This window comes from Pelodiscus sinensis, unplaced genomic scaffold (assembly GCF_049634645.1).
Source record: "Pelodiscus sinensis isolate JC-2024 unplaced genomic scaffold, ASM4963464v1 ctg34, whole genome shotgun sequence".
In the NCBI taxonomy this organism is placed as follows: domain Eukaryota; kingdom Metazoa; phylum Chordata; order Testudines; family Trionychidae; genus Pelodiscus; species Pelodiscus sinensis.
Window position 1 is genome coordinate 5,918,853 of NW_027465849.1, and position 140,988 is coordinate 6,059,840.

The 140,988-nt window shown below is 56.7% G+C and overlaps 2 protein-coding genes across 4 annotated transcripts; both read right to left on the reverse strand.

Annotated features, from left to right (window-relative positions):
* Positions 1-19,860: 19,860 nt before the first annotated feature.
* On the reverse strand, positions 19,861-29,484 carry CALM3 (calmodulin 3). Its single transcript, XM_075915030.1, has 6 exons — positions 29,358-29,484; positions 22,786-22,816; positions 22,372-22,515; positions 21,866-21,972; positions 21,636-21,771; positions 19,861-21,150 (listed from the first exon to the last, which is right to left on the reverse strand). Exons 1-6 carry the CDS (start codon positions 29,358-29,360, stop codon positions 21,122-21,124), a joined length of 450 nt encoding a protein of 149 aa, XP_075771145.1. The 5' UTR covers positions 29,361-29,484; the 3' UTR covers positions 19,861-21,121.
* A 5,285-nt stretch (positions 29,485-34,769) lies between these two features.
* LOC112546544 (protein jagged-2-like) lies at positions 34,770-68,965 on the reverse strand. 3 transcript variants are annotated; one of them, XM_075915258.1, is made up of 14 exons: positions 68,814-68,856; positions 63,749-63,806; positions 54,472-54,774; positions 43,977-44,040; positions 43,539-43,790; positions 43,337-43,397; positions 42,446-42,576; positions 41,479-41,598; positions 40,718-40,831; positions 39,433-39,546; positions 38,588-38,634; positions 37,191-37,367; positions 36,563-36,665; positions 34,770-36,243 (listed from the first exon to the last, which is right to left on the reverse strand). In XM_075915258.1, exons 3-14 carry the CDS (start codon positions 54,730-54,732, stop codon positions 35,933-35,935), a joined length of 1,755 nt encoding a protein of 584 aa, XP_075771373.1. In that variant the 5' UTR covers positions 54,733-54,774; positions 63,749-63,806; positions 68,814-68,856; the 3' UTR covers positions 34,770-35,932. The 3 variants fall into 3 exon arrangements, with proteins under 3 accessions (XP_075771373.1, XP_075771372.1, XP_075771371.1); XM_075915257.1 differs by lacking the exon at positions 63,749-63,806 and having other exon boundaries at positions 68,814-68,965; XM_075915256.1 differs by lacking the exons at positions 63,749-63,806; positions 68,814-68,856 and adding an exon at positions 57,772-58,125.
* Positions 68,966-140,988: the final 72,023 nt, after the last annotated feature.

Below are 140,988 nucleotides of genomic sequence, written 5' to 3' on the forward strand. Positions count from 1 at the left end.
GGGAGCAGGGCTGGGTTAATGTGGGGGGACTATGGGGTGGAAGTAAAGGGCGGGTCCAAAGTGAGGGGCCCAAGGCTGGGATAATGTGGGGGTGGCTGTGGGGTAGGAGTGAGGGGCGGGTCCGAACTGGGGGCCCCAGGGCTGGGATAACGTGGGGGGGGGGGCTGTGGGGTGGGAGTGAGGGGCGGGTCCGAGCTGGGGTCCCCAGGGCTGGGATAACGTGGGGGGGGCTGTGGGGTGGGAGTGATGGGCAGGGGATGAGCTAGGGGGCAGCCAGAGCTGGATAACATGGGGGGGGCTGCTGGAGTGTTTGTGCCCCCAGTTACCTCAGTCTCCCTGCCCTGATCCTGCCCTCTGGCTGGTGCCGCGACACCTCCCCCTGCGGCCGTGTCCCCCGCTGGGATGTGGGTGCCGGAGCTGACGCCGCAGCCAGCGCTGAGCCCAGTGTAAATATTTCCTTTGCCGAATTCATCCTCTTCCAGCCTCCCCCACGCAGCTGCCGGCTAATCCCCCGTCTAAATATTTTCAGCGCAGGCCCATGGTGGGCAGCGCCCGGCCCCACTGGGCCCTGAGCCCCCTCCCGTCCCGGCCTGGGGGGGCGGTCTGGCTTAGCAAGCATGGCCATATCCCAGCAGCCTCTCTGGCATCCCTGGGAGCTGCCCCATAGCACCTGTGCTTTCGGGGGGCCCAGAGAACCCAGAACTCCTTAGCTTCCCTCTTTGCCCTGGGCTGCGGGCGAGCCTGATGCTAAGCCCTGCCAGACCCATGCCCTGCCCACCTTGTCCATGTGGGGCCATTGTCTCCCCCTACCCCGGCCTGTGACTGGTCTCGGGGGCCAGAGCTGGGGGGCTGGACGGGACGTGCTTCTCTCTGGATCTGAGGTCACTGGATGGAGCAAATCACTTCCCAGGAATTCAGGTGAGTCGCTGCATCACACTCAGCAGGGACACACCCCAGCCCCTGCCCCGCCTCTGTCAGCAGAGCCACCGGGGAATCGCCCAGAGTGGGAAGCGGTAGGGGGTCTGTGACACACACGAGCTGTTCTCATTGTGTCCAGGAGGGGGCCAGAGGTGCATCTGCACCCCTCCCCCGCCCCCTGCAATACACCACCCTGATCAAGAAAGGAAATAATCACCCATTGCTCATTAGCACCTTCCCTCTCGGCCTTCCAATCATTCAGCTTTAGTTATGCAGCAGCACCCGGCCCGACGGGCCCTGATCTCGGTCACTGTGTGTCTGGGCGCCCGGCCCGACGGGCCCTGATCTCGGTCACTGTGTGTCTGGGCGGCGCCCGGCCCGACGGGCCCTGATCTCGGTCACTGTGTGTCTGGGCGGCGCCCGGCCCGACGGGCCCTGATCTCGGTCACTGTGTGTCTGGGCGGCGCCCGGCCCGACGGGGCCCTGATCTCGGTCACTGTGTGTCTGGGCGGCTCCCGGCCCGACGGGCCCCGATCTCGGTCACTGTGTGTCTGGGCGGCTCCCGGCCCGACGGGGCCCTGATCTCGGTCACTGTGTGTCTGGGCGGCGCCCGGCCCGACGGGGCCCTGATCTCGGTCACTGTGTGTCTGGGCAGCACCCGGCCCGACGGGGCCCTGATCTCGGTCACTGTGTGTCTGGGCGGCTCCCGGCCCGACGGGCCCCGATCTCGGTCGCTGTGTGTCTGGGCGCCCGGCCCGACGGGCCCTGATCTCGGTCCCTGTGTGTCTGGGCGGCGCCCGGCCCGACGGGGCCTGATCTCGGTCACTGTGTGTCTGGGCGGCGCCCGGCCCGACGGGGCCCTGATCTCGGTCCCTGTGTGTCTGGGCGGCGCCCGGCCCGACGGGGCCCTGATCTCGGTCACTGTGTGTCTGGGCGGCGCCCGGCCCGACGGGCCCTGATCTCGGTCACTGTGTGTCTGGGCGGCTCCCGGCCCGACGGGCCCCGATCTCGGTCACTGTGTGTCTGGGCGGCTCCCGGCCCGACGGGGCCCTGATCTCGGTCACTGTGTGTCTGGGCGGCGCCCGGCCCGACGGGCCCTGATCTCGGTCACTGTGTGTCTGGGCGGCTCCCGGCCCGACGGGGCCCTGATCTCGGTCACTGTGTGTCTGGGCGGCGCCCGGCCCGACGGGGCCCTGATCTCGGTCACTGTGTGTCTGGGCAGCGCCCGGCCCGACGGGGCCCTGATCTCGGTCACTGTGTGTCTGGGCGGCTCCCGGCCCGACGGGCCCCGATCTCGGTCGCTGTGTGTCTGGGCGCCCGGCCCGACGGGCCCTGATCTCGGTCCCTGTGTGTCTGGGCGGCGCCCGGCCCGACGGGGCCTGATCTCGGTCACTGTGTGTCTGGGCGGCGCCCGGCCCGACGGGGCCCTGATCTCGGTCCCTGTGTGTCTGGGCGGCGCCCGGCCCGACGGGGCCCTGATCTCGGTCACTGTGTGTCTGGGCAGCGCCCGGCCCGACGGGGCCCTGATCTCGGTCACTGTGTGTCTGGGCGGCGCCCGGCCCGACGGGCCCTGATCTCGGTCACTGTGTGTCTGGGCGGCGCCCGGCCCAACGGGCCCTGATCTCGGTCACTGTGTGTCTGGGCGGCGCCCGGCCCGACGGGCCCTGATCTCGGTCACTGTGTGTCTGGGCGGCGCCCGGCCCGACGGGGCCCTGATCTCGGTCACTGTGTGTCTGGGCGGCGCCCGGCCCGACGGGGCCCTGATCTCGGTCACTGTGTGTCTGGGCAGCACCCGGCCCGACGGGGCCCTGATCTCGGTCCCTGTGTGTCTGGGCGGCGCCCGGCCCGACGGGGCCCTGATCTCGGTCACTGTGTGTCTGGGCAGCACCCGGCCCGACGGGCCCTGATCTCGGTCACTGTGTGTCTGGGCGGCGCCCGGCCCGACGGGGCCCTGATCTCGGTCACTGTGTGTCTGGGCGGCGCCCGGCCCGACGGGCCCTGATCTCGGTCACTGTGTGTCTGGGCGGCGCCCGGTCCGACGGGGTCCTGATCTCGGTCACTGTGTGTCTGGAAGGGCTCCATGACAAATGCCCTGCGCATCCCAGACTTTTACGCGGCCGCACCCAATGAACTTTTGCGCTACACTCTTAGTGTTAAACCCGTCGCTCTTAGCAGCAGAACTTGCTGCGGCTTGGGCCGGTCTGATCCTAATGACTCGGCCTGTAAGGCTCGAAACAGCCCCTGATTGGTGAGTGCACATCAGGGCATGAAACGCTAGCCAAGGCGCAAACCCAAGCCCTTCAGTCAGAACAAAACACTTCTGTCCTTGGAGCCACAAAAGTCATTTGTCTCCAAAAGGGCCTTAGAAATCAACAGCCTGACGGCTCTTGAAGAGCTGGGAGAGGCCAACGGGGGACTCTGGGCTTCTGAAGCTGAAGGGTGGTTCCCCTCTCCAGCCTCTGACAAACAGAGGCCAAGGACACCCTTTTATCCCCTGGCTAATAGCCTTTTATGGACCTAACCTCCAGGAAATTATCTAGCTTCTCTTTAAATGCTATTATAGTCCTAGCCTTCACAGCCTCCTCTGGCAAGGAGTTCCACAGGTTGACTATGCGCTGTGTGAAGAAGAACTTTCTTTTATTAGTTTTAAACCTGCTCCCCATTAATTTCATTTGGTGTCCTCTAGTTCTTCTATTATGGGAACTAATAAATAACTTTTCTTTATCCGCCCTCTCCACACCACTCATGATTTTATAGACCTCTATTATATCCCCCCTCAGTCTCCTCTTTTCTAAACTGAAAAGTCCCGTCGCTTTAACCTCTCCTCATATGGGACCCGTTCCAAACCCCTAATCATTTTAGTTGCCCTTTTCTGAACCCTTTCCAAGGCCAAAATATCTTTTTTGAGGTGAGGAGACCACATCTGTACACAGTATTCAAGATGTGGGCGTACCATAGTTTTATACAGGGGCAGTAAGATATTCTGGGTCTTATTTTCTATCCCTTTCCTAATAATTCCTAGCAACCTATTTGCCTTTTTGACCGCCGCTGCACTCTGTGTGGAAGTTTTCAGAGAACTGTCCACGATAACTCCAAGATCTCTTTCCTGATTTGTTGTAGCCAAATTAGCCCCCATCATACTGTACGTATAGTTGGGGTTATTTTTCCCAATGTGCATTACTTTACACTTATCCACATTAAATTTCATTTGCCATTTTGTTGCCCAATCACTCAGTTTGGTGAGATCTTCTTGGAGTCCCTCACAGTCTGCTTCTGTCTTGACTATCCTAAACAGTTTGGTATCATCTGCAAACTTTACTACCTCACTGCTTACCCCTTTCTCCAGATCATTTATGAATAAGTTGAAAAGGATTGGTCCCAGGACTGACCCTTGGGGTACACCACTAGTTACCCCCCTCCAATCTGAAAATTTACCATTTATTCCTACCCTTTGTTTCCTGTCTTTTAACCAGTTCTCAATCCAAGAAAGGACCTTCCCTCTTATCCCATGGCCATGTCATTTACACAAGAGCCTTTGGTGAGGGACCTTGTCAAAGGCTTTCTGAAAATCCAAGTATACTATATCTACTGGATCCCCCTTGTCCGCATGTTTGTTAACCCCTTCAAAGAACTCTAATAGATTAGTAAGACAGGATTTCCCCTTACAGAAACCATGTTGACTTTTGTCCAACAAATTATGTTCTTCTACATGCCTCACAATTTTATTCTTTATTATTGTTTCGACTAATTTGCCCGGCTCCCCCAAGACACAGTATGGAGATCTGCAGAAACTAGGCCGGCCGAGGGGGGTGCTTTCACCCCCACCTCCCTGCGCCCGGAGCCACCCGGAGAAATGATACAGCAACGATTCCACCATGCCAGTGACACCCATCTTAATGCCAGGGTGTCTTTATCGCCCCCTGCTGGCCGGACAGTGGAACAGGGTTCCAGCGTAATGGCGTGCCATCTGGCTGCCACATAACGCCCCTAGACCTGGAGGCGTAGGAATTAGGTGGGACGCTTGGTGGCACCCACCAGCTAGTACACTGCCGAAGCTGCCGGGAGCTCTCTAGAGCAGGTGTGTAGTTCCCTAGACGTAACCCTTCTGGCTACTTTTTTTCCCACCGCCCAAACCGCTGCCAGTTTGTGTCGGCTGACAGATCGGTTTCATTACTTACGTCTTGCCAAAGCTGTGTCATTCAGCTGAATGGTTTTGGTCAGAAAATCCCTGGCCTCGTTAAGCCAAATAAATATGCCTGAAAAAATACCGTTTGGAGGGCTTTTGAAGAGTGAGCTTTAATTTTTTCTCTTCTAAATGGCTTTTGGGTGCCAAATGGTTGTGCGTGTTAATGAGAAAATGTTTCAAAACAGGTGCCGAAATCTAACGGTGCCAAGTCATTGGAGCCCAAAGCTGACCAGCAATACAGTTTGCCGGTGGCACATGAATGGGGGGGCACGGGAAACAGGGATGAGAACGCCAGCTCGTTGGCAAAGCTGGGCGAAGCACGCGCTGTGCATGTCCATAAGAACATAAGAACGGCCGTACTGGGTCAAACCAAAGGTCCATCTAGCCCAGTATCCTGTCTGCCCACAGTGGCTAGTGCCAGGTGCCCCAGAGCGGGTGGACCGAAGGCAATGATCAATACATTTGTCTCCTGCCATCCCTCTCCAGCCTTTGCCAAACAGTATTTGGTTGTATTGCCAAAGGTGCACGTCAAGGAGCAAAGGCCGGACTTAGTGCATGAGGAACGGTCTCCAGGGAAGTAGGGAGCCTCAGAATGATTTTGGGGGGAGTGGTTTGAGCATTGCCCTGCTAAACCCAGGGTTGTGAGTTCAATCCTTGTAGAGGCCATTTGGGGCAAAAATTCATCAGAGGTGGTAGTTGGTCCTGCTATGAAGGCAGGGGACTGGACTTGATGACCTTTCAAGGTCCCTTCCAGTTCTAGGAGATAGGCAATCTCCATTAATTTAATTTAATTTTAACCAGTGAGACGCTGTGGCCGGGAGAACAAACAAGATCTCTGTATAAACGGGAACCTCCAGAAAAAGGAGAGAGATTATTTTACCTCTGTATTTGTTGCTGGTGGAATCCTGCATCCAGGTCTGGGGACCACAATTCAGAACACCCACTGATACATTGAAAAGTCAAGTCAGGGGTAACTTGGCCCCCAGTGCCTATCTAGGAACAAATAATTAATGACAAAGCTCTTCAGTCTCGCAGCAGGTATGTCTGCGCTACAGGGCTGTGTCTACACGGGCAAGTTATTCCGGAAAATCAGCTGCTTTTCCAGAAAAACTTGCCAGCTGTCTACACTGGCCGCTTGAATTTCTGGAAAAGCACTGACGATCTCATGTAAAATCATCAGTGCTTTTCCGGAAAAACTATGCTGCTCCCGTTCGGGCAAAAGTCTTTTTCCGGAAAATTGTTCCGGAAAAGGACCAGTGTAAACAGCACAGTACTGTTTTCTGCAAAAAAGCCCTGATCGCGAAAATGACGATCAGGGCTTTTTTGCGGAAGAGCGTGTCTAGATTGGCCACGGATGCTTTTCCGGAAAAGCGTCCTGCCAATCTAGACGCGCTTTTCCGAAAATGCTTTTAACGGAAAACTTTTCCGTTAAAAGCATTTCCGGAAAATCATGCCAGTGTAGACGTAACCCCGAGGTTTTTTTGGAAAAACGTGAGTTACGTCCGCACTGCAATTGCGTTCTTCTGCAAGAAAATTGAAAGAACAGAGGGGTTTTTGTGACATTGGTAAGCCTCTTTTTACAAGGAAGAAGCCTTTTTCCGAAAGAGCTCTTTCCGAAAAAGGCATGTGTGGGCGGGGAAGAGGGAGTTCTTTTGCAAGAAGAGGAAAGAGGGAAAGGCACACGTGCTCTGGTGGCTATTCAGTGTGGACACTGTCTTTTGCAAGAAGTTTTTCCGGACGCTCTCTTCCGGAACAGCTTTTTCCAAAAGACGCCTGCAGTCAAGACATAGCCAGACACAGGTCGAACATGGGCTGAGAGCTGGCACTGCAAGCTAGACACATTCAGGCTGGAAAAACGGGGTCACGATTTAATGGTGAGAGCAATTCACTGCTGACGCAAGGGTCATGATGGATTAGCTGTCACGGGCAGTTTTTAAGTCCCAGTGGGCTGCGTTTCGGAACAGGGGTCGTTTTCGGCTGTTCATTGAGCTCCGACAACGGCCCTGTCTGGATGCGGAAGCAAATCTAGTCATGCATCGTTTTCAACCTTTTCAATTTGCCAACATTTCTGGGAAAAAAATCATTCGCACTTCGCCCTGATGCTATTTTTTCTCCTGGTTTATCAGGACGGCGGCTTTTTGCCCAGGACGGGGTGGGATGGGGGTGCAGGAGCAGGCTAGGGGTGGGAGGGCGGGTGGGGTGGGAGGGGGGTGCAGGAGCAGGCTGGCACTGGGAGGGCGGGTGGGGTGGGAGGGGGGGTGCAGGAGCAGGCTGGGGGTGGGAGGGCGGGGTGGGACGGGGGTGCAGGAGCAGGCTGGGGGTGGGAGGGCAGGTGGGGTGGGAAGGGGGTGCAGGAGCAGGCTGAGGGTGGGAGGGGGCTGCAGGAGCAGGCTGGGGGTGGGAGGGCAGGCGGGGTGGGAGGGGGGTGCAGGAGCAGGCTGGGGGTGGGAGGGCAGGTGGGGTGGGAGGGGGGTGCAGGAGCAGGCTGGGGGTGGGAGGGCAGGTGGGGTGGGAGGGGGGTGCAGGAGCAGGCTGGGGGTGGGAGGGCGGGGTGGGACGGGGGTGCAGGAGCAGGCTGGGGGTGGGAGGGGGTGCAGGAGCAGGCTGGCAGTGGGAGGGCAGGCGGGGTGGGAGGGGGGTGCAGGAGCAGGCTGGGGGTGGGAGGGCAGGTGGGGTGGGAGGGGGGTGCAGGAGCAGGCTGGGGGTGGGAGGGGGTGCAGGAGCAGGCTGGCAGTGGGAGGGCAGGCGGGGTGGGAGGGGGGTGCAGGAGCAGGCTGGGGGTGGGAGGACAGGTGGGGTGGGAGGGGGGTGCAGGAGCAGGCTGGGGGTGGGAGGGGGTGCAGGAGCAGGCTGGCAGTGGGAGGACAGGTGGGGTGGGAGGGGGGTGCAGGAGCAGGCTGGGGGTGGGAGGGGGTGCAGGAGCAGGCTGGCAGTGGGAGGGCAGGCGGGGTGGGAGGGGGGGTGCAGGAGCAGGCTGGGGGTGAGGGGACTGGGCAGGAGATAGGATACAGGAGCAGAGGGGGACGTGGGAACTGGTCGGGAGGTGTCACAGAGCTGGAGCACCAATGCTGGGAGAGAACCCTTAGCCTCGGGGGCCGGATCCAGGCAAGCCAGGGGCCAGATCCAGCCCCCAGGCCGTAGGTTCTCCACCCCGATCTAGGCCAATAGCTGGTTTGCCTTGCGTCCCACCCCCAGGTTTGACCTCCCTCAGAAATGCCTTGTTTAGAAAATCAGCCAACAGGGTCCCTGCCCCCTGCTACTGAGAGCATCTGACTTTCCCTGTTTTACCCCAGAACAATCAAATCAATCACCGGAGATGTAAATAGCGCACTTACATTTCCATGGCTAGTACACAGCACAGTATAAACAAGGCCTTGGATGGCTGAAACACCAGGCAAATCCCTAGGCGAGTTGATGGACTCGCGGGAAGCGCTCTGGGTGCCCCCAGAAGTCCCCTGCCCCCGGCTGGATAACCACCGGGCCAGGCCAGTGGTTTTCCCCTGTGGTTCAGGGATCCCTGGGGGTCCACGGACGATGTGTCCGCAAATGAAAAATAGGTTGTAAGCCACTGATCCAGGCTGAACGGCTCTCTGGCCCCGGCGGTACTTGACCCTCATGACGTTAGTGAGGCCAAAGCATTTCGATTCTCAGGGACCTGGGCCGAGTGCTCACGGGTGCCCTGTGGCAGGGAACAGCTGTGGCGAGCCCTGCTGTGCCGCACCAGCACAATCCGAGCCGGGAGGGGAGCATCATTTTCACAAGCGGCTAGTGATCGGGGGTGTCCGAATTCCGCTCCCTTAAAGGAAAGCTGATCAGAGGGAGACAGTGAAACTGACCAGGGATGCGGGTGAGAACGCACGTGGAACCTGACATTCTTTCCGTGTTAATAATCGAAGGAGCTATTATTAGGAAGGCAGATCAAGGCGCCTGTGTCTTAACTTCGCCACGTGTCTTTAACAGAGAGGCTGTGGGGCCTTTACTGGATGAGGGAGGTAATCTAGTGACAGATGATGTAGGAAAAGCTGAAGTTGCCTCTGTCTTCATGGACAAGGTCAGCTCCCAGACAAATGCACTAGGCAACGCAGTACGGGAAGGACGTGGGCAGCCCTTGGTAGGGAAAGAACAAGTTAGGAACTATTTAGAAAAGCTAAACACACACAAATCCATGGGCCCGGATTTAATGCATCCGAGGGTACTGAGGGAGTTGGCAAATGTCTTTGAAAATTCATGCAGATTGGGAGAGATCCCGGATGATTGGAAAAAGGCAAATGTAGTGCCCGTCTTCTAGGACAATCCAGGGAACTACAGACCAGTCAGCCTTACTTCAGCCCCCAGAAAAATCATGGAGGGGATCCTCAAGGAATCCAGTTTGAAGCACTCGGAAGAGGGGACGTGATCAGGAATAGTCAGCATGGATTCATGAAGGACAAGTCGTGCCTGACCAATCTGATTAGCTTCTATGATGAGGTAACTGGCTCTGTGGACGTGGGAAAGTCAGTGGATGTGATAGACCTTGACTTTAGCAAGGCTTTTGATCCGGTCTCCCACAATATTCTTGCCAGCGAGTTAAGGGATTGTGGATTGGATAAATGGACTGTAAAATGGATAGAAAGCTGGCTAGACCGTCAGGCCCAATGGGTAGTGATCAACAGCTCAATGTCAGGTTGGCGGTTGGTTTCTAGCAGAGTGCCCCAAGGATCAGTTCTAGGACTGGTTTTCTTCAACATCTTTATTAATGACCTGGATGAGGGGATGGATGGCACCCCCAGCAAATTTGAGGATGACACTAAGCTAGGGGGAGAGGTAGATACACTCGAGGGCAGGGATGGGGTCCAGAGTGACCTGGACAGATTAGGGGATTGGGCCAAAAGAAATCTGATGAGGTTTAACAAGGACAAGTGCAGAGTCCTGCCCTTGGGACGGAAGAATCCCAAGCATTGTTACAGGCTGGGGACCGACTGGCTAAGCAGCAGTTCAGCAGAAAAGGACCTGGGGATTGCAGTGGATGAGAAGCTGGATATGAGTCAACAGTGTGGCCTTGTAGCCAGGAAGGCCAATGGCATATTAGGGGGCATTAGGAGGAGCATTGCCAGCAGATCTAGAGAAGTGATTATTCCCCTTTATTTGGCATTGGTGAGGCCACATCTGGAGTATTGTGTCCAGTTCTGGGCCCCCCACTACAAAAAGGATGTGGACGCATTGGAGAGGGTCCAGCGGAGGGCAACCAAAATTATTAGGAGGCTGGAGCACATGACCTATGAGGAGAGGCTGAGGGATTTGGGTTTGTTTAGTCTGCAGAAGAGAAGAGTGAGGGGGGATTTGAGAGCAGCCTTCAACTTCCTGAAGGGAGGTTCCAAAGAGGATGGAGAGAGGCTGTTCTCAGTGGTGACAGATGCAGAACGAGGAGCAACGGTCTCAAGTTGCAGTGGGGGAGGTCTAGGTTGGAGATTAGGAAAAACTCTTTCCCTAGGAGGGTGGGGAAGCGCTGGGCTGGGTTCCCTAGGGAGGGGGTGGAATCTCCATCCCTAGAGGTGTTTAAGTCCCGGCTTGACAAAGCCCTGGCTGGGTTGATTGAGTTGGGTTGGTCCTGCCTTGGGCAGGGGCTGGACTTGATGCCTCCTGACGTCTCTTCCAGCTCTAGGATTCTATGAGTCTGTGAACACCAATCGCAGCCCCCGACCGGAGACCACCTGGGGCTGTTCCCTGGCACCCTAAACCGGGGCTTGTCCCCAGGAAGGGGTTCACCCTTCCCATGCCTCATCGCAAGGAAAGGTTGTTCAAACCTCGCTCCTGAAATGAACCAGACTTCTAGGACCAGAGAGGAGGCATCAAATACGGTGACCCCTGCAGTAGTCAGGGGGAGGTGCAGGATGCAGAATGTCCAGGAAGCAGAGACTATATACCATTGCCCTCTACTACATGGACTCAGGACAGTGTGTCATAAGCCCTATAGTGCTAACAGCAGATGGGGATTTTCCCTTAGCACAGGTGCTGGTGAGGGTGGATTACTGCAGCTGACTTTCCCTCCACCCATTGACAAGGGCTCCTCTCTACGATCAGCTGCTGTAGCTCCCGCCAAGTACCCACTGCTCTGAGTCCTGGCTAAGCCCCTCTGGGTGGCTGGAGTCTCCCCGAGAGAGGGCCCTATGTCACTGAACCCAGCGGGGCTTTCCTGCTGGACACAGAGAGGGCATTTCCCCTCTGTTATCAGCACCAGCTGCAATCCTGTGTCCTGTTCTGGTGCCCACAAGTCTGGAAGGCACATGGCGGGGGGGGGGGAGCGGCAGAGGCGAGCCACGCAAGTGATTAACGGTCTAGGAAAAACCTGCCTGCAGGGCCAGGACTCCAGCAGCTCCCTCGATTTAACAAAACGAAGAGACGGCAACAGGGCGACTGGGTCGCAGGCTGTCGGTACCGACGCGGGGACCCGACCCTGACTAACGGGCCCTCCGGTCTCGCAGGGAAAGGCCCCACCTGCCCCAGCGGCTGGAAGGCGAAGGCTAAAAACAAGGGGCCAGTTTTTGATGGGCAGGGTAATTGACCAGGGGGCGGTTTCCTGAGGGCCGTGGGGAATTCTCCAGCACTGGCCTTTTTAACACCCCGCTTGGATGGTTCTTCGAAACCACCGGCTCTGGAGCAAGCAGGAATTCCTTGTGGGCTGGTCTCTGGCCTGGGTTATGTGGGGGTCCGACAAGAGGACTGCAATGGGTCTCACTGGGCACGGCAGCCTCGCCAGGGCTCACCTTGCCGGTGTCCCAGCAAACTGGGCTCTTCCTGAGCCCCGATTCCCCGCTGGAGCCAGCCCCTGGCCGGAAGGGCCACGCCGGGTCTGGAGGGCTGCAGCGTGTGCGCGGGAGGCTGTGGGCGTCGGTCGGGTCTGGCTGTGGGGCAGGTGGGACGGATAGGAAGGCCTGGCGGGAATGGCAGGGAGGAATCCATCCCCCTTCAACCACAGAGCAGGGTGCGGGGGGGATGGGCTGATCCAGATCCCAGCGTTGGGGGTGCCCATTGGGTGCAGAGAGGGGAGAGAGAAAGAGGTGGCGGGGGGGGGGTTATGGAGAGAGCGGGGTGGGCACTGGGCACTTTGCACAGTGCACGGACACACACACACACACACATGTGCCCCCGCAGGAACAGCCCTCTGCCGGGTGCCTCCCCATGACAGACGCCCTCCCCCAGCTGCCGAGTCCTGCTTTTCCACCCGCCCCCTCTGGCCGCGGGGGACCCAGGGGACGCCAGCTAGAGAAATGCTTCCCTTGGGGCCCATAGGCCTGGGGCAGCCCGGAGTGAGGGATCCCAGCAGTGTGTGATGCAGGGGGCAGATTGTCAGCCGGGAAGTGGAGCTGCAGCTCCAGGGGGTGATGCCCCATTGACCCCAGCTGGGATCTGGCCCCATTGACTCCAATGGAGCTACGGCCCATTGACCCCAGCTGGGATCTGTCCATTGACTCCCATAGGGCTACGGCCAATTGACCCCAGCTGGAATCTGTCCATTGACTCCAATGGAACTACGGCCCATTGACCCCAGCTGGGATCTGTCCATTGACTCCCATGGGACTATGGCCCATTGACCCCAGCTGGGATCTGTCCATTGACTCCCATGGAGCTACAGCCCATTGACCCCAGCTGGGATCTGTCCATTGACTCCCAGGGAGCTACGGACCATTGACCCCAGCTGGGATCTGTCCATTGACTCCCATGGAGCTACGGCCCATTGACCCCAGCTGGGATCTGTCCATTGACTCCCAGGGAGCTACGGACCATTGACCCCAGCTGGGATCTGTCCATTGACTCCCAGGGAGCTACAGCCCATTGACCCCAGCTGGGATCTGTCCATTGACTCCCATGGAGCTACAGCCCATTGACCCCAGCTGGGATCTGTCCATTGACTCCCATGGAGCTACAGCCCATTGACCCCAGCTGGGATCTGTCCATTGACTCCCATGGAGCTACAGCCCATTGACTCCCATGGAGCTACAGCCCATTGACCCCAGCTGGGATCTGTCCATTGACTCCCAGGGAGCTACGGCCCATTGACCCCAGCTGGGATCTGTCCATTGACTCCCATGGAGCTACAGCCCATTGACCCCAGCTGGGATCTGTCCATTGACTCCCATGGAGCTACAGCCCATTGACACCAGCTGGGATCTGTCCATTGACTCCCATGGAGCTACAGCCCATTGACCCCAGCTGGGATCTGCTCATTGACTCCCATGGAGCGATGTCCGTTCACACTGGCTGGGAGAGGCCCGGCTCTGTTGCTGTCTGCGCGACGCCCCAGGCAAAGCCCCAGGCGCTATCCCTAGGGCCAGGCGCAGGGGGGAAATGACGGTGCGGTTACAGGCTGGAGCCGTGACAGCCCCGGATGTTGCTGCTGCGGCCGCTCGGAGCCGAATGCTCCTTTCCAAGCAGGTTGCATCAGCCCTTCCTGTTTACGTTTCCGTTGCTGCTATTCCGGGAGCACCTCGTGGCCCCGCCACGCGCACAGAGCCCCGCCGAGATCACAGCCCCTTTGTCCTACGCCCTGCACAGGCACCGTAACCCAGCCGGGGCCCTGCGTGCCGGGAGGGAAAGACAGCCCCTTCCCCAAAGTGTGAGCCTGACGCACTCAACACACTGGTGTCCCACCAGCTCTCCGAAAAGGCGCTTGGAGAGCTCCGCAGAAAACGGGCGGCTGACTGGGTGTGTCCGGCAGCGTGGAGAGACTTATGTGTGTGCATGTGTAAAGAGTTACGTGTGTGCACACATGTGTAAAGCGTTATGTGTGCATATCAAGACTTACGTGTGGGGTGTGTGTATAGCATTACTTGTGTGCGTGTGCATAAAGCAGTACATGAGTGTGTGAGTGTGTAAAGTGTTCTGTGTGTGTAAAGCATTACGTGAGCGCGTGCGTGTAAAGAGTTATGCACGCGCCCGTGTACAGTTACATGTGTGTGTAAAGACTTGTCTGTGTGCATGTGTAAAGCATTACGTGTGTTTAAAGTGTTATGTGTGTATGTGCCCATGTAAAGTTATGTGTGTATGCACGTGTAAAGAGTTACATGTGTGCATGCAAGTGTAAAGTTACACGTGTGTGTGTAAATATTTACATGTGTGTGTGCATGTATAAAGAGTTATGCGTGTGTGTGTGCGCACACATGTGTAAAGTTACATGTGCAAAGAGTTGTGTGCGCGCACGTGTAAAGAGGTACATGTGTAAAGCGTTGTGTGTGCACATGTGTAAAGATTTGTGTTTAAAGAGTTGTGTGCGTGTGCACGTGTAAGGTACGTGTGTAAAGAGTTGTGTGTGCGCACGCACGTGTAAAGAGGTACGTGTGTAAAGAGTTGAGTGTGTGCACCCGTGTAAAGAGTTGTGTGTAAAGAGTTGTGTGCGCGCACCGGTGTAAAGAGATACGTGTGTAAAGAGTTGTGTGCGCGTACCCGTGTAAAGAGGTACGTGTGTAAAGAGTTGTGTGCGCGCACGCATGTGTAAAGAGATACGTGTGTAAAGAGCTGTGTGCGTGCACCCGTGTAAAGAGGTAGAATCATAGAATCGTAGAATAATAGGACTGGAAGGGACCTCGAGAGGTCATCGAGTCCAGCCCCCCGCCCTCAAGGTACGTGTGTAAAGCGTGTGCACGCACCCGTGTAAAGAGATACGTGTGTAAAGAGTTGTGTGCGCACCCGTGTAAAGAGATACGTGTGTAAAGAGTTGTGTGCGCGCACACACGTGTAAAGAGATACATGTGTAGAGAGTTGTGTGCACGCACCCGTGTAAAGAGATACGTGTGTAAAGAGTTGTGTGCGCGCACGCACGTGTAAAGAGGTACGTGTGTAAAGAGTTGTGTGCGCGCACCCATGTAAAGAGATACGTGCGTAAAGAGTTGTGTGCGCGCACGCACGTGTAAAGAGGTACGTGTGTAAAGAGTTGTGTGCGCGCACGCACGTGTAAAGAGGTACGTGTGTAAAGAGTTGTGTGCGTGCACCCGTGTAAAGAGGTACGTGTGTAAAGAGTTGTGTGCGCGCACCCATGTAAAGAGATACGTGCGTAAAGAGTTGTGTGCGCGCACGCACGTGTAAAGAGGTACGTGTGTAAAGAGTTGTGTGCGCGCACGCACGTGTAAAGAGGTACGTGTGTAAAGAGTTGTGTGCGTGCACCCGTGTAAAGAGGTACGTGTGTAAAGCGTTGTGTGCACGCACCCGTGTAAAGAGATACGTGTGTAAAGAGTTGTGTGCGCGCACGCACGTGTAAAGAGATACGTGTGTAAAGAGTTGTGTGCACGCACCCGTGTAAAGAGGTACGTGTGTAAAGAGTTGTGTGCACGCACCCGTGTAAAGAGCTACGTGTGTAAAGAGTTGTGTGTGTGCACCCGTGTAAAGAGGTACGTGTGTAAAGAGTTGTGTGTGTGCACCCGTGTAAAGAGGTAGGTGTGTAAAGAGTTGTGTGTGCGCACCCGTGTAAAGAGGTACGTGTGTAAAGAGTTGTGTGTGCGCACCCGTGTAAAGAGATACGTGTGTAAAGAGTTGTGTGCGCGCACCCGTGTAAAGAGCTACGTGTGTAAAGAGTTGTGTGCACGCACCCGTGTAAAGAGGTACGTGTGTAAAGAGTTGTGTGTGTGCACCCGTGTAAAGAGGTACGTGTGTAAAGAGTTGTGTGTGCGCACCCGTGTAAAGAGGTACGTGTGTAGAGTTGTGTGTGCGCAGAGTCTCTAGCAGGCTGCCTAAAGCCAGCGGCAAGGCCGTCACCACGGGGGACGCCAGCATGGGAGGGGGCCGAGCTCTGGGCTGCCCGGCGCAGGGGGCCCGGGCTCCGGGCTCAAAAGCCCCTTGGGGCTCCGGCTGCAGACAGGAGGCCGGTGCGCTGGGCGTCGTGCCCCCAGACAGCTGCTTTGTTCGTAACCACGGCCTGTCGCTCGGCCCCTCGCAGCCCGTCTGCTCCGGGCCTTCGGAGCGAGCGGAGCCGGAAACCCGCCTCCCTGCAGGGCTCCACGGGGAACCGACCCGGCCGTGGCCTTGCTCCTCTCTGTGCGTGACCGGCCGTCCTCGCGAGCGGTGTCGCCCACTAGGCCTGGCTGCCTTCAGCCTGAGCCCGCCTCGGCGGGGATCCGCCTTGGGGGAAAGAGGCCCGGGGCTGAGCCGGCTCTGGTATCCGGCCGGCGGACTCGGCAGCGCCCGGGGGATGGGGCGGATCCCCCAGCCCTTGGAACGGAGGCGTCATGGCCAGGTGCCGCTGGCTAGCTCGGCCATCAGATCTGGGCTGGAGGCTGGGATGCTGGGGGAGGGTCCCCACCCTGTACACTGCAGGCTGGAGAAGAGGTCAGCGTGAGCCTGGGTATGAAACGTACCAGGCCAGGCCAGCGTCTGGGCCAAGCTGGGAGCCTGCCCGCGGAACGGGACGGCCGGAGCCTGCTCTTGGCAGAACCAGCAAAGCCGGGGAGCTGGAATCTGGCTGCACGGGGGCCGTTCGATACCGTGTCCCGTGAAATCCCTTCCCCCGGCCCATCGCCACGGGCTTGCATGGCAAGTAGGGGGGGTACGAGCCGGTGCGGCCATCAGCCTGGGGCAGGGGGGGCACTGTGTGGGGAGAGGGGACTGTGTGTGGGGGTGGGAGGGGGGAGGCTGCAGGCAAGGAGCAGCGGGGAGGGAGGGGCCTGGGCTGGAGTGGGCACCGGCAGAGCTGGGGGAGCCCAGGGCCAGGCTGGCAGGGGCTGTGGGGGCGGGCGGGGAGGGGCACCCAGAGCCGTGTGTGCAAAGCTCCTCCAGCCGCTACCTGCCCTGGGCCTGGCTCTCGTCTGGTGGCTGGCGCATTTCTGCCATACCGGGCACGACAGCTGTTTATGTTTCCACCACGGGAGGGGCTGAGCGGGGGGAAAGCAGGACACGGGGCAGGCGCTCTCCCTCTTGCCCCCACCAGCCTGTCCCTTTAGCCACAAACAACCCTCCCCCCCATCGCTCTGGCCGTGGAGCTGACCACAAGGGACCAACATCTACAATCACACAGGGAAACTGAGGCACGGGGTGGTGATTTGATGGAGGCAGAGTGGGAACAGCCAGGAGTCCTGACTCCCGGGACCCTCTGCTTTAACCGCTAGGCCCCACTCCCCTTCCAGAGCGAGGGCTGGAACCCAGGCATCCTGGTGGTACACAGTCTGCCTGCTAGGCAGAGCTGGGAATGGGGGGCCGGGGAGGGCTAGTTCTCTGTAGCATGGGGGGAGGGGGGAGGCAGAAATCTTGGATCTTTGCTTGGTGGATTCCTGCTCTGTAGCCCCAGCTCTGGGTGGGGAGTGGGGTCTAGCGTGGGGGGGGGGGGGCAGGACTCCAGGGTTCCATTCCCAGCTTTGCCGTAGACTCGCTGCTGCCCAGGTTGGTGCCTCAGTTTCCCCATTGCTGTGCTGGGGCGGTCAGGCCCCTCCCCTTCCCCCACCGCACAGCTCTGGGAATGGTGCTGTTGGAAACATCCGGGTTCCCTTCCCCTGGCCTCGCGTTCGCTTCCTGCCCCGAAACGTGCCGGCACCTGGAGCCCACAAAGTGCGGGGGGTGAGGGGACCACAGGCCGGCTGCTCCCTGCTGTGCTGGGGGCGGGGGGGCAGCCAGTGCCTGGCAGGCTGCTCTGTACCTGCAAGGGGGAGGGGAACTTAGGGAGCCAGTGGGGCAGATCCCAGTCCGGGTTGGCGGGGGGAGAGAGGGGGACAATACAGGGCCTTTCCCCTCCTGGGGCACCGGGTCTGATCCAGCTGGGTGGGAGGGTGGGGACTGGGACTTTCTGCACTCAAGCGCCAAACCCTGGCACGGTCGCGGGGTCCCAGCTTGCAGGACCCACAGCTGCTGGGTGCTCCCCAGCCTGGCTCCCAAATGCCCCTTTGCCGAGCCACCGCTCGGCTGACCCGTGACAGCCCCTGGCTCCGGGCCCTTTGCCTGGCAAGGCCCCTCCCACCTCCCCCTGCCCGCAGCAGAGGGCACCCGCGTCGTCCACTGCCCTGCGCCAACAGGGCCCCTCTCTGTGGTCGCTGCCTCCCTCCAGTGTCTTCCCCTTGTAACTGCGGCATTGGGTACCTGCCAGCCGCCAAGCAACCAGCTGCTGGATCCAAGCCTCCCCGGCCAGGGGCGAGGTCTCCCTACCCCACTCCGGCCAGCTCCAAGTCTCCCCCTCGCCTGACCTAAGAGCTGGGGCCCCGTCTCTGGCTCTTGGGCACAGCCCTGTTTGCTCCGTAAGCCCAGCTCTGCTGCTGGCACACGACCGAGGCAGCGGGAGGCCGGCAGCCCCCAGGGGAGACCGTGCCCCAAAGGGCAGGTTTGTGCCTTGCAAACAAGCCAGCCTGTGGTAGCTGCACCTTTACTAGCCCCCAGGACAGAGCCCGCTTTCAGATCTGCCCAGGCACCCGTTCTCCTAGATGGCAAGGCCAGAGGGAAGCAGCGGGCAGATCTAGGATCAACCCCGGCTGAGCCACACAGGCCACGATGCTTAGGGGAAAAGAGGGACAACCCCCCCTTCTAAGGCTGGTCCTGCGGGCTGGGAGGCCCGGTGGCTTTCAAGGCAGCTGGGGGGGAAGCGGGGCAGTGAAATCAGTCTCCCAAAAGGGCAGCTGGCATCTCAGCCCCCCACAAAGGTCGCTGCCCAAGGGTTAGATGCCAGCGAGATGAAGCTGGACACAGGGCAGGGAGCAGGAGTCAGGCTGCAGGGGCTGGGTGAGATGGGAGGATACGCAGGAGACTGGCAGGGCATGGCACCCCTCCGCCCCCCCTGCCACCACAGAGGCAGGGAGGTGACAGTCTTGGCCACCCGCCAGCTGCCAGCTTGGAACAGCCTGGACAGCTCCGTCTAACTTAAGAAAAGGGGGAGTGGAGCCCCCCCAGCAGTTCATGGGAGCTGGGATTTGCCCCCCACCCCCAGCCAGACACACGGCAGCCAGTTTTTCCAGGCAAGGGCAGCCTGCTCTCGGCAGGGGGTACACAAGACAACCCCCAGCGGCCCCGCATTTAGAGGGTTAGCGTTCACCTGGGGTGGGGATAAAGCAATGCCAGGCAGTTCAGGCCAGCCCCTTCCCCCAACTCACTTAAGTGAGCCAGCTGACTGAGGAAATGCCCCCCACAATTGTAGCCCCCCCCAAACATTCCTCCAGGGCCTCAGCCTGTTTAAAAGCCCCAGATGCTGTTGCTAACTGGAAGCAAAGCCGGGGTCCGAGACAGGGTTGGGTGCTGCCCATGCTACATTGCCACAAGGGGCTACACAGTCTATATGATTGGGAAAGGGGCCTGTAACCTACGATCTTTGAAAGCCACCGCCCCAGAACCAGGGGGGAGGGAGAAGAGAAGCTGCGCCCAGCAAACAAGCCCCTGGCACCCTGATCAGATGGGGACCTGGCCTAATGGGATTAGGGGCAGTGCAGGGAACACAGCAGCTGTCTGGCCATGAACGGGCAGTTTTAAAGCAGCAGCGAAGCATGTGAGAAGAGAAATACAAGGGGGCTGCTCGGAGCAGGTTTGCCCACCCCAGAGCAGAAAGGAGGCACCCGCCAAGGCCCCTTTCCCACTTCGGACTCACTCTGTACTTGGAGCCTCAGGTAAAATCTGACTCACGTCTTTGACACCTTTGGCCCCGAGTCCCAGGCCTAGAAGAGCCACTTCGGTGGGTCAGGCCTCAGCTCTGACACTGGCATCTGCTTTCCTAGCTCGCCAGCTGGGACAGGCTGCCAGGAGAGAAGCGGAAGAGATCTAGACCTCGGAGGGAAGATGGGGTTGAGGGCAGGGGGAAGAGACGGAGACATGACTCAGCAGCATCAGGTAGTCACTGTATTTTATTGGAAAACATTGATATAGTTTTATTTTCACAGCTTGAACTGAACACAACACCGCCCGCTTTCAGACAGCCTCGCTCCCACCAGTCCCGCACCCTGGCTTTCTCCTTCCGCCCGCTACTGCTCACAGCCGGGGGCCAAGAGGGGCACCGCCAGCCACCGGTTCTGCCACAGGGCACACAAAAGCGCCAGCTTTCCAGGGGGAAAAAAAAAAATCTCCTTTTTTTCTGAGCACCCTGCCCCTTCCCCAAACTTACAAAATTAAAAATGAGAGAAGCAAGTTGACGGCTCATGCTCTCCGCAGCAGGTTGGCCAGGCAAGGGGAAGAGGGGGGGGCGGGGGGGGGCGCTTTGCAACAAGAGCACAGACATCAAGAAAGCAAAGGCAGGTCACAAGGTAAAAACAGCAGCGCTGGTGACGCCCACCTGGCCAACGGCCACTCACCGCAGGGCTCTGACAATCCCCTCCCGCCCGCTAGCTCTTGCCAGTCAAAAAGCAGCCATGCCTTGCGCAGGGCGGGGACTGGATGGGTTAGCACCAGTATTTACACAGCAGCTCTGAGCGTTGGATGTTGCTTAGGAATCATCGCATGGACATTTACAGTTTGTACAGGGCTACGATCAGGGAGAAACTAGTCCTGGTTTTAGGATCAGGTGTCAAGAGCCAATTTCTATGTAAGGGTTTTTTTTGGGGGAGGCTGTTCAGACCCTCCCCCGTCTTTCCCCGGATGGCGTGACAAGGTCTCTGCAACCCCCTCTCACCATGCCTTGGGATCATTCGCCGACCAGACAAGAGGCTTTCCTTCCTGCTGCCCCCCCGCCGTTTCCAGGGGCGAGACGCTGAGGCCGCGGGGTGAATGCATAGACCCACAGTGCCAGACGCATGCAACACGGTTAAAGTTTGCTCTTTCCGCGCAGACGCGTGGATAGCGAAATCGGCGTGCTGGGACACCGGCCAGCCCCGGCTGCAGAACAAAAACCCCCAGGAACAAAACACATCTGCAAGGCTGAGACTTCCAGGGGGTTGGGCGAGGGGAGGACGGGGACGAGAATAGAAGGAAAGGGGCTGAGGGGACAGGGCACAATCATGCAGTTTGGGAAAGTTAATTTGTTGTGGTTTCATCAGATTTATTCCACAGCCGATTGGAGTTTGCTGAAAGAACCAGGTTACTTAAGTAGAGAGAGAGTGTTGGAGAAAAGTACTGAAGGAGAAAGGGCATCGCCAGCCGCCCGTCCCGGATCCTTCACTTTGCGGTCATCATCTGCACGAACTCTGCAAGAGACACACGGGGTAAAGGAGTGAGGCAGGATTGCAGCCCCACTGCGCCTTTCCCCAGGATGGGGGGCCCAGCCCATTGACATCCCCAAAGGGCCCGTGCTCAGAGCGAAGTGTCGCATAGGTACAAGGGGCGGGGTACCCATCTTGGCCAGTCTCTCAAACCGGGAGAGTCTGTAGACAGGCATGAGGAGAAACAGCCAAGTGCCCAGTGGCTGAGCTGAGACTAGCACCCAGGACTCTGGGTCTCTGCCACCTTCACCCAATGCAGAAATGCAGCCACCTCTGGGGAGGGACTCAGCAGCTGAGCACTACAAGAATCTGAACATCCTGCTAGCACAAGTTGGGGAATTACCAGCCTCCGGGGGCACTTTTCAGGAGGCAGGACCATACCACCTATGGCCTGGTGAGGTCAAGGGCGCTCCGCTCTGGGGGACTCCCGTGAACACACCACCCTGGCAGCTGGCTATGCGCTGACTCACCTTCGTAATTGACCTGCCCATCCCCATCGATGTCGGCCTCCCGAATCATCTCGTCTACCTCCTCATCGGTCAGCTTCTCACCCAGGTTCGTCATCACGTGGCGCAGCTCAGCCGCGCTGATGTAGCCGTTCCCATCCTGCCAGGCGGGGACAATGGAGCGAGGGGTTAGTGCCGAGTGCAAGATGGATCGCCTCCGACAGCCCACCTCGCCCCTCCAGAGGGGGGCTTACCTTATCGAAGACCCGGAATGCCTCCCTGATCTCTTCCTCGCTGTCCGTATCCTTCATCTTCCTCGCCATCATGGTCAGGAACTCGGGGAAGTCGATGGTGCCGTTCCCTGGAAAGCAATCGCCGCCGGTCAGCGAAGGAGACTGGCCGGACACCGATTCGCTGAGGCGGCAGCTGGCGGTGCAAGGGACAGCGCAGGTGACGGGCTGCGGGTGAGGCAGGAGTTCGGGCCCCTGGGCCTCTCTGCTGCGGCTGCCTTCGCACCGGCACCACTCGACGTGCCTGAGGTCCCTGAGAGCGGCTGCGAGCAGCCAGCATGGGCCCTGCCTGGCTTGGAGCCATCAGCCCTGAGGTAAGTGCTACACCGGAGCCCAATGCTGGGCTGAACAGGCCGATGGAGCCCAATCGGGACAAGCCAGGGCGCCCGGGATGCCACATACAGCGCCGTGTGGGGGGGCTGCTCCTGGCCAACCCGCCCCAGCCAAGCAGGCTGCCCTCGGCTGCTCACCATCCGCGTCCACCTCGTTGATCATGTCCTGCAGCTCGGCTTCAGTGGGGTTCTGGCCCAGGGACCTCATCACCGTCCCCAGCTCCTTGGTGGTGATGGTGCCGTCCCCATCCTTGTCGAAGAGGGAGAAAGCCTCCTTGAACTCTGCGAGGGGGAAGCCACCAGGCGTCAGCGATTCCAGCAAGATAAGCCCGTGACTCCAAGCGCACTAATCACACCCTGTCAAAACCACACGGCTAGAGGCAGCTGGGGGGAGGGGGGAAGAGGCCGTGTGATCTGGCTGCCCCAGGCATAGGCCGGTTAGCCCATGGCAGAGCCAGCTCTGCCCAAACTCAGCGAAAGACTACAAAAGGCAAGACCCAAGCTGGCAGTATTTGAGCCAGGGCCGAGGGGCACGCGCGGGTTGGGACTCACCTGCTATCTGCTCCTCGGTCAGTTGGTCGGCCTAGAAGGAGCAGAGAGAAATTAGTCAGCAGGGCATGGAAATGGGCAGTTGTCACCAAATCCAGCAGGCAGCTCTTGGCAAAGGGTGCTGGCCTGCCAGGCCTGTCCAGCGACCGCCTCGCTGCTTCAAGCGGTGAAAGCAAGAACGGCCACACCAGGCCAGCCCTCAGGCCTGTCCAGCCCAGCATGCTGCCAATGGCAGGTGCCCCAGAGGGAATGAACAGAACAATCCCCGCCCACTCCCAGACTCTTGCTAACAGAGGCTGGGATACCCCCTGCTCTCACGGCACGGCTCTAGGGTAAGGGCAGCCCTAGCTCCCCACAGAAACTGGGATCAGCCAGCCGTCCCCAAAAGGCAGGCACGTCAGCTGCTACAACGCCTCAGCATGGAAGTCAAGGGGGCAGCTGAACCCCCCAGCCACTGTCACAGCCGATACAGCCAGCGTCCCGGGACTGCTTGGCTCCTTTCAGAGCCACTGCCCATGGCGTGCGCTCGCTGCTCACCCCGTGGGAGTTGGAGCCGCTATGTGCCTCAGTGGGGCTCACAGCGCATGGAGGCAGGCATCTCGGCAGGGCCATGTATTATATTAACAGCCAAGCTAGGTTAGCCAATGCTGCAAGCATCTGTGAGCTCGCTGCTGGGGAGCCGTGGCCAGCCACGGCAGGAAGGCAGCCTGCGAAGGAGCCTGGGCTGAGGCACACGCGCCAGCATGGGGTTTAAGAACGCCAAAGCTCGGCAGCCCCCAACGCAGGGTTTGTAGAAGCAGCGCCTGTCACAAGGCTAGTTGAATAGGACGTCGGCCCAGGTCCCTCTGGACCTAAAGCTTTGCCTGCAGGTTTAGAAACTGCTGCACCAGGAGGCAACCCCGTGCAAGCAACTAGGAATGGTGAAGGGAGGAGGCTCCACTGTGAAAGGCGAGCTCACCCCTGGAACCAAGGACGCTGGAGCAGAGCAGCAATCAGACAATTCTTGCAGCCCGTCCCTGTAATAGCCGCGTGACTTCGGCGTCAAATGAATAGCCCCGCATAGGCCCTAACGGCTGTGCGTCCCTCGGGACAGCAGTGCCCGGCTCCACAGAAAGCCCCAGTGCAGCGTTTGTGGAGCAGCGCCACGAGAAAAGCAACAGAGCCCCAGCCAGCCAGGGTGAAATCAAGCCCACAGAACAATTCTCAAAGCGAGCGAAGGGAGACCCAATGAAGTTCTCAGCCATAGACGGTGATGGGGGTGAGGTCAGCTCCCAACAGAGGGTCCAATAAGGGGACCAATTGGTGAGGCAGAGAACCAGCTACAGGACCAAGTGGCTCCAATCTCTCACCAGCCCCAGCTGGTTTTGGGACGGGCTGGCATGAGCCCACGAGGGCAGGTGTCATTTTCACCTTTGCTCTCTGGCTGAGGGGCTGTCAGTCCCCAAAGCTAAACTGGGTTCTGCAGCCACCCAACCTCAGACTGACCTGACCCAAAAGCAGTGTCAGGCTGGGGGGAGCCCCCTGAGGGATGGGAAGGCACAAAGCAGTGATGGAGACTTCAGGCACCAGGTGGGCAAAGGTATCTTCAGCTGAGGCAGTGACACCAATGTCCTTACAGGCATTAAATGATCCCAAGGCATTTCCCCAAAAGACTGCATACTAGCCCTTACTTCCCAGACGATTCTGACTTGGGCAGATCCATTCGGCCTCCCCAACTCCCCTGTGGTTTCAGTAGGATAGAGTTCTTATGGTCCTAGCCTGACCCATCCCAGTGAAGAGACTGGTACATCTTGCAGGACCCTCCTAGACCGCTCCGGGGAAAGGTGCTCTAGAAACAGATTATTAAGGAGAGAATGAACAAAGATGCGTTTATTAGGCAGGAATATTGATCAGTCAATTGAGATGGGGAAAGGCAGCTACCTGTCCCCAGAGCTGATGGTAGTTTGCAGGGCTGGATGTGAATGAGGTATCTTCGTTCACGGAGATGAGAGGTCATTTACACAGCTCCCCAGCACTGGAGGCAGCTCTCTGCCCAGCTGCAGAGGGAGAGGCTGGAGAATTTGGAGGGTATCAAGGAAAAGACAAGAGCCTGCATTAACAGGAGTGTTGCAAGCAAGACAAGAAGTCATTCTCCCGCTCTGCGCTGATCAGGCATCAATGGAGTCTCGTATCCAATTCTGGGCACCACATTTTAAGGAAGACGGAGAAATTGGAGAAGGTTCAGAGAAGAGCAACAAAAATGATGAAAGGTCTAGAGAACATGAGCTATGAGGGAAGGCTGAAGGAACTGGGATTGTTTTGCTTGGAAAAGAGATGGTTGAGAGGGGACATGATAGTTTTCAGGTCTCTAAAAGGGCATAATGGGTGTGTGTGTGTGTTGTGTGTGTGTGTGTGTGTGTGTGTAGAATTGTTCTCCATTACCTCAGAGGCTAGACCAGGCCAAGAAGCAATGGGCTTAAATTGCAGCAAGAGGGGTTTAGGTTGGACTGGGGGGGGGGGGGGGGGGGGGGGGAAGAAACACTGTCAGGGTGGTTAAGCACTGGAATAAATTGCCTAGGGGGGTTGTAGAATCTCCATCACTAGAGATATTTAAAAGCAAGTTGGTACCCTTGGGGTACTCAAGAGAAGTCTGGGGGGGGGGGGGGGTAATGTCAACACAACTGAAACTTGGAGAAAACTTCATTTGTTTTAAGTTTTACGGCACTTGAAATTTTTGGGTGTAAAAAGTACAAAAATAATAATCGCCCACCCACGATTAAGTTGTTTAAACAAATGTGTTGCAATGGTAGAAAAAAAAAAATGTAAAAAAAACGTTGTCTGAAAACTGTAGGTACTGGGGTACTTATTTTTTGAAAAAGGGGTACTTTATAAAAAAGATTGAGAAACACTGATCTAGACGGTGCTTGGTCCTGCCACAAGGGCAGGGGGCTGGACTTAATGATCTCTCGAGGTCCCTCCCAGTTCTAGCACTGTCTGATTCAATGATCTCCAGTGGGGATCTCCAGTGTTGATCAGTCAACGCTACTTTTGTAAAGGGAAATGATGCTTCCTGGATCTATTGAGGGGGTCAACACACATGTAGACAAGAGTGATCCAATAGATTCAATGCACATGGACTTTCTGAAAGTCTTTGCCCTAAATGCTCTGAAGCAGCAAAACAAGCTCTCAGTATAAGAGGGGAAGTCTTCTGTGGATCAGTAACTGGTTAAAAGACGAAAAAAAAGTCTCTCCATTCTGAAAGCAGAAGTAAATAGTTATGTCCCCTGAGGGTCTGTACTAGGATCAGAGTTGTTCAACAATGAAAAAGGATCCGAAAAAAGGGGATGACCAAAGGTGGCAAAGTCTGCAGAGGATACAAAATTACTTGAGAGTTAGGTCCAAAGCAGACTGCAGAGAGACAAAGGGATTTCACAAAACTGGAGGACTGGGAAAGAAAGTGGCAGCTGAAATGCAAGGCTGATGAATGCAAAGCAATGCATATAATGCACAGAATCCTAACTACATACAAAATGATGGGGTCTAAATTAGCTGTTACCACTCAAAACTGTGGTGTCATGTGGATAGTTCTCTGAAAACATTCACTCAACACGCAGCAGCCGTCAAAAAAGCAAACAATGTAAGAACTATTAGGAAAGGGATAGATAACAGTAAATCTAACACCACTATAAAAAGCCATGATATGCCCACACCTGGAACATGGTGTATAGGTCGCCCCATCTCAAAAAAGATATTCGAATTGGAAAAAGGTACAGAGATGGGCAACAAAACCAATTAAATATATGTAACAGCTTCCACACGAGGGACGGTTAAGACAACTGGGAAAAGGGACGGGAGGAGGAGGAGTGTGGAGAAAGTGACAAAAAAGTGCTACTTATCCCTTTGCATACCAAGAACTAGGGGTCACCCAATGACATTAATAGGCAGCACAGACAATCTGTGGAACTCATTGCTTGGGGGTGATGAAGGCCAAAAATGTAACAACTTGAAAAGAGAACGAGATGAGTTATGGAAGATAGCCATTGATGGACCTATTAGCCAAGTGAGCAGGAACGCAACCACATACTCGGGGGGGGGACAGGGGGGTGTCTCTAAGCCGCTGACTGCTAGAAACTGGGATGGATCACTCAGTAACAGGGTAACCAGCACCTGGCCTGGGCCCAGCTGGGATTGCCATGTCTGCAGAGTGATGGGCCAGTTAACCATTTTCAATGGGATTTTACATCCCTACTCAGGAATTGCAGTGTTCCATTCATTCCCCCAGAGTACCTGGCCCTGGCCACTGTCAGACAGTACAATAGGCAGAGGGACTGCTCATCTGACCCACCATGGCCCTTCTCTTCACTCTTCTGATCCTGCCAGGGCCTGTATCCTCACAGAGCAAAAGACCAAAGGCCAGAGCTCAATGCTGGCATGTAGAAAGTACCAGGATCTGCTGCCCAGCAGGAATTCAAGCTCCTAACCATCCTCCTCTCCAAATGAGCCTCCACTTCCTCATGTCCACCTGGGTGCCTGCTCCTAGATCCCACCAATGTAGAACTCTCTCCTCAGCCTAGCTCTGATCCTTACTCATGCTGAATCACCCTCTGCAGCTTCAGGTTCTCTGCTCAGCACTCCCACTGCCAACAAAGCTCCCCTCGCCTAGTACCTGCCGACTTAGTTTCTTGTACCCTGCTTTGTAGCAGCTGGTGCTGGCCATTGTTGGGAGCAGCTTACAGGAGCCCCTGGCCTGTTCCAGCCTGGCAAGCCCTAAGTTACCAAACACCTAAGCCCAGTCTCCAACACCCACCAAGGTCATGTTCCCTCAGGACAGAGCCCCAGGGTGTTCCCTCATCCCCTAACCCCAGAGATCCCTCCTCCACTTCACAAGGCCCTCTCCACCAAGCCCGAAAACTTCAGCAAGATCTTCCTGCACCCTCACACCAGCCATCTCCAGGACTTACTCAGCAAGACCCTCTCCATCAACCTCATCAAGCTCTCCCCAGATATCAGAGAACACCCCAAAGCCAACGGCCCTCCCACTCAGACAACAGTGCCAACCCCAACAGCTGCCTCAACTTCTTCAGCTCTGGTAGTTCCTCCATCAAGCCTCTACCTTAACACATACTTAGATGGCCTCAATTCTCCCCACCCCAGGTCTGATCTTCTCCAGATCTCTTCCCTATGACCACCCCCAATTCTTAGTTCCTAAATCCCAAACCCCATTCACACTTTACTGCAAACCCTTAGATAGCCAATTGCTCCAGGCCTTTCACTCTCCCCACACCCCCAAGCTCTTCTAGCTTCATAGGCTCCAGCTAAGGTCCCCAAAACCTCTAAGCCACTCCCCCCCCAACCCTTTCCAACTCCTTCCCCCTCGAGCTAGAGTGACACTGGGTGAAAGCTCTCACTGCATCCCTGAGCTGCACAGATCTAGACCCCCAAGCTTGTCCCTCACACCTTCCCATTAGCATCCCAGGCACCAACCCACCCTTTGCAAAAGCTCTAGATCTTCCCCCTTCACAGCCACAGCACACCCCTCCAACCTCCTTGTGACAACCCTCCTGGAGAGCCGCCCACCCAGGCAGCAACTCTCCTGTCAGCCTCTCCACACCCTGCACCTTCATCTCTTCCATCTCTGCACACACCCAGCTTTCTCAACACCCCACCCGACACAGCCCAGCCTACCCACCCACCCCCTCTTGCCTAACCCACTGCAGCCACTCCCTCTCTCTGCAGCTTCCAACCCCTAACTCAATGGGCCCAACCCCCCAAGTCACCCTCCCTGCCACACAGGAAGTTGGGGGGGGAGGCTGGAGGCCTGAAAGCTCAAAACTCCCACCCCACTGACACTCTCAGGGCCCCCCTACAATCACCTTAGACCCCCTCCACACCCACCGGCACCCACATCTCCAGCAGACAAACCCTCACTGCTTCCTCCTTGAGCTCCCCAATATCCTCACCCACCCCCCCACCTCCCAACCCCCCATTCCCTAACCCCACCCCCTCCCACTCCTTGCGCCCCCATTCCCTAACCCCCCACCTCCCACCCTCCCATTCCCTAACCCCACCCCCTCCCACTCCTTGCGCCCCCATTCCCTAACTCCTCCACCTCCCAACCCCCCATTCCCTAACTCCTCCACCTCCCAACCCCTCATCCCCTAACCCCACCCCCTCACACTCCTTGCACCCCCATTCCCTAACCCCCAACCCCCCCACCTCCCATTCCCTAACCCCTCCCACCTTCCAATCCCCCACCCCCACCTTCCAACCTCTCATCCCCTAACCCCTCCCCCTCCTTGCACCCCCATTCCCCACTCCCTAACCCCCCCTTCCACCCCACCCCCTCCTTGCACCCCCATTCCCTAACCCCCCCACCTTCCAACTCCTCATCCCCTAACCCCCCCACTCCTTGCACCCCCATTCCCCACCCCTCCCCCCTCCTTGCACCCCCATTCCCCAACCCCCCACCCCCCCTCCTTGCACCCCCATTCCCCACCCCTCCCCCCTCCATGCACCCCCATTCCCCACCCCCCCTCCTTGCACCCCCATTCCCCACCCCTCCCCCTCCCCCCTCCTTGCACCCCCGCCCCCCTCACCATGGCGGGGTCCGGCTCGCGGCGGCGGCAGGAGGCTCCAGGCGGCGGCAGCGGCGGTTGGGGGAGGGAGGGAGGGAAGCACCAGCCGGGACTCGCTAACCGCTTCTTTCACCACCCCGCCGTGAGATCCCTCCGCCAGCCACTCGCGGCCCTGGCCCCGCCCCCGGGCCCGTCGCGGCAGAACGGGAAAGGGGGCGGCGCCCGCCGCCTCGGCCCCGCCCACCCGTGACGCCGCGTCCCGGGGACTCTTTTCTTTCTCCGCGCAGGAACACTATCTCGTCACGTCCATCATGTGTAGCGCCTTCCCATTGGCCCGCCTGCCGCGGCGGGATGAGAGCGCGGCGCTGATTGGCCGTTGCTCACCTGCAATGCGTAAAAATTGGAGCGAGCCATGTTATGGGGTTGGCGGGGGGGATGGAACAAAGCGCGGGACTCGGGGAGGGGAGCGGAGCCAGGCGGGGCCCAGCCAGACCAGTGCAGCTAAGGCGGGGGGGAAGGAGAAGGGCGGAGACATTCCCTTTTCCAGAATGGAACAGCCCGGAGCAACCCTCCCCAGCGGGCATATGGACCGACCCAGGGAGTGGGCGGAGCCCAGGAGATCACATGACACATGATCATGCCTCTAAAAAGATTACGCCTTTATTGACACAGCAATGGGCCCTCCCATTTTGCCACGCCCCTGAAGATGTTGGCCACGCCCCTCATGGCCAGGGCCACGCCCCTTTTCCTTAATATGCCCATAGTAACGTTGGTGGCGCCTCCTGCTCCCAGCACCACTCTCTCAGTTATAGCCACGCCCCTGCTCCTAATGCCACGCCCATATCTCCATTGGCCACGCCTCTTTTTCTCAGGACCACACCTCCATCGTGCCTGGTGCACGTGGAACTTGGGGGCAGCCCCATTCACTAGGCTGGAGTGCACCACCCAGGGACAGCCCCATCCCACCCCCCCCACCACGTGGCCAGTCTGATGGAAAGGACACCCCTTCCCAGGGGAGATGGGGGAGTCAGGGCACACTGAGGCCCTTCCCTGCCCCCTCCTTCCCTGTCCCCCCTTCCCGGGGGAGATGGGGGAGTCAGGGCACACTCAGGCCCTTCCCTGCCCCCCTCCTTCCCTGTCCCCCCTTCCCGGGGGAGAGGGGGGAGTCAGGGCGCACACAGCCCATGTTGCTGAGATGAGTGGTTTCGCTGACTGCCCGGGGCCCTGCTGCTGGAGCAGGCTGCTGCCTGCCTGGTTTGGATGGGCCCTGAGGATGCTGATACCCCACAGCCCAGCAACTGTCTCTGCCTTGTAGCAATCCACGTTTAGCCCTCCCAGTTTATGATCCATTGGATCCTTCCCAGGTCTGCCTCCCTCTGAAATGTCTAAGGACCCACTCCACCCCCATTCCCAGAGCCCCCGAACATCATTCCCTCCCACCCCGCAGACAGTCACCCACAGCACTCCCATTCTTCCATCACACCCCCTTCCTAACAGCCCTGCCCCAGCACCTTCACCACTGGTACCCCCCACCCCGGCCTACCCCATTCTCCACCTCCCAGCTCCCTTCCTGATACCCCCACTGCACCCATGGCCCCGCCTCGGCCCATCATGCCCCAGGCCTGTGGACCCAGATGTCTCAGGGCCCAGGCCAAACAAGCCACCACTGTGGGGGCAAGCCGCGGAAATCCTGGCCCCAGTTTTGCAGCCCCCCTGCCCAGTCTCTGAACACCTGCTGCTTTGCCTCCCCACTTCTCTGCATCCCTCTCTCAACAGCTAGGTGGCAGCCAACTCCGCGTCACCTCCCTGTCCCCACCCTGTCCTTTCAGGGCTCCAGCCTGAAATGGGAGTGTTGAGTGGGCAGGAATAGCTAGCTCCCCTGAGCCCCCCTCCACCCTTCCGTAATCCCCCACCAGCTGTGCCCAACCCATCCTCCGGTCGCTAGGAACCTGCTGCCTGGGGGATTGGGGCTAGCTTGCCTGGCAGCAGCGGGATAGATTTTTCTCTGCCAGGTCTAGTTTCAGTAGCTAGCTGGGTTTTTTCTCTCTTTCCCTTCCCAGTATCAATTTCCTGTCTGTCTTTCCATCTGCAATATCTGTCTCCCTCCCTCCTCCCATCCTATGCATCTCTCTGCCCCTTCCCACAGCATGGCTAACGTCTAACTCTGTTTTCTCTGTCTCCTCGCTATTATTCCTGTCCTCTGCAATCTAGCCATCCCTCCTCCTTCCTGTCCCAGGATATGCCTCTATCCCTCCTCCCCACCCACCCCCAGCAGTATCTTTCGAATCCAGCCTTTCTCCTGCAGTCTCAGGCAGGCACTCCCACTGCTGCCCCCTTTTCCCCTGCCCCATAGGCATCCTGAATCCACAGCGAGCTCTGTCCCTCCTTCTCAGCAGCACCAGTGGCTCTTTGCTTCGTCCCATTCTTCCGGTGGGGCCACAGCCTCTAAAACAAACTGTGGGGGACAGCTTTCCCAGTGCCATCGATCCAATTAAGGACTGAAGTTACCAACACGGGGAAGGGGATGGCTGAGCTGGTGATGGTTTCTGGGATGTAGAACACTTGGTCCGCTGGGAACTGGCTTAACCTCCTCCTCTCCTCCCAGACTCATTAGCTATGGGGGGCACCAGACAGCCATTGCTTCCTTATGGATAGGGCCCTATCAAAGTCGCCGTCCAGTTTGGTCAATTTCATGGGCACAGGATTTGTAAAAGGGTAAACGCCCTGCTTTGAGAGATGTACATTTGAAATGTCACAGGGTTGTAATTGTAGGGGTCCTACCCCACAAGGGATCTATGGAGGTTGGGGGGGCCCAAGGTTATTGCATGGGGGTTGCTGTACTGCTTCTTTTATGTCTGCACAGCTGTTGGTGGCTAGCGTTTATTGGCCATGATGCATTTTGCATGGCTGTGAATTTGGTAGGGACCTACCTATAGATGCGGCCTCTGCTAAGACCTTATCCCTGTCTCCCCGCTGCCAGCGCTGCAGGCAGGGCAGGTCTCATCCTGCTGGCAGCCAGGGATCCGGTTCAGGTGGCAATGCTTCAGTTGGCTGGACACCAGCCACTCCTGCAGCTGCAGCTGGGTGGGGATGGGGGCGTTAGAACAGGGCTGCCAAGGGCAGTGACTCCTCCCTGCGGCCTCGCGTCCACGAAACCCTGCCGGAGTTTCACCGTGAATCAGCAGGAAACGTGGCACCACCAAGCTGAATTCCGCAGGGCTTGGGATGGGGACAAGGAGAGCACTGTATGAGTGTGGCCACCGCTGGCTGCAATCAGTACCACCTAGCTGTGTGTCATAGTCCCCATATGGCTGGTAGCTAGTGGGGATTCTCCAGTAGACCATGGCATTTCAGATGAAGAAGGCCGCAATTCTCCCCTCCCACTCTTACCACAGACCAGCGATTCACTGCCATCCAAAGACGCCCTCTCAAACCGGTCAGCGGCTAACCTGGCTGTGAGCCATGTGAAGAGGAACCCACCCTAGGTGAGGGTGGGGGAAGGAGGGTGCTGTGGCCTGTGGGTGGCTGCCCCAGACTAAAGCTGCGCTAACACTCAAGTGGGGTTTAAACGGGCTGGGTACAGCGAGGCACAGAGCCAAAATTCCTCAGCTGCCTTGCTAGCCCTGAGCGCATCCCTCCGACAAGCAGGAACACAACATGGGCTCTGATCTCCTCCCACTGCCTCCCTGTCTTTCCCCAGCGCCTCTGTTCCCCCTCTCCTTGTCTCTGCTCCTCCTCTCTCCCTTTGCCCTGGGGTCCCCCCGACTTTCCTGCTGTAGTGCTTTCCTCAGCATCGCAGTCCATCTCTGGCCATGCTGGGCTTTGTGATGCTTCATCGTGATAGAACCCAGACTCCTCAGCTCTGAAAGCCCATTGAGCTACAGGAGAATCCCCCTTTGCAGTACAGGGGCTATGACATGCAGGACAGCAGATCTGATACCAACTAGCAGAGGTCAATGGGGTGTCCTGCTGGACCAAGCTATCAACACCACAGGCCTTTGGCTGGGGCTGCAGCTTGTGGTACAGTCAAATCTCAAAAAAAAAGCAAACAAACCCACCCTGGATTCTAATCCTAACGGTTGGCTAGAAACCACGAATCTAATCCAATTCTCCCTCCCTTTCCCAGTGCTCAGCCACCTCTCAACCTTCCTGCCGTGTGACTGCCCCAAGACAAAAGTCTCTCAGCTTTGGGGGGAGACTTGGAAAATATTTATTCATGGCTCAAACTCCACACCCCACGCGAGGTTGTGCCACACCGGGGCTGGGATAGAACCTGGTACAAAAAAGCAAAGGGGCATGAAAACTCTACAAAGGGAGCTGTACAATATCATACACCATAGATACATTCAGCACACAGGCACCTGCCACCTGGGGGTGCTGCAGTGGGAACCCCTCCCTCCCCCAGGGTTGGGGGGCTGTGCCTTGATTCTGGCACAGAATAATTTATTTTTCCTAATTCCAGGCCCAGTGGGAATGTGGAGTGGAAGTGGAGGGGAGTCTCCAAAGGGCCCCCTAGGCAAAGAGCTAATTGAAAATGATGGCATGGGGGTTCTATGGAAAACGTGGATTTCTGGCAGAAACTCGGAATACTTGGAAGTGCTGCTGAGGTGCATCATGGGAGTTGCAGTTCTGTTGCTGCATTCTCCTATTCATCTGTATGGGCTGGGCTCCCCAACTGGACTATATCTCCCATGATGCTTCATGGCCACAGAGCCACAGCCTTCTGGCCAACAGGTCGAGGGCATGGTGCATCATGGGAGAAGTAGTCCAAGTCCTCTTACACTCCTCTATACACCAGGCTCCCCAGCTAGCCCACAATTTACAGGATGCAGTTGGCACCAAAGGGGGTCTGTGGTGCATCATGGGTGAGGTAGTTCCGTTGCCTCATGCTCCCATTCTGTGTAGGCCAAGCTGTCTGGTTGGACTACATCTCCCATGATGCACCAGGGGAGTCCCTGCCCATGGGGCATCATGGGAAATGTAGTCCAGCTGCCAAGGCCCGCTGTAGAGAACTGAAACATGAGGCGACCACACCAGGGCTGTGTCTACATTGGCACCCTTTTCCGGAAAAGGGATGCTAATGAGACCAGTCGGAATTGCAAATGCCGCGGGGGATTTAAATATCCCCCGCGGCATTTGCATGAACATGGCTGCCGCTTTTTTCCGGCTCGGGGCTTTGCCGGAGAAAAGCGCCAGTCTAGTCGGGATCTTTCGGAAAATAAAGCCTTTTCCGGAAGATCCCTTATTCCTACTTAAAATCAGGAATAAGGGATCTTCCGGAAAAGGCTTTATTTTCCGAAAGATCCCGACTAGACTGGCGCTTTTCTCCGGCAAAGCCCCGCGCCGGAAAAAAGCGGCAGCCATGTTCATGCAAATGCCGCGGAGGATATTTAAATCCCCCGCGGCATTTGCAATTCCGACTGGTCTCATTAGCATCCCTTTTCCGGAAAAGGGTGCCAACGTAGACACAGCCTATGAGTCCCATGAGGCACTAGTAGATTGGTCCGGGTTTGTGGTTTTCATGGACTCACCCTAGGGGACCAGGTGCTTTTGGAGATAAATTTCCTTTGGTTGCCCACTCAATTTCCTGGAGAAAAAACGAACAGTTTTGGTGGAAATTTTCCCACCAGCCCCCCCATCTCCTTTCTGGTGGGTGTTTCCAAGACAGAGGGGGCTGGAGAGGGGCCAATGGACTTCTCGGAACAGAAACAGACGGGGCTGGACTGGGTGATGGAGAGATAATGGGGCGTGGAGCTCCTGGAAACGGGCAGACCTGCTCTCCATCTATGGAGCGCAGACGCCAGATGGACAGTCATCACCGTCCCAGAAATCTACTGGGCAGAGTGAGCACAGCCCAGGCAGAGGTGTGGGGGGGACATCACCCCCATGCCCTGAGAGAGGTCGCCAATTCTCAGTCCCACCCCAGGAGACCCTGGCAGGGTGGAGCTCATTATCCACAGGGAAGCTGTCGGGACAGTCGGTGAGGACTGAATGGGGTGGGGTGGGTGTACCTCTAGGGGGGAAGGGCCCCCTGTTTCACTGCCTGCCCCCCCCCCCCAGAGGGAGCCACTGCCCTTTGACCCCAGGACCAGGTCAGAGATGGCGCCCCCAGAGGAGAAAGGCCCCACGTCCCCGTTGCCCACCATGCACCTGTTCCCCTCGTGCCCGTTCCACGGCCATCCCGGCCGTGGGGGAGAGGAGATGGATCCTTTCCCTGCCAGCCTGTTTCCTGGCGCTGGAGCAGCTGGCAGGGGGCAGCGCCCTGGCAAGTCAGGCGCCCTCTAGGCCGCGATCCGCTGCCCCTCCCCCGCCGAGCTTCCGCCTGGCGCGGCCATACTCACCAGTGTGACGAACGGGGGCAGCCTCAGCTGGCTGCTCTGAATCACCCCCAGGGGGCATCTTGGGAGGGTGAGGACAGCAAATGTACCCCCCCATGGGGGGGCTGGTTAAGGTGCTTTAGCAGAGCTGGGGGGAACCAGGGGGCATGAGGGTCCCCACTGCAGGGGGAGCCCGCGGGGTCTGAGCCGCACCCCCAGCCCCGTTTATCGCGGCATGGGGGGGCAACATGGGTCCAGCCCGCTCTCCCCCTGTGCGGCTCAGAGCTCGGGCGCCAGGCCGGCTGGGGATTTGAGTCTGTTCAGCTTGGCCCTCTCCAAGTTGGAGATGTCTGTCTTGGGGAGGCCGTGGGGCGGGGGGACGGGCGGCCCCCCCTTGTCCGGGGGCCGGCCGTGCTCCTCCCGGGTCGCATTGTGGATGAGGTGCGAGGTGTTGTTGGCCAGCAGCTCTGGGGGGGGCAGTGCCCGGCCTTTCCGCCGGGCCCACAGCGCCAGGAGGGCGCAGAGCAGCGCCAGGAGTGGCAGCAGTGCCAGAGGCAGCAGGGCATAGAGCAGGGTCTGGTGGGCAGCCCCTGCGGGAGGAGAGAGGGGTGAGCAGGCACAGGCAGCCCCCCAGAATCCCAGCCCCAAGCCCAGCCCTTCCCCCACCCTGATAGCTTCCCCACCCACCCCTCCCTGCACCCCAATGCCCACTCCCGCCTCCTTTCCGTGGTACCCAGTCCCCGCCCCTCTCCTCTGGCTCCCTTCCCCTCTGCCCCCCTCCCCCTTCCCTGGGATGTGTCCCTCCCCCACCTGTCACCAACCCCGAGCTCCTGCCCCTCTCCCACTCACAGCATTCCCTCCCCTCCCCCCCACCGTGCCTGGCCCATAGCCACTGCCACCCGGCTGTACCTGCACAATCGCCCTCGGGGCAGGAACACACGTAGCTGCCTGCCCCACTGAGGCAGGAGGCCCCTCTGGGGCAGGGGTTCGGGGAGCAGAGATCCAGCCAGACCTAGGGCACAGGGAGAGAGGAGCTAGCAGGACCCCACACGGCCTGGCTGGCCCCATGCTGGGGTGGGGGAGGGGGGCCCAAGACTGCCAGGCCAGGGGGCCTCAGGTCTGGGCAGCCCCATGGCGCACGTGTGTGGTGGTGGAGAGGGGAGAACGCAGCCCCACACGGAGGGCTGATCCAGCTACTTCCTGGACTGGATCTGGCCCATTGAAGCCGCACAGCCTCCCTGGGCCAGGATCACGGTCCCCATTTTATAGATGGGGAAACTGAGGCAAAAAGGTGGGTAGGAGGAAGTGACTTGCAGAAGGTTACAGGCGGGGGGGGGGGGGGCACAGCCAGCAGTAGGACCAGTGAGCCCTGGTTTCCAGCCACCCCCACCCTCCACGCACCAACCCACCTGACCCCACCCCGCTCCTAGACCTCGGAATGGAACTCAGCCCCTCCCCCCTCCGCTCTAACCACTAGCCCCCACACCCCTCCCATCTCTGACATGGCCCCTGCCTCTCGAATCCCTGCGGCTCTCACCTCGCAGAAGGGGCCGCTGAAGCCGGGCGGGCAGCTGCACGCCACCCCCCCCTCCGGCGTCTCCTGGCAGCGGGCCCCGTGCTGGCATGGGGAGCCGGCGCAGCCGCTCAGCTCTGCCTCGCAGGCGGGGCCCGTGTAGCCAGCGGGACAGGAGCACACGTGTCGGGTGCCCACCACCTGCAGGGGGGAGGGGAGGGAGGAGGAACACTGGCATTGGCATAGCAGAGAGCAGCCCCCCCACAGTGACATGGCAACGGAGACCCCAGGCCGGTAGGACACAAGCCACTAGGGCCTGGGCCGTGGCCACGGCACGTTCCCCTCCCGCACTAGCAAATTTACCTCAAGTGTCCGGGTGTCAGCCTTTGGGGTCCCCCCATATTCATCCAACCCCCCGCCAGCAGTTGGGTCCCCCCGTGTTTGTCCCCTTCCCACCCCCGGCCTCTGGGGTTCCCCCCAAATCCACTGCCTCTCTCCCCCACCTCCAGGAACCCCTCCCTTCTCCACACCAGCCTTTGGGGCCCCCCAATATTCACCCACCCCCCCACCAGCAATTGGGTCCCCCCCGTGTTTGTCCCCTTCCCACCCCCAGCCTCTGGGGTGCCCCCCAAATCCACTGCCTCTCTCCCCCACCTCTAGGAACCCCTCCCTTCTCCACACCAGCCTTTGGGGCCCCCCAATATTCATCCAACCCCCCGCCAGCAGTTGGGTCCCCCCGTGTCTGTGTCCTTCCCACCCCCAGCCTCTGGGGTGCCCCCCAAATCCACTGCCTCTCTCCCCCACCTCCAGGAACCTTCTCCACACCAGCCTTTGGGGCCCCCCAATATTCATCCCCCCCCCCACCAGCAATTGGGTCCCCCCCGTGTTTGTCCCCTTCCCACCCCCAGCCTCTGGGGTTCCCCCCAAATCCACTGCCTCTCTCCCCCACCTCCAGGAACCTTCTCCACAACAGCCTTTGGGGCCCCCCAATATTCATCCCCCCTCACCAGCAGTTGGGTCCCCCCTGTGTCTGTGTCCTTCCCACCCCCAGCCTCTGGGGTTCCCCCCAAATCCACTGCCTTTCTTCCCAGCCTCTGGGGTGCCCCCCAAATCCACTGCCTTTCTTCCCAGCCTCTGGGGTCCTCCAGGAACCCCTCCCTTCACCCCAGCCTTTGAGTCCCCCCCATCCATCTTCTCTCCCCAACATCTTGCAACTGCCTGCCTTTGGGGTTGCCCACGTGTCCATCCCCCACTAACCTTTCATGTCCCCCCAGCCTCCATGCCCATCCCCCACCACTGCCTGCGTTCCCAGGTCCCTCTGTCTGCTCTCTGCTCTCCGGGCGGGGAGTAAAGGGGAGAGGAGCTGCCTGGGCCCCCCCCCATCCCTCCCGGGGGGCAGAGCCTGAGGGGCGCGCACCCACCTGACACTGCCCACCATTGAGGCATGGAGCTGGGCAGCCGTTGTCTCCTGCAGATGGAGAGAGGCCGAGGGTCAGGGAGAGACGCAGCGGCATGGGGGGGGGATCCCGGGGAGCAAGCCGAGGGTCCCCAGGCATCTGGCCTGGCTCTCCCACTGCCTCCCAGATGGGGGCGAAAAGGAGGAGGGGCAGGGACCAGTTCGAAGCTTGGGGCCTCCTGGTGAGGCAGGATTCAAACCCGCAACCCACGTGCCCCACGACCATCCCCCCTCCCTCAACCCCATCCACGCTATCCTGTCCCACCTGCGGCAGGTGGTGCCTAGGAGGGCGGGGGAGGTTATGCTGCCGATCAGCACCCGCCGGTGCCAGCTGTTGGGGGGGGGGCAATTCTCGGTCACGCTCAGGCCCCTCCCATAGCGGAAAGGAGGTGGGACCCCCCAGCGGGTGTGAGTGGGCAGAAGGGCTCTGACTCCAGCGCTCTGGCGCAGGGGTGTGGTGGAAAGCACCGTGCTGTGGCTGTCCCCTGCCCCCCAGGGCCCATGGGGGCGGATCGGGGGCGTGGCCAGGGCTCACAGTCCAGTGGCTATTCCCTGCCCCCCAGGGCCCATGGGGGCGGATCGGGGGCGTGGCCAGGGCTCACAGTACAGCGGCTATTCTCTGCCCCACAGGGCCCATGGGGGCGGATCGGGGGCGTGAGTAAAACCTCCTCGCTTGGCGACTGGGAATCGGCCCCACCGGGTCCTGGACTGGCCCCCAGGCAGCGCTTGTCCCTGGGACTGGGAGCTGTGATGGCCGGGGCCCCCCGTCCCAGATCAGTCCCGGCCCCCCGGCCCGCCGGTGGCTCTTACTGGCGTCGCAGTTGGGGCCAGCCCAGCCCTCCAGGCAGTCGCAGAAGTAGCCCCCGATGAGGTTCCGGCAGGCCCGGGCGTGCACACAGGGCTCTTGCTCACACTCGTCGGCATCTGGGGGCGGGTGAGCTGGGTCAGGGCTGGGCACGGCCGAGAAGGACCCCCAGGGCCTGGCACCCGGCTCGGCTCGGTCCCTGGGGGCCAGCCACGCAGCTCCTCCCCCGCCACAGGGACGTGGCGTCCCTTCATCCCCACTCCCCATCCGGCTGGGGGCAGCACTGCGGGGAGGGGGGGGCACATCCAGTCCTGGGCCCAGTTTGGGGAAGAGTTCAGGGCCCCCTGCTGCAGACTCACAAAAAGGGGAAGGGATGGTACCCACAGCACAAGGGCACAGAGGGAGGAGGGGTTGCCATGGAGCGGAGGGTAGTGTCAGAGTGTGGGGGCAGGAAAAGGTGCCATGGGGCAGGGAGCAGAGGCAGGGTGCAGGAGTAGGAGGGGTGCCATGGGGCAGGGTGTGGGGGTAGGAGGGATGCCATGGGGGCAGTGGCAGGGTGTTGGGGTAGGAGGGGTGCCATGGGGCAGGGTATGGGGGTGCCATGGGGCAGTGGCAGGGTGCGAGGCTAGGAGGGGTGCCATGGGGAGGGGCAGGGTGCGGGAGTAGGAGCGGTGCCATGGGGCAGGGTATGGGGCTAGGAGGGGTGCCATGGGGCAGGGGCAGGGTATGGGGGTGCCATGGGACAGGGGCAGGGTATGGGGCTAGGAGGGGTGCCACGGGGCAGGGGCAGGGTATGGGGGTGCCATGGGACAGGAGCAGGGTATGGGGCTAGGAGGGGTGCCACGGGACAGGGGCAGGGTATGGGGCTAGGAGGGGTGCCATGGGGCAGGGGCAGGGGATGGGGCTAGGAGGGGTGCCATGGGGCAGGGGCAGGGTATGGGGCTAGGAGGGGTGCCAAGGGGCAGGGGCAGGGTATGGGGCTAGGAGGGGTGCCACGGGGCAGGGGCAGGGTATGGGGCTAGGAGGGGTGCCATGCGGCAGGGCAGGGTATGGGGCTAAGAGGGGTGCCATGGGGCAGGGGCAGGGGATGGGGGTTCCATGGGACAGGGGCAGGGGATGGGGCTAGGAGGGGTGCCATGGGGCAGGGCAGGGTATGGGGCTAGGAGGGGTGCCACAGGGCAGGGGCAGGGTATGGGAGTAGGAGGGGTGCCATGGGGCAGGAGGCAGAGTGCGGGGGCACACGGGGGATGCCAGGGACCCCTGCGCTCTGTGCCTGGGGTACCACCTCACCCAGCTGGCAGGTTTGGCCGGTCCATTGGGGCGGGCAGGTGCAGCTGAACCCATCCGGGAGGGGGTGGCAGGTCCCGCCGTGGGCGCAGGGCTCCGGCAGACACTCGTCCAGCCCTGCCAGGACAGGCAGCGATTAGGGAGGGTCGGACCCAGGAACCCTGCAGCGTGTGGGGTGGCCCCAGCCATGGGCCTGGGCATCACGCCCAGCAATGCCACATGCCCATCTGGGCAGCGGGGAGCCTGGGAGCAGGGTCCGGCGGCTGAGCAGGGACGGGACCTAGACCCCGATCCACGGGGTCCCGAGGCAGGAACCTCCCAAGGCTGAGTTATGGGTCCTGCCCCAAGTGCTTTGGGACGACCTAAGCCATGGGGGGATCCAGCCCTGCCCGCCAGCCCCCCAACAACCTCCTGTACCCCACCCCTCAGCTTCCTCTGCCACACTCGCCCCCAGCCTCTCTCCCTGGTAGCCTGCCCCCCTGTCACTCGACTCCCCACAACACTGGGCCTTTTCTCCCAGGACACCCCCAATTCCCCCTGTAACCCCAGCCCCCAGCTCTCTCCCTGCCCCTCTGAACGCCCCATCTCCCTCCCCCCATGGCTTACCACAGGGCCCCTTGGCACCCAGTTCCCCCCACCCTCGGGTGCCCCGAAGCTCACGAGAGCAGCCGAGAGGAGGGGCGGAGAAACTGGGGTCCTCCCCGAGCCAGCCCCCGCCCCCGCCTCATCCCACGCCCCCTCTCCAGCGCCCGCTGCCCCCTCACCTCTCTCGCAGTCCCGGCCCCGGAAGCCGGCCGGGCAGAGGCACTGGTACTCGTCCGGCTCCGTGTTGGTGCAGGTGCCGCCGTTCCGGCAGGGCCGGTGGGAGCCGCAGTAGTTCAGGTCTGGAAGGAGAAGGGCTCGGCTCAGCTCGGGCAAAGGCCAGACAGCCCGGCCAGCTGCGGTCAGGCCCTGCCCTCCCACGGGGGAGAGGGAACCCTGACAAGCAACTGCAGGGGGCGCTGGCTCTAGGGAGAGCTCCCGGCTACTGCAGCCCCAGCCTCCCCCAGCAGGGGGCACTGTGGGATACCCCAGTCCCAGCCTCTGGATACCCCAGTCCCAGCCCCTCCCAGTAGGAGGCGCTGTGGGACGCTGGCTATGGGGGAGCCTCTGGATACTCCAGTCCTGGCTTCTCCCAGCAGGGGGCGCTGTGGGGCAGGAACACTGGCTCTGGGGCAGCCTCTGGATACCCCAGTCCCAGCCTTTCCCAGCAGGGGGCACTGTGGGGAGCAGGGCAAGAGCTGGCTGTAGGGTAGTCCCTGGCTACTCCAGCTCTGGGCTGTCCCAGCCGGGGGTGCTGTGGGGCAGGAACACTGGCTCTGGGGCAGTCTCCAGATACCCCAGTCCCAGCCTTTCCCAGCAGGGGGCACTGTGGGATGCTGGCTATAGGGGAGCCCCCAGCTACTCCAGTCCTGGCTTCTCCCAGCAGGTGGCGCTGTGGGGCAGGAACACTGGCTCTGGGGCAGTCTCCGGATACCCCAGTCCCAGGCTTTCCCAGCAGGGGGCGCTGTGGGGCAGGAACACTGGCTCTGGGGCAGCCTCTGGATACCCCAGTCCCAGGCTTTCCCAGCAGGGGGCGCTGTGGGGAGCAGGGTAGGCTCTGGCTGTGGGGTAGTCCCTGGCTACTCCAGCTCTGGGCTGTCTCAGCCGGGGGTGCTGGGGGGCTGGGCTGTGGGGCAGGACGCTGCTCACCCTTGTCGCACAGCAGCCCGCCCCAGTTGGTGTCGCAGTCGCACTTCCAGGGCTCCGTGCAGGTGCCGTGCAGGCAGCCAGGGAAGGGGATGCATTCGTCGCAGTTGGGGCCCGTCCAGCCGTAGTGACACCTGCGGAGACGCCCGGGGGGAGGGGGGGGGGAAGATGGACACACGGGAGAGGAAAGGGGGGGAAAGAAGGGGGAGGAACCCAACCTAGCAGGGAGCCTCCCTCTGAACAGCCAGGGGCATCTTGTCTCCTGTGGGCCACGGGGGCGCCGGCGCTGGGCCTGCGGGGGAGGAGGTGTCTCTGCTTGTGACCCCCCACCCCCAAGCAATCTCCGGCCCTGAGGTTCCCTATGGTGGGGGATGGGATGCCCAGGGGGAGCTGGAGCCCCGAGGGGGTGGTAGAGAGTCCCATGATGCCTTATTGGGGGGTCTGGGGGAAGGGAACTGGGCAGGGAGATTAGCGTTAGGGGCAGCTGCCTGAGAGGGGAGGGGAGTCTAGTGGTGAGTGGGGGGGGGGGGGGGCTGGGAGCCAGGACTCCTGGGTTCTATCCCTAGTTCTGCACAGGGAGGGAGGGAGGCGGGCAGGTTTGCCCTGGCTGGTTCCCTGCCCTGCGAAGCCTCGTCCGCACAGGAAAACGCCCAGTGTTCCCCTCCCTGCCTAGCCGGCTGCTTCCTCCCCCAAGGGCAGGGGGCAGAAGGCAGCCTGGCCTCTGCAGTGCCTCCGGTCCTGCCCACCGGCGAGCCGGGCCAGCCGCAGGGGCACGCTTGGGCTGGGCTCCGGCTGTGGGGAGCCACCAGACACACAGCCCCTCCCCCCAGATCTGTCCTTCGTAGGAAGTCGGGGGTGGGGGGGGGGGCCGAGATCGGGGCCCGTCTCACTCACGTGCACTCTCCGGGCGCCTCGCAGAAACCGTGGAGCTGGTGGCAGTCCTGGTGGCAAACGGCTGGGAGAGAAACGGGAGGGGGGTGAAGGGCGGGAATAGCCCCCATCACCTCCCCCTTCCTCCATGGCCACCTGCTCCCCTGGGCACCATGCCCCCCACGCACCCCTTCGGTTCCTGGGGACACCATGCCCAGCCACGTACCCTGAGTGCACTGCGCTCCCGTCCAGCCGTCCAGACAGACCTTGCTGCCGCCGGCCTCGCAGCGGTGGTGGCCGAAGAAATCGTCGCGGGGCCGGCACAGGCGGTTGCAGGCGGCGCCGTAGTAGTGGGGGGCGCAGCGCACCCGCAGCCGGTACTCCAGCGCCGTGCCCCGCCCGTGGTGCTGGAAATCCTGCCAGCCCTCGTCCGGGTTCAGCATCCCCGAGCGCGTCACCCGCTCCACCAGGGACCCGCCTGCCAGAGAGGGAGCCTGTCACGCCCTGCCCGGCCTCATGCACCCGGCACCAGCGGCTCCCCTCCTCGGTTGGCTTGGGAGGGTGGGGAATGAGGCATGAGGCCTTTCCCCTCTAGGGAGCACTGGCTCCAATCCAGCCCCAGGAGGGGGGGGGAGGGGGCGCTGGCCAACGGGGGGTGCCTTACCTTGTGTGTCAGGGCCAGTCGTGTTGTCAGCATCCCAGGCTTCCAGGATCAGCGAATACGAACGCTGGGGGATGAAAGAACAAGGTAGAGGGGACAGGTGTCACATCCTGACTTCCATTCCCCCCCCCGTGATCCAGTTGTTGCAGGGCTGGGGGAGTGGGGTGAGACTGAGGGAAACTGAGGCACACAGCACTGGTATCTCGACTCCCATCCTCTGCCCCCAACTGTAGCCACTAGACCCCCCCCCCACTCTGTTTCCAGAGCTGGGGATAGAACCCACAAGTCCTGATTCCCAGCCGCCACTTTAATCCACTAGACCCCCCACTGTCCTACCCCCAAACCTGGATAGAACCCAGGAGTCCTGCCAGTGAATTCCTTCCTGCCAGGGTTCTCTGTTAAGCTGTGCGCTTGGGCAGCCACTCGGGAGAGATTCAAATGCCTCCCTGCTGATCAACAGAGAGGGCAGCATGTCTTTCTACTAGTGGTGCACATCTGCACATGCCTGGGTGCAAGTAATAAAATTTATTCTGCACGTGAATGAAAAAAATTAGAGGGATTCCTGTTGGAGACGGATGATTGCTGGGCATTTTAGAGTTCCTTTCCCCACTCTTTACTGTGCAGCAATCCACTCCTCTCCTCCCCAAAGGCGGCTGCCCTGTTACGTCGGTGCTGTGCCTGCAAGCGCCAGGGGCTGCATGAATGGAGGACAGCATTGGAGACAGCCCAAACCCAAAACAATCCCCAGTGCTTTCCCCAGGGGCTCAGTATCTTCAACCCCATTTCCCAGGTGGGAAAATGGAGGCACGGAGGGACGAAACTCAGAGCTTGGCTCTGTCCATGCTACCTCCCGCAGCTGCCTCCACCCGCATGAAACATTCCTTCTGCCCATGTAACGGTCCAGGCCCACACTCTGGGGAGGGGGGTTCCCCACCTCCACCCCTGCCAGTGCCCCTCGGGGCCGAGCAAGGGCGTCCGCCGTCCTTTAGCCGAGCTGATGGGGCTGAGCTTGGTGGAGCCCTATTTCCCTTCTCACAGGTCACTGGGCACTGAGACACCCAGGCCCTGCTGTTCCCTCCTGCTGCCAGACCGACCCACCCTGCTGCCCCATCTCTGCATTCGCTCAGAGGCTGGGGGCATGGTCCCCCCCTCCCCTGGGGTCATCTGGAGCCACTTGGGGGAACAACCACCATGGGGACACAGCTCAGCTGCTGCAAATGCCACTCTAGCTTAAGGAGACTCCCTGCGAGCGGCTGGCAGTATAGGGGCCATGACACACGGAACATCAGGTCTGACTGAACCCAGGCCAGATCAGATCAACAGGTCCAGCCAACCAGGCATCCCACCTTCTCTCTGAAAGCAGAAGTGGGGGTGGAGGGCACCATGCTCCCTTCCCTCCACCCATATTCCAGGGACCTCTGGACAAGTCCCCCCAATATCCCCTTCTAGCACCATCCTGGCCCAGTAGCAATCCTGCCTGACTCCCTGGGCGGTGTCTGCTGGGAGGGAGAGCCCAATGGGTGGGGGGGGGGGGGGAGCTGCAGCAGAGAGACCCTCTCCCCAGGCTCAGCCCATGCCCAGCAGCCTCGCCCTAGGCAGGAAACCCCCTTCCCCATGGATCCAGTCCAGACACTTCTACTCTGGAAGGAAAAGGGGCTGCCCCATATGTGGCTGTCACTGCCCCTCCCGCCTCCCTGTGGATGTGGAGAGACCTGGGATATGCCCCCCCCATACACCTCCCCCCCCCCGCTGCCTCCCCATGGGTGTTTGGAGACCTGGGATGTGCCATATCCAGAAGTATACACATGGGGAGGGGCAGTGAAAGGGTCCCTAGAAGGAGAAGGATAGAGGTGTGGGGGTGAGTGAAGGGGTCCCTAGAGATGGAAGGATACAGGCTGGGGGGAGGGGAGTGAAGGGGTCCCTAGAGGCGCAAGGATACAGGTGGGAGGAAGGGGTGAGTGAAGGGGTCCCTAGAGGCAGAAGGATACAGGCAGGGATAGGAGGTGAGTGAAGGGGTCCCTAGAGGTGGAAGGATACAGGTGGGAGGAAGGGGTGAGTGAAGGGGTCCTAGGGGTGGAAGGATACAGGTGAGGAGGCGAGTGAAGGGGTCCCCTAGAGGTGGAAGGATACAGGTGAGGAGGTAAGTGAAGGGGTCCCTAGAGGCGGAAGGATACAGGTGGAGGTAGGGGCAAGTGAAGGGGTCCCTAGAGGCAGAAGGATACAGGCGGGGTTGAGAAGTGAGTGAAGGGGTCCCTAGAGGTGGAAGGATATGGGTGAAGGTAGGGGCGAGTGAAGGGGTCCCTAGAGGCGGAAGGATACAGGCGGGGAGGCTGGGAAGTAGAGTCCTTATGAGAGAGGTAGGCCATATGAGTCCATATGAGAGAGTGAAGGGGCCCTAGAGGCAGAAATAGTATGAGCAGGAGAAAGGGGGCAGAAAAGGGCCCCTAGAGGTGGAAGGATATGAGGGAGGGGGCCCAGTGATACAGTCTGGCATGTACCCCCCTCCTCCAGCTGAGTCCCAAGGAGGTCCCTATCTGCTCCCCCCCTTCACCAATTTTCCAAACACTGGTGCACCCTGGCCCCACTGGCAGAGGGGCCCCCCAAGCCGGGCACGCCAAAGGGGGAAAAAAGCTGGAGCAGAGGATGATGGGTATCTCTAACCCACTGCCATGTCAGCGTCAAGCTGGGGGCTCCGGTGCTGTGAGCTTCCCCATAGAAGTGCCCTGTCTGTGCCCAAGTGATGTAAGCTGCTTTGCAGTGAATCTCATCTAGCATTAGCCAGGGCAGCTGGATGCAGAGGGCACTGCCACGAGGAAGCTCGCAGCGCCTCAGCCCCTGGTGGGAGCACTGCTGCAGGAAAGCTCACCGCCCTCTCTCCACTAACCCAGCCTGGAATGGCGGGCACATCTGCCAGCTGGCTGGAGGGCACAGGATGGGCGCAGGGTACGTGTCTTCCCGGTAATTAAGGAAGTTATGTAATTAAGTTATTTACCTTCTGCTTCCCCCTGGGCAGGGGCGAGGGACGGGTGGGACCGCAGCCCTGTACTTCCTGGGCAGCAGCTGGCGCAGGCCCCGCGGGCCGGGCGCGACGGCCTGTTTCCCGCAATTGGCATCAGCAGAAATCCTTTTCCTTGCCGGGCCAGGCCTGCCCTGCAGGGAACCACGGGTCCGGCCCCACACAGGGTTCAGTTGCAACCCGTCACAGTGGGGTGGCTTGGAGGACAGGGGTGAGAGGGTCTTGTACTCCCCCAGGGCAGGCAGATCCCACAGCTTTGCTCCCCCTCCTCGCCCTGCCATGCCCCACTCCAGCTCTGCCTGTGCCCCCCCATCACTCCCAGCAGCCCCCTGCCAGCCTAGCCCTGGGCTCCCCTCCTCCAGGCTCTGCCGGTGCCCTTGGTCCTGATGCAGAGGGGGCCCTGTCTCTGGGGGTGGGAGGGGAGGTCTGTCCCCCGAGCCCAGTGACCCCTGGCTCCTGCTGAGCCACGGAGCCCCCCATCTTTCGGGGGAGGGGGCGTTACCCAGCTGAGATCCCGCTGGGAGCCTTGTCTACAGGCAGAGTCTAGAGTGGCCCTTGCTCCAGCTCAGCCCCCTCCACTGTGGGGTGGGAGCAGCCTGGGCCTGTCTCACACGCATGTGCACTGACATGCATGAACTCGCAGCCCGGCCCGGTGCAGGCCACACCGAGCCCTTGCCAAGGGAGGCTGTCCTAGGCTGAGGGAGTGATCCCTGCTAAGAGGGCAATCTCCAGCAAGCCCCTAGGGGGCGCTGTCTCCCCTCACCTGCCCACATTCCACTTCCCAACACTACAGGGGAGCACTAGGGGGCGCTGTCCCCCTCACCTGGCCACACCCCACATCCCAGCACCTTATATGGGCACTAGGGGGCGCTCTCCCCTCAAACCAGGCCACACCCCACTTCCCAATACCACAGGGGGGCAGTAGGGGGCGTTGTCCCATTCACTTGGCCACACCCCACATCCCAGCACCCTATATGGGCACTAGGGGGCACTCTCCCCTCAAACCAGGCCACACCCCACTTCCCAACACCACAGGAGGGCAGTAGGGGGCGTTGTCCCCTTCACTTGGCCACACCCCACATCCCAGCACCCTATATGGGCACTAGGGGGCGCTCTCACCCTCAAACCAGGACACACCTCACTACCCAACACCACAGGGGGCAGTAGGGGTGCCGTCCCTCTCACCTGGCCACACCCCACATCCCAGCTCCCTACATGGGCACTAGAGGGCGCTCTCCCCTCAAACCAGGCCACACCCCTCTTCCCAACACCACAGGGGGGACTAGGGGGAACCGTCCCTCTCACCTGGCCGCACCCCATTCCCAACACCACAGGGGGGCATAGGGGGAGCTGTCCCCTTCACCTGGCCACACCCCACATCCCAGCACCTTATATGGGCACCTTATATCCAGCCACTGCAGTCCCAGCCTTTCCCAGCAGGGGGCGCTGCGGGGAGCAGGGCGAGGCGCTGGCCTTTCCCTATGGCAGTGGGGATGGTGCCTAGGGGCTTTGGGAGCCCGGCCCCAGGATGCTGGGCGCAGTGAGCGGCGCTGGATCCGGGCCCTGGGAAAGGTCACGCAGGGCGGGCCGCTGAGCCGGTAGGGCCAAAGTCCGGTCACGGCCCCAGGAAGCCCCATGCCGCAAAGGGTGGGACACGGGCTCCCAGCATCCTGCGGCCGGAGGTGCCATGGCCAAGTGAGTGGGCTGAACGGGCCTCTGTGCATGCAGATCAGCCAGGCCTTTTGTGTGCATTCATCTCTGCCCGGCCCTCTGCCCACAGCTGGCTTATAGTCTGCTCCCCCTGACAGCTGCCGGTCCCTTGGGGACCCCTCCTCCAGCTCCCACAGAGAAAGGGTGGGGGCAGGGAACATTCTGGCCCCTGTGATGGGGCCCAGCTTCTCACGGGCCAGGCCGGGCGCCCTCAGTTCTGAGGCCTGGCGGTGCCTCAGTTTCCCCTGCCGCTCTTTGTGCATTCAGACGGCGAGCGCTGCAAGGCAGGGACTGTCTCATGCTCCGCGCCCGGGCGGGGAGCTGCCGTGAGCTGCCTGATAACGCGGCCCGGCGGAAGCTGACTGGAATAGAAGCCGGAGAGCGAAGGGCCGGGAGGCCAAGGGAGGCGGGAGCTGGATGGAGCCCAGGATCAATAAATCACGGAGCAGCCGGGGCCACCCACTGAATCACAGGGATGGAAAGAGATTTAGCATCTGCCAGTCCCCCGGGAGCCGGGCGAGGCGAGTGTCCAGACATGTCACTGTCCCCACCCCCCCTCCTGGGGGCTTCTCACATCACTGCCTCAGAGCTGAGCTACATGGCCCAGCTGTCCCCGCTATAGCCCAGCTGTCCCCGCTATAGCCACTAGACTCTACTCCCTTCTCCACATCTGTTTCCTCCAACTAGGGCAATGGCCCAGCAGCCACCTTCCCTGAGCCCTGGGCAGCTTGCAGCTGACAGGGATCCCTCCCCCAATCGATCTCAGCTCCAAATGGAGCCATGGGAGAGGAGCCTGCCTGGGCCTAGGCATGATGGGTGGATTGGGGCCAGCAGGGTGCATGACCCCTCCCCCAGCGGCAGGCCAAGGGGGAGAGGTTGGGAGACCCCCAGGACTGGTTTGCATTCAACAGCTTGGACAAAATCTGTCTCCTTGCGCGGCCAGGCCAGATAAACTGCACCCATTGCACACCCAGAGTAGATAAATCCCGCCCCTTGCACACCCAGACCAGATAAACCCCGCCCCTTGCACACTGAGGCCAGATAAACCCCGCCCCTTGCACACCCAGGGTACGTCTACACTACAGCGCTAATTCGAACTAACTTAGTTAATTCGAACTAAGCTAATTCGAACTAACGTGTCTAGAACTAAAAACTAGTTCGAATTAGCGTTTTGCTAATTCGAACTAGCGCGTCCACACTGATTGGACGCAGGGGGGCATTTAAGGGCAGCTGAAACCGGTTCTGGCAGGGCATCAGGTCAGCAGTTGCTTTGTGTGGCTGCTGTCTGAGGCTATCTGAGGCTCGTGCTTAAAGGGAACCCCCTGGACAGCCGGTTCTCAGCTTTTCCTGCTTCCTTGCCAACCTCGCCGAGGGACAGCAAAGCGTCAGTCTCTGTGCCCGTCTGTGTCGGTGCTTCCCTTCAGGGGGGCCGCCGCAGGTGGCAACATGGAGCCAGAGCTCGCCCTGCACCTTCTGGTGCACGTTCTGGACTTGCTGCTGCAAGCCTGCCACCAATGGCTCGAGGCTGCCTGGCACCTCCTGGTGCACGTCAGCCCCCTGCCTCTCCACCTGGCTGCCCTGGGGGCCGTGGAGGAGCCGCGGCGGCGCCCCGGCACTGGCGTGCGCCGCCGCGTCTGGCGTCTGGACACCAGCACCGACTGGTGGGACCGCATCGTCCTGGAGCGCTGGGAGGACCGACAGTGGACCCAGAACTTCAGGATGAGGAGGGACACCTTCCTGGAGCTCTGCGAGTGGCTCGTCCCTGCTCTGCGCAGAAGGGACACTCGCATGAGGCCCGCCATCCCCCTCCAGAAGCGGGTGGCCATCGCCCTATGGAAGCTGTCCACGCCGGACAGCTACCGATCCGTCGGGAACCAGTTCGGCATGGGGAGATCCACCGTCGGAGCGGTGCTCATGCAGGTACGGCACTCGTCGGCCACTGCGCCGGAGGGGGAGGGGGGCTGCGAGGAGGGGATGGGCCGCCCCAGGGACAAAGGGGGGGCGGGAGGAGGCGAAAGCGCCCCGCACCGGAGGGGTCGGGCTGTCCCGGCCGTACTACACGCCGCCAGGGGGTTGCTTCCGGGAGTGGGGCGCGGGGCACTGCCAGGGCACGAACGCTCCCAGCCACCCGGGCGCAAAACTGATTGGCGCTTTGCTGTGTCTCTCTCCACAGGTGGTCAAGGCCATCAACCGGGTGCTGCTCCGCAGGGTGGTCCGCCTCGCCGACCCGGACGCTGTCATCCAGGGATTCGGCGCCCTCGGCTTCCCCAACTGCGGGGGGGCCATCGACGGGACGCAGATCCCCATCCATGCCTCGGAACACCAGGCGTCCCGGTACGTCAACCGCAAGGGGTACTTCTCCATCCTCCTGCAGGCTGTGTGTGACCACCGGGGCCAGTTCACGGACATTAATGTGGGCTGGTCCGGCAAAGCACACGACGCCCGGGTGTACCGCAACTCCTCCGTGTGCCAGCGGCTGCAAGCCGGGACCTTCTTCCCCGACCGCCACATCAGGGTCGGGGACGTGGACATGCCCGTGTGCCTGGTGGGGGATGCCGCCTACCCACTGCAGCCGTGGCTCATGAAGCCCTACACGGGGCACCTCAATCCCTCCCGCCAGGCCTTCAATGCCAGGCTGACCAGGGCCTGCATCATGGTGGAGGGGGCCTTCGGGCGACTGAAAGCCCGCTTTTGATGTCTCCTCACCCGTCTGGACCTGGCCGAGCACAACATCCCTCCTGTGGTGGCAGCATGTTGTGTGCTCCACAATTTGTGTGAGCGAAAGGGGGGTGGCTGAGGCTGACCGCATGGCTGGACACTACGGTCAGCCCCGCACCACCGCCGTCCGGGAAGCCCAGCGGGGGGCCATCCGGATCCGGGAAGCCCTGCGGGAGAGCTTCCTGGTGGAGGAGGAGGAGGACTGACCTCTCCCTGCATGCCCCACTGGGGCCTTCTTCCACCCTACCCCCCTTCCCCTTTCCCCTCCCTATCTACTGTAAAATAAAGACACCTGTTTTTCAAACAAAAACGTATGTTTATTTCACATAACTGGGGTGGGGGAAGGGAGGAATGAGGGTGGGAGAGGGGAGGGGGAAACCTGGGACGAGGGAGCTGGAAGGGGAGGGAAGGGAGGAAGGGAAAGGAAAGCTCAGGGGTGGGAGTCCGGTTGCCTCTCCCGTCTCGCCACACTGCGGGTCCGGGGTCGTCGGTGGGGAATGGTTGTGGAGGGGGGGCAGGAGGGACGGGGGGTGTGGAGGAAGCAGGAGCGGGAGCAGGAGGGGGAGCAGAGGGAACAGGGGGAGCAGCAAGGGGAGCAGGAGCAGGAGGAATTGGGAAGCGGTCGAGCAGGCTCTGGAGGTGGCCTCGCAGGGCACGGCCATGCTCCTCCAGGGCCTCCAGACTCCTCTGGCGCAGCCTGAGGTCCTCCTGGACCCAGTGGTCCTGGGTGCGGAGCTGTCGGTCCAGGAACCGGAGGTGCTGCCTCTGGTACTCCTCCTCATTTCTGGCTCTCCTGCTTGCCCGGGCGCGGGCGGCTGCTGCAGGCGGTGTGGTGCGCCCTGCAGGCCCAGGTGCTGCGGCTGTGGTGCAACAAGACCAGCGGTCAATTACCCCAGGGGCCCAGGTGTGTGAAACCCAGCTCCCCTCTGCAAGGCCAGGGCCCCTGCAGGATCCCCAGATGCTGCTCCGTGGTGGGCAAGGCCCAGGCGCACGGTCCCGGGGCTCCCTCTCGCCCCAGCCCCCCGTACACATAAGGGGAACACGAGGGTACTCACAGGTGGACGCCTCCCCGGCCTCGGACGACACAGGCGAGCGGCTCTGTGGGGTGCCTCGGGGGTCCCGGGTCCTGGGCAGGCTGGCGGCAGGCTCCTGGCTCTCAGAGCCCTCCTCGTCCTCCTCCGTCTCCTGGAGCGGTCCCTCTGCCCCGGGGTCTATCACGTCCCGGGGGGCAGGGACGGCATGAGCCCCCAGGAGGCGGTCCAGAGCCTGGAAGTGGGGGCAGGCCTCTGGGTCGGCCCCTGGCTGGCAGGCCCGGGAGTAGGACTGCCGCAGATCTTTGATTTTGCAGCGCACCTGCTCCCGGCTGCGCTGGTGGCCCCTGGCGGCCAGGCTGGCAGCCATGCGGCCGCGTTCCGGTGGCTAGTGCGGAGATCGTGGACATTGGAGGCTTCCCCCCAGACCTGGATGAGGTCCACGATCTCCGCACTTGACCAGGTGGGCACCCGCCTCTTGCGTCCCCGGGCAGGCTCCTGGGAGCCGCCAGGCTGGTCCTGGGGAGCAGTGGAGGGCTGGGTGTCCTCGGGTGGCTGGCTCATGGGTGTCAGGTGCAGGGTCTGCTGGCACGGGTGCTGGCAGCCTTGCAACTGGCACAAACTGTGTAGCCAGCCCGTGGCCCTTTAAGGGCTCTGGGGCCGGGAGGGGGGCATAGAGTTTCCCTGGTGTTGGCCAGAGTGGCCACCAGGGAAAGCTGGGGAGGGCTAGCCTCCCACTAGTTCGAATTAAGGGGCTACACAGCCCTTAATTCGAACTAGCTAGTTCGAACTAGGCTTAATCCTCGTAAAATGAGGTTTACCTAGTTCGAACTAAGCGCTCCGCTAGTTCGAATTAAGTTCGAACTAACGGAGCGCTAGTGTAGCGCCTATGAAAGTTAGTTCGAACTAACGTCCGTTTGTTCGAACTAACTTTGTAGTGTAGACATACCCCCAGGTCAGATAAACCCCGCCCATTACACCCTCAGGCCAGATAAACCCCGCCCCTTGCACACCCAGGCTAGATAAATCCCGCCCATTACACACCCAGGCCAGATAAACCCCGCCCCTTGCACACCCAGGCCAGATAAACCCCACCCCTTGTACACGGAGGCCAGATAAACCCCACCCCTTGTACACGGAGGCCAGATAAACCCCACCCATTACACACTCAGACTAGATAAACCCCACCCCTTGTACACGGAGGCCAGATAAACCCCACCCATTACACACTCAGACTAGATTAAACCCCACCCCTTGCACACCCAGGCCAGATAAACCCCACCCCTTGCACACCCAGGCTAGATAAACCCCACCCATTACACACTCAGACTAGATTAAACCCCACCCCTTGCACACCCAGGCCAGATAAACCCCACCCCTTGCACACCCAGGCTAGATAAACCCCACCCATTACACACTCAGACTAGATTAAACCCCACCCCTTGCACACCCAGGCCAGATAAACCCCACCCCTTGTACACGGAGGCCAGATAAACCCCACCCCTTGCACACCCAGGCCAGATAAACCCCGCCCCTTGTACACGGAGGCCAGATAAACCCCACCCCTTGCACACCCAGGCCAGATAAACCCCACCCCTTGTACACGGAGGCCAGATAAACCCCACCCCTTGCACACCCAGGCCAGATAAACCCCACCCATTACACACTCAGACTAGATTAAACCCCACCCCTTGCACACCCAGGCCAGATAAACCCCACCCATTACACACTCAGACTAGATTAAACCCCACCCCTTGCACACCGAGGCCAAATAAACCCCACCCCTTGCACACCCAGGCCAGATAAACCCCACCCATTACACACTCAGACTAGATTAAACCCCACCCCTTGCACACCGAGGCCAAATAAACCCCACCCCTTGCACACCCAGGCCAGATAAACCCCGCCCCCTTCCCATCCAGCCTGGACAAACCTCGTCCTATTTGCAGCCAGCTCAGCCCAGCACTGGTGCCCCAGGCCCCCGCCCCACAGCTCCCCGCTCGGGGAAGGACTCAGGCCTTACCGGCCAGGCGAACTGGAACGGCACAGTGATCCTGCCCACGGGCTCTGCGCCCTCCTGGGGCTTGGCCGCGAAGGTGTTACCCCCCAGCACAGGGGTGGTGCCAGCCCCCAGCACGCAGGGCTCCCCAGGGACCACACGCAGCTGGTATTCCTTCAGGCAGGCCCGGAAGTAGGTGCGACACTGCTCCTCCCTGGCACACGGCGGGGCCGCCCCGCCCTGGCAGCAGCGCCCGTCGGCCAGCACCCCTCTCTCGTTGCGCATCAGTCGGATCTGCAGCTCGAAGGTGCCAGCTGCTTCGAGGATCTGCGAGGGAGAGAAGCTGGTCAGAGCAGAGGCTGGAATTTTCCTCCCACCTCTTCCCATCGCGCTGCAAGCACAAAGGGAGACTCCCTCGCCAGCTCTGAGCAGTACAGGGCCCATGACACACACTGCGGCGCTGATTTCATGCAGTAAGAAGCCGCAGCTGTGCCCCAAGCCCATTGTGGTGACAGCAGACGCTCCTGGCTGCCACCCCATCTGAATTAAGCCCGAAAGGCTTGCGGCCCCCTATGCAAGCAGTGACAAACTCCGTCTGGGCATCACAGCTTGAGCCGGAGCTGGGGGCTGGGCCCAGCCCAGGGAATGCAAAGTTTTCTCCCTGATCTGCCCCACCCCACAGCTCTGGGGCTTGGCACTGGCTCCACGGGGATGCAGCCATCTCTGGGGTGGAGGGCGGAAGCACATAACACCCAGGGGAACGCCTGACCCAGCTTACACAGGACCCTGGCCCAGGCCAGAAGATGCCCTGAGCTGCCCCCACAGAGCCGCCCTAGCTGAAGGCTGGGGTGTGAATCCAGGCCCTCTGCGCCTGCCCCTCACGCCAGCTCTCACCTCCCTCCCCGTCTGCCTGATCCCCACCCCACTGGCAAGCCCGGGGCTGAGTGAAAGAAGGGGGGGCAGCTGGACATGTCCCCACGCCACCAGTTCTTGCCCCGCCCCAGGCCCTAGCACCAGCTGCCAGGGAAAACCGGGCATAGCTGGTGTTCCATGAGCCTGGTTTCACTGCCGCGCTCCTTTCCTCGGTGGGTGGGGCTCCTGGGCCTTTGATGGCGTCTTAGCAGCTACCTGTGTCTCCCATCCCCCCGCCCCAGACCCACTGGGCCCCAGGCAGGTCCCCAGACTGTGCAGGCACCCGCTGATCTCTGGGGCTCAGGGGGAAGAGGGGTATCGGGGACCATTGCCAACTCAGGGCAGGGAGCTGCCAAATGCAAGATCCAGACTCCCCCTCCCCCAGCTCTGCTCAGCCTCCAAGCCCAGCCCGGAGAAAACAGGATCCACTGTCCATGGTTAGATGGAGTAGCAGGACTAAGGCAGCAAACAGACAGCGATTCCCTCGCCCCGTGCTAAGAGGCATCCGCCCCTGGGGTGGGGCGCAGCGGCTGTTACTACATGGATCCCTCACCCAGCGCTGAGGTGCAGCCACCTCTGGGGTGGGGCGCAGCGGCTGTTTCTACAGGGATCCCTCACCCAGCGCTGAGATGCAGCCACCTCTGGGGTGGGGCGCAGCGGCTGTTTCTACAGGGATCCCTCACCCAGCGCTGAGGTGCAGCCACCTCTGGGGTGGGGCGCAGCGGCTGTTTCTACAGGGATCCCTCACCCAGCGCTGAGGTGCAGCCACCTCTGGGGTGGGGCGCAGCGGCTGTTTCTACAGGGATCCCTCACCCAGCGCTGAGATGCAGCCACCTCTGGGGTGGGGCGCAGCGGCTGTTTCTACAGGGATCCCTCACCCAGCGCTGAGGTGCAGCCACCTCTGGGGTGGGGCGCAGCGGCTGTTTCTACAGGGATCCCTCACCCAGCGCTGAGATGCAGCCACCTCTGGGGTGGGGCGCAGCGGCTGTTTCTACAGGGATCCCTCACCCAGCGCTGAGATGCAGCCACCTCTGGGGTGGGGCGCAGCGGCTGTTTCTACAGGGATCCCTCACCCAGTACTGAGGTGCAGCCACCTCTGGGGTGGGGCGCAGCGGCTGTTTCTACAGGGATCCCTCACCCAGCGCTGAGATGCAGCCACCTCTGGGGTGGGGCGCAGCGGCTGTTTCTACAGGGATCCCTCACCCAGCGCTGAGATGCAGCCACCTCTGGGGTGGGGCGCAGCGGCTGTTTCTACAGGGATCCCTCACCCAGCGCTGAGATGCAGCCACCTCTGGGGTGGGGCGCAGCGGCTGTTTCTACAGGGATCCCTCACCCAGCGCTGAGGTGCAGCCACCTCTGGGGTGGGGCGCAGCGGCTGTTTCTACAGGGATCCCTCACCCAGCGCTGAGATGCAGCCACCTCTGGGGTGGGGCGCAGCGGCTGTTTCTACAGGGATCCCTCACCCAGCGCTGAGATGCAGCCACCTCTGGGGTGGGGCGCAGCGGCTGTTTAACACTGGGCAGCAGTTGAAGCCACGCAGGCTCCTCCATCCAACTGAGTCCATAGAGGGACTTGGGGGGAAAGCAACTGGAACCCCCCACCCCAGTGGATTCAGCCAGTGGGACCCCAGGGGTCACATGAGATGGGCGGGGCACATAGGCCATTATGATCTTGCTTGGCGTCTCATTCGAGATCCTGGTCGTTATGATGGAGGCAGGCATCACCCTCCAAGAGCCTGGCACCCCCTAACCCCGTGTGGGCCTCAGCACTGAGCCGGGAGGGTGTGCCCCTTCGTGAGCCCCCGCCCGGCTCCCTGCAGCGCCCCATCCCGGCACAGAGCCTGCCCAGGCACGGCGGATGGCTGCAGGCTGGAATGTGTTAGGACACCTGCCCGGGCAGGACTGGGACCCAGGGCAAGGAGCAACCGGACCCCGATTCCTCACAGTGGCCCGAGGGAGAGGTGGGGTCCGGGTGCCCCACGGAGGGACGGGAACCGTGGATCCAGGCCCCCCCCGCGCAGCACAAGAGGGGTGCGGCTGTGCCGAAGGGCAGTGGGGGGTCCCATCGGGTGGGTTCTCACCAGCTGGGGGTCGCAGAGTTCGCCCTCACGCCACCTTTACATCCCACAGCCGCAACGTACCCCACACCCCATTGGGGGGCCCATGGCTGGGGAGGGGGGACTTCGCTGCCCCCCCCCGAGCCTGCCCATGGGGGTGCCTGCTGAGCCAGAGACCCCCCCCTTGCTCCTCGCCATTTCCAAGCGCCCCATGGGCTGGGGGGGGCTTTCCAGGGATCCCCACTGTGCCATGGGGGCGCAGACCCCCCTGCCGGGGGACAGCCCCCCCTCGCCCTGCCCCATAGCCAGTGGCCAGTCCCCAGACAAAGGGCAGCCGGGCGGGGGGCCGGACTCACCTGGGGCCGCATGGGGAGCCCGAGGAGGGCGCAGAGCAGCCAGCAGCTCGGTCCCAGCCTCATTGTCTCCGCCCGGCCCGGCCCCTCGCGGCGCAGGGTGCAGGAGCCGGCGCCCCCAGCCCCGGCTGCCTCCCGGCCGGGCGCTCGCCGAGCCGCCTGACATCATGCGGGAGGGTGGGGCCAGCGCCGCCCGCCCGGCCGGGCAACTTCCCCGCGGAGGGGGGGGGGGGGCCGGCAGGAGGGGCCGTGGGGACTGGGGGGGGGCAGGACCCGTCTGTCCGTCTGTCCGGCCGGCCCCGCCCACAGCTCGGGCCATCCGCCCCCCAGCACCCCCCCGTCTGTCCGTCCGTCCAACCATCCGTCTGTCCGGCCGGCCCCGCCCACAGCTCGGTCCATCCGCCCCCCAACACACCCCCGTCTGTCCGTCCGTCCAACCATCCATCCGTCCGTCCGGACCCGCCCACAGCTCGGTCCATCCGCCCCCCAACACCCCCCCGTCTGTCCGTCCGTCCAACCATCCATCCGTCTGGCCGGCCCCGCCCATAGCTCGGTCCATCCGCCCCCCCACACACCCCCGTCTGTCCGTCCGTCCAACCATCCATCCGTCTGGCCGGCCCCGCCCATAGCTCGGTCCATCCGCCCCCCAGCACACCCCCGTCTGTCCGTCCGTCCAACCATCCGTCCGTCCGTCCGGCCCCGCCCACAGCTCGGTCCATCCGCCCCCCAGCACACCCCCGTCTGTCCGTCCGTCCAACCATCCGTCCGTCCGTCCGGCCCCGCCCACAGCTCGGTCCATCCGCCCCCCAGCACACCCCCGTCTGTCCGTCCGTCCAACCATCCGTCCGTCCGGCCGGCCCCGCCCACAGCTCGGTCCATCCGCCCCCCAGCACACCCCCGTCTGTCCGTCCGTCCAACCATCCGTCTGTCCGTCCGTCCAACCATCCGTCCGTCCGGCCGGCCCCGCCCATAGCTCGGTCCATCCGCCCCCCAACACACCCTCGTCTGTCCGTCCGTCCGTCCAACCATCCATCCGTCTGGCCGGCCCCGCCCATAGCTCGGTCCATCCGCCCCCCAACACACCCCCGTCTGTCCGTCCGTCCAACCATCCATCCGTCCGTCCGGACCCGCCCACAGCTCGGTCCATCCGCCCCCCAGCACACCCCCGTCTGTCCGTCCGTCCAACCATCCATCCGTCTGGCCCCGCCCATAGCTCGGTCCATCCGCCCCCCAGCACACCCCCGTCTGTCCGTCCGTCCAACCATCCATCCGTCTGGCCCCGCCCACAGCTCGGTCCATCCGCCCCCCAGCACACCCCCGTCTGTCCGTCCGTCCAACCATCCGTCCGTCTGGCCGGCCCCGCCCATAGCTCGGGCCATCCGCCCCCCAACACACCCCCGTCTGTCCGTCCGTCCAACCATCCATCCGTCTGGCCGGCCCCGCCCACAGCTCGGTCCATCCGCCCCCCAACACACCCTCGTCTGTCCGTCCGTCCAACCATCCATCCGTCTGGCCGGCCCCGCCCATAGCTCGGGCCATCCGCCCCCCAACACACCCCCGTCTGTCCGTCCGTCCGTCCAACCATCCATCCGTCTGGCCCCGCCCATAGCTCGGTCCATCCGCCCCCCAGCACACCCCCGTCTGTCCGTCCATCCAACCATCCGTCCGTCTGGCCGGCCCCGCCCATAGCTCGGGCCATCCGCCCCCCAACACACCCCCGTCTGTCCGTCCATCCAACCATCCATCCGTCTGGCCGGCCCCGCCCACAGCTCGGTCCATCCGCCCCCCAACACACCCTCGTCTGTCCGTCCGTCCAACCATCCATCCGTCTGGCCGGCCCCGCCCATAGCTCGGGCCATCCGCCCCCCAACACACCCCCGTCTGTCCTTCCGTCCAACCATCCATCCCGCCCACAGCTCAGTCCATCTGCCCCCCAATACACACCCGTCTGTCCGTCCGTCCAATCATCCGTCTGTCCATCCAGCCCTGCCCTCAGCTCGGTCCATCCGCCCCCCCAACACACACCTGTCTGTCCGTCCATCCAACCATCCGGCCGGCCGGCCCCGCCCTCAGCTTGGTCCATCCGCCCCCCCAATATACACCCGTCTGTCCCTCCGTCCAACCATCTGTCTGTCCGTCTGGCCCCGCCCACAGCTCGGTCCATCCAGCCCCCAATACACACCCGTCCAGCCGTCTGTCCGTCCAACCATCTGTCCATCTGGCCCCACCATCCAATATATACCTGTCCGTCCGCCTGTCTGTCCAACCATTTGTCTTTCTGTCCCCGCCCACAGCTGGGTCCATCCACCACCCAATATACACTCGTCTGTCCGTCTAACCATCCGTCTGTCCATTCGTCCCCACCCACAGCTCACTCCATCCACCACCCAATATACACGTGTCCGTCCATTTGTCCATCCAACCATCCATCCGTTCGTCCTTTCCCTCCTCAGAGTCCGTATCATCTGTCCATCCCCGCCCCACAGCTAGGTCTGTACATCTGTCCGTCAGTCCCCACCCCCCAGCTCAGTCCATACATCCGTCTGTCCGTCCATCTGTCCATCCATCTGTTCCCGCCCCACATATTGGTCCATACATCGGTCTATCTGTCCGTCCGTCCCCACCTCACATATTGGTCCATCTACCATCCAATATACACCCATCCATCTCCCTCTGTCCACTACACTGCCGATACACATCCATCCATCTCCCCACTACAGATCAGTCTGTCCATCAGCCCATGAAGCACCCACTATAAACATTGGTCCATCCACCACCCAATTATCCATCCATCCTCACTCCCATGTTGGTCCATCCACCACCCAATGTACATCCATCTGTCTGTCTATCTGTCCAGACACAAAACCTTGCCATCCATCCAATCCCTATATACATTGGTCAATCCATCCATCCCTCCCCCCCCCCCCCCCCCCCCACTTGCTGTCCTAAGTTGTCTTGCGGGAGAAGGCGTGCTAAACAACTGCTTGGCTTCTCCCACCCTAGAGGTGACTGTATTTAAGGCTGGTGGAGCAAACTTGGGCTAAAGCGCTGCCCACTCCCAGCCCAAAGAAACAAGGACCATCGCTGTGCGGCTGAAGAATAAATAGCTGCCACTTTTCACCCCAGAGGAGGCTGCATCTCAGGGTTGGCTGAGGGATCCCTGTATAAACAGCTGCTGCACCCAACCCCAGAGGTGGCTGCATCTCGGTGCTCAGCGAGCAATCTCTCTGTGCCACTGGTTAAGTGCTTTGGGATCCTCCAGAGTCTCTTGCCCTGTTCACACAGAACAGTTCCCCCAAGAAAGACAGCCAGGCCAGGGCAGAAAGACGTCCTAAAAGACCTTCGTCTGCCTGGACTGGGAACTATAGAGCCCAAGAAAAAGGCAGGATTAGTCAGTACCCAGGCCTGGTGCTGCGAGCTTCCCTACAGCAGTGTCCTGTCAGTGCCAAGCGGGAATGCTGTGAGCTTCCTTACAACAGTGCCCAGGAAATCCGGAACTGTGTCAGCTGGTGCCCCTGGGCAAGTAGGATTGCATTCCCAGCCCCTCCCCCACTCCTACAGCCATCCCCACTCCCCTCCCAGTCCCTTAGGGCGGATTTCACAGCTCAGCAGCTGCCCCCCATCCCCTCCCCAGACAGCCTCTCCTGGCTTCAAGGCAGCCGGTTCCTTGCAGTCCCCCCCAGGCCTGCACACAGCTGCACTGCCTGCTCCCCCTGCTGGTCATGGGCAGTATGGCTTGTGCTGTAGCAGCCTGGGGCTTTCCCCAGGCCTGCCCTAGAGGGGGGAAAACTCCACGCCCCACTCCCCATCCCCCTGGGCCAGCCAGGTCCCCGCCCTGGCACCTTTCTAGTAGCATTGCCCACTCCAAATGCCACTCACAATGCTGTTATTGCTCTCCCACCTCCTCTCCCAGCCTGCACCCCACTCTCCCCACCTGGCACCTTCCCACACCCCGGGGTGTAACCCTACCATCCCAGCCTCTTGCGGGCTCAGTCCAGCCTGGCCAGGTGCAGCCAGCTGGTACCATGTCCCTGACATTACAATAGAGAGCTTTTTTCTAGGTTCTTTCTGGTCCCGTCCCCCCCACAATGCAATGCCTCGTTGCTCCCCTGCATCCCCCGCTCTCCGTGTTGGCCCTGGGCGGTCTGTCCGGGACGCCCCTGGATTCACAGGGGCGACTGTGATGGTGGGCTGCTGTGACACAGAGCTCAGCCCTGATAAACTCTCCACACCTAACACACCGCTTTCACAATAGTCACGCCTACGGGGGAGCAAGAGGGGCGTCTCGGGGAGCTGGTAACTGACCCCTACTCACCCCTACTCAACCTCCCTTGCTGAAATGTACGCCCATTGCTTCTTGTCCTATCCTCAGCAGCCAAGGAGAACAATTTTCTCCCTCCTCGTAATACCCTTTTAGATACTTGAAAACCGCTATCCTGTCCCCTCTCAGGTACTGCTTTTTCCGATTCTTTTGTCTTTTCCGACATTTGGCCCGTCTAGACTGGGTGCTGAACCTAGGAGAAACCCGCCCCACCTCCGAGTGTGGCTGAGAGCCAAACCTAGGGGGAGCCTGCCGATTTTCACATGGATCCAGGCCCCTGGGCATAGAGTTCAGGCTCCTTGGCCCCCTCAGGTGATGCTTGGGGGTGGAGGGAGACCCCATCAGACTCAGCCCCTCCCCCACTCGATCCAGATTGGAACCAGATCGGACGTCAGTTTCGCCACCACAAAACTGACCTGGAAAGAAATGTTCTTTCCTGCCCGAGCAAGGGGGTGCATTCCCTGCAATGGGGGGCTCTCTGTTCCCCCCCTTATTTTAACTCCTGCCCCCCCAGACTGTTTACTTAACGGCAATGTAAACCCAACCCTCGGCCCCCTTTCCCAGCCCAGCAGCCTGAGAAAGCCTCCTTGTGTTTGCGAAGCCCGGGGCGGAGGGGCCGTGGGCGCAGGGCCCAAGGGGTCCCGAAAGGACAGGAGGAGAGAAGAGAAAAGAACAGCCAAGGTCGCGGCTTTCTCAAGAGGCCGGGGCACGCAGGGCTGAGCAAACTGAAAAGCCGGCCTGGCTGCCCTGGGTTCAACCCTCCGCTCGCGGGAGCGCTGCTGGCAAGCCGGCCCGGCTGCCCGGGTTTAACCCTCCAATCGCGAGAGCACTGCTGGCGCCAGAGAGAGCTGCGCGGTGGATCAGGCCCTGTGTGGGATCAGGCCCCGTTGGGGTTCTCCCTGCCCAAGGGCGCAGCAGAAACGGCCAGCTGTGCTCCTAGCCAGACTCTGCCCCCATTCCCCCTCCATTCCCCGCCTCGGCCAGGAATCCACCCACTGAAACAATCCGTCCTGCATGACCCATCACATCAGTGTCAGAGCCAGGGACAGCTCCCAGGCTCGCCTTTGCTCTAACCACTAGACCCCACTCTCCTCCCAGACTGCAACCCAGGCAGCTTCACTCCCAGTGCCCTAGCCCTCAGACACGCTGCCTCCCTGCTGCGGGATGGCGCAGACTGAGGATTCCCCGGGACAGACGCAGCCTGCCGCCCCTTCCGTGTCCCCCGCCTTGCCTTCGATTGCTGCACCAGCACCCTGCCCGGGCCTGCCCCGGCCTGGTAGCGTGGGGCAGGATTCAGTTACTGCCCCTTCCTGGTCCTGCTCCATGCCTTGCACTGGTCTCGTGCCACCTGCAGGGACCGTGCACGGCGGAGCAGCGGGGCACAGAGAGCCAATGGGGGGGGGTCATGAGTCCTGACTCCTAGGTTCTGCACCCAGCTATGGGAAGGGAGTGGAGTCAAGTGGCTACAGTGTGGGGGGGTTGCAGGCCAGGACTTCTTTGTCTGATTCCAGGCTCTGGGAGGAAGTGGGGTCTAGTGGTGGGAACAGGGCGGGATGCTGGAGTAACCTACTGGCTCTGTACCTCAGTTTCCCCTTCTTTATAATGGAGATGGCTGATGCTGCCCCATTTTGGTCTTAGGCTCAATCAGCTAATGCTCACCCAGGATTCAGAGTTCACATCTGAAAGGAGCAAGTCCAAAGGTCCGAATCGGCTTTCTCTGGTGTAAACAGGAGAAACTGGGTCAGGTGACTCTCACTCCCGTAACATTGCAATGAGAACAGGATCAGTGTGGTGTTGTTACAATGATTTGTGCTGGTGCAGTGACCGAAATCGGGGCCCCGTTGGGCCGGGCGCCGCCCAGACACACAGTGACCGAGATCAGGCCCCGTCGGGCCGGGCGCCGCCCAGACACACAGTGACCGAGATCAGGGCCCGTCGGGCCGGGCGCCGCCCAGACACACAGTGACCGAGATCAGGGCCCCGTCGGGCCGGGCGCCGCCCAGACACACAGTGACCGAGATCAGGGCCCGTCGGGCCGGGCGCCGCCCAGACACACAGTGACCGAGATCAGGGCCCGTCGGGCCGGGCGCCGCCCAGACACACAGTGACCGAGATCAGGGCCCCGTCGGGCCGGGCGCCGCCCAGACACACAGTGACCGAGATCAGGGCCCGTCGGGCCGGGCGCCGCCCAGACACACAGTGACCGAGATCAGGGCCCGTCGGGCCGGGCGCCGCCCAGACACACAGTGACCGAGATCAGGGCCCCGTCGGGCCGGGCGCCGCCCAGACACACAGTGACCGAGATCAGGGCCCCGTCGGGCCGGGCGCCGCCCAGACACACAGTGACCGAGATCAGGGCCCGTCGGGCCGGGCGCCGCCCAGACACACAGTGACCGAGATCAGGGCCCCGTCGGGCCAGGCGCCGCCCAGACACACAGTGACCGAGATCAGGGCCCGTCGGGCCGGGCGCCGCCCAGACACACAGTGACCGAGATCAGGGCCCCGTCGGGCCGGGCGCCGCCCAGACACACAGTGACCGAGATCAGGGCCCCGTCGGGCTGGGCGCCGCCCAGACACACAGTGACCGAGATCAGGGCCCGTCGGGCCGGGCGCCGCCCAGACACACAGTGACCGAGATCAGGGCCCCGTCGGGCCGGGCGCCGCCCAGACACACAGTGACCGAGATCAGGGCCCCGTCGGGCCGGGCGCCGCCCAGACACACAGCGACCGAGATCAGGGCCCGTCGGGCCGGGCGCCGCCCAGACACACAGTGACCGAGATCAGGGCCCGTCGGGCCGGGCGCCGCCCAGACACACAGTGACAGAGATTAGGGCCCGTCGGGCCGGGCGCCGCCCAGACACACAGTGACCGAGATCAGGGCCCCGTCGGGCCGGGCGCCGCCCAGACACACAGTGACCGAGATCAGGGCCCGTCGGGCCGGGCGCCGCCCAGACACACAGTGACCGAGATCAGGGCCCGTCGGGCCGGGCGCCGCCCAGACACACAGTGACCGAGATCAGGGCCCCGTCGGGCCGGGCGCCGCCCAGACACACAGTGACCGAGATCAGGGCCCGTCGGGCCGGGCGCCGCCCAGACACACGGTGACCGAGATCAGGGCCCGTCGGGCCGGGTGCCGCCCAGACACACAGTGACCGAGACCAGGGCCCGTCGGGCCGGGTGCCACCCAGACAGACAGTGACCGAGATCAGGGCCCCGTCGGGCCGGGTGCCACCCAGACAGACAGTGACCGAGATCAGGGCCCCGTCGGGCCGGGTGCCACCCAGACAGACAGTGACCGAGATCAGGGCCCGTCGGGCCGGGCGCCGCCCAGACACACAGTGACCGAGATCAGGGCCCCGTCGGGCCGGGTGCTACCCAGACAGACAGCGGGGGGAGCAGGTCCAGAGGGAGGAAGGGTGGGGAACGTGCCCCAGGCCATGTCAGCTGACCTGCCTAGGAAGGAACCCAGCCGTCTCGTCTCCATTTGCAATCTGGTGAGCTGCTCACATCGTACCCTCCCTACAACCCCTCGCACCTGCCCAGGGTCCCTTCCCCATCCCTCTCCTGTCTGCTGCCCACCAGCCTCGCCTTTCCCTCCCACCCCCCGGCCAGCTCCCCTGTTCCCTGGGCCCATCCCCCATTCACGTGTTTGCCTGTGACACCCCCTCCCCCCATCCACAGCCAGTCCTTTAACCCCGACAGGGGACTCGTGGGGGACTCCCTCTCCCTCCTCTCCCGCCTTCGGGCACACGCTGGGCCAGGTAGTTCTGCCCAGTCTCCACGGGGTGGCGCCACACACTGCCCCGGTCAGAGAGGGAGGCCCCTGCTCCCGGGGGGGAGGGTCAGTGAATTGGGGCCCGAGCGGAGGGCGCTGGGTCTTTGCGAGTGATGCTTTCACACTGTCAGTGCCGGACTCCCCCTTCCCTCCCGCCGGGGTGATGGCTCCAAACCAGCCCTGCTCCCTCCCCCGCTGCTCTGGGATGTGATGGCCGCTGGGGACGGGTTCGAGGCCCTGAGCAGCCCTAGGGTCAGAGACCCGGCCTGGGCACCGTAAGGCTAGCGCCAAGACCCCCATGCTGCCCTACTGAGCCAAGGCCAATCCCACTCTCGCTCCGCCAGCGGTGCTGTGTGGAGAGGGGCAGGAGCTGGCTGTGGGGGCAGGGGGAGCTCCTGGCTACTCCAACCCTGGCTTCTCCCAGTAGGGGGCGCTGTGTGGAGAGGGGCAGGAGCTGGCTGAGGGGGGGCTCCTGGCTACTTCAGCCCTAACTTCTCCCAGCAGGGGGCGCAGTGTGGAGGATAGGTGCTGGCTCTGGGGGGAGCTCCTGGCTACTCCAATCCTGGCCTCTCCCAGCAGGGGACGCTGTGTGGAGAGGGGCAGGAGCTGGCTGAGGGTGGGCTCCTGGCTACTCCAGTCCCAACTTCTCCCAGTAGGGGGCGCTGTGGGAGAGGGGCAGGAGCTGGCTGAGGGTGGGCTCCTGGCTGCTCCAGTCCCAACTTCTCCCAGCAGGGGGCGCTGTGGGGAGAGGGGCAGGAGCTGTCACTGAGCCTTCCCCTGTGCGCTGCAGGGATGGAGGCTTTTTTGCTTGGGATTCCTGTGAGATGTTGCTTCCCACTTTAACCAGCAGGGGGCAGCATGCACCAGTATATGACCAGAGCCTCTGGGACACCCGCCCTCCCGGCACCACCTGGCCAGGGGTCGGGCCTGGCGCCCGAGGAGTTCTCAGCTGTCCATGCGGAGGCCACATAGTGTTTGATCTCCACCAGTGACAGTCAAGCAGGACTCGCCGGAGTGGGGAGCAAATCGGCGTTTGCCGCTGCCGCGGGAATTGCTGCTTAGATTTGTACCCTGAGCGGTTCTCTCCTCCGGCACCTTGGCTCCCATTATCGGCATTAACCTGGCTGGATCCGTGACCCTTGACGCTGGCGGCAGGCCAGGCCTGGGAATGAGAAAGAGCAGCGGGCGAGAACGCAAACCCGCTGCCAGGCCTGCCTTCGTCTCAGCCTCGGGCAGCCGCGAGCATGCAGGAAAAGTTCGATGGGTGTTAGTTCTGTGCGGGGGCAGCCCTCTGATGCAACCGTTGTTTACGGTTTAAACAAAAGCAGATCTGGGTTGTGCTGCGTTGGCGTCTCGACAAGGACAATTCTGCTTTGCCCGCTGTCGGGCTTACAGCACATTTGGTCTCTGACCGTTTCAATATTCCTGCCTCTGCCCCCGATCAGCCGTCTGTCCCTGTCCGGGTTTGATGTTTTTACCGGTTTCGCTCTCTCCTGACTTTTGCTACACCTCCATTCCGCCTGGCTTCTGAAATCCTTCGTTTGTTTTTAATGGCACAGCCAAATGCGGGAGGTTTACGCTGCTCCCTGTACGCTGGGCGCTTTGTGGAGACACTCAGGAGAGATTTAAATGCCGCTCAGCTGAGTAGCAGAGCACCCACAGTACGTTTTTTGTCTTTACTGGTGGTGCACATTCTACATGCCTCCGTGCACATACAAATATTCCGCACATGGAGGGAAAAAAGCTGCATGTGGATGGAAAAGATTAGCGGGAACATTGGTGGTAACATCTTGCCTTGTAGCATCTGCTGTGGGGAGAGAGACAACCTTCGGAGCTCCCCAGAGCCCTTCCTCTGGTCTGGGAACAGCAGGCAGACCCATAGCTCAATACAAGCGGGACCAGACTGGTTAGCGTAAGTAGTAAACACACGATGCAAGGAACCATTCAAGAGGAGTGGCCCTTTAACAGGGCTCCTCTTGCGATTTAGGAAGCTCTGCGCAGGGCTATGAAACTGGGGCCTGTGCCAGCTGGCAGGGGAAGACAGTTTTTTACAGATGTGATTTTTTTAATCTTCAACAACACATGAATGAAATATTTTTAAAGCCGCGCAGGACCCGGGGCCGGACTCCGGCGCTTCCAGCTGATCTGGAAGCGCCGCAGGTCCGGCCCCGGGTCCTGCGCCGCTTTGCTCAGCATCTCTCTGGTCTGCTGGGGAGGACGCAGCTAGTGCCCCCCTCAGCAGACCAGGGAGATGTGGAGCAAAGCCGGGGGCCTGTGGTAGAGCAGGTGGGGCGCTGCCGGTTGGTCCCACAGCACCGCTCCTTGGCGCTACTGGACCAACCCGGCAGCACCCCAGCTACTCTGCCCCAGGAGTCCTGATTCAGCCGCTGCTGATCAGTTTCAGCAGTGGCTGAATCAGGACGCCTGGGGCGGTGCTGCTGGGGTGCTGCTGGGTTGGTCCAGTAGCGCCGAGGAGCGGCCGCGCTACTGGACCAACCCAGCAGCACCCGAGCTGCTCTGCCCCAGGCGTCCCCAAGTCAGCCGCTGCTGAAACTGACCAGCGGCTGACTACAGGAAGCCCGAGGCAGAGTTGCTCTGCCCCGGGCTTCCTGGAATCAGCTGCTGATCAGTTTCAGCAGCAGCTGACTTGGGGACGCCTGGGGTTCTTAAGTTGAATCTGTATGTAAGTCAGAACTGGTGTCCAGATTCAGCGGCTGAATCTGGATGCCAGTTCCGACTTACATACAGATTCAACTTAAGAACAAACCTACAGTCCCTATCTTGTACGTAACCCGGGGACTGCCTGTACTCATGGAAGGGAAACCCACCATGGGCCCAAACGTAGTTGCAAAAGAGAGAAAAACCCATTTTAAATGCACAGACATCAGATCCCAATTCCCAAACCATAAAACAATAAAACCGGATTGATCTAAACTTTACCCTACTTACAGAAGAGTGAAGAATGATATTCTGTCTGAATCCCTCAGTAGCTGGAGAGAAACCGCCCAGACCAAAGGAGAGAAAAACCCTCAAATTCCTTTGTCCCACTTTGAAATTCCTACCTGCATTCCTATTGGCTGAATCTACCGGGCTGAGGTATAGTTAACCCCTTAGTCCCCAAGCTGCTGGCCATCTCTCATGATCATGACACAGCGCAACAAAGCATCCATATAAACACAGTGGTTTGGGACGTATCCATAACTGGCCTCCCCCAGTATCCCACAATGCCCACTGGGACGGCTCCGCTCCCTGCTTTGAACTTGGCTGCCCTGCCGGCACATGTCCCTCCTCTTTCATACTCCGTGAACTTTGTCCCCCGCCTCGCAGGATGGGAATCATTAATGTGTACTCAGCAGCAGGCAGGGCGACCGCTGCTGGGGGGCACAGCTGGCGGATTCAGGGGCACCCTTTAGGGGTCCCTCCACCCCCCCTATTTTGGACTAAGTGTCTACTCACCCTAGCCCCAGACAGAACTCCTAACGGCACTGCAGCCTGAGCGAAGGGGAACGGAATGAGTTGGATTTCAAGGGCCGGCAAAGCTGCGGGATACCCCAGGTGTCAGAAGTTTCCCGGCTTCCCCTTGTCTCCCTGTTGGCCAAGGCCGTCCTTAGGCTCACGCTGGCCCAAATGTAGCAGTGTCCTGTGCTGTGTGTGCCTAGCACCAGCCCCCCTGCTCCGGCCGCCTCTCAGCCCCGGTAGCCCCTTTGTTCCAGCAGCCCCCCTGCTCCAGACGCCTCCCAGCCCCGGCCGCCCCCCTGCTCCGGACGCCTCCCAGCCCCGGCAGCCCCCCTGCTCCAGACGCCTCCCAGCCCCGGCAGCCCCCCTGCTCCGGACGCCTCCCAGCCCCGGCCACCCCCCTGCTCCGGACGCCTCCCAGCCCCGGCAGCCCCCCTGCTCCGGACGCCTCCCAGCCCCGGCAGCCCCCCTGCTCTGGACGCCTCCCAGCCCCGGAAGCCCCCCTGCTCCGGACGCCTCCCAGCCCCGGCAGCCCCCCTGCTCCGGACGCCTCCCAGCCCCGGCCGCCCCCCTGCTCTGGACGCCTCCCAGCCCCGGCCGCCCCCCTGCTCTGGACGCCTCCCAGCCCCGGCCGCCCCCCTGCTCTGGACGCCTCCCAGCCCCGGCAGCCCCTCTGCTCCGGACGCCTCCCAGCCCCGGCAGCCCCCCTGCTCCGGACGCCTCCCAGCCCCAGCAGCCCCCCTGCTCCGGACGCCTCCCAGCCCCGGCCGCCCCCCTGCTCCGGACGCCTCCCAGCCCCGGCAGCCCCCCTGCTCCGGACGCCTCCCAGCCCCGGCCGCCCCCCTGCTCCGGACGCCTCCCAGCCCCGGCAGCCCCCCTGCTCTGGACGCCTCCCAGCCCCGGCCGCCCCCCTGCTCTGGACGCCTCCCAGCCCTGGCAGCCCCCCTGCTCCGGACGCCTCCCAGCCCCGGCAGCCCCCCTGCTCCGGACGCCTCCCAGCCCCGGCCGCCCCCCTGCTCTGGACGCCTCCCAGCCCTGGCAGCCCCCCTGCTCCGGACGCCTCCCAGCCTTGGTGGTCCCAGTCCTCTGGCCCTAGCTCTGCTTCCCCGCCTCGGCAGCCTCAATCTCCCTGCCCCCTTTTCCACCTCCTGGCCCGCAGCTCCCTTCCACCTGTTCCCCCACCAGCCTCCCTGCCCCCACAGCCCTGAGTGCAGCCCCTCCCCTGCAGAGTTGGTGCCCCCCCACCAGCGGGGGATGGGAGATGCAGGTGCTCGGGCTGCGGGAAGGGTGGCCCTGCTGCTAGCTCTGTCTTCCCTGCCTGGGACAGTCTCCTGTGCCTGACGCCCCTCCGCCCCTGCGACCTGGCTGCTGGGGGCCCTGCCCTCTGGCCCCCCACCTCCTGTGCCCCGTCCTTTCTGCTTCGCCTGCTAAGCAGCCTGCCCCTCTGCCTCCTGCCCCAATCCACCAGCTGGCTCTGCAGCCGCGCTTGGGGGCGGCGGGGGAATGGACGCCTGCTTCCCCTTCTGTTTCTTCTCCTCCCAACCTGCTGCCCCCCAAATTGTCCCAAACTGTCACCCCCACTTCAACAGCCCCAGAATCCTTGCCTGGGACCAGACCCCCAGAGAAGCTGTTTTGGGCACCCCCCTTTAAAAGCTCTATCCGCAGACCCCCTGTGCAGCCGCCCCCGGGACCAGTGACTAGCGCCGCCCCACACTGCCAGCCCTCGCTGCTCTGGGCCGTCGCACCTGCCAATGGCCACAGGGCTTGGCCGTGAATGCGGGAGAGGCCTGAGCGAGGATTCAAGGGAGCCTGGAGCCCCCGATGCGCATTGGGGCCCACGCGGTCTGCGCTGGCAGGAGCCGTTTCCTCCAGCAGGAAGGGAGCCCCGACAGTCGGCGCCCACCCTCCGGCTGCAGCCTTCGGCCTCCCTCACAGCCCTGGAGAGAGATGAGCCCTGCCTCGGCCGCCTCTGCGGTCGGAGCGCTGGTTGGAGCCTCAGTTTCCCCCTTGCCGCCTCGGGCGACCTGCTGGCGATGCGCTTGGGATCATGGGAACACACAAGCCGCTTCACCAAGTCAGGGTCCTGATCCTGAGGCAGGCTGGAGGGGTGGGTGACAGCTGCCCCACCCTGTGCAGTGCCCCCTGCTGGGAGAGGCCAGGACTGGAGCAGCCCCCCCCCACAGCCAGTGCCTGCCCTGCTCCCCATAGCGCCCCCTGCTGGGAGATTCTGGGACTGGACTAACTGGGGTCTCCCCCACAGCCAGCTCCTGCTCTGCTCCCCATAGCGCCCCCTGCTGGGAGACTCTGGGACTGGACTAACTGGGGTCTCCCCCACAGCCAGCTCCTGCTCTGCTCCCCATAGCGCCCCCTGCTGGGAGATTCTGGGGCTGGAATAGCTGGGGGCTCCCCCACAGCCAGCTCCTGCTCTGCTCCCCACAGCGCCCCCTGCTGGGAGACTCTGGGGCTGGAATAGCTGGGGGCTCCCCCACAGCCAGCTCCTGCTCTGCTCCCCACAGCACCCCCTGCTGGGAGATTCTGGGGCTGGAATAGCTGGGGGCTCCCCCGCAGACAGCTCCTGCTCTGCTCCCCACAGCGCCCCCTGCTGGGAGACTCTGGGGCTGGAATAGCTGGGGGCTCCCCCACAGCCAGCTCCTGCTCTGCTCCCCACAGCGCCCCCTGCTGGGAGACTCTGGGGCTGGAATAGCTGGGGGCTCCCCCGCAGCCAGCTCCTGCTCTGCTCCCCATAGCGCCCCCTGCTGAGAAAAGACATGCAGGGCTGCAGGGAGCCTCTGAAATAGCAGGGGCTGGCATGGTGGGGGAATGAAGGAGCCCCCGGGGTGTGCAATGAGTACGGCTGGCAGAAGTGATGTTGGGGTTCACCCCGACCAGTAAAGGGGGTTCTGCCCAGTAACCTCGAATGCCTTCCTGCCAGGCCACTCTGGCTCAGCACCCTCACCGCAGTCACCTGCTTCAGTGCTTAGAGGCCTTACCCAGCTGCCCCCAGCCTAGTGAATGGGGCTCCGACAGGTCCCCCAAACCCATCAACCCTCCCCCCAGCTTTTCACTGGGAACCACTGAGCTTTTCCCCACTGGGCGTCCCCCCACCGGCACGAACCCGGCCGTCTCCACCACCGTGGACCAGCGTGAGCCCCAGGGGGCCGGAGCCAGCTGGCACGGTCCAGCCGAGGCATTTGGTTGCCACACTGCCGCCACCACCTCCGCCTGCTGAAAGCACGTGGGGAGGAGCGTGGTTTGAATCCGACCCAGCTTGCTAATCCCGGCCTCAGGGAGCGTGTCTGTTTTATTTTTCTTGGAGCCATTTGTGACTTTTATTTGTACTTTGTAGTGACTCAGCTTGTTTTCTCCAGTCCAGCGTGGTTTAACCCTCTGCGTCTGGGTAAGAAAGCGAGAGACGAGCCTGGCCTGAGATTCTCTTTATGGAATAACGACCTTACAATATTAGGGACTGTCCACGGCAGGGTTGGGAGTCCAGGACACATGTTTCTGGGGGACTTTGAGACGGGGGGTGCGTGGGGGTCACCCTGCAGTATAAGGGTGCCTCAACACAGCACCCTTCCCTCAAAAGCAGCAACGCAATTTGTGCTATGCAAATTGTGTAGCTGATGTCGAGGTTATTCCAAAATTTGGTGCTACACAGCACTTAGTTCCAAACCAAGCGCTATTCCCACAAGTCTAGTTTGGAGAAGAGAAGATTGAGGGGGGACATGAGAGCGGTTTTCAGGTATCTAAAAGGGTGTCATAAGGGGGAGGGAGAAAACTTGTTCATCTTGGCCTCTGGGGATAGGACAAGAAGCAAGGGGCTTAAACTGCAGCCAGGGAGGTTTAGATTGGACATTAGGAAAAAGTTCCTAACTGTCAGGGTGGTCAGACACTGGAATAAATTGCCCAGGGAGGTGGTGGAATCCCCATCTCTGGAGATATTTAAGAACAGGTTCGATAAATGTCTATCAGGGATGGTCTAGACAGTATTTGGTCCTGCCATGAGGGCGGGGGGCTGGACTCGATGACCTCTCGAGGTCCCTTCCAGTCCTAGTCGTCTATGATTCTATGATAGTCTCCTTCCTGACATAGGAATCTACACAAAGAGCTGTTTGCACCTTCATTGACTGTTAAGTTGATAGCGTCCCAGCCGTCCTTCATCATGACTGAGTAAAGTCAGCCTCTGACCCTCCGTAGCTGGGGTTAATGTCGGTTAAACCTCCTTCGCAGGTTCCCTGGGCTGCTAACAGCTTGGGCAGGTTGCCTCACTTGTCACTTAACTAGACCCGTGGTCCCCATTGTGGAAGGAGGCTGACAGGGACGCCAGAATAGTGCACCTGGTATTTCAAAGTATATTTAGCAAGAACGGGCGCGTTTAAAGACACAGAATTGCTATTTCAGGATCCTGGCGGTATCCTGAAATAGCCCCCCTGCCTAGATGGAGCTGAGCCCCTGTGGGGAGGGCAGGCTGCAGTTGTATCCAGTCCCTCCGGGTGGGGCTTGCCTGCTGGATTTGGGCTGGACTTCAGCAAAGCACAGCAAGCAGGGGCGAGGGGGGCCTGCAGGGGAGGGAGGGGTGCAGGGAGGGCCACCCAGAAGGGCAGGAGCAGGTATGTGGGGACACCCCATTGAGCAATTAAAATGTTGGTGCAAGCATTAAGGGGCAGCGCACCTTTTGTGTGCTACCCCACGTCACCTTTGATGGCGAAGCATCCAAGGCTGCAAGGCGGGGATGACCTACCCAGCCCCTCCTCAGGTGCGGATGGGGCTCTGATATGTCACCTTCCCCCCACGTTCGGGTTCTGCTCCTTTCTCTTGTTCTATGCGCATCATCGCCACCGAGGAAACCAGAAAGTCAGATGCGGCTCGTATCAGATTGCCAAACAGACTTTAATAACTTATAGCAGAGCATAATCCACCATATAGAGTCACTAAACAAGAGCCCAAGCCCCATAAAACACTGACATAATAGCCAAATATTAAATCTCAAATAAGACTACACAACTCAGAAGAGAGAACAATGGAGCGGGACATCGTAATTTCTCGCTCCTTGGGGGGTACTATTTCGAAACATCAGGCTAATGGCCGAGAACCTGTCTTGTTACACACATCCTGAAGGTACATCCGGTGGTGCTTCGGTGTAGATGCTAGCTGGGCTGACAGGCAGAGTTCCCTGCCAATGCCTCCTGGAGAGGTAGGCGCTAAGGGGATGGAAGAATCCTTCTATTGGGCTAACGCTGTCTATCCTGGAGCCTAGTTCAGGAGAGACCTGAAAATCCGCGGCTATCCATGGTATCTGCATCCTCAGATATGGATGGGGATATCCGCGGCTTGTTTTCATAGATCCGGATGTGGCTATACATTTTGGCTGTGTCTAGACTGGCCACTTTTTCCGGAAAATCAGCCGCTTTTCCGGAAAAACTTGCCAGCTGTCTACACTGGCCGCTTGAATTTCTGCAAAAGCACTGACTTCCTACTGTAAGAAATCAGTGCTTCTTGCGGAAATACTATGCTGCGCAAAAGGGCCAGTGTAGACAGCTGAGATTTGTTTTCCGCAAAAAAAGCCCCGAATGTGAAAATGGCGATCGGGGCTTTTTTGCGGAAAACCGCGTCTAGATTGGCCACGGACGCTTTTCTGCAAAAAGTGCTTTTGCGGAAAAGCATCCTGCCAATCTAGACGTGCTTTTCCGAAAATGCTTTTAATGGAAAACTTTTCCGTTAAAAGCATTTCCGGAAAATCATGCCAGTGTAGACGTAGCCTTTGTGTCTAGAACCCTGCAGATCTGGCAAGCCGCTTTATAACCACGGGTTTCCGCCTCTGCGGATATCCACGGCTCATTTTTACGTATATGGATAGGGTTTTGGATACAAATTTTGTATCTGCGCCAGGCTCTCTGGGTCGGCTTCACACTACCACCCGAGCGTGGATTTCTCACGCCCCCGAGGGGCGTCGCTCTACCGCTGTAAATTCCTTGTGTTAACCAGCCCTGTGAACACCATCGTCAGAGACGTACACATTTTGCTAAAAGCCAGGATGCAAACCGAGGTCCAGAAGTAAATCTGGTGCAGACAGGATTGAGGCCAGCACAGGTATCTCCGACTCATGAAGTCGAGGTCTGGTTTGGCAGCCACTCTGCGCGCAAACGGATCAAGACAACCTGGTTGTCTGACCCCCACCCCCCCATTCCTATTCCCGGCCCTCCTTCCCCTGATGTTCCCAAACCTTCTGCTTTTGTCTCCTGCTAGTCCCTGTTTATTTTTGTTTGGTCTTGGGTCAACCTATAGCTTCAATATCTCTTGTCCCGTCCTGGTGCACCCCAGTCTGTGTTGACACCCCCACACAGGTGTCTTTCTGCTAGGCTAAACAAGGCAAGCTCTTCCAGTCCCCTCTTGTCCAGCTCAGCCCTCCCTCCCACCTGTCCATCCCGGTAGCTCTTCTCCGCACCTGATGTGAATTCACGTTCTGAGCAGGGATGACCGGAACTGGATGCAGGTTCCCAGCGTGTCAGATTTCCCGGGCGGCCAGAAATGCTTTGCCTAGCATCTCCTTGCGCTTTCCATAGCCATGGACAGAGTCCTCCGATGGGTGCCTGCCCTATTGGATCGGCACAGCAGAGGGGCTGCTGGCCTCTGGGATAGTCACTGACACAAATTTATCCGAGGGCAGCTTTCAGGCCTGGCTTCTGCAGGAGGTGAGAGCAGAGAACTACATTGGTCCCTTGTGGCTGTGGAATCTAGGGATCCTCTTGGGCCCAGCCATTGGGGATGCAGATATTTGCATGGGCCCTGGGATTGGCTCAAACAGCTGCTGCATCTGTGGAGGTGGCACCAGCCTCACTGAAAGTCACCAGGAGGGCACAGGTGCTGTGTGCACCTCAGTCGTTCAAGAGCCAGGTTTACCCCAATTAGCATAACAAAAAGCACCTGATAAGTGTGAACCGAAGGATACCCACGTAGTAATGCTCACCCCGACCCACACAGGTGCCCAGCTGTGCCTGCACAGACCCCTTTGCGCCCCCTGGGGGGCGGAGGGTAGGACTACTGCCCATGCACTGGTTCCCCTTGGCTCCTGTAGTGCCCTCCCCCAGCGTCCCTGCTCTCCCTGCACCCTGCCCTCCATCCTACAGCACACCCAGGATAAAAAACACCCCCCCCTCCCTGCTTACCCCACCTCTCCCCCCACAGTGGGCATATGCTTGCTGGGGCCCCATGCCCGGGGGACCCCATCGTCTGCATCATCTGGTTTTTCCTGCAGGGAGACAAAAGGAAAGAGAGTCGCCAGCTTGCTAGATTGAGGGGTTTGGGGCGGGGAGTGTCAGACGGGGGATGCTGCTGAGGACAGGACTGTAGGATAGGGATATAGGGATGCAGGTGCCAAGGGGCGGGCGGGTCTGAGACCCGAAGACCACCAGAGCCCTCCTTAAAGCCCGTGGCTGTGCCACACGCCCCCCTTTGGGCACCACCACAGGGGCAATCAAGCCCCTTTACAAAGGAAAAAGAGCTTCGCCCCCTGGGAGCGACCGCCCAAGGCCAGTCACGGCACATCCCGGCTAGTGCAGTTGCAGGATATCCCTGGCTGCAGGCAGTGGGGGTGGGCAGCGGAGAGCCCGGGGGAGGAACGAGGGCTCTGATCTCAAGAGAGGCAGCCCCAGGAGGCCCCGGGTGTCGGAGGTTTCACAGCGAGGGCCCGAGTGTGGCTGCAGGGCCCCGGGTCAGCGCATCCCAAGAGCTGGGTGGTTGGTGGGCGTCTGGAGGGCAGAGACTGGGGAACTAAATTGGGTCTGTCTCCGGGATCAGTCGGGGACTAGCTTATATGGCACCGTGTTCCAGCGGGCCCAAGGGGTCAGCGCCGGCGCCGTGGCTTGCTGAGCACAATGCTGCCCTGCAGACCACGCCTGGCATGCCATGGGGAGTTTTCTGGCAGGGTTGGAGTAACCAGGAGCTCCCCTCATCGCCGGCGCCCCTGCCCCACTCCCCACAATGCCCCCCGCTGGGAGAACTCCCCACACAGCCAGTACTCCTGCCTGCCCCACTCCCCACAGCGCCCCCTGCTGGGGGAGACTGGGCCTGGAGTAGCCAGGAGTTACTCCCACAGCCAGTACCCCTGCCTGCCCTGCTCCCCACAATGCCCCCTGCTGGGAGAGCTCCTCACACAGGCAGCCCCTGTGTGCCCTGCTCCCCACAGCGCCCCCTGCTGGGAGAGGCTTGGGCTGGAGTAGCCAAGAGCTCCTCCTACAGCCAGTACCCCTGCCTGCCCCGCTCCCCGCAGTGCCCCCTGCTGGGAGAGCTCCTCACACAGGCAGCCCCTGTGTGCCCTGCTCCCCACAGCGCCCCCTGCTGGGAGAGGCTTGGGCTGGAGTAGCCAAGAGCTCCTCCTACAGCCAGTACTCCTGCCTGCCCCGCTCCCCACAGCGCCCCCTGCTGGGAGAAGCTGGGGCTGGAGTAGCCAGGAGCTCCTCCCACAGCCAGTACCCTTGCCTGCCCCGCTCCCCACAGCGCCCCCTGCTGGGAGAGGCTTGGGCTGGAGTAGCCAAGAGCTCCTCCTACAGCCAGTACTCCTGCCTGCCCCACTCCCCACAGCGCCCCCTGCTGGGAGAAGCTGGGGCTGGAGTAGCCAGGAGTTCCTCCCACAGCTAGTACCCCTGCCTGCCCTGCTCCCCACAGTGCCCCCTGCTGGGAGAGCTCCTCACACAGGCAGCCCCTGTGTGCCCTGCTCCCCACAGCGCCCCCTGCTGGGAGAGGCTGGGGCTGGAGTAGCCAAGAGCTCCTCCTACAGCCAGTACCCCTGCCTGCCCCGCTCCCCACAGCGCCCCCTGCTGGGAGAGGCTGGGGCTGGAGTAGCCAAGAGGTTTCCTCCCTCCAGCGGTTCCTACTCACCGTTTGCATGCAGTGCAGGTGACCCACGGACAGCCGTGGGCCTTCCCTCTCGTTGGGAACCGCCACCCTTGGCCTCTTGCAGGGCCTCTGGGCAGCTGTCCCGCCTGGACTTGATGCTGAGGTCTTCGCAGCACTGCTCCGTGTTTTGTTCGTAGACGCGGAAGCCGCAGCAGTCGTACCGCGGGGTGGGCTTTTTGGTCACGCTCCAGTCGGTGCCATCCCCGCAGCACAGATGGGTCTGGTGGTCGTAGAACTGAGTCCCACACTTGGGCTTCTCCGGCACCTGGCACCCAGCGGCTTGGCACAGATCTGGCGGGAGAAAGACAGTCGTGGTGGGTTCTAATACCCACCCCCCGCCCTGCCACATGCACACAGGGGCCTGGGAGAGGGGGCTGGTTCTATGCGGCTGTGGCATAGAGCTGCTGCCTGCTAGCTGAGTGGGGCACTGCCGGCACTGTGCCTCAGTTTCCCCTCCCAAGGAGGGGCTCTCCTCAGCTCTCTGCACTCCCAGGTCTGTACTAGAGATCGTCTTAGCTCTGTTGGCCTAGAGGCAATGAACACTGCCCCTCCCCCAGCCTTTGGGTAGGGCCCTGCCAATCCCTCTAAAGTCCCGCCCCCCTTGGGCAAGACCAGTGGTCTCCAACCTTTTTACACCCAAGATCACTTTTTAAGTCTCAGAACAGGCGAAGATCTACAGCCCCGCCCCTTCCTTGAAGCCCCGCCCTCTCTATTCTCCTGTCCATCACTTGCTATCCCCTACCCTTATACACTCTGTTAAACAGTTTATTTTTAAATTATGCAATAGATAAAATTAAAATCACGTTTATAGTTATGAAATAAATGGTCTGTTTTTAATTCATGCTATTTAAATGTCAAATGAAGCATTTACAATTCTACATTTTGTTCTCTGCTATTTTGTAAATCTAAAATCCAGTATCGATAATTCTATATTTTTTCTTCCAATAACAAAGTCTCAGTGTGACACCTGGGACTGAACAGTGTCTGCCAGTGTCTTGAAGTCTGGGTTGTAGTCTGAGATTGCTAGTCGCATACAGTCCCTCAGATGGGCATCTGTGATCCTGCGCTCAGCCTGGGAAGCTTGCTCCAGCATAACTGGAGCTAGACGCAGCCTCCCTGGGCTGAGCGCAGGGCAGCCGGGCTGGAGGGAAGAGAAGCGGCTGCCCGGCCAGCTGGCCATGACGCTCAGCAGGGTGCACCAAGCTCCACGTGGGCAGGCGCAGAGGAGAAGCCGCCGATCAGCTGGAGCGCGGGGCAGCCTCTTTCAGCTGAAAACCACAGTCAGTTTGCTGGGGTGTTTCAGCCCTCCCGACCTCCCAGCTCCCACCATTCCTCGCAGCTACTCACCTGTGTTCAGAGGGCTCAAGAGCTACTCTTAGAGCCCCTGAGATCTACCAGTAGATCGCGATCGACTGGTTGGTGACCACGGGGCTAGAATATTGTTAGTTACAGCAAAGGCAGGTTGTTTGAACAGGGCTGAGCTGGCCTCAGGCCTCTTAGACAATAGGTTACCCTGCAGCTCCCGCTCAGAGTCCAGGCCAGCGCAGCCCCCCAACATGAATCAGAGCAGCCCAGGGGTCACTAATTGACACCCATCTCCCCAGGTTATCAGCCGGTGGGATCACAGCTCAGAAATCACAGCCAGGAGCAGGTCCCGGGGACCCGGAGCAGGGGTCAGGAGCTTCCGCTGCAACCAGGACCAGGGCTGGAAAGAAGCAGGTGCAGAACTCCCCTGCGCTCTGCCCCCCATGTCTCTCCATGCCCCCCAGCTGCACATGCCCAAAATTATTTGGGGACCACCCCCCTAAGGGCTACAAGTGTGTCTGGCTGCCCCTCTTCCTCTGGCCAGCGGTGCAGAAGAAATTGGCGAACTACGTGAAATTGGCGAACTGTTTTGGACTGACTGAGCACTCCCCAAATAAACAGTTTGTCCAAATACCTCACCCACCTCCAGTGTCTAGATTCGGAACAAAGCAGGTTTGGAAGGGCCTGGTCCCTATGTCCACGCGATGGTGTTTTTCTGGGATACTGGAGGTATCCCGGAAAAACTCCGCCACATCCAGGGAACAGGTTTGCTCCTCTTTTTTTCGCAGAAAAGCAGACACGCTATTTCGGGGAGCTCTCTGTACCAGGTTCTATGAGGAATAAGGGCTCTTCCAAAAGAGGAAGCTTTTCCGCCATGTGGCCCCATCTACACGGGGCGAAATGCCTGAAAAGCCTCTTCCGGAAAAGCAATCAGAAAAAACTATAGTCCACACTCCCCGGTGCACGGGGACATCCACCGCTGATCATCCCTCAGCTGAGTTCCGGCTCGCTGAGCCGCTCTCGGCGCCAGAAATGAGAGCCACGAAGAACTAGCTAGAGCTGAGAAGCCACCCAGAAATTAGCGTCTATTTCTGGGAATCGGGGCTTGACATGGAGCCCAGCAGAATGAGAGAGGCGCTGCAGGAGGCTCAGGTCATCTGGGTGACGTCCTTGTTCCATGCCTCAGTTTCCTGAACTGCGCAAAGCAGATGTTAGTGCTGCTAAGAGCAAGGCGTGTATCCCATTTTTCTCGGAGAAACTTCGGAGAAACTTTTCTCCGAGAAGATGGAAATTTTGCAAGAGAAACTGGCTGACCTCTCATACAATTATGCCACATCACATTTCTCTAGAGTTGTCTGGCGGCCAAGGGAAAAACAGGCCATCTGCACATTAGCTGTTCCAAGGCATGTTTCCCTGGGCCGATGCACACATTTCAAGTGGCCACTCACTGGTCAGCGGGTTTCTGAGGGATCCATGAATGGAGTTTCCGTTTTACCATGCCATTTTTCACCCAACTGCTGCCGTCTCTAAAAGGAGGCTCAGCTCTACAGCTTGGGGAAGGATTATTTGGACTCCGCCTCAGCGGGAATGGATGTTTTTAAATTTCTGGCTTTCCCCCAGATTCTGTCTGCAGCCGCCACTTGCCACTCTGGGAGCTTTGTGGTGTTCCTCTGCCCAGCACGGCTGGAGAAACTGAGGCAGAAATGTGGCCATGTTCACAGCGGGGACTCAAACCCGGCTTGAGTCCTTCCGCTGGCTCACGTCTCTGGGCTGACCTGTCTCTCGCTCAAGGACTGCTAATGAGCTACGTCGAGCCAAGGGGCCCATGCTATGTGCTGCCCCGGCTGGCTGCACGCCTCCCTGCACCGCAGGCCTCAGTGCAGTGAAGGTGGTCAACATGGGACCTCGCTGGAGGGAAGGGAATGTCTCAGAGCCCCAAGGCCGGCCGCCAGTGTCCCTGTAAGTGGGGCACTTGTGTGTCTGCTTGCGGGAGATTAAATGCTGCCCACAGCTAGGTTGTGTTTCACCTGGTGGTGCACATTCACAGGGGCCTTGGTGCACATTAAAATTTATTCTGCACATGGATGGAAAAAAAATCTGCCCATGGACGGAACATATTACAGGGAACACTGCTGGCTGCCTTGGGGAGAGAAGCCACAATTCCAGCAACCGCACACCACCAGGCTTTGCTGGTCTCCCCATACCGGATGGGAACCCGTTAGCAAATCCTGCTACCACGCCCACTGCTTAACTAGGGAGTCTTGCGGACTTGGAGCTGTACTGAGAACTCCCCAGCTACTGCAGGTATGGTATCGGCCCGTACGCTGGTGTCTGTTTGTGATTAATGTCAGCGGGTGCCATACTAACTTTCCTCTTCCCACCTTTTAGGAGGTGAAAGGTGATTTTATGGCTTGCCTTTGGGAGCATCTCTAGGGAAGGGTTAACCGCTGCGCTAGCGTGACCACTAAACGGCTTCCCTGCTGGCTCGGGGCTGTGGTTTGGATGCTGCTCAATTGTTTGACTTCTCTGTCCAAATACGTAAGCAGTGACCAGCTCGGATTGGACTCACTTCAGTGGGGTTCTTAGGCTGGGATTGTCATGAAAACCGGCCGGCGAGATGGGAGGTGGAAGGGTACGAATGTTCATTGATCTGATTTCCCGGGATCCTTCCCAGGCCCTGGGCCAGCTGGTGAGAGCTCAGCCCTGGCTCAGCCGCCCAGCAGGCAGCTCAGCTCCAGGGATCTGCCCCCTGGGGTTTGTTTGGGTCGTTCATTCATTTTTATACAGTGGCTAATGTGGAGCCGGAGTCCCGGCTCTTTCGATACGTGACCGTATCAGGCTGAAAACTCGACCAGGCCCCCGAATTAGCCCTTCGGTCTCACAGGGAGCAGGGCGAAGCTCTGGGAGCCTAGTTCTGCCGGTGCCCCTCACTCCTGACCCACAGCCCCTGCCAGCTCGGCCCTGCCCCCCAGCTCTGCCGGTGCCCCTCACTCCTGACCCACAGCCCCTGCCAGCCCGGCCCTGCCCCCCAGCTCTGCCGGTGCCCCTCACTCCTGACCCACAGCCCCTGCCAGCCCGGCCCTGCCCCCCAGCTCTGCCGGTGCCCCTCACTCCTGACCCACAGCCCCTGCCAGCTCAGCCCTGCCCCTCACTCCTGACCCACAGCCCCTGCCAGCCCAGCCCTGCCCCCCCAGCTCTGCCGGTGCCCCTCACTCCTGACCCACAGCCCCTGCCAGCCCGGCCCTGCCCCCCAGCTCTGCCGGTGCCCCTCACTCCTGACCCACAGCCCCTGCCAGCCCGGCCCTGCCCCCCAGCTCTGCCGGTGCCCCTCACTCCTAACCCACAGCCCCTGCCAGCCCGGCCCTGCCCCCCAGCTCTGCCGGTGCCCCTCACTCCTGACCCACAGCCCCTGTCAGCTCAGCCCTGCCCCCCAGCTCTGCCGGTGCCCCCTCACTCCTGACCCACAGCCCCTGCCAGCTCAGCCCTGCCCCCCAGCTCTGCCAGTGCCCCTCACTCCTGACCCACAGCCCCTGCCAGCTCGGCCCTGCCCCCCAGCTCTGCCGGTGCCCCTCACTCCTGACCCACAGCCCCTGCCAGCTCAGCCCTGCCTCCCAGCTCTGCCGGTGCCCCTCACTCCTGACCCACAGCCCCTGCCAGCTCAGCCCTGCCTCCCAGCTCTGCCGGTGCCCCTCACTCCCGACCCACAGCCCCTGCCAGCCCGGCCCTGCCCCCCAGCTCTGCCGGTGCCCCTCACTCCTAACCCACAGCCCCTGCCATCTCCGCCTCCCCCAGACACCGCCGGGCAGGTACAGCCCTGCCTCCCTCTCTGAGAAGGCCCAAGCTTTTGGTGCAGACTCCCCTCGGCACCATCTCCCGGTGTCCCGGTGGTGAGGGGCTCAGCGAAAGGCTGCAGAAATCCACCCCGTGCCCAGAGCCCCCTGCCCCAATCCAGAAAGGGGGGGGGCAGGAAATGGACCCCAGCATCTCGGCGCGCCTGCCTCTTACCTTGGTACGGAAGCCAAGTCAATGGGAAGTCCTGGGTCACGTTGGTCAGGAAGGTGCCAAAAGCTAAGGGGGTGGGGGGAGAAGAGAAGAGAGGTGAGCACCAGGGCCCCTCCGAACCCCGCTCCCCACGGCCACGTGGCCGCGATTACCTAGGATCAGCACAAGCTGGGCCATGGCTGGGCTCTCTGGGCCAGGACAGCTCTGGGTGGTGGTCGGGAGCCAGCAGGCAGGTTCCTGGCTATATATTGGCTCAGGAGGGGTGGATCCTAGGACCCCGCCCAGGGCAGCCCCTTTTGGTTGGATGTTGTAGCTGGAGGGCTGAGCACATGACATAATCTCCAGGGAACGATTAGTTTTTCTGCAGGCTCCAGGACCATCCGGGAGGGTTGGCAACCCTGGGTCCAAATCTCCGCCCACCCCCTTTTCCCCATGAGCTCACGCCGGTGCTCCCTGCCAAGGTTCAGCCCCAGGCCACATGGGCTACTCCCAGAGATGAGGGTGCCAGAAATGCTGCGAGCACCCGGCAGGCAGCTCAGCTCCCGAACCCCCTGGGCCCGTAGGACAAGAGCTGCAGGTGTCCCAGGGAGAATCCACGGGGGGCCCGATCCTGCGCCATGGTCGGCCGCCAGGTGGAAGCTGGCGTGATGCTCTGGCAGGGCCCAGAGTCAGCATGTCTGGGGGCTCTGGATGGAGCTGCTGGGAATCAAGCCTGGCTCTGAGCTGACCCTACCCCACCCAGGGCACCCCGCCAAATGCAGTGACTGCTGGCTGCCTCCTCTCCCCAATACCTCCCCTCCAGACCAGCCACATTACTCCAGATCCCCCCCCCCCCACAACTCACCAAGGCTGGCTCCTTCCTTGAGGTGAGGGAACCCGGTACTGGGTGTCCGGAGAGCTGTGTCTGTGGTGTGGGTCCCTGCTTGGCATGTGGGGAAACTGAGGCAGGCACTCGGCCGAGGCGGCGCGTTGGCAAGATCCAAGGGGTGGTGTGGGTCCCTACTTGGCACATGGGGATACTGAGGCAGGCACTCAACCGAGGAGGCGCTTCAGCGAGGCCCGAGGGGTGGTGTAGGTCTCTACTTGGCAAATGGGGAAACTGAGGCAGGCACTAGACCGAGGTGGTGCTTCGGCGAGGCCTGAGGGGTGGTGTAGGTCCCTACTTGGCAAATGGGGAAACTGAGGCAGGCACTAGACCGAGGTGGCGCTTCGGTGAGGCCTGAGGAGTGGTGTGGGTCCCTACTTGGCATGTGGGGAAACTGAGACAGGCACTTGGCTGAGGTGGCGCTTTGGTGAGGCCCGAGGGATGGTGTGGGTCCCTACTTGGCATGTGGGGAAACTGAGACAGGCACTTGGCTGAGGTGGCGCTTTGGTGAGGCCCGAGGGATGGTGTGGGTCCCTACTTGGCATGTGGGGAAACTGAGGCAGGCACTCGGCCGAGGAGGCACTTCAGCAAGGCCCAAGGGGTGGTGTAGGTCCCTACTTGGCAAATTGGGAAACTGAGGCAGGCACTAGACCGACGTGGCGCATCGGCAAGGCCCGAGGGCTGGTGTGGGTCCTTACTTGGCATGTAGGGAAACTGAGGCAGGCACTTGGCCGAAGTGGTGCATCGGCAAGGCCCGAGGGGTGGCGTGGGTCCTACTTGGCACGTGGGGAAACTGAGGCAGGCACGTGGCAGCGTCGACGCGTCGGTGAGTCCTGAGGGAAGCAGCCATTTCGGGGCCCCCTGAGGAAGGAGAGGGAATGGAGGGTCGCAGAACCCGCAGGACCTGACCTTGGGCTGAGATTGACGGGCCCCAGATTGAGTCTCTGCGGCCAAACCCCAATTGCCGTCAGTTGGCCTTAGCCAGGACGGGGAGCCGTGCTGATTTACACCAGCCCATGCTGTGGCTGGAGTGGAGCGTAGGGGAGCCCAGGGCCTGTCGGATTTCAGCTCCGCGGTGGCCGGGGGTGGGCAGGGTGCTGGGGAGAGGGGGTACCCCAGTGCAGCGAACATTGTGGCACATCGGGGCCATGGGGTGGACTCTGTTCCCCGGCCCCTATTGGCCCGCCGAGGGCAGAACCAGGAGGAGCGGAGAGGAATTCTCTTCCCACACCCCGCCCCCTCCGGGTGCCCAGCGTGAGGGTCAAGCCAAGGCCAGGGGGGCATCCGGGCGCAGGGATCCTGGTAGCAGCGCCCGTGCTGCTTGGGAGCACCAGCCCTGCACAGCTGTCGCGATCCTGCCCTTCGCGGCCCCGGCTCGGTGGGCCAGCGGCTGCGGGGAACCAGCCCCCCGTGACGTGCTTCCGGGGCTGTGTCTCTGCTCAGCTCCGCAGCGGCGTGGGACTCAGCCAAGCGACTCCAGGAAAAGATAAGAGAAGGAGCTGGTTGATTTCAGTGGATTTCCTCCCGGCTTCTGCTGGGACTGCGAGCCCGGAGCTAGTCCTCCTGCCTCGGCGTGGGGCGAGGGGCTTGAGGACCCCAGGGGCCCCTCCAAGCTCCCCATTTCTGTGTGGATCGCAGGCCTCCCCCAGGTTCCCCCCACTTGGGGAGTGGTGCCGGCTGGCTCGCCATCGCCAGGTGTGCCGCGGAGGGAACGGGGGAATCACGGCTGTTCTGCAATCCCCACGCCCGGCCGTGCCAGGAGGGCGACGCTAGCCAGAGATGCTCCAGGATAGCTGGGCTTGCTTCTGCCCTTTGGCACATCGCTGTGTGTCTGGGCAGCACCCCAGGCTCCCGCTCTCCTTGGGGAGCCCTCGGACCCTCAATCTTGGACCCTTCCCGGTTTTTTTTCCTGTTGGCTGCCCCCACCTTCAGTTCACCCCCTTGTTTTGCCTCTGCCCTTGCAGGAACCCCCTGGGACCTGGCTGGCAAGTATCCCACAATGCACCGCGCGGAGAATCCCAGAATGCCCACTGCCTGGTCACGGCTCAGGGCACCTGGAGAATGTCGACTCGGGATGCCAGCTGCTTTCTGGGAACCGTGGCTGGCAGCGGGAGCGAGCCCCAGGGAAGAGCCGTCACAGCGGGATAAGATTACAACATTGGCGTCCCTGCTCACGTGACACTTCTCCCGCCATGTGCACGGAGCCGAACGCCCGGCGCCAAACGCCCAGCAGCGGGTTTGGAGCAAAACACACCTGCAGCCAAAGCTGCTCCAGTTTCACACCTTGCCAAGATGCCTCCTCCGCCTGCCAGGATCTGACTCAGCAGCAATTCCACCGCCGTGGCTCAGAGGGACAGAGCTTGTTTGTTCCACCCCGCGTTGCGGTTTGGAGTCAGAGAAGAGAAAAACTTGCGGCTGGCTTCAACTTCACGCTGAGAAAAACCACAATTTTCGTTTCTGTTATGGCAGCAATGCCACATCAGATCAGGGCCCTGTCCTGGCGCTGCCCAGACACACAGTGACCGAGATCGGGGCCCATTGGGCCAGGCACTGCTCAGACATACAGGGACTGAGATCAGGGCCCAGACACATGGAGACCGAGTGTGACGTAGTGGGCAGGCATTCACTGGCTGCTGTGTTTGGGCTGTGGGTGACCCCTACTGGCCTGTGTCTGTAAGTACTGCCCAGCAGTGGGGGGTCTGCCTGAGGTCGGGTAGACAAAGACCCAACCAGTCCTACCTGTGGAGGGCAGGGACTGAATAAAGGAAGCGAGTCAGTTTTGGCTGGGGGAAACCATGAAGAGGACAGACTAGGCAGAGGGCTGGGAGTTTAGGGGTCTAGGCACCCCATTCCAAGGGGTCTGAGGCATCCTGGCCTTGACTCTTGTAGCCACATCACGTCTGTGCCGTGTTGGACCCTGGAGAAGCAATAAACCCTCCCTATTCTACTGTCTGGCAGAGTCTGTTCTGGCTGCTACGGGGGTGCAGGATTGAGGGGAACCCTGACGTGCCGTCACACCGAGATCAGGGCCCCGTCGGGCAGGGCACCACCCAGACACACAGTGACCGAGATCAGGGCCCGCCGGGCCGGGCGCCGCCCAGACACACAGTGACCGAGATCAGGGCCCGTCGGGCCGGGCGCCGCCCAGACACACAGTGACCGAGATCAGGGCCCGCCGGGCCGGGCGCCGCCCAGACACACAGTGACCGAGATCAGAGCTTCTATGTCACAGCCCAACACCCCGCGCGAATACCCAGAGGGTGAAGGGACAATCACAAGCAGCCAGCTTGGGTGTTGTGTGACATTCCCCAGAGCACTGGTTGGACAGGCGAACTACTATCTCCCCTCAGTTCTCCAACCTGTGTTGCCCATACACAGTCCTCAGCATGTAAATGACTCCCCAGATATTCAGTATGAGTGGTATAGCCAACTGTCCATCCACCCGCCCATCCATCTGTCCATCCACCCATTTATCTGTCTGTCCATCCCCAAACTTCTGTCCATCCACCCACCCATCTGTCCCCAAACACATCCATCCATCTATCTGTCCATCCATCCTAAAACACACCTATCTATCCATCCGTTCGTTCATCCATTTCCACAGACATCCATCCATCCCCAAACACACCCATCCATCAATCCCCAAATCCATCCATCCATCCATCCATCCATCCATCCATCCATCGCAAACACATCCATCCATTTATCCATCCATCATCCCAAAACATACCCATCCATCCACCCCAAAAACATCCATCCATCCATCCCCAAATACATCCATCCATCCATCTATCTGTCCATCATCCCAAAACATACACATCCATCCATCCGTCCATCCCCAAGCACATCCATCCCTCCCTCCCTCCCCAAACACATCCATCCATCTGTCTGTCCATCCATCCATCCATCCCCAAACACATCCAACGATCGCAAACACATCCATCCATGTATCCATCCATCATCCCAAAACATACCCATCCATCCACCCCAAAAACATCCATCCATCCATCCCCAAATACATCCATCCATCCATCTATCTGTCCATCATCCCAAAACATACACATCCATCCATCCGTCCATCCCCAAGCACATCCATCCCTCCCTCCCTCCCCAAACACATCCATCCATCTGTCTGTCCATCCATCCATCCATCCCCAAACACATCCAACGATCGCAAACACATCCATCCATGTATCCATCCATCATCCCAAAACATACCCATCCATCCACCCCAAAAACATCCATCCATCCATCCCCAAATACATCCATCCATCTATCTGTCCATCATCCCAAAACATACACATCCATCCATCCATCCATCCATCCCCAAACACACTGATCCATCCATGAATTATGTTACAGAATGACAACAGCAAATTTCCAGTCCCAGACTTGTCCCCAGGAAGATGTGTCTTGTACTGCCCAGAACACGTGGCCCTCCTCTCCTGAACAACACAAGCTTGTAGAAGATCCGGCATTTCATTCATAGAAAATGATCTGCACAAATCTTGTTTTCCCAGAGGAAGGTCCCTAACCACTTCAATCTAAACATGCGGGTTCAGAGGAAACGCAGCAAGTTCATTGACTACTGGGAAATAGTTTGGAAGTGATCACCAGAAAAGAGGCGGAGAGGTCAGAATTGGCTACAAAGCCATAAAAGGTAAAACACAAACTAGTCCCTAACTTCACAAGTGAAGTGAATCCAAAGCTAAATGTCTCTCTCACCACATGCTTCCGCAGTCTGGCTGAATCTTCCAGCCAAGCGTCCCCCTTCATTCAAATGCAGTGAGTAGAAATGCAGGGAGAGAGGTTTTGTGTCCTCTGTTCTCAGCGTCTGCAGCAATTTTCCTCTCTGAACAGTGCCTCCAGCTGGGGTTGAAGTCGTGGCAAGTCTGCCTTCTGTCCAGAGGAAAATTTCTCTCTCAAAAACTCCTTCCGGACAAAGAATGGCCAGGTAACCAGGTGGGAGATCCAAGTTCCTCCTACACTGCGGGCTATGCAGCTTCCTACTAAACCCCGAACGGGGCTCAGGAAGAGAGATCTCTCCCCAAGCCCTGAAGTTGCCATGGCTGGTGGAGGGGAATCCAGGACCCAGTTGCCACGGCCAGGGGAAAGAGGCACCTTCTGGCCATCCCCAGCAGGGAGCTGCCCTGGTAAGCCGGAGCTCCAACCCTCTGACTCACCTTGTGCCCCACAACCCTGAGCATCCTCCTGCTCCTGCAAAGGCCTCATCCCCACTCCCGCACCTCCCTGGGCCCCAACCTGCACCCCAATCCCCAGCCCTCAGCCTCTCCCCAAGCCCCTTATGCCCAGCCCTACCTCAGAGCCTGCACCTCCAGCCAGAATTCCTGCACCCCAACCCTCCGTCCCAGCTCTGAGCCCCAGGACCTACATCCCCAGCCAGAGCCCTCACCCTCCTGCACCCCAACCCTCTGTCCCAGCTCTGAGCCCCTCAGCGCCAGCCCCACCCCAGGACCTACATCCCCAGCCAGAGCCCTCACCCTCCTGCATCCCAACCCTCTGCCCCAGCGCTGAACCCCTCAGCGCCAGCCCCATCCCAGGACCTACATCCCCAGCCAGAGCCCTCACCCTCCTGCATCCCAACCCTCTGCCCCAGCGCTGAGCTCCCTCCCACACTCAGAACCTTTTGTTATGTGCTCCAATATGAAGAAGATGCGTGACGTCCCCCTCCACACGGAAAATTCATTCCACTCAGGGGTGGAAAGAATTAGACGGAACACCGGTGGCTGAAATGTTGGCGAGCCGTTGGTCTCTGAAGAACGGATGGGAAGCGGTTTCCCTACACTTGGAACATGTCTTGTAGAGTTACGCTGTAACGTTCTGTACAGTGTGGCCATGTTGCAAGCGCTTTTCATCATTCTAAATGATCTGGACAAACGGGAGAAATGGTCGGCGGTAAACAGGATGAATAAAGACAAATGCAAAGTGCTCCACTTAGGAAGGAACAACCCGTCTCACACACACAGAATGGGAAGCGACTGTGTAGGAAGGAGTCCGGCAGAAAGGGATCGAGGGGTTACAGTGGATCACAAGCGAAATAGGAGTTAACGGTGTGACACCATTGCAAAAAACAAACAAACAAAAAAACCAACCACAACAAACCATGATTCTGGGCTAAGCTAACCCCCAGCCTGCTCCTCCCCCCTGGCCAGACACCCTGCCCCGTGCCAAACAGCCACCCCCAGCTCACTCCTCCCCCCTGGCCAGACACCCTGCCCCGTGCCAAACAGCCACCCCCAGCTCACTCTTCCCCCCTGGCCAGACACCCTGCTCCGTCCCAAACAGCCACCCCCAGCTCACTCCTCCCCCCTGGCCAGACACCCTGCCCCACGCCAAACAGCCACCCCCAGCTCACTCTTCCCCCCTGGCCAGACACCCTGCTCCGTCCCAAACAGCCACCCCCAGCTCACTCCTCCCCCCTGGCCAGACACCCTGACCCATGCCAAACAGCCACCCCCAGCTCACTCCTCCCCCCCGGCCAGACACCCTGCCCCATGCCAAACAGTCACCCCCAGCTCACTCTTCCCCCCTGACCAGACACCCTGCCCCGTGCCAAACAGCCACCCCCAGGTCACTCCTTCCCCCTGCACAGAGCCTGCTCCTGCCTCCTGCCTTGGTCCTGCCCCCTCCCCCAGCCAGACACCCTACTCTCAGCCTGCTCCTGCACTCTACCTCCCACCCTCCCCTCCTCCTATACTACACCTCCCATCCAGATCCTGCACCTCCATCCCTATCGCATTCACTGGCAGCCCTGTCCAGCGCACGTAACCCCTCATTTTTGGCCCTACTCCGGAGCCTAGCAGGATCCATGGAATCCACTAACCCTGGAACCCCAGAAGAGTAATTCTGGCCTGAGGCCTTGAACCTCAGTCTTCCCTGCCCTTCCCCCATATCAGTGAGGGTTGGGGGGGGTTTGGAGGGGTTTTTCTGTTTGTTTGTTTTTTTCTTTTTTGCTTTTCACTCGTGTGGTCCCTGATTTTTCTGTGGGTCGGTGGCTCCTGACCCAAAAAAGGTTCCGCACCCCTGCCATAAAGAAAGACAATGTTGAAACCTTTTGTGTTGGACATAATATTTTACTTTATTTAAAAATGAAGCCTGGGTAACAAGCCCCCAATTGGGGCCCATCCCCCATCTGGCTGCAGCATCATAACACTCCTGCACCCCCCAACCCAGTTCTGAACCCCTCATACATCTGAACCCCCTGCTCTGAGCCCCTCTTACCCCCCATTCCCATACTCCTGCCCCTTCACATCCCCAGTCCCCTGCCATAACACTTGTACACTCCCACCCTGTGCCCTGAGTCCATCATACACCCAGATCCCCTGCCCTGAGCCCCTCATACACCCCAACCCAGACTCCTGCACCCCCACATCCCCAGGGCCCTGCTATAAGACTAACAGAAGACAGCCTGAATGCCTGGATGAAGCTGGATTTGACCAGTTATGATGTAAAATTCAAAGAAATGCACAAAATGTGTGTATTCTTATCAATAAACTAGGCAAATACTCACCCACCTTATAGTAGCCCTATCTAAGTTGTAGCTGACTGGATAACTGTTCTCAGAGAGTAGTTATTAATGGTTCACAATCCTGCTGGAAAGGCATAACAAGTGGGGTTCTGCAGGGGTCTGTTTGGGATCGGTTTAGTTCAATATCTTCATCAACCATTTAGATATTGGCAGAGAAAGTACGCTTAGTAAGTTTGCAGATGATCCCAAGCTGGGAGGGGTTGCGACTGCTTTAGAGGAGAAGGTCTAATTCAAAATGATCTGGACAAACTGGAGAAATGGTCGGAGGTAAAAGCATGAAGTTGAATAAGGACAAATGCAAAGTGCTCCTCTTAGGAAGGAACAGTCAGTCTCACACATACAGAATGGGAAGCGACTGTCTAGGAAGGAGTCCTGCCGAAAAGGATCTAGAGGTCATGGTGGACCACAAGCTGAATATGAGTCAGCAGTGTGACGCGGTTGCAACAAAAGCAAACAGGATTCTGGAATGTATTAACAAGTGTGTTGTGAGCAAGACACGAGAATCATTCTTCCGCTCTCCTCTGCATTGATTAGGCCTCAGGTGGAGTCTTGTGCCCAGGTCTGGGCAACATATTTCAAGAAGGACATGGAGAAATTGGAGAAAGTCCAGAAAAGAACAACAAAAATGAGGAAAGGTCTAGAAAACATGACCTATGAGGGAAGACTGCAAGAACTTGTTTAGTTTAGAAAGGAGAAGATTGAAAGGGAACATGGGAGCAGTTTTCAAGGACCTAAAAGGGTGTGACAAGGAGGAGGGAGAAAAATTGTTCTCCTTGGCCTTTGAGGATAGGACAAGAAGCAACGGGCTTAAATTACAGCAAGGGAGGTTTGGGTTGGACATTAGGAAAAACTGTCCAGATGGTTAAACATTGGAATAAATGTCTAGGGAGGTTGTGGAATCTCCATCACTGGAGATATTTAAGAGCAGGTTAGATAGACATCTATCAGAGATGATATAGATGGTCTTGGTCCTGCCACGAGGGCAGGGGACTGGACTTGATGACCTTTTGGGGTCCCTTCCAGTTCTCGTATTTTGTGATTCTATATATTTTACCAAGATGTATAATAATGATCAGCAAATTATGAACTTCCACACTACCTCACAAAGCACATTTTGTATCAAGTTGATCATAGTCTTGTAGAAAAAGTCTTGTAGGCTCCGTCGACAGAGCCATGTAGATTTGTTTTTTTGGGCAAAGGGAAATGAAGCCGCGATTTAAATAATCGCGGCTTCATTTAAATTTACATGGCTGCCGCACTGAGCCGACAAACAGACGATCAGCTGTTTGTCGGCTCAGCGCGGCAGCCATGTAAATTTAAATGAAGCCGCGATTATTTAAATCGCGGCTTCATTTCCCTTTGCCTACAACCCTCATCTACATGGCTCCATCGATAGAGCCATGTAGTTTAGACACAGCCAAGGATACAGACTATCCCAGGAATCACTAACATCCAGCGTGGATTTACTAAAAACAAACCATGCTGAACCAGCTTCTTTTCCTTCTTTCACAGAGTAATTGATTCAGTGCACAGGGGAATGCTGTGGGCATAATATATCTGTTCTTCAGCAAGGCTTCTGACACAGTCCCATGGGACATTCTGATAAGTAAGCTGGAGAAATTTGGGCTGGACAGAATGACCGGTAAGTGGCTACATAATTGCCTGAGCAATCCCAAAGAGAAGCTTGGACAGAGGTCTAGAGTGTGGTTCCAAAGGGATCTGTTCGGGGTTGGGTGTTGTTTAACATCTTTATTAGAGATGTGGGAGCAGAGAACGTGCGGCTCTGGTTTGCCGAGGACATGGAGCTGGGGCTGGCCAGCCCTTTGGAAGGCAGAGCTGAGATGTCGAGGATTGGGCTATAGAAAACGGAATGGAATTCAACACAGACACCTGTGCGGTGTGATCCACGGGGCAGAAAAACCACACGCGCACACACACCGACTGGAGCGGGGCGGGTAGCTAGCTTGGGAGGGAGCTGGGGGTTGTGGCGGGTTGCACTCTCCCCATGTTTGCAACAACGCAAAGCTGCAGCAAACACAGCAGATGCATTTGGTAGTTGCAGTAATGGAGGCATCGCCGGCAAGTCACAGGAGGTGGCAGTACCGCGCTGCTGGGCGCTGGCTGGGCCTCTGCCTAGATATCCTGGAGGATTGTACGAGCGAGCGGCAAAGACGCTCAGAGAGATGGCATGCACGTCACACAAGCAAAGGCAGGAGGCACCGGGACATTTGTAATCTGGAGAAGTGGGTTGTACCCACAGGATACTATTTATATATTTTTGTTAGGCTCTAAGACTACGTCTGCCCTGCGGAGCTATTTCCAGATACCGGAAGCATCCCGAAATAGCTATTCCGTGTCTATTGAAGCAGCCCGTCACTTTGAAGTAGATTTCGAATGAATGGGCGGCTTATTCCGACGTCCCGGTAACCCTCGTTCCATGAGGGTTAAGGGGTGCGAGGGAGAGAGAGGAGGGCCTGGCAATGCAGGGGCGAAACAAGGCCTTTTTGCCCAACTAGCCCCGCCCCCTTTTACCTGCAGCCAATGCCAGGCCTGGAGGGAGGATAAAAGAGAGCAACCTGGCTCAGTTAGGAGCTGACCAGCGAGGAGACAGGATCTGAACCAGAGCTGCCTACAGGGTCAGCTACAGGAACACGTGAGTCTTCAACCCCTCCCCTTGGGGCAAAGGGGGAGAACCAGAAGGAATATTTTGGCCTTGGAAAGAGTTCAGAAAAGGGCAACTAAAATGATTAGGGGTTTGGAACGGGTCCCATATGAGGAGAGGTTAAAGCGACTGGGACTTTTCAGTTTAGAAAAGAGGAGATTGAGGGGGGATATGATAGAGGTCTATAAAATCATGAGTGGGGTGGAGAGGGCCAATAAAGAAAAGTTATTTATTAGTTCCCATAATAGAAGAACTAGAGGACACCAAATGAAATTAATGGGTAACAGGTTTAAAACTAATAAAAGAAAGTTCTTCTTCACACAGCGTGTAGTCAACCTGTGGAACTCCTTGCCAGAGGAGGCTGTGAAGGCTAGGACTATAATAGAGTTTAAAGAGAAGCTGGATAAATTCATGGAGGTTAGGTCCATAAAAGGCTATTAGCCAGGGGATAAAATGGTGTCCTTGGCCTCTGTCAGAGGCTGGAGAGGGATGGCAGGAGACAAATCGCTTGATCGTTGTCTTCGGTCCACCCTCTCTGGGGCACCTGGTGCTGGCCACTGTCGGCAGACAGGATACTGGGCTAGAAGGACCTTTGGTTTGACCCAGTACGGCCGTTCTTATGTAACCCTCACCGAGGAGGGAGAAATTGGACTCTTGGGGCCATGCCCCAAACTTAAGAACCAGCCTCTGATCAGAGGCTGGAATTCCTAGGCCTCAGCTTTAGGGGCCTACATCCCATTGCCACCAGCTGAGTCTGGGACCTAACCCCTAGGCCACCCCACTGATCAGGAGACCCAAGCACAGGTGGTGGAGAACAAGCCCTGCTGAAGGGCCTTGTTACAGCGAGAGCCGTGGGCCAAGGGAGCGTGAGCCCAGCCCTTGAAGCGAGATGGAGCTGCCTCTGACGTGGATGGCGGAGCAAAATGCCAACCAGCAGCAACCACCGCAGCAGCTGTTCCAGCAAAGGGCCTGGCAGCAACAACAGACAATCGGAGAATCAGCAGTACAACAACAACAGCTGCTGCAGCATGTGACTTCCCTGCTACAACCCAGGACCCCAGCCAAACTGCGCCGGCGTCTAGCAAGCTTGCCAAGGAGGGACCAGATATGATCCTGAGGCATTCCTGGAAATATTTGAGCAGGTGGGGTGGGGTTGCAACTTCTTTGGAGGATAGGGACATAATTCAAAATGACCTTAGCAAGTTAGAGAAATGGTCAGAGGTAAACAGGATGAGGTTTAATAAAGAGAAATGCAAAGTGCTCCACTTAGGAAGGAACAAATCAGTTCCATACATACAAGATGGGAAGCGACTGTCTAGGAAGGAGCATGGCGGAAAGGGATCTAGGGGTCATAGTGGACCACAAGTTGAATATGAGTCAACAGTGTGATGCTGTTGCAAAAAAAGCAAATATGATTCTAGGTTGTATCAACAGGTGTGTTGTAAGCAAAACTCGTGAAGTCATTCTGCCGCTCTACTCTGCACTAGTTAGGCCTCAGCTGGAGTATTGTGTCCAGTTCTGGGCGCCACATTTCAAGAAAGATGTGGAGAAATTGGAAAGGGTACAGAGAAGAGCGACAAGAATGATTAAAGGTTTAGAGAACATGAGCTATGAAGCCAGGCTTCATGAACTGGGCTTGTTTAGTTTGGAAAAAAGAAGATTAAGGGGGGACATGATAGCGGTTTTCAAATATCTAAAAGGGTGTCACAAGGAGGAAGGAGAAAATTTGTTCCTCTTGGTTTCTGAGGACAGGACAAGGAGTAATGGGCTTAAAGTGCAGCAGGGGAGGTTTAGATTGGACATTAGGAAAGAATTCCTAACTGTCAGGGTGGTCAAATATTGGAATAAATTACCAAGGGAGGTGGTGGAATCTCCCTCTCTGGAGATATTTAAGAACAGGTTAGATAGACATCTGTCAGGGATGGTGTAGACGGAGCGTGGTCCTGCCTTGAGGGCAGGGGGCTGGACTCGATGACCTCTCGAGGTCCCTTCCAGTCCTATTATTCTATGATTCTAGGTGGCCATGGTAGCCCCATGGGCCGGAGCACAATGCTGGCCCCACACCGGACGGGGGTCACCCAGACTGTGCACCACCCCCTCGACCTCGTGGCCGTGCAGGACTACTCCCAGGTCAAAGCCGCCATCCTGGACGCCTCGGAGGAGACGTTCCGACAAAGCTTCCGGGGGGAGCCGCACCCATCAGGATCCCGACCCCACCTCATTCCCCAGAAACTGCGGGACGCCTGCTGGAGGGGGCGGAAGCCAGGGACAGTTCACCCAGATCCTATCCGCTGGTGGGGGCGGGAATGGGTGGTGCAGGACCACCCCGATAGCACAACCGCCGTCGTCCAACGGATGGGGAGCTGTCTGGCAGCCAAATCCCCGGGGAAGACACCCTCTTTGGGACCCAGAGTGGCCAAGGGCACCCCAGAAGTGACGGACGGAACTAGCCGGGGGCCACAAGGCTGGGGGGAACCTCGGTACCTGCTGCCTTTCCCTGGACCCCGAAGGGCTCACAGGTTCAAGGGTACATACAGATCCCAATTTCCGGGCTCAGGACCAGCTTACCAGCCGCCCCCTTTGAGAAACCAGGCGCCCCCCAGACACGGAGCCAGGGCCCCTACTCACCCCCAAGCTCGGAGAAGACCCATCCTCATGGGCACCCCAAGGAGGCCACCCAAGAGCAGGCGTCGTGTGGGGGCTTTGGGCATTGACCCGGGGCTGCCCATACTGGAGTGTAACTACAGGACGCTCTGGACCCCACAAACACGCACACACCATCGGGACCCTGCCAAGCTGAGCGTCCCCACTGCGGATAAATGGGAGGAGGCCACTGGGCTGATGGACTCCCGTTGCGCCCAGACTGTGGTACGCCACGTGCTCGTGCTTCATGCTGGCCCACCTCGGGGCACCATCAGGCTGCAGTGTGTCCACGGGGACGCGATGGTGACCTCACGAGGAGGAAGGCGTGAAGAGCCTTTGATGGTCGGCCTGGCCCCAAACCCTTGAGTCAGTGAGGGTATGTCTACACTACCCCGCTAGTTCGAACTAGCGGGGTAATGTATGCATACCGCACTTGCTAATGAAGCCCGGGATTTGAATTTCCCGGGCTTCATTAGCATAAGCGGGGAGCCGCCATTTTTAAATCCCCGCTGCTTCGAACCCCGTGTAGCGCGGCTACACGGGGCTCGAACTAGGTAGTTCGGACTAGGGTCCTATTCCGAACTACCGGTACTCCTCGTGAAACGAGGTGTACCGGTAGTTCGGAATAGGCACCCTAGTCCGAACTACCTAGTTCGAGCCCCGTGTAGCCGCGCTACACGGGGTTCGAAGCAGCGGGGATTTAAAAATGGCGGCTCCCCGCTTATGCTAATGAAGCCCGGGAAATTCAAATCCCGGGCTTCATTAGCAAGTGCGGTATGCATACATTACCCTCCTAGTTCGAACTAGGAGGGTAGTGTAGACATACCCTGATTCTGGGCAGGGCTGGGGATATATGGGGGAGCTGCTGTCAGAGCTCGTGAAACCTGCTGGGGGAACAACAACCCCCGGCTCGAAGGGCCGGTCGAGTCGAACTCTTGCCGGGGTGGGGACCTTCCAAGGCCCAGCACCAGCCTCGGCGGACCAGGCCCCCAGCCAGCCCGAGAGAGAGCAGCCCCGGCACCTGCATCGGCAATCCTAACTCGCCTCTCAGACTTTGTGGGAGAGCAAGGAGCCAATGAGACCCTGAGCAGAGCACATGACCAGGTGGCCGTAGTAAACGGGGAGACCACAGGGGCCATCGAGTGGGACAGTTCCCCCATTTTGAAATTCAGGGAGGCCGCCTATACCGGGTAGAGAAGGACCCACAAACGGAAGAGGTGCACCATCAGCGCCTGGTGCCTTGGCCGTACCAGAGAGAAGGTTTGTGGCTAGCCCATGCCATCCCATGGAGGGAAAAGACACTGGCTTGGATCCTGGTCTGCTTCTTTTGGCCTGGGATCCACAGGGAGGTGACCGGCTTTTGTGCCTCCTATCCGGCGTGTCAGCTCATGGAACCCCATCCCATGAAGAAAGCCCCGCTAACTCGCCTCCCTCTTGTGGGTGCACCCTTTGAGCGGACTGGGGTGGGCGTAGTCAGCCCCCGGAGGCAAGTGCTACCGGCTCATCCTCGTCGTAGTCAATTACGCAAGACGGTACCCCGAGGCAGCGCCGTTACGGTCCGTGAGTGCCAAGAGAGTGGCGACCGAGCTGATGAACATCTTAACCCATGTTGGAGTCCCTCGGGAACTACTCAACTTCGGAAGCCCCGGGGGTCATAACGACACTCCCAGCACATGCCGAGGGCTGCAACTTAAGTGTGTTTGCCTCTGCGTGCAAATATATATGCAAATATATGCAAATAGCATCTTTCATATTGACAGGCATGAATACAAAGATTAAGCCAAAACTACACAACACGCAGGCCCCATTTGAGTCAGTTCTGCCGATGTTAATAAAATGCAATATTTACCAGTTTTCCACCCACAGAACAGCGCTTTTCATGAGCAATGACAATCCAGGAATTTAACTTCTGAAACACATCTCAACAGAAGACCATTCTATTGACTCACCGTTGTGAAGCGTGTTCCCAGTGGAGGCCATGTTCAAAGGACCCCACCTGCGGGATGCGTGTTGAGTCCCGCGTCAACCGAAATCGCACCATGGGCCGCAAACAAACAGGCCGAGGGCTGCGTGTTGAGTAGCCCTGTCCTAACGGATTGGGGAACACACTTTATGTCCTAAAAAGTGCAGCAACTCTGCCAATTATTAAAAATCAAATCCCTCCAAACATCCATCTGCACCCCCAGTGGACCGACTAGTAGAGCATTTCAGCAGGGCCCTGAAAGCCACAAATCGGAAGTTTGTCCGAACCGATGTGTACCACTGGGACCAGCTCCTCCCGCCCCTCATGTTCGCAGTCCGCGAGGTCCCACAGGCCTCCACAGGGTTTTCACCTTTTGCATGTGAGGCCACTGCATGGGGTTTTGGACCTAGTTCGGGTGATGTGGGAGGAACAACCCTCCCTATCCAATAACACAGTTCAGTATGGACTTAGCCTCCCAGAGAGACTCTGAGGCTATGTCTAGACTGCAGGCTTCTTTCGAAAGAGGCTCTTTCGAAAGCATCTTTCGAAAGAGCCTCTTTCGAAAGATCGCGTCTAGACTGCAGGCGGATCTTTCGAAAGAGAAATCCGCTTTTTGAAAGAAAGCACCCAGCGAGTCTGGATGCTCTCTTTCGAAGACGGCCTCTTTACATTGAAGAACGCCTTCTTTCGAAAGAGGAACTTTCGAAAGAAGGCGTTCTTCCTCGTGAAATGAGGTTTACCGCCATCGAAAGAAAAGCCGCGTTCTTTCGAAATAATTTCGAAAGAACGCGGCTTGAGTCTGGACGCAGGGGAAGTTTTTTCGGGAAAAGGCTACTTTTCCCGAAAAAACCCCTGAGTCTGGACACGGCCTAAGTGTTAGGCACATTTGCGCAGGAAAACCTCCTATAGGCCCAAGGGGCCCAGAAGGCAACTTATAATACATGGGCAAGACCCTTCCAGTTCCAGCTGAGGGATCGGATCCTACTACTGGTGCCCGGTTTGGACTCCAGACTCCTTGCCTGCTGGCAGGGGCCTTATGTGGTGGTTCAGTGGGTGGGCCCGGTAAACTATGAGGGATCCCTGCCTGACAAATACAATGTGCGACAGATTTACCATGTAAATCTCTTAACACCCTAGTGGGCCCAGGAAAGGTTACTTATAACACCTACCCGCCAGACCCAGGACTGGGGCCCCAGGTGGAGGATACATCAAAACCAGAAGAGGCCCAGACTGGGTCCAACCTCACCCCCGAACAGAAGCATCAGGCTCAGCAACTGCTCGCCACATTCTCCTCCGTCTTCTCAGCAAAACCAGACCGGACTCACCTGGCTGTCCATTGCGTCCAGACAGAACTAGGGGCTGAGGTCCGGGAAAGCCCCTGGCCCCTCCCCCAAAAGTTGAGGGACGTGGTGAAGCAAGAAGTCCAGTCGATGCTGGCGTTGGGGGTAATCGAGGAATTCTTCAGTGACTGGAAGAGCCCGATAGTCTTAGTCCCGAAACCTGATGGGAGCTCCCGGTTTTGCATTGACTTCCGGAAGGTGAATGCCGTGTCCAAGTTTGATGCGTCCCCCATGCCCTGGGTGGATGAGATGCTGGATTGGCTTGGGGAGGCAGAGTACATAACTACCCTGAACTTAACAAAAGGCTGCTGGCAAATCCCCTTCACACCTGAATCCAAGGAGAAGACGACTTTCTCCACCCCCTTGGGACTCTTCCAGTTCCGAACCATGCCCTTCGGGTTGCATGGAGCCCCTGCCAAGTTCCAGAGGCTGATGGACCACGTTCTGTATCCCCATGGCCAGTACACGGCTGCTTATTTGGAAGATTTATAGCCGCGATTGGCAGGCCCACTTACAACAGGTGGTGGCCATATTATAGTCCCTCAAAATGCCGCCTCGGGAGGAATGAGATCACCTACTTGGGCACTGTCCGGCCCCTCGTGGGAAAGGTCCAAGCCCTCCAGCGGTATGCCCCTCCATCATCAAAAAAGCAGGCACACCAACTTTGGGGGTTCCATCCCAGCTCCTCCTACTGACATCCTGAAGCAGGAGAGTCCAAACCGGATCCAGTGGACCCAAGCTTGCGAGGAAACTTTCCAAGCCCTAAAGGCTGAACTCTGTCGAGAGCACCTCGCATACAGCCCCGGTTTCTCAAGGGAGTTCTTGTTACTGACACTTGCCTCCGACGTGGGCCTAGGAGCTGTTCCCTCCCAGGTCGTGGGAGGTGATGGACACCTGATCCTCTACATCAGTAGGAAGCTATTCCCCAAGCAGAAGTCCTACTCCGTAATCGAAAAGGAGGTGCTAGCAGTGAAATGGGCAGTGGACTTACTCTTCTATTACCTCTGTAGTCATCATGAGGGTTAGCCAGCATCCTGGGGACTAAGAGGTTACATGTGTCCCTTTCCTAAACCAGGTGGCAGGAATTTCAATCTGGGACAAAGGACTTGTTGGGTTTTCCCCTCTGGTCCCTGGGAAGTTGTCTCTCCAGCTATTGAAGGCGACAGGAGGTCTTGTCCTTTTCATGTGTTCATTTTTTTAATTGTATCCTTTGGTATATATGGTTGTGACTATTTTCGTCCACTATTTGATCTAAGGAAGTGGGTCTGGCCCATGAAAGCTCATCATCTAACAAACCATCTTGTTAGTCTTTAAAGTGCTACATTGTCCTGCATTTCCCTTTAAGAAAATACTCTTCAGTTTTTAAGCAGGATATGGGAAATGGGATCGGATGTCTGTGCATTTCACAATGGGTTTTACTCTCCTTTGTAATTAAGTTTCAGGCCCATGGTAAATTTCTCCTCCAGGGCTGTGTCTAGACTGGCCAGTTTTTCTGGAAAATCAGCCGCTTTTCCGGAAAAACTTGCCAGCTGTCTACACTGGCCGCTTGAATTTCTGCAAAAGCACTGACTTCCTACTGTAAGGAATCAGTGCTTCTTGCGGAAATAACATGCTGCTCCTGTTTGGGCAAAAGTCCCTTTTGCGCAAAAGTTTTGCGCAAAAGGGCTAGTGTAGACAGCTCAGATTTGTTTTCTGCAAAAAAGCCCCGATCGCGAAAATAGCGATCGGGGCTTTTTTGCAGAAAAGCGTGTCTAGATTGGCACGGACGCTTTTCCGCAAAAAGTGTTTTTGAGGAAAAGCGTCCGTGCCAATCTAGACGCTCTTTTCCGAAAATGCTTGTAACAGAAAACTTTTCCATTAAAAGCATTTCCGGAAAATCATGGCAGTCTAGACGTAGCCCATGAGTATATTATTTTGTTACTTTTCCATCTAGTCATTATGCTTGCAACAGGAATATTGTGGTGATAATAAAAGTTCTCTTTCCTTTTATTAACCTGGTATTGGTTAATGGTTGTGTCCTGGTTTGAATTTTAGGGGTGAGATTTCCCAAGTGATCTTTCCCCTGATTTTTGTATCAATATTTGGGTGGTGGCTGCGGAGATTTTATTCCCAAAATCTAGGTTGTTAAGATTTTTGGGGGAAGTTTTATACCAAAGCCTGGTCGATAAGGTTTTGGGGTACTTTTGCTGACCCCCACTTCTGCATTTGTTGTGCCAGAGTGGGAAGGAGGCATGACAAATGCAGAAGTGGGGACCAGCAAAAGTACCTCAAAACCTTATCTAACAGGCTTTGGTATAAAACTTCCCCCCAAAATCTTAACAGCCTAGATCCTGGGTTCCCAAACTGGGGGGCGTGCCCCCTGGAGGGCGTAAAGAAATTCCAGGGGGGGCGTGAGGCGACCCAGCCACACACACGCACCCCGCTGCCATCATGTCATGGCCTCTGGCATGATGGAGGAGAAATTTACCATGGGCCAGGAACTTAGTTACAAAGGAGAGCAAAACCCATTGTTAAATGCACAGACATCCAATCCCATTTCCCAGACCATAAAACAATAAAACCGGATTGATCTAAACTTTATCCTACTTACATACTGTGAAGAGTATTTTATTTCCTGTCCCCTTCAATAGACAACTGTCCAGGGAACAAAGAGGGAAAAACCCAACAATTCCTTTGTCCCAGTTTGAAATTCCTACCTACATTTATATTGGCTGCCTGCCACCTGGTTTAGGTAAGAGAGGGTATGTCTACACTACCCTCCTAGTTCGAACTAGGAGGGTAATGTATGCATACCGCACTTGCTAATGAAGCCCGGGATTTGAATTTCCCGGGCTTCATTAGCATAAGCGGGGAGCCGCCATTTTTAAATCCCCGCTGCTTCGAACCCCGTGCAGCGCGGCTACACGGGGCTCGAACTAGGTAGTTCGGACTAGGGTGCCTATTCCAAACTACCGGTACACCTCGTTTCACGAGGAGTAACGGTAGTTCGGAATAGGAACCTAGTCCGAACTACCTAGTTCGAGCCCCGTGTAGCCGCGCTGCACGGGGTTCGAAGCAGCGGGGATTTAAAAATGGCGGCTCCCCGCTTATGCTAATGAAGCCCGGGAAATTCAAATCCCGGGCTTCATTAGCAAGTGCGGTATGCATACATTACCCCGCTAGTTCGAACTAGCGGGGTAGTGTAGACATACCCAGACATATTTAACCCCTTAGTCCCCAGGATGCTGGCTAACCCTCATGACTAGGACAACCTCCTAGGCAGACACTTTACCCTCATCACAGACCATACCCCTCTTCGCTGGCTACATGCAATGAAAGAGACAAACCCCAGAATGAGGAGGTGGTACCTCTCCCTCCAACCCTTCTCCTTCCGGATCCAGCGTCGTACTGAGAAGGCCCATGCAAATGCAGACTTTTTCTCTGGGGGGGATGGAATGCAGTTGGGGGGAGGGGCAGACCCCAATAGGGGTTATGGGGGAGGGATGTGTGAGGGAGTGAGAGGAGGGCCTGGTAGTGCAGGGGCGAAACAAGGCCTTTTTGTCCAGCTAGCCCTGCCCCCTTTTACCTGCAGCCAATGCCAGGGCTGGAGAGATGATAAAAGAGAGGAGCCTGGCTCAGTTAAGAGCTGACCAGCGAGGAGACAGGAGCTGGTTCTGCCTCTGCAGGACTTGAGCCAGAGCTGCCTACAGGGTCAGACACAGGAACACCCCACCCGTTGGGGCAAAGGGGGAGAACCAGAAGGAACCCTCACTGAGGAGACGAAAACTGGACTCTTGGGGCCACACCCAAAACTTAAGAACCAGACTGAGAAGAGGCCAGAATGCCTAGGCTCGGGGCCTCGGCAGCTGGGGCCTACACCCCGTTACCACCAGCTAACTCCAGGACCTAACCCCTAGGCCACCCTACTGCCCAGGAGACCTGGCCACAAGGGGCATTTTGGAATAGCGAGTTACTTCAAAACATCCAAATGACGAAACAAGCCATTTCAAAATGCACTCGAAATAAGCGACGCAATTTGTGTAGCACAAATTGCGTCGCTTATTTTGAGCTAAGGGTGCTACGTAGACACACCCTAAGCAGCTAGAGGACCGTCATGGATTTTTATGTTTTTTAGTTACAGACTAACACTCTGAGATTTTAGATGGCTGGTTTGGAAAAGAGGCGATGAAGGGTGGACTCCGCAGCGGTCTTCAAATACTTGAAAGACTGCCATGAAAAAGACGGAGAAAGATTGCCCTGTCTCCCCCCAGAAAGCACTGGGTTCAAACTCCAGCAGAGCTGATGTCGATTAAAATCTGAGGAAACGCTTCATAACCGTAGTAACAGCAGGACAATAGAGCAGACGCCTTCTGGGTTTGTAGGAGCACCTTTGCTGGGGCTTTCAAGAGGAAGTTGGATGACCATTTGTCTTGGGTGGTTTAGACACCACATACTGCATTTGGCACTAGGGCCGGCTGACCCACACAGTCCTTCCCAGCCGCCTCGTTCTTATCTCCCGCTTATCAGCTATACATGCACGCACTTTCTGGTTGCTCATTCACTGATGTGACTAACAAATGTGTCATGTTCCTTGGCTTCTGTCAGCCGACGGTCAGGGTAGTGTGTGTGTGTGTGTTTCCGAGAAAAGGTTTAATGTCCGTGCCTTTACTGCTAGGACCGGGGTCCCGTCGCAGAGGGCAGCCAACAGGCTGACAGACGCCCCTAGTTAATAGGAAGAGCTTATTACATCTCAGATTTCAGCTGCTAGGATACAAGATCCCTCCGCAGCGGGCAGTCTAGGGAAGACTGAGAGATGCCCCAACGGACCTGTCACCTAGGAGTGACACGATCCAAAACGCCCAAGCTCTCCCTATACCTGTCCCTTATGACCGGCTGAAGTTCTTTTAAATTATGCTTGGTTCTGTTACAGCAACTGAAGGAGTCAGGTTAAAACTTAAACAGTTATAGGTTTATTAAAGAAGCTTATAAATCGTATGGTTACAATGGCTATTGCTCTATTTCTTAACTGCTAGCAAATATAGATCTTAAAAATGGTTACAAAGAAAATAAAGATAGAAAATAGAAATAATGGTACCAAGTGACAGCTTAATCTTTAAAGAGCTCTAAGTCTGTGTACACTTAAGACAAAGGACCACATCCAGGTACAATTTTTACCCCCTTCTGTGCCTCTCGACTCCAGCGGGTCAAGCCAGAGCCGGCCCCTCAATTCCTAGGAAAGACAAATACGAGGTGGGCGTCCCCATGGAACCTCGGGAGGTCAAACACCAAACCCGACCAGCAGATAGATGGTAGATTGACACTCAGAGTAAATGTGCTGCTAGACCCATCTTTATACCCCTGGGGGCCCGTCCGTATCCTCTTTCTTATCTTAAGATGCCAAATTGTACTGGTCCATTTTGTGGCGCCAGTTCTTACAAGCAAGTTTCAAATAATTTACACTTGTAAGAGAGATAACTAAACTGTGAGTACTAGACATTTTTTTACTGGGCGAGAGATTCCTCCCCCCGCAGATGGCTGTGTGTTCGTATCAATATGGGTTTTAGTCAAGGACACTCCTCGGCAGCCTCTTGGTCAGCAATCGGCGTATCTCTGTTTACAGCCATTCATGGTCACACAGCCTGGGCCTTCTGCTCTGTGTGCCCTGTATACTCCAGGCAAGCAAAAATGGATGTTACAGGGGGGTTCCTGTCTGGCTACAGCTTCCCAGAGGGACGTATGTCTGGGGTGTCGCTTGGAATGTACCATCCGTGGAGAACTGTGCGCACACGTTGCTGCACCTGACACTTTGCAGCGGTGCTGGTGCGGTGCAGGAGGGTCCGTAGCGGCAGGGGGATCACTCCACAGGTGGGGTTGGTCTCCAGCAGGCTGGAGGAGCAGAGTGCTTGGGAAACGTCTTCCGCACAGAGTTTCCCCAAGGCCTGATGGCTTCAGGCCAGACTCACAAGGCCTTGTGGTAGCCAGACAGATGCTGGGTCGCTCGTTGCCACGGCGAGGAGGAACCTCACAGTGAGTATCACTGGTGGATGCTGCTTGGTGCAGAGGCCAGAGGCTGAACTAGCCACACGTGGGTGGCGGGTGGATCTTTCCCGTGGGGTACCTATGCCCCGCCTCTTCCAGCCAAGGCCACGCCCCTGCTCGCGGCCCTCAGCCCTCCCCTCGTCGCTGGCGGAGGCGTTCATCAAGGCCACCGAGGGCGACTCAAAGCTCAGCCCCAGCCGGCACGACAGCGCCACCCTGTGGCTGCCACCCCACCCCAGTTTGCACTTTCCACGAGGCCCCGCCCCCGTTCCACCCACACCCCGCCCTTATTCTGCTATGTCTCCAATAGCCCCGCCCCCTCTCACTCCTTTCACCCCTGTTCCCCCTCCCCTGTATCCCTGAGATCAGAAAAGCTGTGTGTGCTCCCCCCCTCCCAGTTTTAGGGCCATGACAGGGGGAGAATTTTCTGGAGGCCCCAAATTGGCTGGGGTCCCAGCCACGGGCCCATGTGGTAACCTTCCCCTAGCCTCTAGTATGGGCCACCCACGTGGCCAATCACTGGGGCCATGGTGACCAGCACCTCCATATCCTCCCCCGTGCCTGCCAACATCACCCCCGCCCAGTGTCGGATCAACGCCCGGGCCCATGGGCCCCCCAAGCCCATGCAGAAGTGGGTAGGGAGTGGAACGGCTTCTCTTCCTCCCCGCTCCACCCTGGACCTGGAGCTGGCTGTAAGAACCACACACCCACCACCTGCCCCGGGGACAGGAACATGGGCGGGGGGGTTGTTCTTGGGTCTCCTCCCATTCAGGTGTAGTGTCTGGGGGGCACCCGGGGCAGGTTTTACAGGGGCCCCATTGAGAGAGAAGGGGCCTGTCCTATCCTCCCACTGCTCTTGAGTTTCCTACCATGGCGGAGTGCAAACAGGAAGGTGGGTTCTGTGCTTCGGCTGGAGTCGGACGTCTTTACCTGGGCTCTGAGTCAGAAGTTGCTGTTGGCGGAGGGAGTCTGGCATAGAAGAGCTGGGTCCGCTACTCCCCTGCCAGTCTCCGTGGCTCCAAGCCCTGAGCCATGTGACGTCCCTGGCTGCATGGGCTGCTGCTGCTGCTCCCGGCTGGGCGTGGGAGAGCTGTCTCTGTCCCCGTCCCTGCAGCCAGGTTCCCACGTGCCTCATCCCACTGGTTGACTCCATGGCCCCTGCCAACTGCAGCGGCCAGAGGGGCTTTCCAAGCATTTCAGATGGTGCACGTCTGCACCAGGCAGATGGGAGGAGAGCCAGGCCACAGCTGTCCTTAGTCAGCCTTGGCTGAGAGAAGAAACCACTTGTCTCCCCCAGAAAGCTGGTCTGTTATTTCAGTGTGTCCCTTCTCCATTCCAGCAGCTTCTGCTGGAAAGCAGAGGGAATTTCTGAACATACAGGAGCACCTCAGAGATACTGACTGCCAGGGACTGGGAGCTGTGTACATCACGGGGAATTGTTCACAAGGGTGTGTCTACATCACGTGTTTATTTCGAAATAAGCTAGTTCGGAATTTTTTTCCCCGAAATAGCTTATTTCGAAATAGCACGTCTACACGACAGGGAAGCCTCAAAATGAGTCCGAGGCAGGCTTCCCGAATGTGGACGTGCTCCCTCAGCTTAGAGCCCTAGGAAGCGCTGGCAACTAATTACTCTGAATGGCCCTGGGGAGGAGCAATTTCGAAATAGCAGCAGTGGAGTGTCCACACGACTGCTATTCCGAAATAGCTATTTCAGAAGAGGCGTTATTCCTCGTGGAATGAGGTTTACCGGAGTGGTCGAAAAAGGCTTCCTTTGTCAACCACGCCGCGTCTAGACTGCTGCGCTGTGCCGGATCAGCTGATCGTCGGCACAGTGAGGTGGCCATTTTTATTTTACTGAAGCAGGAATTATTTAAATCCCCGCTTCTTTGACTATGCCAAATAAACTATTTTACATGGCTCCGTTGACAGAGCCGTGTAGTCTAGACGTAGCCTTAGAGACTAACAAAATATCTCTCTATATAGCATCATGAGCTTTCGTGGGGAAACCCCACTTCTTCAGATGAGATGATCTTGAGACATTTTTAGTAGTTTATGTTTATCACAGTTCTGTACTCTTCCTTCCTTCCTTCCTTCCTTCCGCTGTTGCTGCCTGATTGTGTATATCCAGTTCCAGGTGTGTATTTGCCTGGTCAATTCATAACTCTGGTGTCTGTAACTCTGAGCTTCTACTGTATCTCTGCTTCTCAGTAAGAAACTAAAAATACTTTCCTTCTTGAATTAGTCTTTCGCTCTGGGGACTCACTTTTTCCATATCTAGACTATGCGGAATGGGAATTTGCATATCTTCTGCCGATCACACTTTCGAAAGCGGAGCTTGTGAAAGTAATTAAGACGCGGCTTTTTCGGGGATCCATCCCGTTAGTCAAAAATCCGCTCTTCCTAAAAAAGGATGCTGACACGGCTTTTCAACAAAGGAGGGGGTTCACCGAAAAAGCTGTCTCAATTACTTTCACTTTCGAAAGCTCATTTTTATATGTGTTCACTTTTTTTTTTTAATTGTATCACTTTGGTATATATGATTGTGCCAATTTTCTTCCACATATTGATCTGAGGAAGTGGGTCTGGCCCACAAAAGCTCATAACCTAATAAACCATCTTGTTAGTCTTTAAAGTGCTGCATAGTCCTGTTTGTTGTTTCAACCAGACCAGACTAACACGGTTGCATCTCTATCACTATTTCAAAATAAGCTACGCAATTGATGTAGCTCTGTTTGCTTAGCTTACTTCGAGTTAAGCCCTGCAGTATAGACATATCCATAGGGTCATATTTTGCTTTCACTAAGCATGGTTCCAAATTATCCCACTCGATCACAGTAGATGCCTCGTCAGGATTCCTATATCACATCATAGAACTGAGCAGTTTCCAGAGGCTAAAACAAACTTTTAGATCAGTCATTTGTAAATGCAAGTTCAGTTTTTAAATTTGTTTTCATGCTTTGAATCTTTATACAGGGACCTTTATTTCTAACTACGGAGTAACTTTATAGGATACTGTGACGGGGTAGCGCCCGCACCCCGCATGAGCCCGGCGCTGTCCTCAGAGTGTTGGGGAGAAGCGGCGGTCTCGCACCGGTTCCAGCCCTGCGCGGCTTGCTCCACCGCGTGCAGGGGAGGGCCCCAGGATGCGGGCAGGCGGAGACTGTCCGAGCATCCCAGGCCCCAGAGGGGCAGGGAAGCCGCGGAGCCGGCAAACCACCGTGGCACGGGGCGGCGCAGGTGCACACTCGGAGGGGGCGGAGCAAGCAAAGGGGGGAGAACGGTGGGAGGAGCCAGGGAGGTCCCCGCCCCCGATGCACGAGATGTAGCGGCGGCGGGACGCTTAAATGGAGCGCCACCGCCAGCGACAAGGGGGAGGAGACTGAGGTACAGAGAGCCCAGGAGGGCTGCCGGGCACGGACCCCGATGAGCGGAGAGTGGCGGAGCCGGAGGGAGACAACCGCCGGGAGGCCTGGTGGAGCATCACGAGCCGTCCCTAAGGAGGCCCCCGGACAAGGCTGTCACAGCGACTCGGCGTGGGAGGTAGGAAGCGACCCAGGGCAGGGTATTGATCCCGGAGGGTTGGTGTGTTGCGGGGTGGAGCTTCCCCCCACCAACCGGAACTGGGGCGCTGAGCCCTGGGTCGGGGCTCGGAGTGAGGGTGGGCCCGAGCCCCCCTACCTCTCGCCAGCCCGGCCCCACACGGGGTGGGCAACTTTAAATAGACCAACCCTGCTGGACTCGGCGCAGGGCGGTGGTTGATAGGGAGCACGGTCGACGGGGGGCTGGGGCACAGGACGGGGAGTGGGGCGGGGCCTGCACGCCCCCGGTGGGGCATTGGCCTCGCGCTCCTCAACAGATACAAAACCACATTGCCACTGGGAAAAGAAAGAATGTTTTTATCCTCTGGAAATACACGATGCAAGTTCATCAGAGCTGAGAGGAAATTCGTGCTGGTCAGTCTATTGCCTTTTTTCAGCATGTTTTTCCTTTATTTTTAAAAAGCTAGTGCCAAAACCAATATGTGCTCTAATTTGTTAGTTATTCCATGCATTAAAAGAATGTTTGAGGAGAGCCTCAACTCCTTCAAACTTCATAACTATTCAATGAGAGAAGAGATATACAAACCGAGTGCGTATGTTTACAATGTTCCAGACGGTAATAAACATGAAAATTAAAGAGATCGGGGAGTATTTGAGGGTTATTATTGTGACACTGTAAGAACAGAGAAGTGGAACAAATATTCTACATGAGTTTATTTACTGGTTAAAGTTATTAGTTCCCACAGTAAGGTTCCAAAACTGAAGTAAATGCAAAGTAACCCAACTAAACTTACAAAATAGTGGGGTTTAGATTAGCTTTGATACTCAAGAAAGCCATTGTGCATTGTTCTCTATAATCCTCTGTTCAATGCACAGTCAAAGACGTGAACAGAATATTAGGAACCAGTAGGAAAAGGTTGGCAGTAAAGAGGATGAAATTCAATAAGGACAAATGCACACTACTCCACTTAGGAACAATCAGTTTCACACATAGACTGGGAAGTGCCTGCCTAGGAAGGGATATGAGCTGGTCTCACTATAAGTCCAAGATATGTTTCAAAAAACTTAGACTTTCAGTGAAACAACTTAAGGTGGGGAATTTTTTTCCCCCCCAGTTGACTTCCATTTGCACAATGCTTTTGGGGTGCGACTTAAGAGCAGGGAATGGGAGGACTTATAATGCATCAGTTCCGACAAGCATCAACAACTTTAGTGTGGAACAGTTGTATACCGGGACGACTTATAGCAGGGATGCCCTGTACTATAGACAGGGGCAGATGACCGTTTTGCGTGGCCCTGGGCAGCATAATTCCGCGGGGTCCCCCCTTTGCCACGGCGCATGTGCAGGGCTTTTTGAGGCCTGGGGCCCGGGGCGGCCGCCCCGTTCACCCTGCCCTATATCCGCCCCTGACTTTAGAAAGGGATCTAGGGGTCAGAGTGGATCACAAGCTAAATATGAGTCAGTGTGACACTGTTGCAAAAAAAGCAAATATGATTCTGGAATGCATTAACAGGAGTGTTGTAAGCAGGACTCAAGAAGTCATTCTTCTGCTCCACTCTGCACAGATTAATTGGAGTCTTGTGTCTAGTTCTGGGTGTCACATTTCAGGAAAGATGTGGAAACACTGGAGAAGGCCCAGAGAAGCACAACAGAAATGATCAAAAGTCTAGAAAATATGACCTATGAGGGAAGACTGAAAGACCTGGGTTTTTGTAGGCCACGTCTCAACATGCTGCACCGGAGATTGATCTTTTGGCGTTTGATTTAGCAGGTCTAGTAAAGACCTGCTAAATTGAATGCTGAGGTGCCCCCAGTTGATGCCGGTACTCCTCAGTCACGAGAAGTAAGGGAAGCCAAAGGGAATATTGACCTCCCGCCATGAATATGGTACCAAGCTTGATTTAAGTTGCATACCTTAAACCAACATTCTGGGTCTAGTCAGTCTGGAAAAGAGAAGACTGAGACGGGACATGATAACAGCTTTCAAGCACCTAAAAGATTGTTACAAGGAAAAGGGAGAACCTCCAATGACAGGACAAGAAGCAATAGGTTTACACTGCAGCTAGGAAGGTTGAGGTTGGACATTAGGAAAAACTTTTGACCTCTCGGGGTGGTTATACACTGGAATAAATTGCCTAGGGATGTTGTGGAATCTTTATCACTGGAGATATTTTAGAGTAGGTTGACAAACATCTGGTAGAGATGGTCTAGATCAGCGGTCACCAACCGGGAGATTGGAATCTACTGGTAGATCTTGGAGCCTTTGACAGGTAAGCGATGCACAGCTGGAGTCTGCATTCTGAGCCCTGGCCCCAGTTCTGAACCCCTTCCGCACCCCAAACCCCAGCCCTAGCCCTGAGTTCCCGTTCATCCAAACTCTCCCAGATCCTGCACCCAAACCCCTTCCTACACCTCCGCTCCCTGCTCCAGGCTCAGCTCAGAACCCCTCCAAATCCTTTAGCCCAAGTTCAGAGTTCGCATCCCCCTCCCCTGCATCCCAGCCCTCTGCCCCCAGCCTAATAACAGTGAGTGAGGATCAGGGAGGGTGGAAGGATGGAGCAAGCAGGGGTGGGGCCTCGGAAAAGGGGCAGAAAGAAGGCAGGGCAAGGGCGTTTGGGTTCGAGGTAGCTCCTGGATTGCACTTACATTCAAAAAGTGATCTCGCGCTTAAAAAGGTTGAAGACCACTAGCCTAGATGGAGCTAGGTCCTGCCGTGAGGGCAGGGGACTGGACTTGATGACCTCTCGAGGTCTCTTCCAATTCTATGATTCTATGAAAGGGTTAGATAACAAGGCAGGAAACATAATAATGCCTCTACATAAACCCAGATGCAACCGGATCTTGAATACTGTGTGCAGATCTGGTGGCCTCAAAAACCAAACAAACCACAAGTATTAGAATAGGAAAAAGTGCAGAGAAGGACAACAAAAATGAGAAAGAGGCTGGAATGGCTTCCAGATGGAGAGAGATGACTAGACTGGGATGTTTCAGCTTGGAAAAGAGGCAACTCTAAGAGGTTATGAGAGCAGCCAATACAATCTTGGCCGATGTGGAGAAAGGGATTAAGAAAGTTATGTCTTCTTGTAACCCAAGAACTAGGGTCAGCATGTGAAATTCCGGGCAGCAGGATGGCAGCAGGACAGCAGCAGCCAGGAGCTATGAAGCAGAAAGTCACATCCTCACATTCCAATTAAACTGCATCAAAACAATGGATTTCAGGCTATGGAGTAGTCAGCCCTGTGCTAACGGTGTCTATCCTCACCAGCTAACGAAAACGAGGAGTCCCCTGGCACCTTATGGTAAGTCTACACTAGCCACCCTAGTTCGAACTTGCAATGAAGCCCGGGATTTAACTATCCCGGGCTTCATTTGCATGTTCTCGGGCGCTGCCATTTTTAAATGCCCCGTAGTTCAAACTACCTGCCCGCAGCTACACGCAGCACAGGCTAGGTATTTCGAATTAAAGCTCCTAATTTGACTACCGTTACGCCTCCTGCAATGAGGAATAATGATAGTTCAAATCAGGAGCTTTAATTCGAACTACCTAGTCCGTGCCGCGTGTAGCCACAGGCAGGTAGTTCGAACTATGGGGCATTTAAAAATGGCGGCGCCCGGGAACATGCAAATGAAGCCCGGGATATTTAAATCCTGGGCTTCATTTGCAAGTTGGAATGCCTACGTTAGCCACCCTAGTTCGAACTAGGGTGTCAGTGTAGACATACCCTTAGAGACTCACAGATATATATAAATCTAGTATCATGAGCTTTCGTGGGCAAAACCCACTTCCTCAGATGAGCTGGAGTTGGTTGAGAGCATGAAACCACTTAACAGCAGAGATGGTGAAATCTCCACTTCGGGTGGGGGGCCACATTGGGGGTTCAGAAGTTGTATAGAGGGCTGGATAGGGGTCGGCCCCCTATCTGACCCTCTGCTACCTGCCCTGTGACTTTCCCCCGGAACCCTACGTCTCCTATTCAACCTTCCCTGCTATCTGTCCACTTGCTGTCACCTTTATCCAATCTCTCTCCTTGCCCCTTGACTGCTCCCTGGAACTTCCCACCATCTATCCAACCCCCTTGTCTGCTGACCATGCTGCCCGGAGCTCCAGGACTGGTGGGAGGGAGGTGGAGAATGAGGGAATTTGCCCCAGAGCCCAGCAATTCCATAGGGCCCAGGGCTTCCAGCTGCCACCTCAGCTTCCGTGAAGGCCAGAAGTAAAACGGGGTTCAAAACAGAGCAGGATAAATTCACAGAGGTTCTTTATATAGGGATTAGATACAGTGCTCTGGTCAGCTATTACCTGCAGAAAAACCAAACAATTTTCAGGAGCCCTTGGAATCATGGTTAAAGCACTTAGACACTGGAACCACCATCTCCTCTGTGACCAGTGACACAGGTTTCCCCATCAGACAGTTCCTCCAGCCCTGGAATCAACTTTGTGGCTTTCCTGCACACCCCCGCCCAATGTTCCCTCTAAGCTGAGCGTTTTGGCGGCTGCCCAGGAGAGATTCAGATGCTTCTCAGCTGATTAGCAGGGTGCCCACAGCCGGCAGCAGGTGTTTCTACTAGTGGTGCACATCCGCACATGCTTGGTGCACCGAGCAAATTTTATTCTGTGCATGGATGGAAAACAAGTAAGGGAACATTGCCATGACAAATATTCCACATTCTTTTTAAAAGACAGGCACCCAAGCTGGGGGAAATCATGCAGTTTCACTGTGTGGAGGCTCCATGCGCCGGTACCAGCATGGGGCTCACCAAAGTTGTGTACACAGCGAGAAAACCATCTGAAAAAAAAACCCACCTCTCTGTTACTCCTACTTATTACTCCCTGAGAAGCACCTAAAGATTACATTAGCCCTTTTTTCTCCCGCATCATACTGGGAGTTCATTTCCAATTGCTTGTCCACTATGCCTGCATCACGGTGTCTGCACACCCCATTTCTTGGGGTGTGGGTACCACCGAGTTGGCTGCCGGCTTATCAGCCATTTTTATGGGTCTGTGCCAACAGTCCTCCAGCCTGCACAGTGCAGTCTAATGGCCAGAGTCAATGAGGAGTAGCCCTTAGTTCAGGGCAGCACAGCCAAATGGCCACCCAGACCCACCCTACTCCACCAAGCCGTGACCCAAGGCCCTCTGAATGCTCTACCACTCGCTCAGCAGGGAATCTGACCGCACCACACCGAGCTCACCTGAGCAGGAGATACCATTCCAGCACCCCCCTCCTCGGGTCATTTCCTACCAACATTGGTGCGGGGGGGAGCCATGTGGTGTCTGGGTCCTCTGGTTTTCCTGCAGCCGCCTCTCTGTAGGGCTCCTCCAGCATTGGTAGCTTGAGGAAGTCTTCTGGGTTTCTGGAGGTCCTTCTCCTCCGGTGGCCAGCCGAGAATGAGCTGAGCTATTCCCTTTTATACTGCTCCAGCATTTGGAGCATGCCCAGTCTGGGTGGCGGGGCGGGACTTCCTCTGTCCACAGGGTGTCAAACGCAGTGTAGTAATCAGGCAGCACCGTTGGTGTCCTGACAGGTCTCCTGCTGCATCTCTGATGATAACTGTTTGGCTGTGTGTGTGTGCTCCTCTGGGTTTCATGCTAGCTTGCATGAATAGCCACCACAGCAGTCTCCCAGAGAGCCCCCAAAGGCCACAAAACCGCTTAAGGATAGAAGGTGCCTGGCCAGGTTTATTGTCAAACCAAATACAATAATAGTGATCAGTAGACTCTACCGAAGCACTACACATGTGTACCCCTGACAAGGGCCCGACTCAGACAGTGCCAGGAATGAGACACTGCCCCCTAGGTGAGACAAAGACACCTCTTTGGGGTCATTTTTATACATAGGTACAAACAAGTTACGCCTCGTTCCTGATGTATCGGGTTGCCACCCTGTAACATACCTAGGTCCACTTCATACAAGCGGGTTCAATCACTAGTTATCAAGCTGTTAGTTTAGTCCTGTCAGGGCTCTTCTCTGCAGGCACTGGTTATAAAAACTTCCCCTCAGAATCCTAACACAGAGTTTGGAGAATCACTGCCACCATCAAAAAACAGGACTGTGTAGCACTTTAAAGACTAACAAGATGGTTGAATAGGTGATGAGCTTTCGTGGGCAATTTTCTTCCACTATTTATTTGATCTGAGGAAGTGGGTCTGGCACCAGACTAACACGGCTACATTTCTACCACTATGCCACCATCAAGTGCTTTTTGATCCCTAAAAACCAGGGAAGAACACTTGAAATCACCCCCAGGCGTAGCCCAAGCTCTTTTGCCCCAAAAGAGCTTGAAAAAGAAAAGAGAAAAACAAGCTGCAGTCGCTGGTAGCTGACCCCTCGGTCAGAGGCATGCACATACCCACAGACAGACCTTCCAGGACACAAGAATCAAATCATCACCTTAAAAGAAGTGATTTTTATTACAAAAGGTAAACGTGATAAAGCATACTTGGTGCTCGATGTTACAGAGCAACCAAGGAAAACAAATAAAAAAACAGAGAAAATCTCTAGGAACAATGCTTAGATGGTAATTGGGGAGGGGAGGCATAGAATCACACTGAGTAGTTCAAACCAAAGCACAAAATAAAGAAAAATTACCCTGAATGCGACTGGATTCACTTTTTCCTGTTATTCTAATTTTCTCTTTGTCCGGTCCACTCCACTCCAATGCCCGGAATTCCATGGAGGCGTGGTAATCCTGTCTGGGTTTAAATCATTCTGTCTCTCAACTCCTGGTTTATCTCTCCCACACAAAGAAAGCCAGAAGGCAACCTATATCCAATTCAAATTTCAACCTTCAATCTTGATTGGTTCTCCCAGGCCTCTAGCCAACACCTCTGCTAGCTACCTAAGCTTAATCCCTTAGGGTATGTCTAGACTGCACCCCTCTGTCGGCAGAGGGATGCAGATTAGGCAGGTCGACATTGCAAATGAGGCAGGGATTTAAATATCCTGCGCCTTATTTGCATAAAAATGGCCACCACGTTTTGCCGACTCAGCACTTTGTCAGCAAAAAGTGGCCGTCTTAAGGGGGATCTGTGGAGAAAGAAAGCCTTTTTCGACAGATCCTGTAAACCTTCTTGCAGGAGGCATAAGGGATCTGTCAAAAAAGGCTTTCTTTCTCTACAGAGCCCCCTCTAGACTGCCGCTTTTTGCCGACAAAGTGCTGAGTTGGCAAAAATGTGGCGGCCATTTTATGCAAATGAGGCACGGGATATTTAAATCCCTTCCTCTTTTGCAGTGTTGACCTGCCTAATCTGCATCCCTCTGCCGACAGGGATGCAGTCTAGACATACCCACTGTCACGGGGTGCTGGTCAGCACTCCTGTCCATCACAAGACCCTGCCCTGTATGTCTGTATGTTCCTGTTGTCATTGGGATGTGTTAGTATTGGGGTTTATTCATGAGGTGTTCTGTTAGGACCCATCTGGAATGTGTTTATGCCCCGTGACTAGTACATCTTAGGTAGGAGTGTTTCTTTAATATCAGCCCTGTTCTTGCCAACTTCTGTGAGCAGGGCTTATGGGCTGGGCTTATGTTTCATGCCACTCTTAGAAACACTCCACCCAGTGCCCAGTGGAAACACCCACACTCAGCGACAACTCCCCCCCGAGATCTGTCAGTTAGTCCATTCTCAATCCATTTAATGTGCACTTTACTGATGTTGTCTTGTGCTGGTTTTTAAAATCAGAATAGCGTTCAGGTATCAAGTCAAACACCCCACACACGCCTACATCTATTACATCCATGCAGTTAACTTCATCTACTGGTTTGTAATCTCATCAAAGAATTAGGTCAGGGATGTTTGACAAGACCTATTTGCCATGAGATCATGTTGATGGGCAAACATTAATTATATTCCTATCCTTTGATTCTTTATTGATTGAATCCTGTATCAGCTTTTCCACTTTTTTGGTCCAGGATTGATGTCAGGCTAACTGGCCTAACACTCTCCCAGGTAATTCAACTTGCCTTTTTTAATAATGGCATGGCAGGTCTATCGATCTTTTTACATTTCCCCACTATTTCAAGATAGTCAGAATTGATATCAGCAGGCCAGAGGTCTCCTTGGCCAACTCTTTTAGGACTCTTGAGTTAAAGTTGGGTGAAAATTATCTAGCTTCATCTTCAAACTTCTTAGGTTATTTGCCCTCCCCCAATGGCTACAAACCTTTTTATTTCCAGCCACAGTTTATCCCTGGTTAGTTATCCTCTTTTGTTCTTGCGCCAACTTTATCCTTGAGTGTTGATATTTCTTCTCCCTTCCCGGTGTTAACCCACCAATGTGAGCAACCCACCAATGTGAGCAATCGGATCCCTTCTCAGCTTGTGTTTTTGGGTCATCAAGTCCAGCCAGGGACGGATGAGAGTTTTGGGGGTCCAAGGCACGGAGCCTACTGAAGTGTGGGGCTCGGGGAAGCCGCCCTGCTCGCCCTTCCCTATATCCACCGCTGAGCTCAACTCTTTCATTCTCCTCTTCTGAGTGTGGCCTCCAGTCCCCTGTGCATCCTAGCTGCCCTTCTCTGCTCCCCTTTGTTTTCACACACAGGTGACCAGACCAAAAGCACTTCTTCCCTCTCTGGGAATTATAGAAGAACCATCACCCACTTAGTTCCAAATACAGGATGTGAACAGTCAGGGTATATCTATACTACAGCTTTATTTCAAAATATCTAATTTTGAAATAGCTTATTTCGAAATAACGTTTCTACACACAAAATGCATTTCAAAATAGCTTTTTGCTATTTCGAAATAGCGTGTTCATACTGATTGGATGCTGAATCACACTTAAGGCCAGGTCATCAGGTCAGAAGTTACCTTGTGGCCAGAGTGGCCAGCGTGGCACCCTGGGAAGGGCTGGAGGCCCTCTATTTCGAAATAAGCATCTACACAGCGCTTATTTCAAAATAGCAATTTTGAAATTGGCTCTATTCCTAGTGGAATGAGGTTTACCAACTTCGAAATAAGCCTGCCGCTATTTCAAATTAATTTCGAAATAACAGAATGGCTGTGTAGACGTGAGGATAGTTATTTCTAAATAACAGCTATTATTTCGAAATAACTTTGCTGTGTAGACATACCCACTGGCTGTGTCTAGACTGGCAAGTTTTTCTACAAAACATCTGCTTTTGCGGAAAAACTTGCCAGCTGTCTACACTGGCCGCTTGAATTTACGCAAAAGCACTGACGATCTCATGTAAGATTGTCAGTGCTTTTGCGGAAATACTATGCTGCTCCCGTACAGGCAAAAGTCTTTTTCCGAAAAACTTTTGCGCAAAAGGGCCAGTGTAGACAGCTCAGATTTGTTTTCTGCAAAAAAGCCCCGATCGCGAAAATGGCGATCGGGGCTTTTTTGCAGAAAAGCGCATCTAGATTGGTCACGGACGCTTTTCCGCAAAAAGTGCTTTTGCGGAAATTCGTCCTGCCAATCTAGATGTGCTTTTCCGAAAAATGCTTTTAACGGAAAACTTTTCCGTTAAAAGCATTTCCAGAAAATCATGCCAGTGTAGACGTAGCCTCACTGAACTTTTCTGCCTTTCCTGCTGTCCCAATGTTCCATATACAGGCAGTCCCCGGGTTACGTACAAGATAGGGACTGTAGGTTTGTTCTTAAGTTGAATCTGTATGTAAGTCAGAACTGGTGTCCAGATTCAGCCGCTGCTGAAACTGGACGCCAGTTCCGACTTACATACAGATTCAACTTAAGAACCCCAGGCATCCCCAAGTCAGCTGCTGCTGAAACTGATCAGCAGCTGATTCCAGGAAGCCCGGGGCAGAGCAACTCTGCCTCGGGCTTCCTGTAGTCAGCCGCTGGTCAGTTTCAGCAGCGGCTGACTTGGGGACGCCTGGGGCAGAGCAGCTGGGGTGCTGCCGGGTTGGTCCAGTAGCGCCAAGGAGCGGTGCTGCGGGACCAACCGGCAGCATCCCACCTGCTCTACCACAGGCCCCGGGCTTTGCTCCACGTCTCCCTGGTCTGCTGGGGGGGGGGGGCACTAGCTGCCTGGAAGCGCCGCGGGTCTGATCTGGAAGCGCCGCGGGTCTGGCCCGGGTCCTCCGCCGCTTTGCTCCCCGTCTCCCTGGTCTGCTGGCTCCCCCAGCAGACCAGGGAGACGGGGAGCAGCTTTTTTCGCCCCGGAGCAGGCGAGCGGCGGGACCAGGCGTCCCGCTGCTCCAGTCCTCCGGGGCATGAAAATCCCCGTTCGCAACTGCGGATCCGACATAAGTCGGATCCGCGTAACTCGGGGACTGCCTGTATAGAGCTGATACCCTGGTGGTGGGTTGGAGAAATTGAACCTGCAGCCTTACAGGCTAAAGCCATGTGCCTCTTCTGCATGAGCTAAAAGCCAACTGCCTCACAGCTGCTGCTGTAGAGCAAATTTTACTCACTTGTCAGCGGTCTCCATGCCTCTGGGTTACACTTTAATGCAAAGAAGGGTTGCTACAGCCAGGATGGGAGAGGAGTTTGGATTGTGTGGAGGTGGATTGGCCGAGAGACTCAGTTTCAGGGTGGCTGCCCTGGGAACAGGAAATGCAGTGTGGGCGTGAAAACAGGAATGAGGACAGGAAGCAAAAGGAACCTTCACCATTTTCTTTTCATGACATCAGCTGTCAGAAGAGCCTGTGTGGGAAAAAAGAGACAGCGCCATAATATGAAGTGCTTAGTGCTGCTCCCAAGCTGAAAACCACCCTGAAAATGTACGGCCGAGGGAAACCACCCCTCCCAGCACCACAGGACACAGGACGCCATGGACACAGGATGCGGCTATCTGCATTGCTGAAGCCACCCAAGGAGAGGGTATTACTGCACTGGCATTACATCGCCTTCTGTCAACGCAGTCTGCAAAGCAGCCTGTGTCTATGCTAGGGGCCTATCTCATTCCTGTGTAGAACTCATGCCCACACAGAACTGGGGGGGAGGAGGAGGAGGGCGAAGGAGCAATTGCCTCGGGGCCTGAGTGATTTCCGTGCGGCAGGAGAGATTCACCTCCTAGCTGAGTGGCAGCAGATGCCCTTCCCCCAAAGTTGCTCCGTCCTGCTGCAGTTCAGTGGTCCTGGGGTGCTGCTGTTCCTCCTGCCCTGCGCCCCCATCTCTGCAGTGCAGGAGAGCTCTCAGCGAGCGTCTCCCATCTCTTGGCTTTCCTCAGCAGCCAGAACACACACACACACTCACTCACTCACTCACTCACTCACTCACACACTCACACACTCACTCACACACTCACTCACACACTCACTCACACACTCACACACTCACACACTCACACACTCACACACTCACACACTCACTCACACACTCACTCACACACTCACTCACACACACACACACACACACACACACAGGCTGTGTCTACACTGGGCCACTTATTCCGGAAAAGCAGCCGCTTTTCCGGAATAACTTGCCAGCTGTCTACACTGGCCGCTTGCTTTTCTGGAAAAGCAATGACGATCTACTGTAAAATTGTCAGTGTTTTTCCGGAAAAACTATGCTGCTCCCCCGCGTTCGGGCAAAAGTCCTTTTCCGGAAAAACTGTTCCGGAAAAGGGCCAGTGTAGACAGCACAGTAGTCTTTTCCGCAAAAAAGCCATGATCGCAAAAATGACGATCGGGGCTTTTTTCCGGAAAAGCGTGTCTACATTGGCCACGGACGCTTTTCTGGAAAAGCATCCTGCCAATGTAGACACGCTTTTTCCGGAAATACTCATATGGAAAACTGTTCCGTTTTAAGCATTTCCGGAAAAGGGTGCCAGTGTAGACGTAGCCACTGTGTGTGTCTCTCTCTCAGGGTATGTCTACACTACCCTCCTAGTTCGAAGTAGGTGGAACGAGGTGTACCGGTAGTTCGGAATAAGAATCCTAGTTCGAACTACCTAGTTCGAGCCCCGTGTAGCCACGCTGCACAGGGTTTGAACCAGCGGGGTTTTAAAAATGGCGGCTCCCCGCTTATGCAAATGAAGCCCGGGAAATTCAAATGCCGGGCTTCATTTGCAAGTGTGATATGCATACATTACCCCGCTAGTTCGAACTAGCGGGGTAGTGTAGACATACCCCCTCACACCCACTGTCCTGGCCCTGTGTCTCTATCGCTCTCTCTCTCTCTCTCTCAAACACACACGCTGTCCTGTCACACACACCTGTCTTTGCGTCACACTCACCTTCTGTCTTACACACATGCTGTCCTTCCCCTGTGTCACACACTCACACACACACACTGTCCTCTCTCTCTCTCTCTCTCACACACACACACACACGCATACACACATTGCCGTGTCTCTGTCACACACGCACACCTCTCTTTGTGACACCTTCTATCTCACACACATGCTGTCCTATCTCTGTGTCACACACACACATGCACATACACTGTCCTATCTCTGTGTCACTCACACATACAAATAGCTCATGTGATTAATTAAACACCAGTTGTGATTAATTGCAGTTTTAATCACTCTGTTAAACAATCGAACCCCAGTTGAAATGTGTTAAATATTTGTGGGTGTTTGTCTATGTTTTAAAATGTTTTGACTTCAATTGCAACAGAATGTACATTGGTCACTTTATATTATTTTATCACAAATATTTGCACTGTAAAAATAAACAAATGTCATAGTATTTTTCAGTTCACCTCATACACGTACTGCAGGGCAATATGTTTATCATGATAGTGCCACTTACAAATGTAGCTTTTTTTTGGTTACATAACTACACTAAAAGACAAAATCATGTAAAACTTTAGCAGCTACAAAGTCCACTCAGTCCTACTTCTTGTGCAGCCAATCACTCAGACAAACAAGTTGTTTACATTCATGGGAGATAATGCTGCCTGCTTCTTATTTACAATGGCTGAAAGTGAGAGCATGGCACTTTTGTAGCCAGCATTGCAAGCCATTTACATGCCAGATGTGCTAAACATTTGTATATCCTTTCAGACTTCAGCCACCTTTCCCAAAGACATGATTCCATGCTGATAACACTCATTAAAATTAATTAATTAATTGATTACATGTGAGACTGAACTTCTTGGGGGAGAATTGTATGCCTCCTGGTCTGTTTTACTCACTTTCTGCCATATATTTCATGTTATAGCTGATTCAGATGACTCAGTACGTGTTCATTTTAAGAACACTTTCACTGTAGATTTGACAAAACACAAAGAAAGTACCTGGCAAGGCAGTTTCCCACACTGGCTCTTTGAGTGCAGAAGGTAGGAGCCTGCAAGAAATCTTAAAATACCTTGTCTCTGTGGGCTTCTGCTTCCAAAATCCCCAAGGACACAAATTCCCTGAGCTTGGGAGGGTTGCAGCCACCACCCAAGTCAGGGAGAGGGGGGTGGGTGAAGGGGAGAGGACGACTTTCTTCTTGAACTTAGGAAGAAAGCACTTAGGAACTTCTTCCACCACAAGAGAGCTTGAAAAACCAAACTGTGATCACTCACAGCTGCCCTCCCAGTCTTAGGCAGGCACACACAGACCTCCTATTGCCTTCCAGGACACAGGAATCAGATCATAGCCTTAAAATAGGTGATTATATTAAGAAAACAAAACGACAGACTTGGTAAAGCTGACTTGGTTGCTCGGTGCAACTGAGAAACGACCAATTAAAACACAGAGAATTGCATCCCTGGGATTCAGCTTAATTACAGTGGTGTGGGGAGGTGGCGTGGGGACACCTGGACTTAGCACAAAACAAAGAAAACAACCTGATCACATCTAAATTAATGTTCCCTGTCACTTACAGATCCATATCCTCAAAGTCCAGGTCAGGGTTCCCTCTATGATTTTCCATCCAGGAGTGGAGTGAGTTTAGTCTTGTGTGCCAGTATGGAGGTCGTGTGTGCTTGTTCGAACGGGTGCTGCTGTAGCACCCACGTTATAAACCACCCCCCTTTCTCCTCTGCTGCCATGTCTCCCACTCCCCCCTCACCCCATATGCTCCCCTGGTGCCTGCTGCTGCCCCCAACCCCCACCCTCCTCTGCTGTCCTGCTTCCTGCCCTTCTCAGTTGTGGAAACCATTTCATATTTAGCTAGAAGCCACCTTGTATAACAGAAACCATTTCAGCTTCTTGCTTTAGCCCGTAGACCAGAGTGAACTTTCTGTCCCGCCGTGAGAGAGGCCTACAGGATGGACTATTGGGATGTTAACTGGGCTGGTTGGGACAGGAGATGCACTTCCTAGTACCTGCCTACCATCTTGCTGATAAGGCTTTGTTTTTCCAAGTTTAATTGAGGATTTCTGTAATTGGATGCCCTGGCGTCAGACTGTTTGGTTAAGGGTATAAAGATACTAGGATTGATTGTATTAGCAGCCTTACTGGGCCCGGCTCTGCTGGGAACACGTTTGGCTCACTTTGCCTTATTGATCAATAAAGCTGTCTGTTTAGTCGCCTAAACTGAGTGAGGCCTTTGCTTCAACGCACCTCCCCATCCTCTCTGACCCCTGCACCCACCCTTCTCTCCCCTCTGGGCCCACCCCTCCTCTAGCCCCACTGTGATCATCTGTGGCTGCCCCTCCCCATTCCCCTCTACCTCCCTCTACCCACCTGCCCTGCCTGTCTCCTCTGCCCTCTGGTGCCGGCACCTCCCCTCCCTGTGTCTATCCTTCTGCTTCACACCCACAATCCCCCTGATATCTGCACCTTCCCTTACCCCCTGCACCCTCCTGGTGCCTGCTCTCCCAACATCTGCCCCCCCCTTGCCCTCTTCCTCCCTGGTGACCACCCCCTCACCCTTCTCTGCGCCCTGACACATGACTTGCTCCAGTTCCTACCTTCCTCATGCCCAACCCTCCTGTCATCCCCTCTTCTCGGCCCCCCTCCTCCCCTCTCCTCGTCCTTCCTCTTGCCCCCATGGCCCCTCCCCTCTGCCTTTCTTCTCCCAGCATCACCCTGTCCCCTCCCTTCTCCCACTGCCACTGACAACTTCCCATCCCCCCCATCTCTGCTCCTCCTGCCTGTTTCCCTCGTCTCCTCTTGACACCCAGGCACTTATTTCTCCTCCACCTTGCCCCTTGGTGCCTGCACCTTTCTTCTCCTGCCTTGGCCCCACAAGCCCCTTTCTCTCCTTATCCCCCTCCCCTCAGTTCTGCCCCCGCCCCTTCCCTCACCTTCTGCCTTCCTGCCACCTGCACCTGGTTCTGGGGCTGGGCCACATGGAAGGTAGCTACCCCATGTGCTGAGGCTGGAACTGGGGCCATGGTGCTATTTTTAGTACCCTGGCCCTGACCCAGGAGCAGCTGCACTGCGGCCCAGCTCCAGTCCCAACACACGGGGCAGCCACTCATTGTGCCCCCCAGTCCTGGGAGCAGCTGGGGCTGGGGATGTGTGGCAGCTAGGGCCAGGAATGCAGTACTAAAAACAGCACCGTGGCCCCAGCTCAATCCTGGCGCATGGGGCAGCTGAGGAGGGTGGATGGGCCTTGGCACACAAACTTCTGGTGGGGGGAACAAAAGGCTGCACTGGAAGGTTAGGGCTTGCCAGCAGCCTCTGCTCCCCTTCTGGGCTGGTGGATTCACAGAGCCTGGGGATCTATTCATCTCCCTCTTTCCCCTCAGGAAACTACTACCACTGAGATGCCAACTCTAGTGAGGGTTTGGGGGAGGGGAACTGGAAGGTGAGGGCAGGAGGCAGGGCAAGACCAGGAGGGTGGGAAGGACAGACCAGGAGAAGGGAAGAGAAGGTGGGGCCACAGGAAGGGGTGAAGAGATGGGCAGGGACTGGGAGACAAGGGAAGGCGGGGAGGAAGGTGGCCCCATTGGACATGGAGAGGTGGCCTAAGTACGCAGCACAGGACTGGCCTTGTGCCTCCCAGAGAAGAAAGAAACATGGCTTGGTCCCTAGTTGAAGGCCAAACCCAGCTACTAGCACACTGCTGCCTCCTCCCTGCTTCCCATGAGGCTGAGGACTGAAGTGGCGGAAATCCGTCTCCACTCCTCGGGGAACTCGGAGCAGCACACCCTGTGTGCCAGGACTCAATCTGGGGCTGTGGTGCTATTTTTAGTACCGTGGTCCCAGTCCCAGCAGCCATGGTGTACCGGTAGTTCAGAATAGGAAGCCTAATCCGAACTACCTACTCCGTGCTGCGTGTAGCCGTGGACACGGAGTCCGAACTAGCGGGGATTTAAAAATGGCAGCGCCCGGCAAGATGCAAATGAAGCCCGGGAAATTCAAATCCCGGGCTTCATTTGCAACTTCGGTTGCCTGCATTAACCACCGTAGTTCAAACTAGGGTGGTAGTGTAGACATACCCTCAGTTATTGAATGCTGGGATGTTTAGAAAAAGACAGCACTCCTCCCAGCCATCACAGTACTTATATAAGATTATTAAAGATAGCTACAGCACTTGGCCCAAGGTTTAAGTATTTTAAGTGCCTTCCAAAGGGAGGGATGAGATGTGGAACATGTGGTCAGAAGTCTTAAAGGAGCAACACTCCAATGTGGAAGCTACAGGACCTGAACCACCAAAGAAGAAAATCAACCTTCTGCCAGTGGCATGTGACTCAGATGATAAAAGTGAACATGAATCATGGATCGTTATCAAGCAGAACCCATCATTAGCATGGACTCATGTCATCCTGAATGGAGGTTGAATCATGAATCTTTAGTGCATTTGGCATGTAAATATCTTGCAACACCAGCTATGACAGTGCCATGTAAACACCTGTTCTCACTTTCTGGTGACATATAAACAAGAAGCAGGCAGCATTATGTCCTACAAAACAAACTTGTTTATCTGAGCAATTAGCTGAACATGGAGTAGGACTGAGTGGACTTGTAGTCTCTAATGTTTTACCTTGTTTTATTTTGGAATGCCATTTTTTCATACATAATTCTACATTGAAAGTTCAACTTTTATGATAAAGGGTATGTCTACACTACAGCATTATTTTGAAATAGCTTATTTCGAAATAGTTAATTCGAAATAAGTTATTTCAAAATAACATGTCTACACACAAAATGCATTTCAAAGCAGAGTTTTGCTATTTCAAAATAGCGTGTCCACACCGAGTGGACACTGAATCGCATTTAAGGCTGCCCAGAACCAGGTCCGACAGGGCATCAGGTCAGGAGTTACTTTGTGTGGCTGCTGCCTGAGGCTATCTGAGGCCTGTTCTTAAAAGGACCCCTCCCCCCCTTCCCCCGGACAGCCTGTTCTCAGGTTTCCCTAATTGCTTGCCTACCTCAATGAGGAACAGCAAAGGGTTTTGTCTCTGCTTGCTCTGGTTCCCCTCACTCAGGACACCACAGCACTCTGCAACTTGGAGCCAGAGCTGCCCCTGGGCACTCGGGTGCTCCTCATGGACGTGTTTCTGTGAGCCTGGCTGCACTTCCTGCAGGCTGCCACCCGGGATGTCCATCGGGGGGTTGTCAGTATCCATGAGGCCCTGTGGGAGAGCTTCCACCCGGAGGAGCACTAAGAGCCTCCCTGGTCTGCCCCACTGTGGGCTTGTGCCTCATTCTTCCCTCACGTCCTTTCACTTACCCCTCCCTAACCCCCCTTCCTGATGTCAAATAAAATACATGTATTTTCATGAACACAAACTCTTTATTTACCAAAACTGGGGACGGAGGGGATGAAACTCTGGTGAGACTGGGGAAAGGAGGCGGAAGAAGGGAGAAGAGAAGGTGGGAGAGGGGAAGAAGGGGGACGGGAAGCTCAGGGTTGAGGGTCTCAACAGACCAACTTGATTTTCATGCAGACCTGCTCCTGGGTTTGCATGTGGCTTTTGATGGCCAGGCTGGCAGCTATCCTGCCATAGACGGCCACGTTCCTCCATCTAGTGCAGAGATCATGGATGTTGGGGGCATCCCCCCCACACCTGAATAAGGTCCACGATCTCCACCTTGGACCAGGAAGGTGCCCACCTTCTCCAGGCCCTGGCAGGCTCCTGGGAGCTGCTCCTGGGGAGCAGTGGAGGGCTGGCTGCTAGTGGCTTGCTGGCTCATATTTTGGGGCCACTGGGTCAGGAGCAGTGACTGCTGGCTCTGGGCTGGCAGGCTTGGAGCTGGCACAGGCACTGTGGCCACAGTCAACCCCTTTAAGGGCTCCAGGAAGAGGGGAGGGAGAGGAGTGTTCTTAGTTGAGGCTGGAGTGGCCACTAGAGCAGCTTGGGAAGGTTGGAGACCCCCTATTTGACATTAGCGTCTACACAGCGCTTATTTCAAAATAGCTATTTTGAATTTGGCGTTATTCCTCGTGGAATGAGGTTCACCTAATTTGAAATAAGCGCTCCGCTATTTTGAATTAATTTCAAAATAGAGGTTTGGCTGTGTAGATGCTAGTAAAGTTATTTCGAAATAACTTTGCTGCGTAGACCTACCCAAAGAGATTACACGGCAGGACTTGTGATGGGAGAATTGAAAAAGACTTTCCCCCTTGTTTTTTACAGTGTAAACATTTGTAATAAAAATAAATATGAAGTATATTTTGTATTCTGTGTTGTAATAGAAATCAATGTATATGAAAATGTTAAACGTCCACAATGTTTAAATAAAGGGTATTCTATTGTTGTTTAACAGCATGCTTAATCACATGGTTAATATACATGAATCATTTTTAATTGCACAATTAATCACAAATCATGTTTATTGTTTGACAGCCCCATATGTATTAGATCTAGGTTTTCTGTGTGTAGGAGTGGTGCACGTTTTCACATGCCTCTGCACAGAACAAAATCTATTGCTCACATGGATGAACAGAGCAAGAGGGAACACGCCAGCCGTGCAGGTTAGCACAGCCCATAAGTCAGGTGGACTGGTCATAGAAGGTCATTGTTAATTTTGCCCTGGGACCTGGAATTGCTGTCAGCTGGCCTACCCATGCAGCAGTATATATCTTTTTTTTTTTAATGATCAGGATGCCTCTGTACAGATGTTATCTTTTATCTCCTCCAAGCCTTTATTAAACACTTTCATCCTTTGCGTTTTCCTTTCCTTTCCTTTCCTTCCTTCTTTCGGTAAACCAATAAGTGGGGAATAATTCATTATAAACCTCAGATGGTATCCTGAGAGCTCCCAAAGTGACTGAAGGCCCCTTTCCCATAGAAACCTATGCTTTGTGCAGCTGTGGGTTTGCAAATGAACCCCCTCACTCCTAGAGAAAATATCACACATCAAGGATGGGTTTTGGCAGGATTTATGGCCCCGCCTACTTTGGCGAGCTACTTTTTCCAAAAGTTCAAGAGCTGTCCCTTGCTGAAGTATAAAGTACGTAAGCAGGGTCTGAATCACTGCTTTCCCTGCAGTCAGCTGAAAGGGGAGAGCAGCCCTAGGTTATGCTCATACGGTTGTGTAGCCCTGCAAGATAATTAACTGTTGATATGTAACTACAGCTCATGCTGGAATGAGGAAGGAATCCAGGCGGTGGTTATGTAAATACAGTTCAGCCAGTGCTATAGGCCTGTGGATGGTCAATTGTTGGAACGGAATGTTGTGTATTATAACTAATCTTGCTGTTGTGGGGTCACAAACCACGTTAACCCTAAATGTAGGAATCGGTAAATATGACCACCAGTGTTTGCAGGAGAGACACTGATTGTAGAAGCTCGGATGCACACGCCTTCCGCTTCCAGTGGCAATTTTTTAAAGTGCTTCTACACAAATGCTAGAAGTCTAAATAATAAGATGTGTGAACTAGAGTACCTCGTATTAAAGAAGGAGATAGACATAATAGGCATCACAGAAATCTGGTAGAATGAGGACAATCATTCCGGGATATAAAATATATCGGAAGGACAGAATAGGTCATGCGGGTGGCGGAGTGGCACTATATGTGAAAGATAATGTAGAATCAAATAAAGAAAAAACTTAAATGAATCAACATGTTCCATAGAATCACGATGCATAGTAATTCCATGCTCTAATAAGAATATAGCAGTAGGGATATATTATCGACCACCTGACAAGGACAGTGATAGTGACAGTGAAATGCTAAGGGAGATTAGAAAGGCTATCAAAATAAAAAACTCGATAATAATGGGGGATTTCAATTATCCCCAAATTGACTGGGTACATGTCACCTCAAGACGAGATATTTTTTTTTAAGTACATTAGAAGCAGGAAGCCTGCTAAAAGAGCAGTGGGGCCTCTGGACGATTGAGATAAAAAAGGAGCAATCAAAGACGATAAAGCCATTGCAGAGAAACTAAATGATTTCATTGCTTCAGTCTTCACGGCTGAGGATGTTAGGGAGATTCCCAAATCTGCACTGTCCTTTGTGGATGATGAATCTGAGGAACTGTTCCAGACTGAAGTGTCATTAGAGGAGGTTTTGGAACAAATAGGAAAACTTAACAGTAATAAATCACCGGGACTGGCTGGCATTCCTCCAAGGGTTCTAAAAGAACGCAAATGTGAAATTGCAGAACTATTAACTGCAGTTTGTAACCTACCCTTTAAATCAGCTTCTGTACCCATTGGCTAACATAACACCAGTCTTTAAAAAGGGTTCTAGAGGCAACCCTGGCAATTACAGACCAGTAAGTCTAACATCAGTACCGGGCAAAGTAGTTGAAACTATAGTAAAGAATAAAATTTTCAGACATGTAGAAGAACATAATTTGTTGGGCAAAAGTCAACATGGTTTCTGTAAAGGGAAATCATGTTTTACTAATCTATTAGGGTATGTCTACATTACAGCATTAATTCGAACTAACTTAATTTGAATTAGTTAATTCGAACTAAGCTAATTCGAATTAGTGCATCTAGACCTAAAAACTAATTCGAATTAGCATTTTGCTAATTCCAAATAGCATGTCCACATTGAATGGACCCTGAACCGAAGTTAAGGCTGGCCAGAACCAGTGCCGGCAGGGCATCAAGTTAGGACTTAGAGTGTGGAGCTACTGCGTCAGGCTAGCTGAGGGCTGTGCTTAAAGAGACACGACCCCCACCCCGGATAGACAGTTCTCAGGGTTCCCCTCTTGCTTGTCTACCTCGATGAGGGACAGCAAAGCAGTCCTGTCTTGGAGTGCCCTGAGTGCCCTCACTCGGCACATCACAGCACTCGGCCATCAGCCTGGCTGCACTTGCCACAGGCTGCCATCTGGGGGAGTCAATCGGGGGGCTGTCAGGATCCAGGAGGCCCTGCAGGAGAGCTTTCACCCCGAGGAGCCCACAAAGCCACCCCAGTCCTCCCCATCGGGGGCTCATGTCCCATTTCTCCCTCACCTCCTTCCACTCACCCCTTCCTAGCTCCCCTTCCTAATGTAAAAAATAAAGGACACGTTTGTTCAAAAATAGAAACTCTCCTTATTTAACAAAACTGCGTGTGGGGGAGGGGGGGAATTAACCTCTGGGGAGACTGGGAAAAGGAGGTGGGAGAGGGGAAGAGAGAGGGTGAAAGAGGGGAAGGGGAAACCTGGGAAGAGGGATCTGGAAAGGGGAAGCCAGGGGAAGAAGGAGGAGGGGAAGTATAAAACTATGGTACACCATATCTTCAGTACTGTGTACAGATGTGGTCTCCTCACCTCAAAAAAAGATATTTTGGCTTTGGAAAGGGTTCAGAAAAGGGCAACTAAAATGATTAGGGATTTGGAACAGGTCCCATATGAAGAGAGGCTAAAGAGACTGGGACTTTTCAGCTTAGAAAAGAGGAGACTGAGGGGGGATAGGATAGAGGTCTATAAAAGCATGAGTGGTGTGGAGAGGGTGCATAAAGAAAAGTTCTTCATTAGTTCCCATAATAGAAGGACTAGAGGACACCAAATGAAATGAATGGACAGCAGGTTTAAAACTAATAAGCGAAAGTTCTTCTTCACACAGCACATAGTCAGCCTGTGGAACTCCCTGCCACAGGAGGCTGTGAAGGCTAGAACTATAACAGTTTAAAGAGAAGTTAGATACATTCATTGAGGTTGGGTCCATGGAGTGCTATTAGCCAGGGGGCAGGAACGGTGTTCCTGGCCTCTGTTTGTGGAAGGCTGGAGATGGATGGCACGAGACAAATCACTTGGTCATTGTCTTTGGTCCATCCCCTCCGGGGTAGCTGGTGTTGGCCGCTGTCGGCAGACAGGCTACTGGATAGATGGATCTATGGTCTGACCCAGTACGGCCATTCTTATGTTCTAAGCTCAGGGTCGGGGTTCTCAGTGGACCAACTTGATTTTCATGCAAACCTGCTCCTGGGTTCACATGTGGCCTTTGGTGGCCAGGCTGGCAGCTATCCTGCCCTAGACAGCCGCATTCCTGTGCCTAGTGCGGAGATCGTGGACGTTGGAGGCCTCTCCCCAAACCTTGATGAGGTCCACGATCTCCACACTAGCCCAGATGGGCGCCTGCCTCTTGTGGCCCTGGGCAGGCTCCCAGGAGCCGCCAGCCTGGTTCCGGGAAGAGGCGGAGGGCTGGGTGGCAGCGGGTGGCTGGTTCGTGCCGTGCCAGGTGCAGGATCTGCTGGCTGGGTGCAGGCAGGCTTACAACTGGCACAAGCAATGTAGCCAGACCGTGGCCCTTTAAGGGCTCCGGGGCCGGAAGGGGGGCAGAAGAGTTTTCCTGGTTTAGCCCAGAGTGGCCACCAGGGCAAACTGGGAAGGGCTAGCCTCCAACTTGTTCAAATTAAGTGGCTAGACAGCCCTTAATTCGAACTGCTTAATTCAAACTAGGCGTTAATCCTCGTGGAATGAGATTTACCTAGTTTGAATTAAGCGCTCCGCTAGTTCGATTTAAATTTGAACTAGCTGTTTGTACGTGTAGCCCCTATTAAAGTTAATTCGAAGTAACGGCTGTTAGTTCGAATTAACTTTGTAGTGTAGACATACCCTTAGAGTTCTTTGAAGGTGTTAACAAACATGTGGACAAGGGGGATTGTCAGGGGGCACACGCCCCCCAGTAGCCTCAGTGCCCCCTGACTGTCTTCACATGGCCCATCTCAGGGCAAGTTACAGTCTGTACGGGTTGCTCATCATCAGCTTCACAGCAGTTTATACTGGCCCTTTAAACAGGCCGAGTCCACAAACAGATTCTCGTCGTAGCTGGGCACCCCCGGTAGGGGGACCCGGGCCCACCCTACTCCACCGAGTCCCGGCCCAGGGCCCTGTGAGCAACCGGGTATAGGGTCACTCCCTCGGTGGGGCTAGCTAGCCAAAACCCACCGAGGCTCTCGGGCTAAGAGGGGCGCCTCCCGCTCCTGCCCTGGGCCACTTCCTACCTGGCCTTGCCCAGCTGGCTGCGATCTCCAGGCCGGCGTCCCCTCAGCAGGTAGTCTCCAGGTGACACCAACTCGCCTCTGTTTTCCTCCAGGCCTCTCCTGGAGTCCCCGGCAACTGCTGAGGGAGAGCTTCCCTCTCCAGTCCCTCTCCTACAGCTGTATCCCTCCCAGGAGCTCTTGCTGCCTCTGCAGTCAGCCCTGCCCTTCTCTTCCAGCAACTGGGCCTCTCCTTTTATAGCTGGCAGCTGGGCTCATTAGCCTAACCATCTCAGCTGGTCTTCCAGCTTACCTCAGGCTCGGGGCCTGAGCCTTGGGCTTAAAGGCCCAGTGCAGGGCAGGCGCCCTGTCACAGGGATCCAGTAGATATAATATACTTAGATTCCAGAAAGCCTTTGACAAGGTCCCTCACCAAAGGCTCTTGTGTAAATTAGGTTGTCATGGATAAGAGGGAAGGTCCTGTCATGGATTGAGAACTGGTTAAAAGACAGGAAACAAAGGATAGGAATAAATGGTAAATTTTCAGAATGGAGAGGGGTAACTAGTGGTGTTCCCCAAGGGTAAGTCCTAGGACCAATCCTATTCAATTTATTCATAAATAATCTAGAGAAAGGGGTAAGTAGTGAGGTGGCAAAGTTTGTGGACGATACTAAACTCTTCAAGATAGTCAAGACCAAAGCAGACTGTGATCTTCAAGAAGATCTCACCAAACTGAGTGATTGGGCAACAAAATGGCAAATGAAATTTAATGTAAGTGTAAAGTAATGCACATTGGCAAAAGTAACTCCAACTGTACATACAGTATGACGGGGGCTAATTTAGCTACAACTAATCAGGAAAGAGATCTTGGAGTTATCGTGGATAGTTCTCTGAAAACGTCCACACTGTGTGCAGTGGCAGTCAAAAAGGCAAATAGGATGCTAGGAATTATTAAAAAAGGGATAGAAAATAAGACGAAGAATATCTTACTGCCCCTATATGAAACTATAGTACGCCCACATCTTGAATACTGCATACAGATGTGGTCTCCTCACCTAAAAAAGATATTTTGGCATTAGAAAAGGTTCAGAAAAGAGCAATTAAAATGTTTAGGGGTTTGGAATGGGTCCTATATAAGGAGAGACTAAAGAGATTAGGACTTTTCAGTTTAGAAAAGAGGGGTATGTCTAGACTGCATCCTTCTGACATTGCAAATGAGACAGGGATTTAAATATCCCGTGCCTAATTTGCATAGAAATGGCCACCACGTTTTGCCGACTCAGCACTTTGTCGGCAAAACGCGGCAGTCTAGAGGGGGATCTGTCGAGAACAAAACCTTTTTTGACAGATCCTTATGCCTCCTGCAAGAAGGTTTACAGGATCTGTCGAAAAAGGCTTTCTTTCTCGACAGATCCCCCTTTAGATTGCCACTTTTTGCTGACAAAGTGCTGAGTCATCAAAACGTGGTGGCCATTTTTATGCAAATTAGGCGTGGGATATTTAAATCCCTGTCTCATTTGCAATGTCAACCTGCCTAATCTGCATCCCTCTGCCGACAGAGGGATGCAGTCTAGACATACCTGAGGAGACTGAGGGGGGATAGGATAGAGGTATATGAAATCATGAGTGGTGTGGAGAGGGTGAATAAAGAAAAGTTATTTACTTGTTCCCATAGTATAAGAAGTAGAGGACACCAAATGAAATGAATGGGTAGCAGGTTTAAAACTAATAAAAGAAAGTTCTTCTTCACACAGTGCACAGTCAACCTCTGGAACTCCTTGCCAGAGAAGGCTGTGAAGGCTGGAAATATAAGGGTATGTCTACACTTGCACCCTACTTCAAAGTCAAAAAATGAACCTCCTCAAAAAATGAGGAGTAACGTTAGTTCAAACCAAGGGGCACAAAACCTCCCTTGCTGCAGTTTAAGCTCATTGCTTCTTGTCCTGTCCGCAGAAATTAAGGAGAATATTTTTTCCTTCCTCCTTGTAACACCCTTTTAGGTACTTGAAAGCTGTTATTATGTCCTCCCTCAGTCTTGTCTTTTCCAAACTAAACAAGCCCAATTCTTTCAGTCTTCCCTCACAGGTCATATTTTCTAGATCTTAGATCATTGTTGTTGCTCTTCTCTGGACCGTCTCCAATTTCTCCACATCTTTCCTGTAATGTGGTGCCAAAAACCCAACAAAATACTCCACCTGAGGCCTAATCAGTGCAGTGTAGAGCAGAATGATTTTTTGTGTCTTGCTCCTGCTAATACATCTCAGAATTATACAGTACAGTATTTGCTTTTTTTGCAAGTGTCACACTGATGACTCATATTTAGCTTGTGGTCCATTATGGCCCCTAGATTCCCTTCTGCAATACTCGTCCCTAGACAGTCACTTCCAAGTCTGTATGTGTGAAACTGATTGTTCCTAAGTGGAGCACTTTGCATTTGTACTTATTGATTTTCATCCTGTTTACCTCCGACCATTTCTCCCATTTGTCCAGAACTTTTTGATTGATAATTCTATCCTTGAAAGCACTTGCAACTCCTCCCAGCTTGATATCGTCTGTAAACTTTGTAAGCATGATCTCTATTTCAATATCTAAATTGTTGATGAAAATATTGAACAGAATCAGTACCAAAACTGACCGCTGCAGAACCCCACTCAATACGTCCTTCCAGCATGACTGTGAACCATTGATAACTACTCTCGGAGAATGGTTATCCAGCCAGTTACGTACCCACCTTATAGTAGTCCTGTCTAGGTTGTATTTCCTTAGTTAACTTATAAGAAGGTCATGTCAGATTCTATCAAATGCTTTACCAAAATGTAGGTATGGCTCTTGCAGTCTGGGCATTGCAACACTTGTTTCATGAAACAAAGGGATCTTCTGACCTCCAGAAATCAGACAGCAGGGCTGTACGACCCCAGAGAGACAATGCTGTGGCTGGGGGCAGGGTTAGGGGTGGTACAGCTGAACTACCCGTGCAGGGCGCTGGCTTCCAGGTTCACATTCCTCTCCATTGGCCACAGTGTCTCCTGGGAGTACAGCCCTGCAGATCAGCGGATGCCAGTGTCTATCCACAGCTACCTGCTTGCATGGGCAGACATTTGTATCTCCATGGGGGGTCTAGCTATAGCAAGTGAAACAGTGAATTCCAACTGCTGTGGCTCTTCTGGGTAATGCTGATGGGTAATTTGGCTCCTGACCCGTGGAGGTCTGAGCATCCCTGCTCCTGAGAGATTGTGTACAGGAGAAAACATGGCTGTTTGCTGTTGCTGCAGGCGTGTGGGACCCAGGATGTGAGGGAGACAAACTGGAAGAGGTTGTTTCTTTTATTAGACTTACTTCTGTCAGAGAGAGAGACTTCCACTGTGGAACCCCCAAGCTAGTCTCTCTCACTGCCAGAAGTGGACGCAATAAAAGATAAGATCGCACTCCCCTCTGTTTCTCACAGCCTTTCAATTCATAATAATAACCATCTTTTTGGGGAGGAGAGAGGGTTGTTTGCATGGGCTGGAGCAGCTGATCTTGCTAAAGTCTGATCCTGCTTCCTTGTAAGCAACACGAGACACGCACATTTTTGTCCTCACTTTTATGTGGAGTTTTCTGGTTTCTTCTGGGAAACAGGCTTAGACTTTTAACAACATCTGTTCCAGCCCCTCTTAACTGAACAACAGCGAGCCTTTCCTTTACAACCATCAAAAAGGACAGTCCAGTCAGGGTTTCCCCCTTTAGCAAAACATTGCATGCAAACGGAAAGGGATTTAGGGATGTGGATAACAATGGAAGCCTCGTTTAATATTTCAAATGCTTGACCTAGATTTTCCATTCAAAAGATTTCTAGTGGATCGTTTGCCCTGGGAAGAAGCAAGCTAGGGATCTGCTCTGACCACCTGCCTTGGCCAGGCCCTACAACTTCTGTATCTGCAAAAACAACAAGGAGGTCTGTAGCATCTTAAAGACTAACAGATTTATTTGGGCATAAGCTTTTGTGGGCAAAAACCACTTTGTCGGATACATGGAGTAGAATCCACAGAGGTAGGGATTATATGTACGATTATATCAAAAGAAGGGAGTTAATTACCAAGTATTTATGAGACCAATTCAGTCAGGGGGGATGTGGTTCACTCCCAGCAGCCAAGAGAGAATGGTTATCTCACTACAAAGGTAAAAATACCTCAGAGACTAAACATTCCTCCAAGTTTAACCACTTGTGGGTAGAATTTTCATGGGTGGTTTAAGAGGTCAGCTTCAAATGTGCAAACAATAACAAACTGTCCCCATCTTTACCCTTTCTGGGCTTTCAGCCAAAAAAGGATAGCGAGCTAGTATGTTTTTAAACATCTTGCAACTATATAGCAGCAGTTTTACTTTGTGTTTGCTACAAATAAAGTAAGCCTTGAATTCTCAGCTTTGTTAATACCTGGAAGATTTAACTGTGAAATGTGGAGCATCCAAGCCAATAAAAATAAGGCATAATGTGTTCCTGAGGAGGGTAAGTAATCACTTAATTGTGTGTTTCAAAGAGAGCTGCCCCAGCAATTATGTTGGGGAGATGCCTTCGCAGAATGATGCAGGAACCGGATGAGGTGATCATAGTAGTGATTTAGAAAACTAAAATTCGGAAATACAAAAGTTGCGAGCCCACAGAAATGAGCCAGTGGCCTTTTTCTTTTTCCTCTGTGCTTATTTGATGAATCAGTGTTTGATCGGAAGCAGAGCTGGGTTCTGTAGTCCACGCCGGAGCGGAGATTGAAAAATGGTTGGAGCAGAGAGGGATCAATGAACCACCAATAACTGGATCCTTGAAGGAACCATCCGACTTTGCTGGCAGGGAGCACAGGCTTTGGGATTTTTGGCTAAAGGCTCTGCTCTGTGGCTAACTGAAGAACTGCCCTCTACCGGTATAGACTTTTTCATTTCCCAGGGGGTGCTCAAACCACACTCCACTCCATACCTCCCCTCCCCTCCCCTCCCCTCCCCTCCCCTCCATCCCTTCCCCCAGGCTCCACCCCCACATCCCACCTCATCCCCACCCCCTTCTGCCCCACCTCTTCCCACCCATGCTCCATCCTCTCCCTGAGCTTGCCCCGCCCCTGATCCACCCTCTTTCTCCCAGCACCTCCTGCCCAAAGTTAGCAGAGAAAAATTTTAAAAGGTTAATAAGGTGTATGGATGTGAGGCGTCTGACTGATTTTTCTGTGCTGAGGATCACAGCCCTGTTCCTCAGGGTCTGTCCCCTGTGGTTTACCCCAGGGTTGTATAACCCTCCTCCTAAATAAAGAGGAGGCTGTGTATAAAGCAAATCAAAATCAAGTGTATTAGGAAATGATACAAAACCAGGGAATTTGAAGTGGAGAGGGGAGGTACAAGCCAGTAAAACAACAAAGAAAATAATGTTGTGAGCTTTCGTGGCCAACACCCACTGAGCAGTCATCTGAGGAAGTGGGTTTTGCCCATGAAAGCTCATGATACTATATATAGAATCATAGAATCATAGAATACTAGGACTGGAAGGGACCTCGAGAGGTCGAGTCCAGTCCCCTGCCCTCATGGCAGGACCAAATACTGTCTAGACCATCCCTGATAGACATTTATCTAACCTACTCTTAAATATCTCCAGAGATGGGGATTCCACCACCTCCCTGGGCAATTTATTCCAGTGTTTGACTACCCTGACAGTTAGGAACTTTTTCCTAATGTCCAACCTAAACCTCCCTTGCTGCAGGTTAAGCCCATTGCTTCTTGTTCTATATATATATTTGTTAGTTTCTACGGTGCCACAGGACTACTCATTGTTTTTCAAGTCGGAGCTACACCCCGAGACAAAAAAAAATAGTGATACAATGACTTAGTCAATGGGATTGAAACCCACACCCAGCTTGGCAAACCTTGGCTCCGTCAGAGAAGTCACTGTAAGGAGACGGCTGCACAAAGACTTGATGTGGTGACCAATGCTGACCGCCATTTGAAAGGTGCTCAGGACTGTCGCAACTTGGTTCGGTGATGTGATGGGAGCCCCCAAGGGGTAAAGCCGACTACCCCGTGAAAACTACTGGATGATGGTGAATCGGATGATTTTTTATTAAGCAAAACGATTCTTTTATCAAAACCAAATGACTTTAAAATGAGTTTTTAACAAGTAATTGCCTAGTGCTTTTGCAGGAGGGAAAAACTAAACCAAACTGCACTTAACTGATTACAAACTTTGTGATTATAATTCGATTATATCAAATCACTATCTCTAATTCACTTAAGGCAGCGCAGCATGCAAGCAAAAAATACAAAACCAAAGCCAATATAATGATAATAAAAACTCTGTCCACAGCCAGCCCCTCTATGGTTATTTTAGGGCAGCTGGTGGAGTTCGTCATTGATTTACCTCTACCACTTAACAACTCCTGGGTTTCTATTTCTAACACTTATACTTGGCCTAAATACAACACTATTACACAACACAAGATTATACAATTTACACAGTGTGATTAATAGGACTCAATTACACTCTACAGAATTACACAGTGAGATTAACACAATTTAACTCTTAACTAAACCAATAATTAATATATTTAAGCAATACTTACAAATCCAGCAACAATAACAGCGTAAAGACACACTAGAACTCGGAGCATGCTCAGAACTCACGCACCCCTATCTTTGACACAAAGGGTGGGGAGGCAGCCTCAGGGTGATCAATTCCTCAGCCAGGCAAAAAGACACGTGCCCTCAATACATGGAACCTCCCTGAACAAAGGGGTCGAGGGTCTTTTATAACATAACCTGATGTCCGGTACCTTACTAGGGTCTGTTTCCTGGCCGGGCCTGATAAGCTGGTAACGAGGTAATGTGCAATATTGCCCTATTGGATTTTTTATGATGCCCGCCTGATGGCCCCGTGGACAGTGCCGGGTGCGGGCATGGTCAGTGTGCATGTCAGTTGCATCTTATCTCCCTATGCCTACCTCCCTACCTTCAAGGACCGGTCAAGAGAGTCTTAACTATCTCTTGCAGCTGTGCTCTATCTTTTCATGCTCACCTCCCTGATCTTAGATGCCTACGAGGTTAAAGTCCGTTCACTGAAAGCTGCATTGTGCGCTTACAAGTTATGCTTTCTCAGAGTGTGTCAGCAGCCTACATTTTCTGTGAGGGGCCTTTCTGTGGCAGAATGGGCAATGCGCGCGCAAGGCCATGGTCAAAAGGACCTGCTTTGCGACAAGGATCTTCAACCCATGCGACCTTTGGGGGGGACAGCTGAGGAGTCCTGTGACATTATTCAGGAGGAGAAGAGAGCTGCAGAGGGCTCAGGGATGCGGGTGAGCGGATGGTGTTTGGTGATGGATAATGGATGGGATGTCTCTCCCTTTTTCCCCTCACAGGTGTGGATGGGGACAAGTTTCAGAGGAGACCCATGCTCCGGCTGCCTCCGGGGCGGACAGCCGTGACTGGCGTCACTCACAGCCTTATATAGGCTTCTTGGCAGGGCACCTGAGGGGAGCGGAACTCTCAGTAAGGCGGGAAAATCTGGTTAGAACCGGTTCCCCAACTGCCTCTGAATGTTCCAGAGGTAGAAGGCAAAGCCCAAGATGGACCCCAGGGGTAAAACATGACTGACTCCATTTTGTTTTATATAAAATCACTGTCTTAACATTAAACTCATTAACATATGGCCATAAATATGCAACATAGTTATATATATTCCAAATTAATGACTAATTACTGAACAGTGGATTGCAAGAGGAAGGAAGAGCTGGATGGGGGGAGGAGGGGGAATTTGATTGGGAAGGCTGC

Coding starts and splice junctions, on each gene's coding strand:
- CALM3 (XM_075915030.1), bottom strand. Junction 21,973..22,371: donor CAACGAGGTGGACGCGGATG/GTGAGCAGCCGA, acceptor ATTGCTTTCCAG/GGAACGGCACCATCGACTTC. Junction 21,772..21,865: donor CATTCCGGGTCTTCGATAAG/GTAAGCCCCCCT, acceptor CCCGCCTGGCAG/GATGGGAACGGCTACATCAG.
- LOC112546544 (XM_075915256.1), bottom strand. CDS start 57,834: ATGAGGCTGGGACCGAGCTGCTGGCTGCTCTGCGCCCTCCTCGGGCTC. Junction 44,041..54,471: donor CGTTCCAGTTCGCCTGGCCG/GTAAGGCCTGAG, acceptor TTCATCCCCCAG/CGTTCGTATTCGCTGATCCT. Junction 43,398..43,538: donor GGGAGCGCAGTGCACTCAGG/GTACGTGGCTGG, acceptor TTTCTCTCCCAG/CCGTTTGCCACCAGGACTGC.